At 40.0% G+C, this 126,534-nt stretch overlaps 2 protein-coding genes, 1 long non-coding RNA gene, 5 other non-coding genes and 1 pseudogene across 13 annotated transcripts; 8 read left to right on the top strand and 1 right to left on the bottom strand.

Annotated features, from left to right (window-relative positions):
* Positions 1 to 895: 895 nt before the first annotated feature.
* TRNAT-CGU (transfer RNA threonine (anticodon CGU)) lies at positions 896 to 969 on the top strand. The gene has a single exon. It is a non-coding gene; the product is annotated as a tRNA-Thr (tRNA).
* Positions 970 to 5,527: 4,558 nt separating this feature from the next.
* TRNAM-CAU (transfer RNA methionine (anticodon CAU)) lies at positions 5,528 to 5,600 on the bottom strand. The gene has a single exon. It is a non-coding gene; the product is annotated as a tRNA-Met (tRNA).
* A 99-nt stretch (positions 5,601 to 5,699) lies between these two features.
* TRNAD-GUC (transfer RNA aspartic acid (anticodon GUC)) lies at positions 5,700 to 5,771 on the top strand. Its single transcript has one exon. It is a non-coding gene; the product is annotated as a tRNA-Asp (tRNA).
* A 694-nt stretch (positions 5,772 to 6,465) lies between these two features.
* Positions 6,466 to 6,547, top strand: TRNAL-AAG (transfer RNA leucine (anticodon AAG)). Its single transcript has one exon. It is a non-coding gene; the product is annotated as a tRNA-Leu (tRNA).
* A 3,674-nt stretch (positions 6,548 to 10,221) lies between these two features.
* TRNAT-UGU (transfer RNA threonine (anticodon UGU)) lies at positions 10,222 to 10,295 on the top strand. The gene has a single exon. It is a non-coding gene; the product is annotated as a tRNA-Thr (tRNA).
* Positions 10,296 to 25,566: 15,271 nt separating this feature from the next.
* On the top strand, positions 25,567 to 31,732 carry LOC126062043 (olfactory receptor 2B11-like; annotated as a pseudogene).
* Positions 31,733 to 39,010: 7,278 nt separating this feature from the next.
* LOC126077433 (uncharacterized) lies at positions 39,011 to 54,700 on the top strand. 2 transcript variants are annotated; one of them, XR_007517742.1, is made up of 3 exons: positions 39,011 to 41,233; positions 42,447 to 43,221; positions 53,940 to 54,700. It is a non-coding gene; the product is annotated as an uncharacterized LOC126077433 (long non-coding RNA). The 2 variants fall into 2 exon arrangements; XR_007517743.1 differs by lacking the exon at positions 53,940 to 54,700 and having other exon boundaries at positions 39,011 to 40,823; positions 41,086 to 41,233; positions 42,447 to 45,490.
* Positions 54,701 to 59,271: 4,571 nt separating this feature from the next.
* Positions 59,272 to 115,204, top strand: ZSCAN23 (zinc finger and SCAN domain containing 23). Of its 5 annotated transcripts, none has more exons than XM_049886813.1 (5): positions 59,272 to 59,611; positions 65,040 to 65,523; positions 65,753 to 65,885; positions 67,185 to 67,805; positions 115,124 to 115,204. In XM_049886813.1, the coding sequence occupies exons 2-4, from the start codon at positions 65,107 to 65,109 to the stop codon at positions 67,790 to 67,792; spliced, it is 1,158 nt and encodes a 385-aa protein (XP_049742770.1). In that variant the 5' UTR covers positions 59,272 to 59,611; positions 65,040 to 65,106; the 3' UTR covers positions 67,793 to 67,805; positions 115,124 to 115,204. The 5 variants fall into 5 exon arrangements, with proteins under 5 accessions (XP_049742770.1, XP_049742780.1, XP_049742763.1 ...); XM_049886823.1 differs by lacking the exon at positions 115,124 to 115,204 and adding an exon at positions 91,109 to 91,120; XM_049886806.1 differs by lacking the exon at positions 115,124 to 115,204 and adding an exon at positions 86,398 to 87,322.
* LOC126077403 (zinc finger and SCAN domain-containing protein 12-like) lies at positions 115,190 to 124,129 on the top strand. The gene is made up of 3 exons (XM_049886781.1): positions 115,190 to 115,609; positions 119,909 to 120,053; positions 121,677 to 124,129. The coding sequence occupies exons 1-3, from the start codon at positions 115,190 to 115,192 to the stop codon at positions 122,549 to 122,551; spliced, it is 1,440 nt and encodes a 479-aa protein (XP_049742738.1). The 3' UTR covers positions 122,552 to 124,129.
* Positions 124,130 to 126,534: the final 2,405 nt, after the last annotated feature.

Raw genomic sequence — 126,534 nt, 5'->3', positions numbered from 1 at the left:
CGCGTCACCGAGGGAAAAGGGTCTGGGTGCCAGGGCAGGGACACCGCGGGGTGCAAGGACCAGATTCGGGAAAGGAAGGCGTTAACTCTTCCGGGAGCTGATTCTTAGAACTGCATGAATAAGAAACCAAGGCAGAGAGAAGAAAAGAGGGCAAAGGGCGGGGCGGGGCGAAACTGGGACAAACTAATGGCTCCTTTTCTTGGTCGGCTTTTTCAAGTTTTCCCTAAAGTCTTTGAGGACAAAGCTGCAGGGGCACTTGCCTCCCTCTCCTCAGCCCCCCAGGCTCCACGTGGAAGGTTGTTAAAATAGCTCATTACCATGCTTTTGAAAATGACCTAACGGAACTGGAAGAGAAACCAGGTTGCTGACACCTGTTTCACAGTCTTCTGGACTCCCCGTAAGAGATGCGGGTACCCCTCTTAACACATCTGGCAGTTCCACGTGCCGCCAGTGACTTACTTTGGTCTGTACGGCCAGTTACTTTATACAAATACTTAAAAGTTCAAAAGAATTTTTTTTTAATAGTGTGGAATGGTCTTATCCACATATGGCATATTTCTGCAACGATTTTCCTTGGAATAATACAGAAATCCTCTGTCTGAAGCTCCAGCTTCCTGATACTTTTCCTCTTGGATTCTTTCAACTGAAGTGCACCTGAGCAAGTGAAGCACCTATTTGGAGCTGGCATATTTTCTAAAGACAACAAATGTTGTTAAATGCCCTCAAGTCGGTTCCGACTCAGAGCGACTCTATGTACAACAGAGTGAAAAGTTCTCTGCTACTATGCACAACTTTTTTTTTTTTTTGAGTTTTTGACTATGCACAGAACAACGGATTTCTTCACCCAGCCCAAGTGAAATGACATAGACACAGTTCAAGACCTTGTTATTCGTGTGGCTCTATGGCTTAGTTGGTTAAAGCGCCTGTCTCGTAAACAGGAGATCCTGGGTTCGACTCCCAGTAGGGCCTTAAGGTTTTCCTAGGAAGTCACCTCTTGCTGAAAATCTATTAAATTGGCAAGTGTCTTCCTGCTGATCCGGTGATTTGAATTTGTTTGACTGCAGCCTGCTGTTCAAAAGAAGCAGATTCTTAGGGAAATGACAATTTAAATGCAAACCACTGCCAAAGAATAATGCATGTGAGCTTACCTCGTTCACTCTTCATACATATTTTCCATTAAACTGTGGTAAAATATTTTTCTGCACCTAAAATGTGTTAACAGTTAAAAGCACCCAGATAAGTAGATGCAGTCTCTCTAAAGTCCAACCATCTCCAGTTCTATAATCCATTTTATAAGAGTTAAGATAAATTAATGAACAATGAATAAACTATTAGCTACAAAAGAAAAGTAGGATGTTTGTAGCAGCATCTTGCCATTTTGAAGAGGATATGAGAAAAAACAATTATATTACCATGGTAATCCTCTTTAGAAAGAACTAGAAAACCTTAAGAATGATGATCGTCTGGAAGATAAAATGTCCTAGACCCACGTACATCCAGAGCTAGGACACATTTGTTGAGGGAAAAGATTAGATTGGGGAAACCTGTCAAATATCTACAGCAACTTAGCTTCAGCCCTATAGATTCATGAAAATTTACGTCTTTGTGTCTCCCTTTATTCACCCATTAACTCAACAAATATTAACTGCAGGTCTTTTATGTGCCAGGTATCTATGTGGAAAAACCCAACAGAAAATCACTGCTCTCATGAAGTTTATGTTCTGGCGGCAGTGACACAGACAATAAAGAAAATGATGTGTAAAATAAGTAAAAAAATAAGTAAACATATCAGATATTGATGAAGTTTATGGAGAAAAATAAAGCAAGGAAGAAATATGGGAAGTGTACAGGGTGGGGGCAGGATAACCAGAGAGGGACGTCCTGTCTCTTGCAAAAAGTTACTGGCAATTGTTTTAAATTATTTTAATGAGAAATATTCAAGACCACTATATTTTCCTAATTATCATCAGTAACAAGATTAAATAATTAGAAAAATTTTCCCCAACTATGTCTAGACATCACCTTTCTTCATTTTGAGTAGAACCCTGTTAAACTAGATCACAGTGCCTGTATTCAACCCCCAGCTGCTCCTAAGGGAACTTGGCAAATTACTTTCACCCAATTGGCCTCTATTTCCACGTATATAAAATGGACATAGTAATAAGCCTATCTGATAGAGCTGATGGGAGGACTTGATGAGTAAATATACATAAGATACTTTAGAAAGATATCTGTCACATAAATAAGCAATTATTAAAGTTCGCTATCATTGTTGGTTTTATCATTGTTGATGCTAGTTGCCATGGAGTTGATTCCAAGTCATGGAGACCTCATACGTTACACTGTAGGATTTTCTTAGGTGTAATCTTTACAAAAGCAGACAGCGAGGTTGTGTCATTTGAGTATGTTAATGAGTCTTCCACTAAACCTGATGCCACATTTTTCTTCATATAGTCTAGCTTCTCTAATTATTTGCTCAGCATACAAGTTGAATAAGTATAGTGAAAAGATACAACCTGACACACACCTTTCCTGACTTTAAACCATGCAGTATCCCCTTGTTCTGTTCAAACGACTGCCTGTTTGTCTATGTACAGATTCCACATGAGCACAATTAAGTGTTCTGGAATTCCCATTCTTACCAATGTTACCCATCATTTGTTACAATCCACACAGTCAAATGCCTTTGCATAGTCAATAAAACACAGGTGATTATCTTTCTGGTATCTTCTGCTTTCAGCCAAGATCCATCTGACATCAGCAATGATATCCCTGGTTCCACGTCCTCTTCTGAATCCAGCCTGAATTTCTGGCAATTCCCTGTCAACGTACTGCTGCAACGGATTTCGAATGATCTTCAGCAAAATTTTACTTGCATGTAATATTAATGATAGTGTTTGACAATTTCCACATCCTGTTGGATCACCTTTCTTTTGAATAGGCACAAATATGGATCTCTTCCAGTCAGTTGGCCAGGTAGCTGTCTTCCAAATTTCTTGGCATAGATGAGTGAGCACCTCCAGCACTGCATCCATTTGTCGGAACATCTCAACTGGTATTTCATCACTTCCTGGAGCCTTGTTTTTCACCAGTGGTTTCAGTGCAGCTTGGACTTCTTCCTTCAATACCATCGGTTCTTGATCATATGCTACCTCCTAAAATGGTTGAAAGTCAACCAAATCTTTTTGGTACAGTGACTCTGTATATTCCTTCCATCTTCTTTTGATGCTTCCCGCACCATTCAATTTTTTCACCATAGAGTCCTTCAATATTGCAACTTGAGCCTTGAATTTTTTCTTCAGTTCTTTGAGCTTGAGAAATGCCAGGTGTGTTCTCCTTTTTGGTTTTCTAACTGCAGGTATTTGCACATTTCACTTGAATATTTTACTTTGTCTTCTAGAGTTGCCCTTTGAAATATTCTGTTCAGCTCTTTTACTTAATCATTTCTTCCATTCGCTCTAGCTACCTCACTTTCAAGAGCAAGTTTCAGAGTCTCTTCTAATATCCGATTTGTTTTTTTCTTTCATTCTTGTCTTTTTAATGACCTTTTGCTTTCTTCGTGTATGATGTCTTTGATGTCTTCCCACAACTTGTCTGATCTTTGGTCATTAGTGTTTTATGTGTCAAATCTACCTTTGAGATGTCTCCAAATTCAGGTGGGATGTACTAGTATTTTGGCTCTTGTAGACTTGTTTTAGAAACCCTAGTGGTGTGGTGGCTAAGAGCTGAGGCTGCTAACCAAAAAGTTGGCAGTTCAAATGCACCAGGCTCTCCTTGGAAACCATATGGGGCAGTTCTACTATGCCCTATAGGGTTGCTTTGAGTTGGAATCGACTCGACGGCAGTGGGTTTCTTGGGTGACTTGTTTTAATTTTCTTCAGCTTCAACTTGAACTCACATGTGAGCAATTGATGGCTTTTTCCACAGCCGGTCCCTGGCCTTGTTCTGGCTGATGTTGAGCTTTTCCATCGTCTCTTTCCACTTTCTTTCCACAGATATAGTCAATTCGATTCCTGTGTTTTCCATCCAGTGAGGTCCAATATATCCAAACCAAAACCAAACCCATTGCCCTGGAGTCGATTCTGACTCATAGTGACCATGTAGAACAGTGTAGAACTGCCCCATAGTGTTTCCAAAGAGCAGCTGGTGAATTCGAACTGCTAACCTTTTTGTTAGCAGCCAGTAGCTCTTAACCACTATGCCACCGGAGTTTTCACCAAGTGTATAGTTGCCGTTTATTTTGTTTAAAAAAAGGTATTTGCAATGGATAAGTCATTGTTCTTGCAAAATTCTATCATGTGATCTCCAGCGTTGTTTCTCTCAACAAAGCCATATTTTCCAACTACTAATTCTTCTTCTTCGTTTCCAACTTTTGCATTCCAACAACCGGTAATTATCAATGCATCCTCATTGCATTTTTTAAAATCAATTTCAGACTGCAGTCATTCCCAGCATAGTAGGCAATATGATTGTCTGATTCAAAATGGCCAATACCAGTCCACTTCAGCTCACTACCGCCTAGAATATTGATCTTTATGGGTTCCATTTCATTTTTGAAAACTTCTATTTTCCCAGATTCATAATTCGTATATTCCTTGTTCCAGTTATTAGTGAATATCAGCAGCTGTTTCTTCTCATTTTGAGTAGTGCCACATCAGCAAATGAAGGTCCTGAAACCTTGACTCCATCAACATCGTTAAGGTCTACTCTAATTTGAGGAGTATGTTTGTCAGTTTGTCTACTGTGGTGGCTTGCGTGTTGCTGTCATACTGGAGGCTTTGCCACGGGTATTTCAAATACCAGCAGGATCATCCTTGGTGGACATGTTTCAGCGGAGCTTCCAGACTAAGACAGACTAGGAAGAATGACCTGGTAGTCTATTTCTGAAAAAATTGGCCAGTGAAAACCTCACGAATACCAGTGGAATATTGTCGGATATAGTGCCGGAAGATGAGCCCCTCAGGTTGCAAGGCATTCAAAATAGGACTGGGGAAAACCTGCCTCCTCAAAGTAGAATGGACCTTAGTGACGTGGGTGGACTCTAGAAGCTAGAAAAGGCAAGGAATGAATTCTGCACCAGAGTCTCCAGAAAAAATGCAACTCTGTCAACATTTTGAGTTTAGTCCCATAGAACTCACTTCAGACTTCTGACTTCCAGAACTGAAGATAATAAATTTGCGTTTTTTAAAGCTATCAATTTTGTGGTCATCTGCTGCAGTGGCAACAGGCAACTAATCCAGAGCTTAGTATTAGGTCGTACTGTAGTCAGTGTATTGACAAACTGTCTTGCTACCAAAGGAAACTGATAAAGTTCCTGACGGATTCATTGGCAGAGTGTTTAAAATCACAGATTCTACAGCCCCACTTAAAATCACATTACATGAGACTGACTGAGAGTCACTTCTGGAATCTGTGTTTCATTCTCAAAAATTTGATTAGTGGAATAATTTTCTCTACTACCACGTTTCTTTTTCAAGTGAGTGTATCTACGTAGACGAGACAAAAAAAAAAAAAAAAAAACCCCTCATGCCCTCTCTGAGGCTCGAACTCAGGACCTTCAGATTATGAGACTGACGCGCTGCCTACTGCGCTAAGAAGGCACTTATACAAGCCGCTTTTAGCAAACCTCTCGATTCCAGAGATTTCAAGCCTCAATGAACTTTCTGGAAAAATTAGATTTTTTCGTACTGTAAGCCCACTCCTCGTTAGTATAGTGGTAAGTATCCCCGCCTGTCACGCGGGAGACCGGGGTTCGATTCCCCGACGGGGAGAGTACTGGATTTTTTTTTTTTTTTTTTTTTTGAGCCCTGGCGACGCAGTGGATAAGAACTCAGGCAGCAACTCAAAAGATCTCCAGATCGAATCCACCAGCCGCTCCTTGGAAACCCTATGGAGAAGCTCTACTCTGTCCTACAGAGCCGCTGAGTTGGAATCCACTCGACAGCACCGGGTTTGGTTTGGCTTTATACACCTCAGTGCCCCAAAAGGAATTGATGCTACGTCATACATAAATTTGCTGTTGCGGTTTGTCACAATAGCACTGATCAAAATCATTTCAGAATTTTACCCTTGGTTAAATAAATATACAACAGGGTGAAGTTTTCCACTCTGCTGTAAACATCACTTACCGCTGGGTGACATTCAGCAAGTTGCTTATCACCTCTGTGCCTCAAATTCTCCATCAGGAAAATGAATATCATAGTAAAAGTATCTATCTTTTGAGGCAGGTTAGAGGACTGAATGACAGTGTATGTAAGGACAGTGCATGGCACATAATAGGTTCCCAATAAATTTCAACTGTTATTTACTGATGTTCTGGACAACTACCTTGTAGAAATGTTCTGAGAAAAGAATAACGTGGTGGAAAACATTCTTGTGTCTTTACAGACCTTAAGATTTCAAACATACCAGAAAACATTCTTGTGTCATTACGAATATTAAGATTTGAAATGCTCCTCCATGAGCGGTAGCGTGGCCGAGCGGTCTAAGGCGCTGGATTAAGGCTCCAGTCTCTGCGGGGGCGTGGGTTCGAATCCCACCGCTGCCAACCCTATTGTATAAGCAGAATCCACCCCAGAACAGGTTGCAAAACTGGCTGGAGCAAGCTGCTTGAGGCTGGGTAACAGCAGGGGAAGTGATCAACTATAGTCTTCTAAGAAAATCCAGCTATTGTCTTCTATGAGAACGGTATATTGTGTCCAAGGAAAAAAAGACTTTTATGTTTTTTTAATGTTTATATTGAAATATAACTTTCACATATTTCCGAATTACAGAAACAAAAACTTTCATATACGGTGAAAACATTCCTCTTCCACCACTTCCCTCCACATTCCAGCTGCACGGGATTCTGCCTACCCAGGCAACTATATCAGTCTGGGGTTACTTGCAAGAAATGTCATTTGCGTAAACAAGCCGATAACCAGTTGCCACCGAGTCAGTTCTGACTCACGGAGACTCCACGTGTCAGAATAGAACTGTGCTACTTAAGGTTTTCAATGGCTGATATTTTTTGGAAGTAGATTACTAGGTTTTTCCTCTGAGGTGCCTCTGGGTGGATTCCAGCTTCCAATCTTCCAGTTAGCAGCCCAGCCTTTTAACCATTTGTACCACTCAGGGACAAACAAGCCAGTAGAAATCTACTTCTTATTTTCCCCATATTTTATATGTTCTGAACCTAATTTATTGCATATTATATATTAGGGAAATTCATATTTTCCTATTACATATTAGGGAAATTATAAATATTTTCTTCATAGTTTGTCCATTTGATTTTTTTTTTTCACTTTGCTTATGTGTTTTTTGTTTGTTTGGGGTTTTAGTTGTTGTTTTGTCTTGTTTTTTTTAAGAAAATGGAAGTGTGTCCAGGCAGAATTTTTTCCTGTAGTGAATTATGTCAAACTTTCATTGTTTCTAAGTTTTGTGTAAAAATTGGTTTTCTACCCTGAAATTATACAAACTTTCTGTCTTAGCATTTCCAGTAATTACATTTTGTTTTATTTTTCATTTTTTACTTTTAAATTTTATGTCTATTTGAAATTTATTTTAGTATCACAGGTGACATATGATAAAAGCTTTTATTTTCCCAGATGGCTACCAAATTAACCCAAGACCATTTATCAAACAATCCACTCATTTCTATTTGAGTTTTGACTTTTATTTACATTATTTACTTTTCATCCTATCTGAACTTTTCATTTTGCTGCATCAATTTTAAGTGGAGTCTTAAATAGCTATTTATTTTCCAATTTCTGGCTGGCTCCATTGGACCAAATTGGGTGGTCCAACAATGCTTGTTTACTCTATGTTAATATCTGCATGTGTCATTTACCCAAGGCCTATGTTGATACAAAGGTCCCTGGGTGTGAAAAAGGTTTAAGCTCACCTGCTAACCTAAAGGTTTGTGGTTCCAACCCACACAGTGGCACTGCAGAAGAAAGGCCTGGCAGTTTGCTTCCATGAGGATTACAGCCAAGAAAACCCTGTGGAGCATTTCTACTCTGTAACACATGGGGTCACCAAGAGTCAGAATCTATCGACTAGAAGACAATGGGTTTGTTATTATTGTTATTGTCATCATTGTATTATAATACAAAGTGGTTGTAATAGTGTGGGAAACCAGACCATTGTGGCATGCTGGTGGGAAGGTTTATTAGGCAAGATCCATCAGAATTAACATCGCACATCACATACATTGCTTCAGCAATTCCATGTATAAAAAGTACTCACACCCATTTGAAATGTCAGATACACAGTATTACTTATTGCAGCATTGTTTGTATGGGCAAGATACATATTATGATATACCCATACAGTGGAATTCCACGGTGCCAAGCAAAAAAAAAAAAAAAAAAAAAAGGAAGAATCTCTTTCTGTGTTGATTTGGAAACCACTACAACGTACATGAAGTGAAAAAACCAAGATGCAGTGGAATGTGTTTGGAATTCCCTTGTTGGTATGAAAAGTGGAGGAAATAATGTCCCTGAGAGGATACCCAAGAAACTGAGTTTGCCTGAGAGGATATACAAGAAGCTGTGTGTGTGCCTGAGGAACTGGGTAACTGGGAAGAGACCTTGACACTTTATCAGGGGCAAAGAATTTGGTTTTAGGTCCATCAAGCAGGGACGCTGGAGACTTTAGTATGCCTCCTTTGCTGCTGTTTATGGTACCCGGATATCAAAGTGTAAAGACAGCCAAAGAATAAAATCCATGGAACTCCACAAGAGAAAAAAAAAAAAAAAAATCTTGAGAAAATGATTAAAAATCACTAGGGTGGCAACAGGTTTTGTTAGGTAGGGAGAACGCTACGCCCGAACCTTGACTAGGTGGAGGTGAAGAAGCCTCTAGTCAGCTGCGTCTGGGGATCGGGGTGCGGGAGGGGGGAGCTGTGCAGCGGGAAGTTATTCTTTCTGTCCACAACCAGAGAACAGAGGAGCTCCCGGTCCCACCCACCCGGAAATTGAGTCATGGCTGTGTGTGAATGCGTGTGTTGTGTGTATATGTACATGTGTGTGAGTTTTCTTGTGCAAACAGTTCTTCCACTTTTTGCTGAATTGTGTTGATGGCCTTAATTCCCAAACCTCAGAGCCCGGATCAGTTTGCAATTGACGCCTGTTTTGGAGTCCTCTTGGGGTCTTGAGAGGTCACTTACTGCCAGCTCTAACCTCACCAACGCGGTCTGGGCGGAGTCCCTGGGTCTCCCCTCCACTGCCCTGCCTCCCTCCGACCCCCCGCCCCCCCGCCCCGCCCCAGCGTTTCAGTCATTGTCTGTCCTAGGGGCTCCGGGCCCTGCAGCCTCACCCCGGCTCCCACAGTCCCACTCGGGGACTTCCTGGGGGCGCAGAGCTGCAGTCAGGTGCACAGCTAGCCAACTGGGCCTTCCTAGAATCCCCGGGGTGGGGGACTCAATGGGGGAACGAGGGCAGGGCGTCACCGCAGGGTTCAACGGCCGGGTTAGAGACCAGAAGACGTTACTTTTTTGCGAGTCGATGACCTACGGCGTTTGAAACCAGACCTTGAGTAAGAAGAGGGCACCACGAAGGTTCGCTGGAGCCATAAGGCTCTTCACCTCAGAAGGGCTGTACCTGGATCCAGGAATCCCATGTGGCCAAGACCCCCTCTCTTCGCCGCTCCCCGCCCCCTTCCCCAAGAGGCTCTACATCTCTGGTTGTCTGGTTAGAGTCGTTATAGCGCTTGACATTGACATTGTGGGATTTTAAAGGAGCGGCAACTTTAAAGGAGACGCTGTAGTTGAATTGGACCCTCCCAGTCTTCTCTTCTCTCCGGTTTCCTCCCCTCCAAATCACCGCTTGCTATGGGTGCAAGTGATGTGTAACCTGGTGGTCTGAGATTCTCAGTGGAGTTCTTTTGTTAGAGACCCTCACTTAGGGCATTTGAACTAAGAATCTAAGTTACAAAAGATGAGGCGCAGTAACAGCAAAGTTTGTTTTTAGAAACCTTCATCCCATTTGGAAAGATTAAGCATCCTGGACTTTTATTAAGATTTATCCTTGGACTAATTGGAGCATTATGGCCCAGACGCTCAAGCTGCCCGAAACTTTTCCCGCTTTATTAGTTCTACAGCACATCTGAGTAAGCAAAACGTCTTCTTGGAGTTTGCCCATTTTCTTAAGGTAAACTGCTCTGGGTTATGAAGACTTCATAGCAAGAATTTTTCATATAATTGATCAGGCTAGACCTAGTACTAACCCACATATGCTCATGGGCTCTATGGCTTAGTTGGTTAAAGCGCCTGTCTTGTAAACAGGAGATCCTGGGTTCAAATCCCAGTAGGGCCTTTGTTTTTCCTCTCCATGGAGAATCAATCTCCTCTCTATCCTCCCTTACCCCTAAATTCTCTAAGGCGCTTACTGAACTGTAAATTCTGATTCTATTAATCACAGGCAGTTGTGGCTGCAGAATTCCCACTTCCAAAGGAAAAGTGATATGCCCTAAATAACTTTTCATGTAAGTTTTTGAATTAAATTATGCCAGTTCTTTTTCTCCAACAAATATTTATTGAACTTCTGCTATGTGATATGCACAGATTCAAAACGTACACAGCTGTAGCTATAAGAATGTTGTTTGCATTTATCCTCCCATTCAGCAAACCCTTTGTTAGCAATCGATTCCGAACACACATGGGTAAAAATACAAAATGAAATATGAACATGGCTTATCTTTTTAAAATTTATGATAGAAAACAGCTAAAAATAAACCTCATGTTCATTAATTGAGGACTATTGAATAATCTATGATACACACATACAGCTGTGTTATGGATTGAATTGCATCCCCCCAAAAGATATGTTGAAGTCCTAACCCCACAGTATGAGTGAATGTGATCTTGTTTGGAAACAGGGCCCTCGAAGATGTTATCAGTTAAATTAACATTCGTTCATATGGGATTAGGGTGGGTATCTTCATAAAAGAGAAGAGATGCAGATAGAGGAAAGATGGCCTGGAATTATGCTGCATGTGTAAGCCAAGGCTACCAGAACCTGAAAGAGATAAGAAGGCATCTTCCCCTACAGCCTCCAGTGAAAACATGGCCCTGCTGATACCCTGAAAGATTAAACCCTTTACGGCCAAGTGCATTCTGATTCATAGTGACCCTACAAGACAGAGTAGAACTGCCCCACAGGGTTTTCAAAGTTGTAAATCTTTATGGCAGCAGATTGCCACATCTTTCTCTCGAAGAGCAGCTGGTGCATTCAAACCTCAGCCTTTTCAGTTAACAGCCAAGGGCTTAACTACTGTGCCACCAGGGCTCCTTCCATAAAAGATTACAACTTTGGAAACACTATGGAGCAGCTCTACTCTGTCCCTATAGGGCTGCTGTGAGTGGAAGCTGGAATCAACTTGATGGCAACGGATTTTTTGACACCCTGAATTTGGACTACTAGACTTCAGAACTGTGAGATAACAAATACTTGTTGTTTAAAGCCATCTGCTTTGTGGTATTTTGTTACAGCAGTCCTGGGAAATTAAAAAAAAAAAGTACATTGCCATCAAGTCGACCCCAGACTTATACAGAGTAGTAGGAAGGAGTGGCTGGTGGATTCCAGCTGCGGACCTTTCAGTTAGCAGCCAAACACTTAACCCCTGTGCTACCAGAGCCCCTGGGAATATAAACTGTAAAAGGAATGAGAAGGATTTCTAAGCTTGTAAACAGAGTGATCTCCAGTATATAGTGTTAAAATAAAAATTTAAAAAATGTGCAAACAAAAATATCACCTAAAGTCTTCTTAAAACGAAACAATAGTTTAGCTTACCTTGTAAGAAAAAAAAAGTCTGTCTTGAGCATTATGCTCTTTTAAGAACAATCTATATGGAATCAAATTGACAACGGCAACTGGAAAAATTAGACAGGCATCTTAGGGGGCAGTGAGTTTATGTTAATGAGGGAGGAACAACTCAGAAAAGGAGGGTGAGAATGGTTGCACAACTCTAAGCCTGTAATCAATGTCACTGAATTGCACATTTAGAAACTGTTGAATCGGTGTATGTTTTGCTGCGTATATTCCTGACAGCAACAACAAAATAAATAAGCTTTTTTTTTTTTTAAAGTAAGGAATGTGCAGATGTACATAGTATACTATCTTTTTGTAAGAAATAGGGGAGAGGAAAAAAATAACTTATGTGTGCATCCACTATCTGTCAGTTTGTCATACTGTAGTGGCTCGCTTGTTGCTACAATGCTGGAAGCTATCCCACAGTTATTTCAAATACCAGCAGGGTCACCCATCAGTGGCACATCTACAGAAGACAACGCCTATGACAATTAGTTTTAAATTGCTGAAGGATCTCTCACAGCTGGCTGTGGAAACTATAATGGCCAATAGAAACTGCGCACTGGTGCCCCCCTCCTGTCTCAAGCAGAGCCCAGGGCATGAGTCCTACCTGCCATACCTTAGATTTGTCCCCTGCCCATGGGGGACAGGTTTCAGCAGAGCGTCCAGACTAACACAAACTAGGAAGAAAGGCCTGACCTTTCTTCTACTTCAGAAAATTAGTGAGTGAAAACCTTATGGATCACAATGAAACATAGTTCAACTCACTTGCTTTGGACATGTCATCAGGAGGGATCAATCGCTGGTGAAATATAAGGCCAGGGAGCGTGATGGAGACCCTTGGTGAGATGGGTTGACACAATAGCCACAATGATGGACTTGGATGCACATGTCGGTGATTATGAGGATAATGAAGAACCAGCAATACTTCATTCTGTTGTACATAAGGTTGCCATGAGTCTAAGTAGACTGGATGGCAGCTATCTATCTCTATGTGTGCATAAGAAAGACCTGGAAAGAGAACCCGAATCTAATGAAACCTAAAGAAAACTATATTTCTTGAGTTCTTGCATATTCTAAACAATTTTTTTTCTGAAATTTGAAGGACGGTTTGATTTCAATAATCTTTGTCTCACATTTTCTTTCCTGAATATCTGAAATATGCTCTTTTGTCTTTTCCATCACCATCATTTTATCCTACTCTGGTGGCTTCTTGTTGCTGTGATGCTGGAAGCTATTTCAACAGTATTTCAAATACCAGCAGGTTCACCCATCATGGACCGATTTCAGACGACCTTCTAGACTAAGACAGACTGGAAGAAGGACCTGGAGGTGATCTACCTCTCATAAAATTGGCCAGTGAAAACCTTATAGTTGGCAGCAAAATATTGTTTGATATAGTGCCAGAAGATGAGCCCCTCATGTTGGAAGGCACTCAAAATATGACTGGGGAAGAGTTGCCTTCTCAAAGTAGAGTGAACCTTAATGATGTGGATGTAGTAAAGCTTTTGGTACCTTCATTTGCTGATGTGGCATGACTCAAAATGAGAATAAACTGCTTTGAATGTCTGTTAATAATTGGAATATGGGATGTATGAAGAATGAATCTAGGAAAATTGGAAGTCCTCAAAAATGAAATGGAATGCATAAACATCAATATCCTAGGCATTAGTGAGCTGAAATGGACTGGTATTGGCCATTTTGAATCAAACAGATGGTGTCACATTCATCGTCAAAAAGAACATTTCAAAATCTATCCTGAGGTACAATGCTGTCGGTGATAGTATAATATGAATACCCCTACAGGGAAGACTATTATTCAAATTTACACACCAACCACAAATGCCAAAGGTGAAGAAATTGAAGATTTTAACCAACTTCTGCAATCTGAAATTGATCAAACATGCAATCAAGATGCACTGATAATTACCAGTGATTGGAATGCAAAAGTTGGAAACAAAGAAGAAGGATCAGTAGTTGGAAAGCATGTCCTTGGTGATAGGCCAGAGATTGCATGACATAATTTTGCAAGGTAAGCAATTTATTCATTGCAAATACCTTTTTCAACAACATAAACCGTGACTCTACATGGATCTCACTGGATGAAATACACAGGAATGAAATCAACTACATCTGTGCAAAGAGATGATGGAGAAGCTCAATATCATCAATCAGAGCAAGGCCAGGGGCCAACTGTGGAACAGACCACCAAGTCTCATATGCAAGTTCAAGTTCACGCTGAAAAAAATTAAAACAAATTCACAAGAGTGAAAGTACGACCTTGAGTATATCCCACTGAATTTGGAGACCATCTCAAGAATAGATCTGACGCATTGAACATTAATGACCCAAGACCAGAAAAGTGGGATGACATCAAGGCCGTTATACATGAAGAAAGCAAAAGGCCATTAAAGAGACAGAAAAAAGACAGATCAAAATGGATGTCAGAAGAGACTCTGAATCTTGCTCTTGAATGTCAAGTAGCTAAAGCAAAAAAGAAGAAACGATGATAAAAGAAACGAACAGAAGATTTCAAAGAGCAGCTCTAGAAGACAAAGTAGTATAATGAAATGTGCAAAGAACTGGAGTTGGAAAACCAAAAGGGAAGAACACATTTGACATTTCTCAAGCTGAATGAATTGAAGAAAAAATTCAAGCATAGAGTTGCTATCTTGAAGGATCCTATGTCCAAAAACTTGAATGATGCAGGGAGCATAAAAAGAGGATGGAAGGAATACACAGAGTCACTGTACCAAAAAGAAATGGCCAACATTCAACCATTTCAGGAGGTAGCATATGATCAAGAACCTATGGCACTGAAGGAAGAAGTCCAAGCTGCGCTGAAGGCATTGTCAAAAAACAAGGCTCCAGGAATTGATGAAATACCAATTGAAATGTTTCAACAAACGGATGCAGCACTGGAAGCTCTCACTCGTCTATGCCAAGAAATTTGGAAGACAGCTACCTGGCCAACTGACTGGAAGAGATCCATATTTGTGACCATTCCTAAGAAAGGTGATCCAAAAGAATATGGAAATTATGCAACAATATCATTAATATCACACGCAAATAAAATTTTGCTGAAGATCGTTCAAAAGCAGTTGCAGCAGTATATCATCAAGGAACTTCCAGAAATCCAAGCTGAATTCAGAAGAGGATGTGGAATAAGGGATATCATTGCAGATGTCAGATGGGTCTTGGCTGAAAGCAAAGGATACCAGAAAGATGTTTACCTATGTTTTATCAACTACACGAAGGCATTCAACTGTGTGGATCATAACAAATTACGGATAACATTGCAAAGAATGGGAATTCCAGAAAACTTAAATGTGCTCATGAGGAACCTGCACATAGACCAAGAGGCAATCATTTGAACAGAACAAAGGGCTACTGCATGGTTTAAAATCAGGAAGGGTATGCACCAGGGCTGTATCTTTTCATTGTAGTTATTCAATCTGTATGTTGAGCACATAATCTGAGAAGCTGAACTGTATGAAGAAGGAGGCATCAGGATTGGAGGAAGACTCACAGACAACCTTCAATCTGCAGATGGCACAACCTTGCTTGCTGAAAGTGAAGATGACTTGAAGTACTTACTGATAAAGATTAAAGATTAGTACCTTAGTATGGATTACATCTCAACATATAAAAAACAAAAATCCTCACAACTGGACTGATAAGCACCATTATGATAAATGGAGAAAATATTGAAGTGGTTAAGGATTTCATTTTCCTTGGATCCACAATCAACACTCATGGAAGCAGCAGTCAAGAAATCAAACCACGTGTTGCATTGGGCAAATCTGCTGCAAAAGACCTCTTTAAAGTGTTAAAAAGCAAAGATATCACCTTGAAGACTAATGCATGCCTGACCAAGTCATGATATTTTCAATCGCCTCATATGCATGCACAAGCTGTACAGTGAATAAGGAAGACTGAAGAATTGATGCCTTTGAATTACGGTGTTGGTGAAGAATATTGAATATACCATGGACTGCCAGAAGAATGAACAAATCTGTCTTGGAAGAAGCACAGCCAGAATGCTCCTTCGAAAGGAGGATAGTGAGAATTTGTCTCACCTACTTTGGCCATCTTATCAGGAGGAACTAGTCCCTGAAGAAGGACATCATGCTAAGTAGAGGGTTAGTGAAAAAGAGATGGATTGGCCACCCACCCAGCAAAAGATGACAGGGAAGAGCTTCACATAGTGGCTACAACAATGTGAAAAGATTGTGAGGATGGCACAGGACGGGGCAGTGTTTTGTTTTATTGTGCATGGGGTCGCTATGAGCCGGAATGGGCTCCATGGCGTCTAAGAACAACATCATCTTTTTAGCTTAAGGTAAGCGTTACTGTAAAAAATCTAATGCCAATCTCATTTTCTTTTATTACTGATTGAATTTTTTTACCTATATTTCCAAAAGATTTTTTTTTCTTTTTCTTTCAAGATCGGTAGTTTTACTAGACCATGTCTTGGTAGTGACTGTCTTATTTCCAAATGTGTAATTTTATGTGAAAATTTCAGTCTTTTTTTAAGAACAAATTAAATTATATTAATAGTTTATGTTTCTCCTCTTCTGCTCCACTGTTTCATTTTCTTTCTTAGTAATAACTCTTTTATTACATATATTGGAATCTACTTATCGTCTTAGGTATCTAGTTTTGCTATAATAGAAATACCACAAGTGGATGGCTTTAACAAAGAGAAATTTGTTCTCTCACAGCCTAATGGGCTAGAAGTCCAAATTCAGGGTGCCAGCTCCAGGGAAATGTTTCTCTCTTGGGGAGGCCTTGTTGTCAATCTTCCCCTGGTCTAGGAGCTTCTCAGGTCCGGGGACCCTGGGTCCAAAGGACTCGCTCTGCTCCAAGTACTGCTTTCTTGGTGGTATGAGGTCCCCTGTTTCTCTGCTTACTTCTCTTTTTTATATCTCAAAAGAGATTGACTTAAAATACAACCTAATCCTGTAGACTGAGTTCTGTCTCATTAACATAACTGCCTCTAATCCTGCCTCATTGACATCATAGAGGCAGGATTTACAACACATAGGAAAATCACCTCAGAAGGCAAAATGGTGGACAATCACACAATCGTGGCCTAGCCAAGCTTACGGATATTTTAGGGAGACACTATTCAATCCATGACACTTATCTTCTATATCTTTCTCTTCAATGTGTTTTATCTCTCTCCCTCATATATATTGAAATTTTTTTCACTTTCCTCCATTCTAATATTTGCTTCCCTCATCATTTTATCTGTGATGTCAATTCATTCTAGTGTTCCTTCTGGTTTCTCTTTATAGTTGAAATATTTTTTTTTACTTCTATTTTTTTCTCCTGAGCTTTGTCAGCACTCTTCTTAAATCTCCATTTTGTCCAAATATCTCATTTATGCGTTTTTATAGTTCTTATTTATATTAATACATTCATAACATCTATCATTCTCTTAATTTCTTTTAGCTCTCTTTGAAATGTTTGCGATGTCTTTGTTGAAGCTCTTCCCTGTCATCTTTTGTTGGGTGCATGCGTGGGGGAGACAATAATAAAAATGTCCCCCATACTTAAAGCTGTTTTCTGAACTCTCATATAGTTTATTATTGATTCTAGAGAACCTATCATTGTGTTATCTGCTTTACATTTGATTTGCCAAATATCACTGAATTATAACAACAGTAATTTATATTTGCTTACATGCCCTTGGAAACCCTGGTGGTGAAGTGGTTAAGAGCTACAGCTGCTAACCAAAAGGTCAGCAGTTCGAATTCACCAGGTGCTCCTTGGAAACTCTATGGGGTAGTTCTACCGGACCTACAGTGTTGCTATGAGTCAGACTCTACTGCAACCAGTTTGGTTTGGTTTTTTGGTTTACACACCCTCAGACTTCACAGATGGATTTTAGTCCCAAAGAAAATAAACAGATTGGCCCCTCTGAAAGTTGAACTTTAGTTCCTCAATTTAATAAAGAGAGTGTTCCTCTAATGCATTGATTCCCAAGCTTAAGTGCACATTTGAATCACCCAGGGAACTAGTTAAAATATAGTTCCTTGGGACTTATCCCAGAGGTTTCAATTCTTGTTTGGTGAAGGGCCCAGAAATTTCATTTTTAACAAGCACTCCAAGTGATTTTGAAGCAAATGAATCCCACATACAAATCTCCAGCTTAAAATACTATGTTCAGAGCTAAACTGACTATGAGGTTTACCTATGTCTGAAAGTACTAATGACATGGGTGGACTGTCATTCATTTACACTCTCATCATAAAGAGAGACAAGAAGTGAGGATTATCAGAAGTCTGTTATATTCCAGATGTTTCCGGACACAATCTCATTTAATCATCCCAATAATCCTGTCAAATACATATTATAACCAGATCTCTGAAGAGAGGAAACAGGCTTAATGATGTTCAAGGTAATATAGTTAGTAAGCAACAGAGTTTAGAGTCAAAGCCAGCTGTCTGACTCTAGAATCCTGCTTTCTCAAGACATCTATTTGATTGGAGTTAGTGATAAAGCTTTTGACCACAGAGGTAAACAAAAATAGGCACTTAGACTGGTCTCAAACCTTTGCCCCATGGGTTAGGGAGCATGAGAACTCTTTGTTTTCTGCAAGGAGAAAATACTAGCTGAGTGAATATTTGTTTAACTCATTTCCCTCATGAAGGAGTAAAATGAAAAATGGAGCATCAGAAGTCCATGCAGGAGGTTCTTAATGAAGAATTAACAGGCCACATAAACAGACTGAATCAATTATCTCCATCTCTTGGGCTCTACTCATCTGCTTCTGCTAAGATATGCTCTCCCCATTCCCTGATTTTTTTAGATCTGCTTCTGCTAAGACATGCTCTCCCCATTCCCTGATTTTTTTAGATTTAAAAGTAGGAATAGGGAGGATTTTAGGGCACAACTCTGAGCAACCATTTAGTCATGGCAGAATCTAATAAGGGAGCTTTGTAGATAAGAAAAAGTGTTGAGATAGATGTAGGAAGAGGGAGGGTTTTAGGGCACAACTCTGAGCAACAATTTAGTCATGGCAGAATCTAATAAGGGAGATTTGTGGATGTGAAAAAAGTATTGAGAATACATGCATTGGAAAAATCACTATGTCAGACAATTAAGCAAGGATTTGATCTTTACAGCACTTTTTAAGTTGCTTCTTAAGCTCTGCCTTGGAGGAATACCTGAGGAGTGGCTTCCTCCGAGATAGACTTCATGTGATGGAGATGGATTGGAATTTACCAGCCCTTGTGAGAAATAAAAAACGAAAACCAAACCAAACCAGCTTCCGTCAAGTTGATTCCGACTCATAGTCTTAATTTGATTAGCACTGTGCTTAAGCAAATTGAAAAGAGGACATGAACCTTTGTCACCAAGACGCTTTCAATTTCATTGAAAAGACCAAAGAAGAATGTGCCTCAAACATTACTTTAACCTTAAAGCTTAACCCGTTGCCATCAAGTTGATTCCAACTCATAGCAACCCTGTATGACAAAGTAGAACGGCTTCATAGGGTTCCCAAGGAACAGCTGGTGGATTCGAACTACCAACCTCGTGGTAGCAGTGGAGCTCTTAACCATGGCACTACCAGGGCTCTCACAGACATAAAAAAATGCGATGTTTACTCATGGAGTTTGCAAAGCATTCACTTGGTGTTTGAGATTTAGACATTTGTGAGCTCTGTAAATGTTGAAGAAACTATTACCTTCCTTAAGCTTAAATATTCTCATCTATAAAATGAGGGCGATAACAGCATCACCTCAAAGAGTTGTTAAGAGCATTATGTAAGATGATTCAAGTAAAGTGTCTAGAATGTAGCTATTACTGTCACTGTTACTATTATTAACACAGCATTTGTTTATGAAAATTAGTGGGGGTAAATCCTGCTCTCCCTTGCTGTTAACATGCATGGAAAAAACGATGCAATTTCTTATCATAAACAAAATGGTAAATAAAAGACCTGCTGACTCTCCAGGGAGACTCATTCACCTGTGGCAACCCCTAAGGGATCAGTTGCGCCCTTGGCGATAACTGGTTTTATCTGCCTTTGAAACAGACTTGGACTAGGAGTGAGTATCCTCTGCCTGCAGGATTACTTGCACCCTACCTGGCAAATCAAGATCTTTGGTGGCTCTTATTAGAGCCCTAGACTCAAGGTACTTGCTTCCCTCAGAATTTTTGTGATCCAACCCTTTTGTAGTCTTTCTGCTAAATAAGCTTCCAAAGCTAAAGACACTTTCTTAATACAAGTCCAGATGAGAAGAGGTATGTTCTGGTGATGTCTCTTTCTAGTCACACCAGCATAGGATGGTGTTATTTGTCTTATTTTATTTTGTTTTGAGAGAGAAACTGCAGGTTCTGAATTTTGCATAAGGTCAGGCAGGGTAAGATGCCTCAATGAGCTAAGTGAATTCTCATTAAGCCAGGCTGTCACCTCTTTACCCCAATTCCAGAAACATATCCAAAATAACCAGTTGTCTAGGAATTTTTTTTTTTTTTTTTAGGAATCAGGGAGCAATGAGAGCACAGGTCAGGTCACTAAAAATCAACCCTCTAAAATCCAGTACTTTGAACATTAACTAAAAGATCAAATGGTATAAACAATGACCAATAAGCCAAAATATTGAGGATTTTGGGAGGGGGGGCAGAAATTTTGTTTTGCTCCTTCCCTCTCTCATTTCATATGCAAATGCATGGACTTCTATCAAATAGTCATTTATTATCATCTCTGTTTTTGGAGATATATTACCTGCCACACCCTCTGCCCCTGTATCTGTCCCTGGCCCTGCCCTTGTGGTTAAACAACTGAAACAAACTACCCCACTCACAGATTCAGGAAGTTGTATGATATTTTGTGGATGGGTAATTGGTCAGATTGACCTAGAGTTGTGTGCAAAAGGCAGGAATCCATCCTTTGGTGAATGGACTGTCAAGGCCAGTTCTTAAAGACTGAACTCAAAATTCACCTTTCTTAAAAAGTCTTTCTTGATGAAATCATCCACTCTGATAAGTCCTCACATATAAGCCCTTTTCTGTTCATTGTAGCTCCATTCTCCCAGCACCTTGGGTTAAAACTTCAAACTGTTTTTCAGTTCCTTCTTCTATCTTACTCGTACCTTGCTCCTGATTTCCACTGCCATTATCCTAGCTAGTGGTCTCAGTCTCTCTCCCTTGGACTCCTCCAGTAGCCTCCCAGCCTTCAGTTTCTCCTTCTTTAATCCTTTATTATGCTGCCATATTAAACACCCTGAAGTCCTGTTCCAATCATTTCATACTACTCCTGAAAAAAAAATCTTCCTTTGATCGGATTCCTTAAACCAGTATTCAAGATTTTCCATATTAGGGACCTGATTTTTACAGCCTGATTTTTCACTGCACCACTTCATGCACCCAATGCTGCAATAATTGATGACGTGTGCTTTTTATCCTTCGAGTCAGTGCTTGTCTCTCCGATGCCCTTCACTATCGTTTATAGACATTAGGTTCCCTTAATTTCTTCTTATTTAATATTCATTTACATGAAATAAATTTGTGTTCAAATTTAAAGAAATCAAATAATAGTATAAGATTTCAATGAAAAATAGCTGTTCCCTTCCTCCTTACTCCTCACTCCTAATTCTGTTCCCCTCTGGCGATAAAATTTGAATAATTTCAGTATTTTCTTCTACTTACCCATATTTCCTAGCAACAAGCTTTTACTCTTATTTGGATTTTCCCACTTTTTACTGCTTACTATTAAAAAATGAGATATTTTAATCCTTACACAATGAAGAAAAAGAGAAAAGGCAGGGGTGGGGGAGACAGATCTATGCATCACCATTCAAATACTCAGATGCTCTAATGTTATACTTTTTGGTTAGATGGGCATTGAGAGTTTATATTTCCATGATCTGATAAACATTATCACAGTGAAATCATGTAATAAACTATGATTACCTAAAAATCTCTTCTCAGTTCTGTTACACCAGGTAGCCTATCCATTCCCTTCCCCTTCCCCTTGGAGACAGGGCTGCTCATGCCTATCCAATCCTGTTTGCTCTCTAGCAGTCTCCTGGGACCTCCCTTTAATGTTGTAGTTTGTACTCATTCTCTCGAATATCCACTTATCTTGCCAATGTTCTGATAATTGAGAGGGGTTGAGAGTTGGGGTCTCACCACTCATTCCATTTTCATTTGGTTCCCTCAGTCTGGCTCTAAGGTTTGCCTGGTGTCCTTAACTCCAGAGAGTCTTTAATTCACTCTCACCCTCACTTTCACCTGCTGTCTTCTGCCAGAGTAAGGGGAGGAGCAGTCACTTGGCAGCATTAAAGAAATTGGGGTTCTGAATTTCTCATTTCTTTATAGAGTCTCTCAGACAATCCTCTTTTTTTCTTCAGCTCTGTGTCACCCCATCACTTTCAAGGCATCAGAAATCCTCCGATTCCTATGTCCTTCTGGCTTCTCACATATGACTCTACTTTTTTTTTGGCTCCCTTCACTGCTGCCTAGGGTTTCTGCTTTCTCAGCTTTTCTAAGACATTTATCATCCAATCATCTGCTTTCCAGCTTCCAAAGTGCAGTTGACATTGTTTTTCTGCTACCATCTCCTCCTGCTCTCAGTCTCTTTTTCATTGTGAGTTTATACCTCTTTTATTCCTACTGCCATTTTGGTAGGAAAAATCAAATGCGTGTGTTAAATATGCCATGCTTAAGCTGAAATCCATATCTAATTTTCAAGATCTAGTTCAATACCACCCATCTTAATAATAACATCACCTCCTCGATTCCCTACTGGAAATAATTTCTTCCACCTCCAAACTCTCTTTGTTCTTTTCTTTACCTACAAGTCTAGGATGGCCATTAGCATATTTTTAATTATTCTTAGTTATTTATGCATACATAGAGAGTTCTCGGTGTATAATCTTCTTGAGAACAGAGATTGGTTCTGGTTCATTTTCCTGCCCTACAGTGCCTAGCACAGTGCCCTGTGCTTGGTAGACGTACATAGGTAATAACATTAGTTCATTGTGTGAATGGATAAATAACTCAAAAAATGAATCAACCAGTATATTTTTAAATTCACATATTAAAACTGCATTCTAGATGTATTAATTTTTGATACACATTTGATTTTATTGAATGTTTTGCCTCCATGATTAGATTACAGGTCCTTAAAGGAAAAGGTCATTATTTTATTTCTGTCATTTCATTTCTTGCAGTTATTTCCATGTTCTCCAGATGTGAGGTGCTCAATAATTAACTTCTTCCAGGTAGGAGCTACAAGAGATATAGGGCAAATTTGGCTCTCCCATTCATAGGGTGATCTTGGGGGACTCCTATACCATCTGGAAATCAAGTTTGAAGACATGAGGTTATTCTTGGTGAGTAAATGAAGCCTTATGGTTTGGAAGGAACTTGACATGGCTTATGACTTTCTATTCATTTCTTTAATTCTCATTTTCTTCTCTAAACAGACACAGTATTTTTTGCTTATTCTGACAGGTATCTTACAATTATCGAGCTCCTATTACCGTACACCTTTGCTTCTACACAATTACGTTCAGCATGCCTATACTTCAGGGTTTATACTGTACAATCTGCCTGAAATGCTCTTCCCTCAAAATCTCCATGGCTCACTTCCTCACTTCATTCAAGACTCTAGTCAAAATGTAACTTTATTAGTAAGAGCTTCTTTAAATTCTCTGCACAAAATAGCAAATCTCTTCAGCATGCCCTACCTCCACTTAGGTTGCATTATTTTTCCCTCTAGTACCTATCACATGAGATGTTATATCACTATTTGCTTAGTTTTTGTGTCCCCAAATAGAACATAAAATTCATGAGGGGAGTGTCCGTTTTGTTCAATTATGTGTCCCCAGCACCTAGAATAATGACTAATATATAGTATGTGCTCAAATCATTCTTATAGAATGAATAGTTTTTTAAGTATGAATATTTCTTAAAGTATGATCCAAAAGCCACCTACATGAAGTATTGGTTGAAAATACCAATTCCTGCACCTCACCAAGGGCTTACAAGATCAAAATCTCTGAAATTAAGAAATATGATTATTTATTTTGAACAGTTTAATTGAACAATTCAAACTCAAAGATGAAATGGTTTAAATAAGTGCATAAAGCCAAAATTCTACAAAAGCATAGTAATGTAACGACGACTGAATGCATGGTACCCAGATGACAAAAGGAAAAAAAATAAGGAATGGCGGAAGGAAAAATGAGAGAAAGAATGGAGAGAATAGAGAATGAGCAGATTCTAGTGGAATTAATCAGAATTTCTCGGGTTCAGCAGTCGTTCAAAGTGGGATAAATAAAGTAGGAGACAAGTATTAACTCAAAGCTAGATGAAGGGCAGTTCAGCTGGGTATGTGGTATGGCATTTTCATGGAAAAGCCTTCTCTGGTTTCTAATACAAGTGCAAATTGAGAAGCTACCCTGATCTAGAACAAGCAGAAACTTGTCTGAGTGTATTCAAGAATTCTCCATTCTTAACAGATTTGTTGATTAATTTAGTTTACTTTGTCATGAATCAGATGCCTGTGTTTTGTTTTACATGTCAAAAAAATCTATCACAATTACCCGTGTTTTGTATAAAATATCCTCCTTCTATATATTATAAAGATAGAATTGGTAACAAAGGCAAGGTTTCTTACACTTTGAGTTCCATTTTAAAGAGAGGGATACTTTGTGTTGATCCACCATCACATGATGTCACTCATTTAAAACAGCTGTCTTAGAATAAAATTATAGTCTGTGATTGTGGATATGGTCCTCTCCCTTTGAAACCCAATGAGCCACATGAAATGATAATTTTGTCCTCATCATCAGCCTGTTCTCATCAATTGTGTTAACTCAGATATTACATTCACCCATTCATCCCTCCAGGGTCTTTCCACCATACGTTAAGGAATTCTGGCTAACCAACATTATTTAAATGGGTCACTTTAAAACCAGATCAAACTTACTCAGGGCTCTAGCTGGTAAATTGAAGCAAGTCTCCTTGGTAAGCGTGCCCATCATGATAATTTCATATCTAATTTCCTTGGTCTAGTACTTTCAGAATTCATTTCCACATACAGTCTACAAATTTCTATGCATATTTAGCAAAGTGCTGCAATGTTTCTTACATCATTTCCCTCTGGAATTGGCCCTGGCAGAGCCCGCTGGTATCTAACCCTGTATACTTGACGAATGTGAGGAGGGTCATGAGGAGAATTGGCTTTCTTTTACATTATAACCCTCTCAGTGAGGAGGTACAGCATTCTTAAGCAAGGCTACTTCATCAGACATAAGAGGAAGTCTGCCTTGGCTAGAATGGGGAGATGGGTGGTGGGGTACCATGAACACTCTGAATGTTCCATATATCCTTATTCCAGTTCTTGGAGTCCCACTCTTTCCTCATCAAAGCTTTCCACTAAATCAGACAAAAGAGCCATAACAGCCAATGTCCATTAACCCATTGCAAAGGTTTTTGACTTAAAAATATATATATATATATATATATATGTGTTTATATACACGCATGTATGGTTTTTCTGGGTATGTATACATATACTATATATGTATACAAAATCACTTTCTCGACTAAGTGGGACTTTCAAATGTTGCTAATAATAACATTAATTATTCTTGTTTTGATTTCCATTGAGAGTGTGCCCCATCTCTCCATTTGAAAGCATATATTTTTCCCTAATTTATTCAGAATTTCTGTTGACACAAGGGTTTTTTTTTTTTTTTTTTAATCACCCGAATCTTTCTTGATTTTAGCAGGCACCTCTCAACAAAATTCAATGAAGCACCTGAATGAAAGTTTTCCAAAGGATTTCATTCTCATGGGATTTACCAAATACCCATGGTTGGATCTGCCTCTCTTCTTTGTCCTCATGACCTCCTACATCTTCACATGGTTGGGAAACATTGCTATTATTCTGGTCTCTCAACTCCCAACTACAGAGTCCCATGTATTTCTTTCTCACCAACCTCTCCTTTTTGGATCTCTGTTTCACCACCACAACGGTGCCCCAAATGCTGTTCAACTTAGCAGCATCTAATAAGAGCATCACTTACATAGTCTGTATGGTCCAGGCCTATGTGTTTCACTGGCTAGGCTGTACTGAATGTATCCTGCTTGGCATCATGGCCTTAGACCGCTATGTAGCTGTGTGTAAGCCTCTGAGGTACTCTGTAATCATGGACCACAAGCTCTGCCTGCAGCTGTCTAACACTGCTTGGCTCTTCGGTCTGACCAATTCACTGCTCCAGTTCACACTCACAGTCCAGCTGCCCCTGTGTGGGAACCAGGTACTGGACCACTTTTTCTGTGAGCTGCCTGGTCTTATTAAGATGGCTTGTGTGGACACCACAGTCAATGAGATTACTTTAGCAGTAGTGGCCACCCTCCTGATAATGGGTCCTCTTTTCATGATTCTTATTTCCTACAGTTACATTGCCCAAACTGTATTTCGAATTCCTTCTGTTGATGGGAGACTTAAGGCCTTCAGTACTTGCTCTTCACACTTACTGGTGGTGTCTTTATTTTATGGCCCTGGAATCTATATCTATATGCAGCCTTCAGGGAATGGTCCTCAAGACCTTGCCAAATTTCTGACCCTATTTTACTGTGTTATTACTCCTATGGCCAACCCATTCATCTACACCCTGAGGAACAAGGATGTTAAAGGAGCTTTGAGGAGTCTTCTGAGACGGGCCATATTATCAAAGAGAATATGAAGAATCGATGCTTTATTCTGAATGGGAAGGCCAACAGTAATCTGAATACATTCTCCTTTTTACATATGACCCACCAAAATCATGCTCAAAAGTCAAGAAAACTTTTATTGTGAAGAGAAGCACTTTCATAACAAAACTTCTAATGGCTAGTTTGAAAACGCATTTGAACTTTCAGTACAATATCCGTGAAAAATGCTAAAGCATAGGAAGCTCTTGAAACAAATAAATCTGAAAGGAATTACCTTGAAAAGTGTCTCACCCTGTTAGAACTTTAAATACCTTAAAAAAATAATTATCAAAGTTGTATGGAATTTTCTTTAAAATGTAAAATTATTTATGAGTTATTACATTTAATTACTGTAAGGACTTATTAAACCAGAAGTATCTCAACAATAGGGAAAGGAAGTGCTATTATTAAACAATATATGTATTTTTTCAGATTGTGATTTTTTAAAAATTGTGCTTTAGGTGCAAGTGTACAGACTAAATTAGTTTCTCATTAAACAATTAATATGCAAATTGTTTTGTGACATTGGTTGCCAATCCCTAGATGTGTCAACACTCTCACCTTCTCCACCTCAGGCTCCTTGTTTCCATTCGTTCAGTTTTCCTGTCCCTTCCTGCCTTCTAGCTCTTGCTTTTGGGCTCGTGTGCCCATTTGGTCTTGTACACATGACTGAAATACAAAGCACGTTCCTCACTTGTGTCATTTTATGTCCTATAGAACTGTCTAATCTTTAGCTGAGGGTAAACCTCGGGAATGACTTAAGTACTGAGTTAAAAGTGTATCCAGGGGCCATACTCTTGGGATTTCTCCAGTCTCTGTCAGACCATAAAGTCTGGTCTTTGTGTGTGTGCGTGTGGATTGAATTTTGTTCTACATTTTGCTCCCACTCTGCCCGGGACCCTTTTTTGTGATCCCTGTCAGAACAGTCAATGGTGGTAGCTGGCACCATTTAGTTGTCCTGGGCTCAATCTGGAGGAGGTTGTGGTGGTTGTGGTCTATTACTGTTTTGGACTAACCTTTTTGTGTCTTTGGTTTTCTTCATTATTCTTTGCTCCAGCCAGGATGGGACCAGTAGATATATCTTAGATGTTGCTGGTATTAAACTATTGATGTTGGTATGGTAAATAAATAATTTGAGTCTATACTTCACATCACAAAGTATAACAAATTAAATTTGAATTAAAAAGTAAATATTTAAAATGCTTTTCATTGAAAATGAGATACATTTTTAATCACAGTTGTAGAAGAGAAACACATTCGTGATCACTGAATAACTAAAAAATAAGACCCAAGAGAAGATGGATAGAAATGATAAAGAAAGTTGGCTCTCAGAAAAGATCTGAATCTAGAAAGCTGGGTCTTAGAAAATATTTAGGCAAGAAAGAAAGAAAAGATGCAAAGAGCTAAAATCAGAAATGAAAGTGTTGACATCACTATTGACCCTACAGAAATAAGAGGGATTATAAGAGAGTACTGTGAACAACTGTAGACCAACAAATAAGATAACCTAGATGAAATGGACAAATTCCTAGAAACATACAAATTACCTAAAATGACTCAAGAAGAAATACAACATTCCAAAGACTTGTAACAAATGAAGAGACTGAATTAGTAATCAAAACCTCCAAACAAAGAAAACTCCAGGACCAAATGGCTTCACTGGTGAATTCAACCAAACATTTAATGAAAAATTAACACCAAATCCTTCTCAAACTCTTCCAGAAGATGAAGAGGAGGAGGAGAAAGAGAACACTTCTTAACTCATTCTATGTAGTCAGCATTACCTTGATATCAAAGCCAAAGATACCACAAGAAAAGAAAACTACCGACTAATATTCCTTATTAACATGGATGCAAAAATCTTTAACAAAATACTAGCAAACTGAATCCAATGGCATATTAAAAGGATTATATACAGTGACCAAGCAAGATTTATTCCAGGATGCAAGGGTGGTTCAACATAAGAAAATCAATCAACATAATATACCACATTAATAGAACAAAGAAAAAGAACCACATAATTATCTCATTTGACAAAATTCAACACCTTTTCATGATAAAACACTCAGAGAACTAGGCATAGAATAGAAGGGAGATACTCAACATGATAAAGGGCATTTATGGAAAACCCACAGCTAACATTGAACTTAATGATGAAACACTGAAAGCTTCCCGCCTGAGATCAGGAACAAGACAAGGATTTCTGCTTTCACCACTGCTATTCAACATTTTACTGGAAGCCCTAACGAGAGCAATTAGGGAAGAAAAAGAAATAAAAGGCATCCAAATTGGAAATGAAGAAGTAAAAATATCTCTTTGTTCACAGATGACATGACTCTATGTAAAGTCCCCCCAAAACCGCAAGAAAGCTACTACAGCTGATAAACAAGTTCAGCAAAGTTGCAGGGTACAAGATCAACACTCAAAAATCAATTGTGTTTCTATACAACAGCAATGAACGATCTGAAAAGAAACTTAAGGAAAAAATTCCATTTGTAATAACATCTAAGAGGAATAAATTTAATCAGAGAAGTGAAAGACTTGTACACTGAAAGCTATAAAACATTTCTGAAAGAAATTAAAGGCCTAAATAAATGGAAAGACATCCTGTGTTCATGGATCGGAAGGTTTAGTACCGTTAAGATATTAGTACTATCCAATGCAATCTACAGATTCAACTCAAACCCTATCAAAATTCCAACAGCCTTTTTTGTTACAGAAGTGAAAACATTGATCCTTAATTCATATGCAGTATGCAATAGACAAAACAATCTTTTATATTGCCATAAGCAAAACAATCTTTAAAAAGAAGAGCTAAGTAGGAGGATGCACACTTCTCAATTTGAAAATATACTATAAAACTACAATAAACACAACAATGTAGTACTGGTATAAGGACAGATGTATAGACCAATGACCCCCACGTGTCTGTCAGTTTGTCATACTGTGGGGGCTTGTGTGTTGCTGTGATGCTGGAAGCTATGCCACTGGTATTCAGATACCAGCAGGGTCACCCATGGATGACAGGTTTCAGCTGAGCTTCCAGACTAAGACAGACTAGGAAGAAGGACCCGGCAGTCTACTTCTGAAAAGCATTAGCCAATGAAAACCTCATGAGTAGCAGCGGAACATTGTCTGATATAGTGCTGGAAGATGAGCCCCTCAGGTTGGAAGGCACTCAAAAGATGACTGGGGAAGAGCTGCCTCCTCAAAGTAGAGTCGACCTTAATGACGTGGATGGAGCAAAGCTTTTGGGACCTTCATTTGCTGATGTGGCACGACTCAAAATGAGAAGAAACAGCTTCAAACATCCATTAATAATCGGAACCTGGAATGTATGAGGTATGAATCTAGGAAAATTGGAAATCATCGAAAATGAAATGGAACGCATAAACATCGATATCCTAGGCGTTAGTGAGCTGAAATGGACTGGTATTGGCCATTCTGAATTGAACAATCATATAGTCTGCTATGCTGGGAATGACAACTCGAAGAGGAATGTTGTTGCATTCATCGTCAAAAAGAACGTTTCAAGGTCTATCCTGAAGTACAACACTGTCAGTGATAGGATAATATCCATACGCCTACAAGGAAGACCAGTTAATACGACTATTATTCAAATTTATGCACCAACCACTAGGGCCAAAGATGAAGAAATAGAAGATTTTTACCAGCTGCTGCAGTCTGACATTGATCAAACATGCAATCAAGATGCATTGATAATTACTGGCGATTGGAATGCAAAAGTTGGAAACAAAGAAGAAGGACCAGTAGTTGGAAAATATGGCCTTGGTGATAGAAACAATGACGGAGATTGAATGATAGAATTTTGCAAGACCAACGACTTCTTCACTGCAAACACCTTCTTTCACCAACATAAATGGCTACTATACACATGGACCTCACCAGATGGGACACACAGAAATCAAATTGACTACATCTGTGGAAAGACACGATGGAAAAGCTCAATATCATCAGGCAGAACAAGGCTGGTGGCCGACTGTGGAACAGACCATCAATTGCTCATATGCAAGTTCAAGCTGAAACTGAAGAAAATCAGAGCAAGTCCACGAGAGCCAAAATATGACCTTGAGTATATCCCACCTGAATTTAGAGACCATCTGAAGAACAGATTTGATGCATTGAACACTAGTGACCAAAGACCAGATGAGTTGTGGAATGACATCAAGGACGTCATCCATGAAGAAATTAAGAGGTCATTGAAAAGACAGGAAAGAAAGAAAAGACCAAGATGGATGTCAGAGGAGACTCTGAAACTTGCTTTTGAGCGTCAAGCAGCTAAAGCAAAAAGAAGAATCAATGAAGTAAAAGAACTAAACAGAAGATTTCAAAGGGCCTCTCAAGAAGACAAAGTAAAGTATTATAATGTCATGTGCAAAGAGCTGGAGATGGAAAACCAAAAGGGAAGAACACGCTCGGCGTTTCTCAAGCTGAAAGAACTGAAGAACAAATTCAAGCCTTGAGTTGCAATAGTGAAAGATTCCATGGGGAAAATATTAAAGGACACAGGAAGCATCAAAAGAAGATGGAAGGAATACACAGAGTCATCATACCAAAAAGAATTAGTCGATATTCAAACATTTCAAGAGATGGCATATGATCAGGAACCGATGGTACTGAAGGAAGAAGTCCAAGCTGCTCTGAAGCCACTGGCGAAAAACAAGGCTCCAGGAACTGATGGAATATCAATTGAGATGTTGCAACAAACAGATGCAGCGCTGGAGGTGCTCAATCATCTATGCCAAGAAATATGGAAGACAGCTTCCTGGCCAACTGACTGGAAGAGATCCATATTTATGCCTATTCCCAAGAAAGCTGATCCAACTGAATGTGGAAATTATAGAACAATATCATTAATATCACATGCATTCAAAAACGGCTGCAGCAGTATATCGAAAGGGAACTGCCAGAAATTCAAGCTGGATTCAGAAGAGGACGTAGAACCAGGGATATCATTGCTGATGTCACATGGATCCTGGCTGAAAGCAGAGAATACCAGAACGATGTTTACCTGTGTTTTTTTGAGTATGCAAAGGCATTCAACTGTGTGGATCATAACAAACTATGGATAACACTGCGAAGAATGGGAATTCCAGAACACTTAATTGTGCTCAGGAGGAACCTTTACATAGATCAAGAGGCAGTAGTTCAGACAGAACGAGGGGATACTGATTGGTTTAAAGTCAGGAAAGGTGTGCGGCAGGGTTGTATTCTTTCACCATACCTCTTTAATCTGTATGCTGAACAAATAATCTGAGAAGCTGAACTATATGAAGAAGAACAGGGCATGAGGATTGGAGGAAGACTCATTAACAACCTGCGTTATGCAGATGACACAACCTTGCTTGCTGAAAGTGAAGAGGACTTGAAGCACGTACTAATGAAGATCAGAGACCACAGCCTTCAGTATGGATTACACCTCAACACAAAGAAAACAAAAATCATCACAACTGAACCAATGAGCAACATCATGATAAATGGAGAAAAGATTGAAGTTGTCAAAGATTTCATTTGACTTGGATCCACAATCAACAGCCATGGAAGCAGCAGCCAAGAAATCAAAAGGCGAGTTGTATTGGGCAAATCTGCTGCAAAGGACCTCTTCAAAGTGTTGAAAAGCAAAGATGTCACCCTGAAGACTAAGGTGCGCCTGACCCAACCCATGGTATTTTCAATCACATCATATGCATGTGAAAGCTGGACAATGAATAAGAAAGACTGAAGAAGAGTTGACGCCTTTGAATTGTGGTGTTGGCGAAGAGTATTAAATATACCATGGACTGCCAAAAGAACGAACAAATCTGTCTTGGAAGGAGTGCAGCCAGAATGCTCCTTAGAGGCAAGGATGGCGATACTGCATCTTACATACTTCGGACATGTTGTCAGGAGGGACCAGTCCCTGGAGAAAGACATCATGCTTGGCAGAGTACAGGGTCAGCGGAAAAGAGGAAGACCCTCAACAAGGTGGATTGACACAGTGGCTGCAACAATGAGCTCAAGCATAACAACAATTGTAAGGATGGCACAGAACAGGGCAGTGTTTCGTTCTGTTGTGCATAGGGTCACTATGAGTCAGAACTGACTCAACGGCACCTAACAACAACAACATAGACCAATGGAATAGAATTGAGAGTCTAAAATAAACTCATACATCTATGGTCATCTTATTTTTGGCAAGAGTGTCCGGTCTACTAAGAGGAAAGAATAGCCTTTTCAAAGGATAGTAATGAGCTGGTGAGGGAGGCACCAACATCAATAAAAAGTTCAGAGGTGGGTCTCTTCTTCAGACCAGGGTTGACAATTAGAGGTACTGACAGACTTTGGTTCACTAGTAATAATGGGGATGATGAAGTAAGGTGGCAGAACTTAAGCACTAGAGTACAGGGGGCTGCAATTATTATTATAATCAGAAAGATTGGAGAAGCATCCCTAGAGGGAAAAATAGATAGGCAGCCAATGAGATTGCTGCTTAATATATACAATCAAAAGAAGGCAAGAATGAGTAGTCAAGAGACTGAGGGTGTTTACTTCAATAAAGCCAATTTTCAGACCTGGTACACTTTGACTGAAGATGTGGCCTACCTCCCAAAGGAAGAACCCTGAAATAGCATGGCATCCACCAGAAAGCATCGACTATGAAAAAGGCACTGAACAACTAAGTTGAAAAAAAGAACTTGACCAGTTGACGTTTGCCAGTCTTTATCATCAGCTTCCCTAGAACGGTCATGATGGCTACATGATTGGAGTGACTACAGTGGCAGATAATAGAGATTACACAGGGATGCAACTAAATGAACTCCCATTTACCAAGGCCAAAATAACTATTGATGCCTCTGAATGTCTGAATTTCCAACAAAAGAGACCAATGCTGAGGTCCTCTATATGGCTCTCAAGGAGATCAAACAGTAATTTGGTGGCAGCTTAATAATATTAGGCTCCTTCTTTCATGGACAGGCAAGTAAGTGGTTTGTCATGGGCTGAGTTGTGTCCCCCCAAAACATGTGTCAACTTGGCCAGGCCATGATTCCCAGTATTGTGTGTTTGTCCTCTATTTTGTGATCTGATTATCCTCCACTTTGTGATGTGTTGTAAACCCTAGCCCCTATGTCTGTGGTTATGGGGTTCCATCTGGGAGTGAGCTGTCATGTTAATGAGGTAGGATTAGGTCATGTTAATGAGGATTATATTATTTTTGTTATGTTAATGATGTAGGGTTAGCTTGGAATGTATCTTGAGCCACTGCCCTTCACTGTCTTACAAGACATAAAAGCAGAGAGAAGCAAGCAGAGAGAGGACCCACTACCACCAAGAGGAAGACCTAGGAGTGGAGATTGTCCTTTGTACCTGGGATCCCTACAACAAGAAATTTCTAGACCCAGCGTAAGATTGATGACAAGAGCCTTCCTCCAGAGCAACAGAGAAAGAAAACCTTCCACTAGAGCTGGAGCCCTAAGTTTGGAGAGCCTCCTAAACTGTGAGAGAATAAATTTGTATTTGTTAAAGCCATTCACTTGTGGTATTTCGGTTATAGCATCCCTAGATTACTAAGACAGGGTTTGAGTTTCTTGTTCACAGAACCTCAGGCAAGAGTTATTTGAATTCTAAGGTCATTTGAATTCTCAAGCATGGAATACCACACAATATATTATCTCACCAGGAGGTGGCCACTCACAGCAAAGGAAGTGTGGAAGAAAGCCTGTAACCATGGGCTTATTTTCACATCATCCAGAAGCCCTTGTTCTGACAAAGGGTCTTACTGAAGGCACAGCTGAAGCACCAGCTCTCAACTAATGCAACATTTTCCAGGATTTAATATATGTGGAGTCTCTAAATGGTGTTGTGTTTCCAACAGGAAGAATATAAGAGTCCAGGAACCAATAAGTGGAAGCAAGAATGGCCCCACTTATCATTACTCACAATGAATCTCTGGGGACTTGTGCTTTCCATTCCCACAAGTCTGGGCTTCTCAAGATTAGTGATATGGTCCCAAAGATAGTGCACCCTTTATAGGGGTCATGGCAAGAGGAATATTGGTGTATGAGCTACAACGGGCACCTAGGCATTTTGGACTCCTTGAGTACAGGAAGATGATAAGAGGATAACCATCATGGAAGAGCTATTTGACCCTGATTAGTAGGAGGAGATAGTGAGAGTAGGAAGGAATACGTATGAAGCTTGGATTACTCACTTCAGTGCTTGTTGGTATACACTTCTTCAATTGTGACTATGAATGAGCATCTAGACTAATAGAATAGAATGAAAAACAAAGTGTAGGTAAAAACCCCACATAAATGAAACCTTTATTTATGAATAAGTGGGCCTGCAGATAAATAAAGAGTGAACTATTCAATAACTGGTGTGGGACAATTGAGTTTTCATGCAGAAAAATATAAATAAAACTTGATCACCATCTCTCATCATATCCCACCCAAAATTCTGTCCTAAATATAAAGATTTAATCGTAAAAAATCAAAATTTAAATCATTCGGAAGAAAATATAGGAGATGAATCCAGGTTTTGTACAGCCTGAATCTTATATAATTTGACGGTCCCTCTTTAAAAATTTATCATTGTTTTTAGGTGTCATCAAGTCAGTTCCAACACATAGAGACTCTATGTGCAACAAAACGAAGCACTGCCTGGTCCTATGCCATCCTCACAATCATTGCTATGTTCAAGCCCATTGTTGCAACCAGTGTGTCAATTCATCTCGTTAAGGGTCTTCCTCTTTTTTGTTGATCCTCTACTTTACCAAGCATGAAGTCCAAAGTACATGAAACGAAGTCTCACCATCCTTGCTTCTAAGGAGCATTCTGGTTGTAATTCTCTCAAAACACATTTGCTCATTCTTCTGGCAGTAAATGGTACACTCAATATTCTTCGCCAATATCATAATTCAAATGCGTCAATTCTGTCTTCCTTATCCATTCTCCAGCTTTTGCATGTGTATGAAGTGATCAAAAATACCATGGCTTGGGTCAGGCACAACTTAGTCCTCAAGGTGACATCTTTGCTTTTCAACCCTTTAAAGAGGTCTTTTGCAGAAGATTTACCCAATGCAATGCATCCTTTGATTTTTTGACTGCTGCTTCCATGGGCATTGACTGTGGATCCAAGTAAAGTGGAATCCTTGACAACTTCAATATTTTCTCCATTTATCATGATGTTACTTATTAGTCCAGTTGTGAGGATTTTTTTTTTCTCTGTGTTGAGGTATAATCCATACTGAAGGCTGTAGTCTTTGATTTTTATCAGTAAATGCTTCAAGTCCTCTTCACTTTCAGCAAGCAAGGTTGTGTCATCTGCATATTACAGGTTGTTAATGAGCCTTCCTCCAATCCTGATGCTGTATTCTTCTTCATATAGTCCAGCTTTTTCTATTATTAGCTCAGCATACAGATTGAATAAGTATAGTGAAAGGATACAACCCTGGGAGGAAAGGTCATGCATTATCCAGAAAGGGAGTTTAAGTACCAAGTGACATTGGACATTAGTAAGTGAAAAACACGTTATTTTTTCTAAGGTAAATGCTAAAAGAATAATAAAAGATAAACTAAATCAAATGTATCTCTAGACCAAATTTCCAGTGCACAAAAATCACATGGGCTAGAGGAAAAAAAAAATTAAAGGACACATGAGAAAGGATCTGTCAAATCTAGAACATGTTACATTCTTCAATGAAACTGGCTTGGCTTCTTCAAAAGCTCAATGTCATGAGAAAAAAAGGTAGGGAATTGTTCTAGATTTAAAGAGACATAACCAAACACAAAAAAGTTGATTTAATATTAGTTTGAAATATATGTATGTATATCTAGATATATCAATAGCTAGATAAATAAATTTAAACCCAGTTATGGATTGAACTGTTTCCCCCAAAAATATGTGTTGTAAGTCCTAGCCCCACTTTGTCCTAAAGAGTCGCTATGAATTGGAATCAGCTGGGCAGAAACTGTTTTTTTTATTGTTTTTAATACCTGTGGTTATACCTATTTTGGCATGGGTTCTCTTTGTTAAGAGGGCAAATCACTGCAGCTTGTGTTTTAAGCCAATCACCTTTGAGATATGAAAAGAGCAGAGGAGCAAGCAGAGATGGGACAGAGGAGCAAGCAGAGATGGGAGAAGATAGATACTACACCAAACGAAGATTGCCAAGGAACCAAGAAACAAGGACCTTCCCCAGAGCCAATAGAGGCAGAAAACCTTCCCTAGATCTGGTACCCTGAATTCGGACTTCTAGCCTCCTAAACTGTGAGAAAATTAATTTCTGTTTGTTCAAGCCATCCACTAGTGGTATATCTGTTATAGCAGCACTAGAAAACGAAGACAAACCCCAAAATATATTATTTTTCTATACAGTCAATACTCATTTAGGTATGTTGTTGTTTGCTGTCCAGTAGATTCCAACTCATAGCAACCCTATAGGACAGAGTAGAAGTCCTCCATAGGGTTTCCTAGGCTGTAATCTCTATGGAGCAGATTGCCAGGTCTTTCTTCCATGGAGCCACTGAGTGGGCTCAAACGGCTGACCTTTTAGTTAGCAGCCAAGGGCTTAACCATTACTCCACCAGGCCTCCTTCATTTAGATATAAAAGATATTTTAAAACAATTTGGGAACTTTTAATGTGAACTAAATATATTAGGGGATTAGCGGACCTTTTTTAATATTCTTATCAGTAGACACATGCGAAAATTTAGAGGTGAAATGTCATGCTTGCCAATTTCCTCAAGAAAACTTGCTAAGATTTTTATTTGAATTAGTGAAGATTATGATTCACCAGGATTCCAGAATGCAGGAAAGCCTAAAAGAACCTCTGATAATTTTTTAAAGATTACTGCCTGTGTTGTGGAGAATGGGAGGAGGTCAAGATGGGTTGTGGAGAGACAGGATGTTGTTGCCGTAGTCCAGGACAGCTATGATGACAGCCTAGAGGATAGCAACAGAGAATATGGAGAGAAATGAATGTATTCAAGAAATATTATGAAGATAAATTTGATAGGGCTTTGAGAAATTTTATGTGCAGGTAAAGAAGAGGGATTTCTAAGTTTCTGGTTTGAGCAAATGGACAAAATGAACATTGGAAGAGGATCATGTCTTGGGGAAAAGAGCATGACTTTGGCTTTGCACATGTTGAGTTTGATGTGGCTTTGAGACATTTAAGTGTAGAAAGATAAGCAATCATGGAAACTAGAGAAAAAATCTGGAGATATGAATTTGAGACACACCAGTGAATAAAATTAAAATGAGATATCACTAAACTTATATTTATTTATCACTAAACTTAAACCAAAAAATTAGAAGAGCTCTAACACATGTTGCTCTTTGAAGTGAGATGTTACAGCCTTTTGGAAAGCAATCTAACACCTTGTACTATTATTAAAAATGCATGTATTCTTCCACCCTGCAATCCTACTTGTGAGAACTTATCCACTAGAAATAAAATCATCTGTGCAGAAGATGTCATGAATGTTTATTGCAGACTTGTCCATTATGACAAAAAAAAAAAAACTGGAAATACAGTGTATTATACTCTTGAAAGATTAGATAATAAAATAAATACCACGTGGTCATTAAAGGTAATGCTTAAAAACTATTCCAGATGATTTAGAACGGTTTCTAATGGGATTGTAAAGTTATATATAAAATATGTAAGAAAATGTAAATATAATATTACCCAATTTTTAGAAATCATACAATTACCCACCAGTTCTATATATGTATTTTTTCTATGTATGTATATAATTAGCATATATATAAAGCATATATAGGATTGTTTATATGGTATTTATTGTGCTCTGGCGGCTTTTTGGAAACCCTGCTGGTATAGTGGTTAAGCGCTATAGCTGCTAACCGAAAGGTGGGCAGTTCCAACCCACCAGGCGCTCCTTGGAAACCCTATGGGGCAGTTCTACTATGTCCTATAGGGTCGCTATGAGTCGGAATCGATGGCAGTGGGTTTGGTTTGGTGAGTTTTTTAGCGGCTTTTTCCATATTAGTCAACACAACTGACCCTCTGATGTTATGTACTATTATTACACTCATTTTGCAGGTAAGGAAAATGAGGCACAGTAAGATTAAGCAACTACCAAGGTTTCCAAGTCAAGTTCGTAAACGAGTTTCTTACGCACTACACCGTCTTTCTGTATTTGCATATAAATGTATATGTCTTTATATGCTTATATGAGCAGGAAAAGAAATATGAAAAAGAAAATTCTGGAAGGCTGACACAGGTAGGAGTTGGAAGACGCTGACTTGACTGGAGGGAGATGGAGGAGAGCGATGACGCCAGGCCAAAAAAACAGGAGCCGAGGGAGTAAGAAACGAAGATCCTCTCAGCGACAGGCGGTTCCTGGACTGAGCAGGCGCGGACTCCAGAAGGAAAGGATTTGCTACGGAACTCTCGGGTAACGCGGACAAACCATAGAGGGGACTATTCATTCCTAGATGGGCATAGCAACACTTCCGGGATGATGGCGGGTACCTAGTTGCGGGGGGTTTTCAAGGCCTCCGGATGTGTGGGTGCTGGGCTCGCTTAGGGAACTGGGGGGCGGTAGGGGTTGGCAACCTGAGGCCCAGGGTCGCCCCAGACCGGTTTCTGGCCGGGTGTGGGCCACCTGTTTCCAACCTGGGCTGCAGGATGCTTGTCTTCTGGAAAGACTCCTGGCGGTGGCCTCGGAAGGAAGGAATGGGACCCCGTGCCCGTGCCCCACCCCTGCTCACAACCCTCACCGGCTCTTTTCAGCGACATGGAGTCAGTCTCTTCTCTGAAGGTTTCAAAGAAGGACTCCTGAGTGTGTGAAAGGGGGGTGGCTCTCTTTGGATCTGGTCTTTAACACATAGAGAACAGGAAAACTTTTTGCCAATCTTTGGGGTCAGATTTTGAAGAATTTTTAAAAAGCATTATGGTGCATATGTTATATTGTTTGAACACCCTATAAATGCATATATATTAATACTTATGTAATATCTCTGTAATAAGAATATTTATTCTAAGACTATAAATAATTTCTTGTCATTTTAAGCCAGGTTTTCTCACAAAATGAAATTACCTCAGGTCAGGTATTGCCAACAAATGACTCTTGAAAAAACATTTGGTTTTCAGAGCTTTGAAGGATTTCAAAATTGTGGAACAGGGATTGTGGACCTGTTCTGTTTAATGTTCTCATTGCCTTATTTCTTTACTCATTTATTTATCATACAGTAGAAAGGAAACAATTCTCGAATAAGTTTTTAGACAGTCTGGCAACTAATGCCTTATGTTAATCACTCCTTTTTCAGTATATACTTATTGATCACTTCCTATATATGGGGCACTATTCTAGGCACTGGGAATACTGCAATGTACAGACAGATAAAGCCCTTAATGATGCTTATGTTGTTGTGGGTAACAAACAAACAAAAAACCAAATAAGCATATAGTGTCAGGTGGTGGTGAGTATTATAAAGAAAAATATAGTGGGGTAAGAGAATAGATAGTGGTGGGAGTGCTATTTTAAATAGGAGAGGCTAGAAATACCTCTTTGAGAAATGGTGCTTTGATGAAACCAGGGAATGTCCCATGGGAATTTTTGAGTATGAGCATCGCAGGCAAGTGTGAAGGATTTCAGATGGAATGCATTTGACATGTCTAAAACAGAAGAGTTTAAATAGAGTCATATAAATTTTCATTACTAAGAATGACAAATCCTCAAATCATTTGCATCACTGTGAACAAAACCTCAAGTAAACCTTTTCCATTTTGCTTTTCCTAAAGTGGCCTAGACATTGGCCTTTAGAATATCTGCAGATTTTTTACAACTGATGGCAATTTTTCATTTTAATAACACTATATTTTTTTGAAGGATAATCTCCCTGGAGTATAAGTTTGTTTTCAGGGACCCATCTTCTGAGTGAAAATGGGTACAGATTTTATCATCCAGGAAGAAAAACAGAAGGGACCTGTGATAGTAAAGGTAGAGGAAGATAACTTTTTTATACAGGAAACTGACTTGCAGCAAAACAGCCAATACAGCCAGGAGGTCTTCCACCAGTGCTTTAGACAGCTCTGCTACCAGGAAACCCCTGGGCCCAGGGAGGCTCTAAGTCAACTCTGGGAACTTTGCCATAAGTGGCTGAGGCCAGAGAAGCATACCAAGGAGTAGATCCTAGAGCTACTGGTCCTGGAGCAATTCCTGACTGTCCTGCTTAAGGAGCTCCAATCTTGGATGCAGGAATATCATCCATTGAATGGTGATGAGCCTGTGTCTTTGGTGGAGGATTTGGAGAGAGAACTTGATGACCCAGGATTTCAGGTGAGAAGGGGAAGTGTGTTCTGTGGTGGCAAAGTGCAGCAGTTAATGGTTGTTCAATAGGAGAACAGGGCAGCATTACTGAGCTTTGGTCCTCATCAGGTTTGATTGATTCTGTCAGTTCCTTTTTCTGTCTCATATCCCCTTCTGAGCCCATCGGGTCCTTTTTCCCTGTCCCGTCTCCATGGAAGATGTTTCTTGAGGGTTTTGCTCTAGTTCTCCTAGCAGTTTCCTCCCTAGGCCAGTGGTCCCTAATTGTCTCCAGGGTACATCCCAAGCAGATGGACAGGAAGTATTCTGGGAGAAGGTGATATCCCTGGGAGCCGCACGCAGTCAACCAAGTTATCAGCTCCAGCACATGGAGACCCTGCCCAAGCATGATTCTCTGGCATCCCATTCCCTATAAGAAAGAGGTGAGGAGAAAGAGGAGGAATATATTTGGGGAGGTGGGCTAGGGTAGGGGGCTCCTGCTTGACCAACCAAAACCATCCTTTACAGCTAAATCATTAGTGTCTCTAACCCTTACTCTCCTCTGGAACCCTCCCTGACTCATCTCCCTCTCTTTACGAAATATAACCATTATTCTTGGCATTTTAAACAAAAGATTTCTATTCTTTTTGTTTTCACGCACCCATCTTTGCTTTTCATTAAAGATTTTTATACCACGTCTCCTTCACAGTGGCCTTCTAAATGCCTTCCTTGCCTCTAGCCTCAGCCCATTAGGTTTTCTCGACTCACCAATCTTAAAGTCATTCTTTAAGTCTCTCACTTTGACTACATTTCTCTTATGTTCCTCCACATTAAATACTTTTCTCTTTTCATGTCAGTATCTTCCCCTGCATATCACTCCGGTCTAGATTAAGTACCCTTTTTGTTTGCACATTCTCTGCATGTCAAATGTGCTTTCCACTTACCAAGCATCCCCCCTTTTTTTTACATTCTGACCCCCGTTCAGAACCTGTCTCTAGAAAGCAGTAATAAAGTGACTAGAAGAGCCTAGAAATTGGTTCTTTACTAGTATGTCTGGTAGGTTCAGGTGAAGTCTCCATTTTAATGAACTCAATGGGTCATTTAATTTATCTCCTTTCAAATATCACTGAAATGAATTGTTTTTTATTGTGTTCATGAAGGAATACTGACTTATGTTTATATAAAGGAATTATTGGCTTACACTAAATCTGCAAGCAGTGTCCTGTTTGGGGGAAAATAAAGGCAAATGGTTTTCTTTCCAAGCAATTGGATAAATACTCTGGTCTTTCTGCTGTAATTGTATTTGAATGCAATTTAAAATACCCTTTAAGCACTTAGACTTTATGATTTGTCCCCCAGTATTGTTTCCAATCCCACCTTAATTAGTACTTCACAGATTATTAATTCTATAGTAAAAAAAATCTAGCATATGTTTATTCCACCTTTCTTTTCCAGTACTTTTCTTCCTTAATTGAACCAAAGAGGTATTTATTAATTGTTGGGGGAGCATGGCTAAATGATCCTTCAGGAGTTTTAGTATTTCATTAAGTTCAAAAAGGTGACATTTCTGTTCTCTCTATTTTTATATATGTTTAAAGTTTTCAATAATAAACGTTAACAAAAAGTAACATTTGAATGATCCATTTCCTATTTTAGAAAGAAAGAACAAGCCTGAGACTGGGAAATTGGCTCCAAAGCAGGAGACATCCAAAGAAATGGAATCACAGAGGACGATACTCAGTAGAATCTAGAGAGGCAAGAACATTGTCCAGGCCACTCATTTTGGATACCTTTGTGAATGCAAGGACAGGTTTGAAAGGCGTCAAGGAAATTCAGAGGAAGAAAAAGAACGCAGATGTCATCAGTGCGAGAAATGCTTCATGCAGAGCATCAGTCTTATTGGACATCTGAGAAACCACACAGGGGAAAAACCTTTTCGGTGTAAAGAATGTGGGCAAGCCTTCTGTCAAAATACGACCGGTTTTAAATACTTCATAATTCATAGTGGTGAAAAACCTTACTGTGTAATCAGCATGGTAAGTGTTTTAGTCAAGGCTCAATCCTTATTAAACATCAGAGAAATCCCACTGGGGAGGAACCATAAAAGTGCAGTGAATGTGGCAAAACATTCAATAATAGCCCAGAATTTACTCAGCATCGGTAATACCGTACCTGAATAAAATGTTAACCAGTGCAACGAGTGTGGGAAGGCTTTCAGGGAAAGCTTAAACCTCACTAAACATCAGTGAATTCACACAGGAGAAAATCCCTATGAATGTGATGAATGTGGAAATTCTGACCTTACCAGACATCCAAGGATTCACAATGGGGAGAAACCCTATGAATGTGACGAGTATGGGAAGTCCTTCCATCTGAGTTCACATCTCACTGAACAGTAGAGAATCCATAACAGCAAAACCATATCTGTGAAGTAAGTGTGGAAAATCCTTCAGACAGAGGTCAGGTCTCTTTCAACATTAAAAAAAAAGCACAACTAATCAGAATTGCATTGTTTCAATTACTGTAGTAAAAATGTCCTGGAAACCCTGGTGGCATAGTGGTTAAGTGCTACTGCTGCCAACCAAAGGGTCGGCAGTTCGAATCCGCCAGGCGTGCCTTGCAAACTCTGTGGGGCAGTTCTACTCTGTGCTATAGGGTTGCTATGAGTCGGAATCGACAGCACTGAGTTAGGTTTTTAGGTTTCAGTAAAAATGTCAAGCAACATTTGTTCCTCACAGAATTCAGAGAAGCCACATGAGCACTTACAGTATGTCAGCAACTCAATCTCCTTTGACATAAGAGTATCCATGAACTAGTTTCTCTCAGGGTGAACTAGACCAGATTTTCTTTTTCCGTGTCCCTAGACTGGCTAGCTAAAAATGCAAAGCTTCAAAATGACCAATTTCATCCTACTCATGGTTAATTCAGATTTAGAGAAAAGTGTACACCCACAATGCAGAGTTGGGAGTACTATAACATCTCCCAAGTGAATAGTTAAAGGTTCAGGCATTGGTTTGCTTACTCACTTTTTCTTTTGCTTTCTAAATATGTTGTGATCAACACCTTAATAACCTATTTTGAGATGTTGCTTTAAAAAAGGGAGGGAGTAATGGATGAGGAAAGAGTACTAGGTTCTAGTTTTCTCTGAACTGCTGTGTGACTTTTGACAAGTTGCCCAGACCTAGGGCTTAGATTCTTCATTTGTGAGTTATGGGGTTAGAATATAAAATCCTTCTAAAGTCCTTGCCACATGTACAATTAAGTGATATTTGTGAATGCCATCTAGCTTTGGTGGAAGACCTGTCTCTATAATTAATCCCTCAGCCTGATATTCCAAGAGCCTTCTCCATAAACTGGTCCTAGCCTTTCAAATGTCGTTTTCTTCTGCAGGAATTCTCTGTTCCTATTTTACTAATCTCACTTTCCACAGGCATCCCTTGGACACACTAGCTTCTATGTCTTTTTCCATCTCTGTGTTCTATTCTTACTCTTTCATATTATAAATGCTCTCTTTATCTTTGTTGTTTCGCCAACTACATTGAAGGGAACTTAAAGAAGGGGCATTTTTTTTTTTGTAATACCTTGGACATAATAGATGCTCACTAAAATGTATTGCTGGATTGCCTTATTTATATGTATTGCTGTAGCCCCATTTAGAATAAATAAGTTTTTTGAATGCTGAACCTCTCAGAGGTTGTGTAGAATGGGCTTGGACTAAATAAAGATCTTTGACCCCATAGGTCACTAACCATTGAGCCCTGGACAGTTTGCCTATGCGTTTTCAGTTAACTTGGTGACAATTTGGTTTTACCTTCTAAAGTAAGATATTGCTTCTTAGGGAAGAAAAGGATGATCTCTTTCTGGAGTACTGGGGAAAAAACTAGTGCTGGAGGAAGCATTGGTCACCCTGCCTGAGCAAAGAGGCCATAATGCTGACCCAGACGTACACCAGACTAATTTTCTCAGAGAAAGCTCCTTTCCAAATAGTACTCTACATGTTGTTGATGCCAGAATCCAGGTAGGATAGTCCCAAAGGACGTGCTCCTTGTCCAGGCTCTTTTGTGTTAGTGCAGAGACAAACAGGTTGGATTTGGGAATGAATTCTGTGGCCTTCCCAAAACAAGGGGTGTAGAGTGATACAAACCAAAGATAAAAGACCTAGAGACTTCACTGGGTGAGAAAATGGGTAGCATGATTCAATGAAAGGAAGGCTACAGGTGAACAAAATAGAACCTAAGATGGGTAAACTAGATGTGCTTCAAGAAAGAAAGATTCTCCTTTAGCTTGATTCCCATATGAAAGTCATTTTATTTTAGGGGCTGAGTAACTGAAGGCATTAACTCATTACTGTTAATTCTGATATTACTATCTTTTTAATAATTGAAATAGCCTATTGATATCCTAGTGATATGATTAGCCAGTGTACTTACAAGTAGACAACCCTTGAACTTCCCCCAGGTTTCTAAGGGAGAGGTTAAAGTACAAAATGTGATAACCTTGAAGGGTAACCCAGCCCTTCAAGCTATGAACACTTAAGACATAGGGGTGACAATATGGTATTTTGAACATTATAATTTACCCACTATCTAGTGAACCAGCTAATGCAATGTCATTGCTGTCCATTCTCTCCTGCACTTTTTCCCATCTCTTCACCTGTCTTCTCTCCTGGGAAAATCAGTCAATCTCTCTTTTTTTCTCTCTCCTCCACCTACTTTCCTTTTGCCATTGTAGGTATTGTTCCTTTCTAATTTCCCTTCCCACCCCCCACCCCCAATTTGTGCTTGGGTGGAGGAAGCCAGGATAGTAGATTGAATCAGAGATTATGGAATCATGTTAAAGAGAAAGAAAGCCCTAGACAGGGAGTCAAGGTACAAACACTTTTTTTTTTTTTTTTTTTTTTTATAATATCTTTTATTAAGCTTCAAGTGAACGTTTACAAATCCAATCAGTCTGTCACATATAAGTTTACATACATCTCACTCCCTACTCCCACTTACTCTCCCCGTCTTGAGTCAGCCCTTTCAGTCTCTCCTTTCTTGACAATTTTGCCGGCTTCCCTCTCTCTCTATCCTCCCATCCCCCCTCCAGACAAGAGTTGCCAACACAATCTCAAGTGTACACCTGATATAATTAGCTCACTCTTCATCAGCGTCTCTCTCCCACCCGCTGACCAGTCCCTTTCATGTCTGATGAGTTGTCTTCAGGGATGGTTCCTGTCCTGTGTCAACAGAAGGTCTGGAGAGCATGACCGCCGGGATTCCTCCAGTCTCAGTCAGACCATTAAGTTTGGTCTTCTTATGAGAATTTGGGGTCTGCATCCCACTGCTCTCCTGCTCCCTCAGGGGTCCTCTGCTGAGCTCCCTGTCAGGGCAGTCATCGATTGTGGCCGGGCACCAACTAGTTCTTCTGGTCTCAGGATGATGTAGGTCTCTGGTTCATGTGGCCCTTTCTGTCTCTTGGGCTCTTAGTTGTCATGTGGGCTTGGTGTTCTTCATTTTCCTTTGCTCCAGGTGGGTTGAGACCAATTGCTGCATCTTAGATGGCTGCTTGTTAGCATTTAAGACCCCAGACGCCACATTTCAAAGTGGGATGCAGAATGATTTCATAATAGAATTATTTTGCCAATTGACTTAGAAGTCCCCGCAAACCATGTTCCCCAGACCCCCGCGCTTGCTCCGCTGAGCTTTGAAGCATTCATTTTATCCCGGAAACTTCTTTGCTTTTGGTCCAGTCCAATTGAGCTGACCTTCCATGTATTGAGTGTTGTCTTTCCCTTCACCTAAAGCAGTTCTTATCTACTGATTAATCAATAAAAAAACCCTCTCCCACCCTCCCTCCCTCCCCCCCTCGTAACCACAAAAGTATGTGTTCTTCTCAGGTTTACTATTTCTCAAGATCTTATAATAGTGGTCTTATACAGTATTTGTCCTTTTGCCTCTGACTCATTTCGCTCAGCATAATGCCTTCCAGGTTCCTCCATGTTATGAAATGTTTCAGAGATTCGTCACTGTTCTTTATCGATGCGTAGTATTCCATTGTGTGAATATACCACAATTTATTTACCCATTCATCCGTTGATGGACACCTTGGTTGCTTCCAACTTTTTGCTATTGTAAACAGAGCTGCAATAAACATGGGTGTGCATATATCTGTTTGTATGAAGGCTCTTGTATCTCTAGGGTATATTCCGAGGAGTGGGATTTCTGGGTTGTATGGTAGTTCTATTTCTAACTGTTTAAGATAACGCCAGATAGATTTCCAAAGTGGTTGTACCATTTTACATTCCCACCAGCAGTGTATGAGAGTTCCAATCTCTCCGCAGCCTCTCCAACATTTATTATTTTGTGTTTTTTGGATTAATGCCAGCCTTGCTGGTGTGAGATGGAATCTCATCGTAGTTTTAATTTGCATTTCTCTAATGGCTAATGATCGAGAGCATTTTCTCATGTATCTGTTGGCTGCCTGAATATCTTCTTTAGAGAAATGTGTGTTCATATCCTTTGCCCACTTCTTGATTGGGTTGTTTGTCTTTTTGTGGTTGAGTTTTGACAGAATCATGTAGATTTTAGAGATCAGGCGCTGGTCGGAGATGTCATAGCTGAAAATTCTTTCCCAATCTGTAGGTGGTCTTTTTACTCTTTTGGTGAAGTCTTTAGATGAGCATAGGTGTTTGATTTTTAGGAGCTCCCAGTTATCGGGTTTCTCTTCATCATTTTTGGTAATGTTTTGTATTCTGTTTATACCTTGTATTAGGGCTCCTAGGGTTGTCCCAATTTTTTCTTCCATGATCTTTATCGTTTTAGTCTTTATGTTTAGGTCTTTGATCCACTTGGAGTTAGTTTTTGTGCATGGTGTGAGGTATGGGTCCTGTTTCATTTTTTTGCAAATGGATATCCAGTTATGCCAGCACCATTTGTTAAAAAGGCTGTCTTTTCCCCAGTTAATTGACACTGGTCCTTTGTCAAATATCAGCTGCTCATACGTGGATGGATCTATGTCTGGGTTCTCAATTCTGTTCCATTGGTCTATGTGTCTGTTGTTGTACCAATACCAGGCTGTTTTGACTACTGTGGCTGTATAATAGGTTCTGAAGTCAGGTAAGGTGAGGCCTCCCACTTTCTTCTTCTTTTTCAGTAGTGCTTTGCTTATCCGGGGCTTTTTTCCCTTCCATATGAAATTGGTGATTTGTTTCTCTATCCCCTTAAAATATGACATTGGAATTTGGATCGGAAGTGCGTTAAATGTATAGATGGCTTTTGGTAGAATAGACATTTTTATCATGTTAAGTCTTCCTATCCATGAGCAAGGTATGTTTTTCCACTTAAGTATGTCCTTTTGAATTTCTTGTAGTAGAGCTTTGTAGTTTTCTTTGTATAGGTCTTTTACATCCTTGGTAAGATTTATTCCTAAGTATCTTATCTTCTTGGGGGCTACCGTGAATGGTATTGATTTGGTTATTTCCTCTTCGGTGTTCTTTTTGTTGATGTAGAGGAATCCAAGTGATTTTTGTATGTTTATTTTATAACCTGAGACTCTGCCAAACTCTTCTATTAGTTTCAGTAGTTTTCTGGAGGATTCCTTAGGGTTTTCTGTGTATATAATCATGTCATCTGCAAATAGTGATAACTTTACTTCTTCCTTGCCAATCCGGATACCTTTTATTTCTTTGTCTAGCCTGATTGCCCTGGCTAAGACTTCCAACACGATGTTGAATAAGAGCGGTGATAAAGGGCATCCTTGTCTGGTTCCCGTTCTCAAGGGAAATGCTTTCAGGTTCTCTCCATTTAGAGTGATATTGGCTGTTGGCTTTGCATAGATGCCCTTTATTATGTTGAGGAATTTTCCTTCAATTCCTATTTTGGTAAGAGTTTTTATCATAAATGGGTGTTGGACTTTGTCAAATGCCTTTTCTGCATCAATTGATAAGATCATGTGGTTTTTGTCTTTTGTTTTATTTATGTGATGGATTACATTAATGGTTTTTCTGATATTAAACCAGCCTTGCATACCTGGTATAAATCCCACTTGATCAGGGTGAATTATTTTTTTGATGTGTTGTTGGATTCTATTGGCTAGAATTTTGTTGAGGATTTTTGCATCAATGTTCATGAGGGATATAGGTCTATAATTTTCTTTTTTTGTAATGTCTTTACCTGGTTTTGGTATCAGGGAGATGGTGGCTTCATAGAATGAGTTGGGTAGTATTCCGTCATTTTCTATGCTTTGGAATACCTTTAGTAGTAGTGGTGTTAACTCTTCTCTGAAAATTTGGTAGAACTCTGCAGTGAAGCCGTCCGGGCCAGGACTTTTTTTTGTTGGGAGTTTTTTGATTACCGTTTCAATCTCTTTTTTTGTTATGGGTCTATTTAGTTGTTCTGCTTCTGAATGTGTTAGTTTAGGTAGGTAGTGTTTTTCAAGGAATTCATCCATTTCTTCTAGGTTTTCAAATTTGTTAGAGTACAATTTTTCATAATAATCTGAAATGATTCTTTTAATTTCATTTGGTTCTGTTGTGATGTGGTCCTTCTCATTTCTTATTCGGGTTATTTGTTTCCTTTCCTGTATTTCTTTAGTCAGTCTAGCCAATGGTTTATCAATTTTGTTAATTTTTTCAAAGAACCAGCTTTTGGCTTTGTTAATTCTTTCAATTGTTTTTCTGTTCTCTAATTCATTTAGTTCAGCTCTAATTTTTATTATTTGTTTTCTTCTGGTGGCTGATGGATTCTTTTGTTGCTCACTTTCTATTTGTTCAAGTTGTAGGGACAGTTCTCTGATTTTGGCTCTTTCTTCTTTTTGTATGTGTGCATTTATTGATATAAATTGACCTCTGAGCACTGCTTTTGCTGTGTCCCAGAGGTTTTGATAGGAAGTATTTTCATTCTCGTTGCTGTCTATGAATTTCCTTATTCCCTCCTTGATGTCTTCTATAACCCAGTCTTTTTTCAGGAGGGTATTGTTCATTTTCCAAGTATTTGATTTCTTTTCCCTCGTTCTTCTGTTATTGATCTCTAGTTTTATTGCCTTGTGGTCTGAGAAGATGCTTTGTAATATTTCGATGTTTTGGACTCTGCAAAGGTTTGTTTTATGACCTAATATGTGGTCTATTCTAGAGAATGTTCCATGTGCGCTAGAAAAAAAAGTATATTTTGCAGCAGTTGGGTGGAGAGTTCTGTATAAGTCAATGAGGTCAAGTTGGTTGATTGTTGTAATTAGATCTTCCGTGTCTCTGTTGAGCTTCTTACTGGATGTCCTGTCCTTCTCCGAAAGTGGTGTGTTGAAGTCTCCTACTATAATTGTGGAGGTATCTATCTCGCTTTTCAGTTCTGTTAAAATTTGATTTATATATCTTGCAGCCCTGTCATTGGGTGCGTAAATATTTAATATGGTTATGTCTTCCTGATCAATTGTCCCTTTTATCATTATATAGTGTCCTTCTTTATCCTTTGTGGTGGATTTAAGTCTAAAGTCTATTTTGTCAGAAATTAATATTGCTACTCCTCTTCTTTTTTGCTTATTGTTTGCTTGATATACTTTTTTCCATCCTTTGAGTTTTAGTTTGTTTGTGTCTCTAAGTCTAAGGTGTGTCTCTTGTAGGCAGCATATAGATGGATCGTGTTTCTTTATCCAGTCTGTGACTCTCTGTCTCTTTATTGGTGCATTTAGTCCATTTACATTCAGGGTAATTATAGATAAATAAGTTTTTAGTGCTGTCATTTTGATGCCTTTTTATGTGTGTTGTTGACAATTTCATTTTTCCACATACTTTTTTGTGCTGAGGCGTTTTTCTTAGTAAATTGTGAGATCCTCACTTTCATAGTGTTTGACTTTATGTTAGTTGAGTCGTTACGTTTTTCTTGGTTTTTGTCTTGAGTTATAGAGTTGTTATACCTTTTTGTGGTTACCTCATTATATACCCCTATTTTTCTAAGTAAAAACCTAACTTGTATTGTTCTATATCGCCTTGTATCACTCTCCATATGGCAGTTCAATGCCTCCTGTATTTAGTCCCTCTTTTTGATTATTGTGATCTTTTACCTATTGACTTCCATGATTCCCTGTTATGTGTATTTTTTTTTTAATTAATCTTAATTTGTTTGTTTTTGTGATTTCCCTATTTGAGTTGATATCAGGACGTTCTGTTTTGTGACCTTGTGTTGTGCTGATATCTGATATTATTGGTTCTTTGACCAAACAATATCCTTTAGTATTTCTTGTAGCTTTGGTTTGGTTTTTGCAAATTCTCTAAACTTGTGTTTGTCTGTAAATATCTTAATTTCGCCTTCATATTTCAGAGAGAGTTTTGCTGGATATATGATCCTTGGTTGGCAGTTCTTCTCCTTCAGTGTTCTGTATATGTCGTCCCATTCCCTTCTTGCCTGCATGGTTTCTGCTGAGTAGTCAGAACATATTCTTATTGATTCTCCCTTGAAGGAAACCTTTCTTTTCTCCCTGGCTGCTTTTAAAATTTTCTGTTTATCTTTGGTTTTGGTGAGTTTGATGATAATATGTCTTGGTGTTTTTCTTTTTGGATCAATCTTAAATGGGGTTCGATGAGCATCTTGGATAGATATCCTTTCGTCTTTCATGATGTCAGGGAAGTTTTCTGTCAGAAGTTCTTCAACTATTTTCTCTGTGTTTTCTGTCCCCCCTCCCTGTTCTGGGACTCCAATCACCCGCAGGTTATCCTTCTTGATAGAGTCCCACATAATTCTTAGGGTTTCTTCATTTTTTTTAATTCTTTTATCTGATTTTTTTTCAGCTATGTTGGTGTTGATTCCCTGGTCCTCCAGATGTCCCAGTCTGCATTCTAATTGCTCGAGTCTGCTCCTCTGACTTCCTAGTGTGTTGTCTAATTCTGTTATTTTATTGTTAATCTTTTGGATTTCTACATGTTGTCTCTCTATGGATTCTTGCAACTTATTAATTTTTCCAGTATGTTCTTGAATAATCTTTTTGAGTTCTTCAACAGTTTTATCAGTGTGTTCCTTGGCTTTTTCTGCAGATATCCTAATTTCATTTGTGATATCATTAAGCATTCTGTAAATTAGTTTTTTATATTCTGTATCTGATAATTCCAGGATTGTATCTTCATTTGGGAAAGATTTTGATTCTTTTGTTTGGGGAGTTGGAGAAGCTGTCACGGTCTGCTTCTTTAAGTGGTTTGATATGGATTGTTGTCTCCGAGCCATCACTGGGAAACTAGTTTTTCCAGAAAATCCGCTAAAAAAAAACTGCAGTCAGATCCCTATCAGAGTTCTCCCTCTGGCTCAGGCTATTCAGATGTTAATGAAGCCGCCTGGGGAGGGTGGGGGAGGGAACAGAGAGATAGGAGAGTAGCACCTCAGAATATAGCCAGAGTTGCTTGTCTTGCTTGGAAAGACTATTATATCTGAGATTCCCGCGGGCGCGTCGCCTATGTGTGCTGTCTGTGTGGAGATTGCCCCCGGGGGGTCTGGCCCGCTGGAGTCACGGTCAGATCCTCCGCTTCCAGCCCCACGCCCAGCGTCAAGGCTCCCCTACTGGGACGGTGCACTCTCGACTCCAAAATCAGTCGCTGCCTCCCGGGGACTTCTCGTCCCTCCAGCCGCGTGGCCGTGCCGCCCCCGTGAACCAGGTGGGCCCCCTCCCGGGGTTAGTTCAGATGGGTGGAGTAGCTCCCCGTGCTTGTGCCGCGACCGAGTGTCCCGGCTGGAACGCTGTTCTCCCCGCTCCAATACCAGTCGCTGCCTCCCGGGGACTTCTCCTACCGGCTGCGTCCCACGCCGCCCGCGCGACCCGGATGGTCACCTTCCCGGGGTTAGTTCAGGGGGTGGAGCAACTCTCCGTGTTTATGGCGTACCTGCGTGCAGTCCAAATCCCTGTGGGACGGTTCCCCGGCTCGGGTGCTGCTCTTTCTGCTCCAAGATCAGTCACTGCCTCCCGGGGACTTCTCCTAACGGCTGCGTCCCACGCCGCCCGTGGAACCGGCTAGTCCCCCTCCCGGGGTTAGTTCAGGGGGGTGGAGCAGGTCTCTGTGCTCGTGCCGTACCTGACTGGTATGCTGGCTCCAGGCTCTGGAAACAGTCGCTGCTTCCCCGTATTAGTTCGTTCTCCGTCTCTAAATCTGTGTTTGTTGTTCAGGGTTCGTAGATTGTTATGTATGTGATCGATTCACTTGTTTTTCCGTGTCTTTGTTGTAAGAGGGATCCGAGGTAGCGTCTGCCTAGTCCGCCATCTTGGCTCCGCCGGCTCGGTACAAACACTTTTATCAGAATTTAAGATCAACTGCCAGTAACAAAGACCTGAAAAAATACACAAGGTGTATTCCTCTCATGTAAAGGAAATCTAAAGGTAGATAGTTTAGGGTTGTTGCTTTTGCTCCACACAATCATCAGGAATCTAGGCCTCTTAAGCCTTGTCACTATCCTCTGTACACAGTTTCTCTTTCAATGGCTGCTGAAGCACCAGTCATCAGTTCTGCATTTCAGTTCACAGGAAGGGCAAAAAAGGGACTCTCCCCACCAAATCATCACTTTGAAGAAGCATTCTCAGAATGCAAACAAATCCTCTTTAATTGGACTGAAGTTAGTCTCATGATCATAGTCTGCTTCAACGGTAGCTGAGAAATGTAATCTTTATTCCAAGTATCAATGTATACAGATTAAAATCGGAGTTCTGTTACATAAGAAAAAGGAAAGACTAGATAGTAGGCAAACAGCAATCTCTAAATAAAGGTATGTAAATTTAAGTTTTGCAATACAACTCTCAATAAATGTGTGCTGGAAGATCAATGGACAGATGAATGAATTGTGCAGGGAACTAAATTAGAAGTAGGAGACAAGGTAGTATTCTAGGGGATATTAGGAGGGGAGAATAGAGCAAGGATAAGGAAAAGAGGAGAGTGGGCAACAAGAATAGGTAAAAACCCTGAGTCGAAGGTCCTTTAAACTCACCAAGCTTACCTTAAAAAAAAAAAAAGGCTTGTTGAAAAAAAAGTTTAAATAAGTTTTAAAATGGTATGCCAGGATGTTTTTAGTATATATAATCTTTACATAATACATATAAGTTTTACATAATTATAGTCAGTGTATTTAGAATTGTCTGATCTGTTTTAATCAACTACCCTTTAAAAAACATTCCCTGTTTTTATTGCTCTTGAATGTCAAGTAGCTAAAGCAAAAGGAAGAAGTAAAAGCTGAACAGAGGGTGACTCAAGAAGACAAAATAAAGTATTATAATGAAATGTGCAAAGACCTGGAGTTAGAAAACCAAAAGGGACAAATATATTTGGCATTTCTCAATCTGAAAGAACTGAAGAAAAAATTCAAACCTCAAGTTGTAATTTTGAAGGATTTCTCTGGGCAAGACATTGAACGACACAGGAATCATCAAAAGAAGATGGAAAGAATATACAGAGTCACTGTACCAAAAATAATTGGATGACATTCAGCCATTTCAGGAGGTAGCATACAATCAAGAACCAATGGTACTGAAGGAAAAAGGCCAAGCTGTGATGAAGGGAATGGCAAAAGACAAGGCTCCAGGAGTTGATGGAGTGCCAACTGAGATGTTTCAACAAATGGATGAAGTGCTGGAGGTGCTTACTGGCCTATGTCAAGAAATTTGGAAGACCGCTGCCTGGCCAACGGGCTGGAAGAGATCCATATTTGTGCCCATCCCAAAGAAAGGTGATCCAACAGAATGTGGAAATTATTGAACAATATAATATCACACACAAGTAAAATTTTACTGAAGATCAGTCAAAAGCAGTTGCAGCATGACATCAACAGGGAACTGCTAGAAATTCAAGCCAGTTAAGAAGAGGCTGTGGAATGAGGGATATCTTTGCTGACATGGGATGGATCATGGTTGAAAACAGAGAATACCAGAAGAATGTTGACCTATGTTTTATTGACTATGCAAAGGCATTCAACTGTGTGAATCATAACAAATCGTGAATAACATTGTGAAGAATGGCAATTCCAGGACACTTTTTTTTTTTTTTTAATCGTGCTAACGAAGAACCTGTACATTGACCAAGAGGCAGTCGTTCAAACAGAACAAGGGTATACTGGATGGTTTAAAGTCAGGAAAGGTGTGCATCAGGGTTATATCCTTTCACCATACTTAGTATGCTGAGCAAATAATTCCAGAAGCTGCACTATTTGAAGAAGAACGTGGCATCCAGATTGGAGGAAGACTCATTAACAACCTGTGTTATGCAGATGACACAGCCTTGCTTGCTGAAAGTGAAGAGAACTTGAAGCACTCACTGATGAAGATCAAAGACTACAGCCTTCAGTATGGATTGCATCTCAACATAGAGAAAACAAAAATCCTCACAACTGGACCAATAAGCAACATCATGATAAATGGAGAAAATATTAAAGTTGTCAAGGATTTCATTTTATTTGGATCCACAATCAAAGCCGGTGGAAGCAGCGGTCAAGAAATGAAAAGATGCATTGCATTGGGTAAATCTGCTGCAAAGGACCTCTTCAAAGTGTTGAAGAGCAAAAATGTCACCCTGAAGACTAAGGTGCGCCTGACCCAAGCCATGGTATTTTCAGTCACATCATATGCATGGAAAAGTTGGACAATGAATAGGAAGACTGAAGAAGAATTGATCCCTTTGAATTACAGAGTTGTAGAAGAATATTTAATATACCAGGGACTGCCAGAAGAACCAACAAGTTTTTTTGGAAGAAGTACAGCCAGAGTGCTCCTTGGAAGCAAGGATGGTGAGACTTCATTTCATATACTTTGGACTTTTATCAGGAGGGACCAGTCCCTGGGGAAGGATATCATGCTTGGTAAAGTAGAGGGTCAGTGAAAAAGAGAAAGACCCCCAACGAAACTGATTGACACAGTGGCTATGAGTTGGAATCAACTCGATGGCAATGAGTTTGGTTTTTTGTTTTTATCATAATTTTAGGCTATATATATATGTATAATAATAATATATATAAAAGAGCCCTGGTGGTGCAGTGATTAAAGCACTTGGCTGCAAACCAGAAGGTTGACGATCTAAACCCATCAGCTGCTCCTCAGGAGAAAAAAGTGGCAGTCTGCTTCAGTAAAGATTTACAGCCTTGGAAAACCCTATGGGTCAGTTACACTCTGTCTATAGGGTTGCTATGAGTTGGAATTGACTCAAAGGCAGTGGGTTTGGTTTTTTGTTTGTTTGGCTTTTTTTTTTAGTATGTGTATATATAGAGAGTGAGCCCTGGTGGAACAGTGGTTAGGAGCTACAGCTGCTAACCAAAAGGTTGACAGTTCAAATCCACCAGCCACTCCTTGGAAATCCTATGGGGTAGTTCTACTCTGTCCTACAGGGTCGCTATGAGTTGGACTTAACTCAGTGGCAACAGGGTTTTATACACACACACACACATTGACCTAAAATTATTATACAAGACATACATATTTAAGCATTGCTAATAACTGCATCCTTATTTAATGATTTTCATTCTGACTAGAATTTATATCCTTTGAACTGTTAATTTTATAACCAAAGAAATGACCCCTTTACAACCCATATGCAAGTGTGTGGTTATGCCTGGTTAAGTGATTTACTGAAAGCCTAGGTAGCTAGCTGATCAGGAGACCTGGATTTCAGTCCTGGCTCTGCTGACCTCAGCAACGCACCTCATTTCTCTGGGTGTTGATTTCTTCAATTGTAAAATGAGTGGTTTGGATTTTTTAAAAACTTTATTGCAATACACATATACAAGTACACAAATCATAGTTGTAAGCTAAATGAAATATCACAAACTGAAACCACCCACATAACCACCACCAACATCAAGAAATAGAATACTGTTTGTTCCCCAGAAGGCCACTTGTGTTCCCTCCCAAAGTCTACTTTCCTCCTCCTTGTTGTGACTTCTAACACTAGAGATTAATTTTGCCTGTTTTGAACTTTTTATAAATGAAATCATGAAGTATGTATGTATTCTTTCACTCACTGTTATGTTTGAAATTTATCACTGTGGCTTGTGGCTGCATAGTTTCATTTGCACAACATTCTGTTGTATGAATAGACTTCAATTTTTGTATCCATTCTGTTAATGGACATTTGGGTTGCTTCTAGTTTAAAGCTATCCCCAAAAGTGCTGCTAAGATGTTTCTTTAGATGCACATGTATGTGCACTTCTGGTAGCTATATAACTAGAAGTAAAACTGATGTATACATTCAACTTTAGTAGATATACCAAAGAGTTTTCCAAAATGGTTTTACCAATTTACACTCTCACCAGCAGCAGTGCATAAGAATGCCCATTGCTCCATAAGCTTTGCCAACACTTGGCACTGTGAATCCATTTTTAGCAGGGATTTCAGCATTGGGTTTGTGGCTCCTTAAGAAATGTCTAGTGATCTATCATGTTGGCAAAATTCAAAAGCCTGAAAACATATCATTGGTAAGGACATGGGAAAACAGGAACTCTCACACATTGCTGAAGAGAGTGCAAAATGATCCAATCCCTAAAAAGACGTACACTTCTTCCACCCGCCCACTCATTGTTCTTACATCATTATTTGTTAAAGCAAAAGATTGGAAATAAAAGCCTAACCCTAGGAGACTAGTTTATTTATTATGGTACATACACTACTATGCAGCTGTAAAAAAAAAAAAAAAAAGACAATTTCTATGAACCTGTTTAGAGTGATTAGAATTATTTCCACGTTATTCTGCTAGGCGATAAAGCAAGGTGCAAAAGTATATATAATAACTTGTAGGGATGAACCAAGGCAAACCAAACCCATTGCCATCAAGTCAATTCCAACTTATAGTGACCCTATAGGACAGAGTAGAACTGCCCCATAGGATTTCCAAGGAGCAGCTGGTGGATTTGAACTGCCTACCTTTTGATTAGCAGCTGAGCTCTTAACCGCTGCACCACCAGGGCTCCATTTGTAGGAATAGAAAAACTAAGGAAAATGGGGCATGAGTATATACATATATATATACACACATACATATATGGTAAAGGAGTTAGACATGGGAGCAAAATGTCTCTGAATGTATCTTTTTATATAATTTTATTTTGAACTAAATGTTTTGCATGTTCAAGAGGGAAATAAAAAGGGATGAAAGGAAAGCAAACGCTGAAATTGAATACAAACAAATGATCCAACTGTACATCAAATTTATAACATAATCTAATAATTCGAGTAAGGTATGTGTACAGTACTCTGACTATACTCCCTGAATAGGATATAGCCAAAAAAAAAAAAAAAAACTGCAAAGAAATGTGAAACTATACTAGTAGGTGTGTTGTTGCTAGTGATATTGAAACTATTTTTCTAATAAGAGAGCAAACTGAATGAACATACTGATGTTGGGGATCAGGGTTCCACTTTGGGAGAAAGGAAAAACAAATATGGGATGATGAAAATGAAGGATCCTGTAGAGCTGTATTTGATTTAGAAAAAAATATCCTATAAAATTCTGATTAAAATACATATATATGTGTGTGTGTGTGTATACACACAGAGGAGCCCTGGTGGCACGGTGGTTAAGTGCTTGGCTGCTAACTGAAAGATCAGAAGTTTGAACCCACCAGCTATTCCAGAAAGATGTGGCAATCTGTTTACATAAAGATTATAGCCTTGGAAACTTTATGGGACTCTGTCCTGTAGGGTACATGTACACACATACACATATATATATTTTTCAGCTCTTGTTCACTGACAGAGCCTAAAAGTATATCCCAGTAGCAATGAGCTTATCTATTGCCCAGAACCAAGATTTTGGCTTCTGTACACCATTCCCCACTAAAAGTAACCATGATTCCATGACTGATTCCTGGTCTACAGCACGGAAAGCACAAAAGGAGCTTGAAACATCTTGTGTGAGAAAGTAAGAAAGTACACAAAAACTGGCTGGAACATGCCAAAAGGACATAGGAACCAGCTTGAAGGAGCTCCCACTAACAAAATTTGGAGTATTTTGAGCATCAAAACAATGAGAGAAATTAAGTATAACACTGACTTTAGAAAAAATCCATGAGTTTATTGTAATAAAAATGGGGGGGGGCGTTCTTTGCAGGAAATGCCATCTAATGTAGAAGGAATGTGCCTCAGTTTCCTCATCTGGAAAATGAGGTAATTGTACCAAAGTCACAGGGTTGTTATACGGAGTAAATGAGTTAATACGTGTAGAAGATCAGTGAAAAAGAGGAAGACCCTCAACAAGATAGATTGACGCAGTGGCTGCAACAATGGGCTCAAACATACCTACTGTTGTGAGGATGACACAGGGCAGGGTTTCCTTCTGTTACACATAAGGTCGCTGTGAATCAAACCGACTGGAGGGCACCTAACAGGATAACTTGTAAATCTCTGTGCCCTTCCGCTACACCCCGAAAGGGTCTAGGAGTCCTGGTGGCGCAGTGGTTAAGTGCCCGCCGGCCAGAAAAAGGTCACCAGCTGGTCTCCGGAAGAAAGATGTGGCAGTCTGCTTCCCTAAAGATTATAGCTTGAAAGCTTGTGGGGCCGTTCTACTCTATCCAACAGGGTCGCTATGAGTCAGAATGGACTCCACAGCAGTGTTTTTTTTTTTTTTAGAACGAGAATAAGACCAGACCACCACAAATGCGTGGAAACCTCCGAGGTTCCTAGAAAGAACGCTGCCAGAAGCACTGTTCCGCTGAAAAGGCGGGCGTTATGACGCACTTCCGGCCTTTGTAGTTTATCATTCCCTGGGTTGCGGTTGTCAAGGATTCAGAGGTGGAGCGATCTGGGCCAGCTGGCCTGTCGTCTCACGGATGCCTCGGTGAGCTTCCGAGTCCAGGCTGCTGAAGGGTCGGGACCTGTCTTCGAATGCCTTCGGAAGGGCGGTGTGTGTGCTGCGACCCCGGACTGAGTGTGGGGAGAGGGCGGCGGGGACTTCTTGGCCAGAGTTTGGCCGAAACGATGAGAGGAGGCTGCTCGGAGCCTGGCATGGCCTTATTTCATAAAGAACAGACTACCTTCCTCCCACCCCCTTTTGTGTATTCCTGAGCCCTTCAGCTACCCTGCCCTAGTAACGGTGCCACTGTGAACTCTTCCCCATCCTCCTCTTAGGATCCAAATAGATTTGATATCAAGGAATGTTTGTATTTTCCGACTTCTGTCTTTCTCAACTGTGGCCTTATTTTAAACAATAAGTAGAGATAGCTTTATAATGTGTCACCAAAAAATGGCACAGTGGTTAAGCGTTTGGCTGCTAACCAAAAGGTTGGCAGTTCGAATCCACCGGCCGCTCTTTGGAAACCCTGTGGGGCAGTTCTACTCTGTCCTGTAGGACTGCTATGAGTCAGAGTCGACTTCATGGCAATGAGTTTTTTTTTTTTTTTTGGTATGTGCCAGCCAAGCACTGTTCTAAGCATTTCCCAAATATTATTGAGGTGAACTTATATTGATGAGATAGGCACTGTTACTACCTGTCACTCCCTGCCTCCCTTTTTACACTGAAGAACATGTGGTTAAGTAACTTGCCCAGGATCATACAGCCTGTAAAAGGTGTAGTCAGGATTCAAATCAGGCCTTCTGGCTCCAGGGTCCATTTTCTTAAACCCTTTGCTATGCTGACTCCTCTCTCTGCTTCTGTGTTAGTTTTATAGGCACAACCCAGAAAGTTATTTCATTAACTTGAGTCAGATCCTACCCCTCTTTGGGTCTCAGTAGTCTGGGCCTCTAGTTATCATTTAAAATTAGAGAGGAGTATGTATCTGAAGACGTATGTCTGTCACAGCGTGTCTGCAAACCTGGTGAATTGGCCATTTCTGCCTGTGCTTGTGTATGTGTGTTTCCCCACATGCCCCCCCATGTTTGCTTTGGGCAATAGAAAAGAATACAGTCCTGGCCCTAAGGGAAGGTAGAAACCATTGGTTAAACCATCATTGTACAAAAAGTGTACATTATCTAATTAAAAAGTAGTTAATTTGCATATTCATTACGTGCCAGACTTTGTGAAAAATTACTTTATATATATTATCTCATTTACTGTTCTCAACTTTGCAAGGTAGTTGTCATCCTCAATTCATACATGAAGAGATTGGGGCTCAGAAAAATCAATCAAGTAACTTGGCCAAGATCACATTGTTAGTCAGAATTTACAGCCAGGTCTGCCTGTCTTTGTTTCCTGCTACCTATACTACCTCCTACTTACATGCATAGGAAAAATATGGGCCTATATCAACTGTGTGTGTGTATGTGTGAATGATTGTATATTCCTAGAAAATGTCTGAAAGTAGAGATTCCAGTCTTTAACAGTGGCTATTTCTGGTGTAGGACTTGGTGCAGGAATTCTATATTCCTCTATATTTTTTGGATTTAAAAAGAAATGTGAGAAGAAGTAAAAGTGAAAGGTAGATAGTGACTAAGGGTTAAAAGTAGAGGTCAGACAGCAGAGGATATAAGAGCCAGAAGGAGAAAGTGGGTGGGCTGGAATAAATGAGGAAGACTTCAGAGAGACTGTGAGATTTGAATCAAACTGCACAGATGGGGTACAGTTTGAATAAATGAAGAATGTAGACCAAGGACACAGAGCAGAGATGAAAAAAGCCTGATTAAAAATAGTGAGAATAGTCTAACTGGAGCTGAGGGTTTTTGCATGCGGACTAGAGGAACTCAAGAGCAGAGTGAGACAGTGGAAGCTAGAGGTCTGACTGGTATTGAGCCAGGCAGGAGAGTTTGGAATTCACCTAGTGAGCAGTGGGGAGTTATTGATGGTGACAGCAGAGGCAAGAACGGTGGTGGTGGTGGGGGGTTGAATTATGATTAAAGCACGTTTGCATTGTATACTTAGTACTTGTCTTCACCTACATGTGTATCCTTGGTAAAGAGCATCCCTCTACAAGAATGATGGTAGATTTGGGGGTGTTAGGCTTGCCTTGGCTCAAAGAAAAAACAGCTTAAAATGCAGATGTATTTTTTATTTTTTTAAAGTAAGAGGACATTATTATGCTAGTTGTATACCCAGTGTATACAACAAGGTAGTGATCCTGAATGGGAAATTAATAACCGTGTGCTTGTTTTTTTTTTTGTGACCAGTAGGGCAAGGTTATAAAATCTTAGGTAGCCTTTTAGACAAACTAGGTTCAAAGAGAACTAATATGGCCTGGTCTTTTTTTCTAGAGTGGAGGACCTGGGTTTTCAGCTTACCAGATAAAAGCAAAACCAGGGGAAGGAAACAAAAAGGGCCTCAGGATATAAACAGAAAAGAGGAAAATTGTTCTTAGTGAAACTGAGTAAAGAATTGAGACACCACATACTAGAATATGACTGTACTGAGATTTCCTATTGGCAGAGCTCAAAGCATTAGCTACATTGTCTATGAATAGGAAAACTTTTGACTTGAAACCAAGGGGTTATCAAGTAGGAAAAAGAGTCTTATTTTTCCAGGGTCCTAGAAGGTTGAAAAAAGAGCACGAGTGACTGTTTAATTCTTGAACCCATGCTGGGTTAATCAAGTAATATGAGAGCATGTATTCTTAACTTACCTATTTGATATTTACACCCCAAAACTTTCTCACTCTAGTACAAACTCAGCTCACCATTGTTTAAACCATTATCATCTCTCCCCTGGATTACTGCCACAACCTCTTAATTGTCTTCACCTTTCCCCCAAAGTCTGTGCTTTTCACAGCAGCTAGAATTGTACTTTTAAAATGTTAAGTAAAATTTTGTCACTCTGCTCAAAACCTCCAATGGATTTCCACGTCTCTTAGAGTGCCTTAAACTGATACTATCTCATTAACATAATAAAGAAAACCCACTCCCAAATGGGATTATAACCACAGATATACCAAAAACAGCTAAAGCCATTGCTGTCGAGTGGATTGAACTCAAGAGCAACCCTATAGGACAGAGTAGAACTGCCCCATATGGTTTCCAAGGAGAGCCTGGTGGATTCGAAATGCCAGCCTTTTGGTTAGCAGCCATAACTCTAACCACCACCAGGGTTTCCAGCCACAGGTATAGGAGTTAGGATTTATAACACGTTTTGGAGGGACACAATTCAATCCATGACAGTATGCTACATAAAGTAAGCATAAATAGTATTCTGTGAAATTTTTGTTTCAGTTATTTGTGTGTGTGTATATCTCACACATGCACAAACTTATACATTCATATACACGTGTATGTGTGTTCTGGGTCACAATATAAAATATTTCTTACGGAGTATCCTGGTTAAAAAAAGTTTGAAAGCCTCTGCCCAAGAATGTTACTTAGCAGTCATTAGTTTGCATAATTATTTTTATTTTAGAAAGTTGCCCTCATGCTTCTGAAAGGTAACAGCCTTGAAAACCCTATGGAGGAGCTCTACTCTGCACATTTGGGGTTACCATGAGTGGGGATCCACCCGAAGACAAACAACAACTCGCCTGGTCAGACACTGTCTTAGTTACCTAGTACTGCTATAACAGAAATACCACAAGTGGATTGGCTTTAACGAAGAGGAATTTATTCTCTCACAGCCTAAAAAAAAATCAAACCAAACTCATTGCTGTCAACTCGATTCCAACTCATAGCGACCCTACAGGACAGAGTAGAACCACCCCATAGAGTTTCCAAGGAGAGCCTGGTGGATTCAAACTGCTGACCTTCTGATTAGCAGCCATAGCACTTAACCACCAAGCCACCAGGGTTTCCTCTTATAGTCTAGGAGGCTAGAAGTCAGAATTCTGTGTGCCAGCTCCAGGAGAAGGCTTTCTTTCTTTGTTGGCCCTGGGGGAAAGTCCATGCCATCAATCTTCCCCTGGTCTAGGAGTTTTTCAGTGCTGGGACCCTGGGTCCAAAGGATGTTCTCCCCTCCTGGTTCTTTATTCTTGGTGGCATGAAGTTTCTCTTTCTGCTCTCTTTGATATCTCAGAAGAGATTGGCTCAAGATACAACATAATCTTGTAGATTGAGTTCTACTTCATTAACATAACTGCCTTTCATACTGCCTCATTAACATCATAGAGATAGAATTTACAACACATAGGAAAATCACATCAGATGACAAAATGGTAGACAATCACACAAGACTGGAATCATAAAAAAAATAGCCTAGCCAAATTGACACATATTTTGGGGGGACAGAATTCAATCTGTAACAGAGACATTTGTCTTTCTGTTGGCAGTAATTTTTATTTTACATACAATTGCCCATATTCCACCCTCCAGGAGTTCCAAGAGGTTGCAAACTTTATCCCTGTTTTAAAGTATTAGAATTAATATTTACTTCATTTGGCTACCTTTGAGCCAAGACCACTCTGCTTGACTACTTTGATTCTTTTGCCTTAGTGTTTAGATCACATTCATTTAATCTTTCAATAACATTAATAAGAAAAATAACAATAGTTGTAATTTATAATACTTTAGAGTTTACCAAACTGCCAGCTTGTGTTCTTTATGCCTGATCTCCTTTGATCCTTACATGTATTAACCTAGAAAAATAGACAGTGTTGGTTTTGGAATTCCTGTTTTACAGATGGAGCCCTGGTGGTGCAGTGGTTAAGAGCTCAGCTGCTAACCAAAAGTCCACCAGCTGCTCCTTGGAAACCCTATGGGGCAGTTCTACTCTGTCTTATAGGGTCACTATGAGTTATGAGTCAGAATCGACTCCATAGCAACGGGTTGTTTTTTTTTTTTTTTTCCGGATGAGAAGGCTGAGGCTCAAACCATGAAGCCTGAAACTGGAGAGGGAGTACCTGAAAGATCATGCCTCAGTCCCAGATCTTCCACATAAGTCCAAACATAGGTCTGTCACCCCCACACTTCACCTAATTGGAAGGACTGTGCCTCTTCCCCAAGTCGTTTCTTTCATTCTCATTCCATCTTTTTAATCTTCTTTACTTTCCCACCCTCCTCAATTTTTCCCCCCATTTTCTCCTTGATTCTTAGTGTAATCTGTGACTGCTAGGGTCCAAAGTACTTGGTAACCTCTATGCAGCTAAAAACTTACTACAAGTCATGTATCTTGCCATTCAAATGAAAACCCAGTGTATTCAAGCTAATTAGTTTGAACTATTTTATTCAGGATGATCCTTCCATAAAACTGTGTTTTCATTGTTTGTTGTTATTTTTTAATTTTTATTTTCCATTTTCCTTCCCATAACAAGGCAGATATCCTAGATTACTTGTGTCAGTAATTGTTAGTCCTTATTTTTAATCACACATTCAGTGTTCTCTTTTCATGTGACAGAGTAACTAGTTTTTGTATAAATACTCTCAGTGCCTGCCTGTGATTAGCTTTTCTGCATTTTTACATTTCATTTTCTGCAAATTATTTCTTAGATCTCAGGATTTCCAAAAGAAAAGATCCAGGAGGACTTACCAAGAATAGATTCTTTTTTGAACAGTTATGCCTAAAATGGCCACCGACTTGGCCTTTCAAACTCCAGAGATGCAGGAGGGACTTCTCTCAGTGAAGATAAAGGAGGAAGGAGAGGACCAGCCCTGTGGGCGAGAATCTGGCCTGCCAAGAAATAACCCTCACAACAGAGAGATCTTTCGTAGACGTTTCAGGCAGTTCTGCTATCAGGAGACACCTGGCCCCCGGGATGCTCTTCGAAGACTTCAGGAGCTCTGCCATCAGTGGCTGAGGCCAGAGATACACACCAAGGAGCAGATCCTGGAGCTACTGGTGCTGGAGCAGTTCCTGACCATACTGCCTGAGGAGCTCCAGGCCTGGGTGAGAGAACATCGCCCTGTGAGTGGAGAGGAGGCAGTGACGGTACTGGAGGATTTGGAAAGAGAGCTGGATGAGCCAGGAGAGCAGGTGGGAAGATGGGATAACAGCGATTTGTACCTATGGAAGCAAGTATGGGGTATTGGTGCAATAAGAAGAGAAAGAGGATTTCTTTATGTCTGATCTGATGTGGGCTCTTAATCTCTCTGCCTTTGTTTTTTCTTTGCCAGCTTCTTGGTCCTTTTTTTCCTATCTAGTGGCCCTGAGAAGGCCTCCTTGCAAGTCCTCTCTGATATATGGTTCCCTTTATTTCCTCCAGACCCCAACCCATGCTCATGAACAGGAAGAACGTATGAAGAAGAAGGCAACTCTAGGAGCAGCCCAGAAGCCATCAGGTGCCCAGCTCCAAACCTTGGAGGAGCAGCAAGAGGAGTGCCTGATTCAGGAGATTGGTGAGGATTAGAATTTTATCAGGAAGCCTACCTCATTCCCTGAATGTTCAGTTATTAAACACGTATTTATTTAGTGTCTGCTATGTTGAGCCCTGGTGGTACAATGGTTAAGCGCTTGGCTGCTAACTCAAAGGTCGGTGGTTCAAACCCACCAGCAGCTCTGTGGGAGAAAAGACCTGGCAATCTGTTTTTCTGAAAATTTCAGCCTAGGAAATCCTTTGAGGTGGTTGTACTCTGTCATATAGGATTATTTTGAGTCAGAATTGACTGTGCAGGGCTTCAAACTGGTTCATTCCAGTTCAAACCCCTGCTGAGAATCTGCATTTCTACCCCAGATGTACTGAATCAGAATCTACAGTTTAACAAGATCCCCTAGTGATTCTTATGCAGAACCTACAGTTTAATAAGACTCCCTAGGTGATTCTTATATACATATATATATACATAAGAATCACCTGGGAATCTTGTTAAACTGTAGATTCTGATTCAGTATATCTAGGGTGGAAATTCAGATTCTCAGCAGGAGTTCAAACTGGAACAAACTGTTTCCAAGCCCTCACTCTACAACAACAAAAACACACCATGCAGGAATCTCTGGGTGGTATAAAGAGTTAAGTGCTCAATGACTAACCAAAAGATTGGCAGTTTGAACCCACCAGGAGCCCTGGTGATGAAGTGGTTAAAGTGCTCAGCTGCTAACTGAAAGGTCGCTAGTTAGAATCCACCAGTTGCTCCAAGGGAGAAAGATGCAGCAGTCTGTTTCCATAAAGATTTATAGCCTTGGAAATCCTTTGGGGCAGTTCTACTCTGTCCTGTAGGGTTGCTATGTGTTGGAATCAACTCGATGGCAGTGGGTTTGGGTTTGGATTGAACCCACCCAAAGATGTGTTGGAAGAAAGGCTTTGCGACCTGCTTCTGAAAAGTCACAGCCTTGAAAGCCGCATGGAGTGGTTCTACTCTGCAACACATGGGGTCACCATGAGTTGGAATAGACTCTATAGCAATTTTTTTTTTTTAATGCGAAGCACTGTGCTAGGCACTGGGGATATAGTGATGAACAAAGCAAACATGGTGTCTGTCCTCATGGTGTTTACAGTCTGATGGGAGAGGCAGACAAACAAGCAATTTCAATGAATCATTACTTCTCCCTAAAATGGACAGAAGCCCATATATAATTGTTTTAAAGTGAAGAAAATAAACAGAAAAAGTAGTTATTTGTCCTCTTTCACACATTCCCAAAACTACTTTTTTTTTTTCCTTTGGAAAGATAACATTCATGTTACCCATTTACTGTTTCAGATGGCAAAGCTGGGACTTGGGATGTGGCGTTAGCTCCAAAGAGGGAGATTTCTAAAGAAGTGAAATGTCTTGTGGAAGAACCTGGAAAACTGAATATTCCTCAGGTCCCTGAATGTGGAGACACCTGTGACAATGAGGGCAGATTGGAAAAGCAGCGAATAAGCTCTTCAGTGGAGAGACCCTATATCTGTAGTGAATGTGGGAAAAGCTTCACCCAGAACTCCATCCTTATCGAGCACCAGAGAACACATACAGGCGAGAAGCCCTATGAATGTGATGAGTGTGGGCGGGCCTTCAGCCAGCGATCAGGCCTGTTTCAGCATCAGAGACTTCACACAGGAGAGAAGCGCTACCAGTGTAGCGTTTGTGGCAAAGCCTTCAGCCAGAATGCTGGGCTTTTCCATCACCTCAGAATCCACACTGGGGAAAAACCTTACCAGTGCAATCAGTGCAGTAAAAGTTTTAGTCGGCGTTCTGTTCTCATTAAGCATCAGAGAATTCACACTGGAGAGAGACCTTACGAATGTGAAGAATGTGGCAAGAACTTCATTTACCACTGTAACCTCATCCAGCATCGGAAAGTCCACCCTGCAGCTCAATCCAACTAACTCCTTGGAACAGGTAGGGCAAAATTTCCTGATGTCAGACCATTAGTCAAAATAGCAGAGATACCTACTGCTTCTTACTTTGTCCCTGAAAGAACAGTAATACTTTAATCCTCGAGCCTGGAAAGCTCCAGGGAAAGCCAATGAAAATGCTTATGTGAACAGAAGCATAATAATACCGTAAATACATCAGTCAGGTTTTCTGTGGGCAGTGACATCCATAGCTTTGCCATACTGAATATTGCTTCTTGTTTCAACTTCATCATAATATATACTATAGATGTTGTCTCACACATACTTGTGCAAGAAGTTTCCTAGGTGTGCTTCAGGAAGACTCTTATTAATCCTAGTTTTAAAAAAAACTTTTAAAAATGTTAAATATTTAAAAAGTAGTTAAAAAACTTCTGCAGCCTGATTACAGAATAACACCAAAGGCAGTTCACTGATTATTTAAAAATTAATTTAAAAATAATTGTAGTATAATGTGTAATGTAAATTACCATACTTCTTTCCATGCTCATAAGATATGTTAAAATGCCTTTTAATCTACAAAAGGGGGCAGATGAATCCTCCCATATAAATGTTTTTCCCTATAGAGTTTTAGGAACTCGGTCTTTAGTCAAGGACCAAGAAATCGAAGCAACCATATATTATTAGCTTCTTACTGGCTAGTCACAACGAATATTGTTCATGATTTTAAATTTGTGAAGAGACAAAGAAATTTGACTAAAAATGTGATATTTCAATTCAGATCTTTGTTACAAAAATATAATACTTTTTGCGTTTTTCCTGTGACATAATAATCACTGCTTTTTTTTTTTGCTTTTTTGTTCCTTATTTAACCTTTTGTTATGGAAAATTTCAGACATATTCAAATGTAGAGAGAAGAGTACATGATCAGTCTTCCATGCTGATTGCTTTTTTATAACTTCCACACTTGAGAGCATTTTCTATTGATTATCTGGAAGGTCATACATACATAAATTGCTTGTACTTAACTCTGTTTGACTGTTTACAAAGCTTTGTACTAGGCCCAGGATACAAAGAAATGGAAAGCCTATGGAGAGAACAATCTGGTTTGGAAGACCAAATATACAGCGGATGACTTAAGAAAAATAAAAGAGCTATATATAGGAAGCTTAGCAATTACTTCTGCATTCCCTTATTTGACAGATAAGGAAATGGAGGCTCTGGGAAGTAATTGTCCAAAATCACAAAACTAGTTAATAGCAGAGCTGGAACCAGAATCCTATTTTCTAATTCCTGTTGCAATGCTTTTTGTACAAAGCCACTGGAAACATATCACCAAATAGAAATTATAAGTACGCAGAACTTACAGAATTTATAAGTCATTGAGGTTTTGCTCTGTAGCTTAACAAGCCCTCCCATCTATATGTTTCAATAAATGCATAATCCCTAAGTTTACTTCGCAATGGAGTTCCAGGAAAAGCCCCTCCCCCCCAGTCCCCACAGCTTATCCCTCATTTGAGGTATTTTATTTATTTTGTAGTGATCCCTTGTTTTTACCTTTTAATATTTAATTTACTTAGAGGGACTTTTTTTAAAAAAGGTAATACATTCTTCACATGGTTTGAAAATCAAATCAATATAAAATAGGTCCCCATGTTTCCCTTATAGGTAGCCATTTTATTAGTTCCTTGTGTATCTTTCAGTGCTTCGTTATGTAAATACAAGAAGATCTGAACATATAACCTTATTTCCCCCATGACACAAAAAGGTGGCATACTGTTTACACTCTTCTACACCTTGCTGAATTCATGAAACATTATAACCTTTAGAGACTACACATCATTACAGAGAGCTTTGTTGTTCTTTTTATAAGTAGATAGCATTTCATTTGTCTGTGTACCACAGTTTGTTTAATAGAACTCCATAGATGAAAAGGAACCCTAGTGGTACAGTGGTTAAGAGCTCAGATGCTAACCAGGTCAGCAGTTTGTACCCACCAGCCGTTCCTTGGAAACTTTATAGGTCAGTTCTACTCTGTCCTATAGTGTCATTGTGAGTCAGAATCAACTCGACAGCAAAAGGTTTATAGATGAAAATCACTATTTGCAAATGTTATATATTCTTTTTCATTCTTCACAATTTAGTCCAAGTCAAGCTCTTTCTATTTAAAAGCTGACAGCTTCCACATAAATTAGGAAACAGAATTTGAGAACCAGAATTTCACAATCTTTCTAGTATATATGCATTCTTTAAAATGATATAATACCTATATTATAATAATCTCAGTTAATAAGTGTCTTAAATGCCTCTCTGAAACAGTGTGTTTACATCATTCCATTGCATCAGCTAAAAAAGATTTAAAATATGAACAAATCAGGCTTTTACAAGAGTGTATTTTATTATAATAGAGTTCTTGACACCTGCAGTTGAAGGGTAGATGTTTGGTTTGGTTTGTGCTTGTTGTTTTACAGCTCCTCAGAAATTCTCATTTTCCTCTACAACTGGTAAAATGATTAAAAAAAAAAAAAAAAGTATGTCATAAAGACGCACCACTAAAAACACAGTAATGGTTAACATGATTAAGATAATTGACAGTGCACCAAACCAACTTTCCTTGTTTTCTGATATTTATACTAATTATTTTAGGAATGCATACCCCTCATTAATTGAGAAATAACATTTTACCTAACTGATACCATGTAAACCTTTGCTTCTTCTGTCATTTTTTCAATTCTTTCTGGCCTGAAGTTTTAGTTGCTGCTCTTTCACATTTCTAAATTTCCCTCTTCTCTTTTTTCCACCCTGGCTCCTTTTATCCAGCTCAAGACGTCTAATCTTCATCTCCTTTCAGTTGTTCCCTGTACCAGTACCCATCCCTCCCAAGCCCCTTGAAAAGTCCAACCTGAAAGATCAGAGTAGTCGAAGTTCTGTGGCCAAGAAAGGTGTGGAGAATTTTGATTTACATCCAATTAACTAAGTTTATTAGTTCTTGAAGACAGTCTAGTACCCCTTTGAGCACTGTTCAGGACAGTGGACACTGTGAATCAAGAAATGGCTGAGAATCTTCCAACCAAAGCCTGCCCAGAGCTGTAGATAGACTACTGAAGACTCTGTTTTACTGTAACTTTTAGTTAAAGGTCAGGACTCCAGAACTATCAAGACTCTGTCCATATTTTACATTTAGAAAAATCTCTTATTTTCTATATCTAACAACAGCATTCTTTAAAAAAAAAAAAAAACATAATTGATAGTGGAAGATCGTGTTTTATAGTTTTCCAACAAGACAAAAATTATCTCCAAGAATTTTTAAGAATAAATATATATCTGAAGTCAAAATCATTATAAAATTTGAATATTTTCTTTGGAGGAATTTTGAAATATAAAATGTACACCACTATACATGTGCTATTGGTTAAATCTTGAGTTAGTAATTAAGAGAAAAGTAGACTCTATGCAGAGGGAGATGGAAGGTAAAGGCAATGTTTTAGGTAGAGGGAACAGGATCATGGAGTTCCTGCAAGGAAGTATGGAAGCGGGAGATGGAAGGTGGGGGCCAGATGGAGAGGATCTTGAGCACTCCTAATGCGTTTAGTCTTTGTTTGGTGGGCAGTATGGAACCATTGAAGGTACTTTGTGTTGTAGTATAGGAGCTTTTTAAATGTGGAATCAGAGAATATTAACTTTAAAAAGAGATTTTAGCAGTTTAGCTCATTCTGTTCCTAGATGAGGAAGGTGAAGCCTAAAGCGGTTAAGCACTTGTCATGATCTATTTTTTAATTACATTAAAATGAAAAAAAAAAACAACTATGAACAAAGACCTTTGTGAATTACGTGTAATTTCATAGACACTTGGACTTGGAGCCCTGGGACATAATTTTAGGCATCTGCAAACAAGAGCAATGACAGCAGCAAAATGGAAAGGAAAATGAAGGAAGAAGAGCAAAATGTGAGAACATTAAAATGAATCAGAAGGCAAAATTAGATGCCTGAACTCTGGTTAACCCAATAAATGGTGACCAAAGAGAAGGAAAAATAAAATGATGTAGAGACAAGTTACAAAAAAAAACCTGCTTTATCTTCATCATATGTATTTGAATAGCTCCCTGTCTCTCAGTTGGACCAAGTGCCTTAGGTACTACTGCCTTAAAAAAAAAAAAAAAAACTGCCTTAAGCAGTGAAAATACCATAGTCTGGCTGCCCTTCATGCCTCAACCTTCTTAATTCTGTGGAAAAGAGAACAGGGACAAGAGCACAATCTATAAATCAGTATGTAACTTTTCATCATCTTTGGACCCTAGTTTCCCATGCCAGGTGCCTAAGCCTTATGACTGGGCAGTAATGAAAGCTCTGTTTCTTAATGTATACCTGCATTACAATCACTTGGGTTATTTGAAATGCAGTTCCCTGGTCACCCCACACCTTCTGAATCAGTTTCTGAGGACAGGGACTGGCAAACTGGCAAGGTCACTATATAATTTATTGTCTAATTTGGGATACTTGGGAGAGTGAAAGGCAGTGCTTTTAATAATTACACCAAAGAAGTAATTACAACAGGCGTAAACCAAGATGTATGTCCCCCTACTCATGACTGTTGCAATAGGCAATTTTTTCCAACTGAGGAGATAGAAGATGAGAGGGAAAATAAAAAATATATAATGTTCCCTTGTGAAAGTTAAGGCAGAACATATATGAAGCATTATACGGGAGGCTATTTGAAATTTAAATGTGAGGAATACCAGGTAGCCACCACCTGCCTGGTTTGAAATAATCTCCATGAATAATCTATTGATTAGGTAAGAAAGGGTGGGACGGTATATTTACAAAAAAACAAAAACAAAGGGAGCCACCCCCTTACCCCCCTCCAAAAAAAACCCGATGTTAACACAGTTATCTAAGATGAACCTAATGAGTGAATGAATGGTTTACCATACAAGATGAGTGGCATGGTGGAAGCACAGGAACTTTTCCATGATGGATCAATGGAGCAGTATAGAATATCCAACCTTACATTGTAGAGGAAAGGGGGAATGTGGGGCATGGGATCAGAAGTTTGCAGGAATAAGGTAGGGGGTGCTAAGCTAGTTTAAGCTGGTAGCTAGGATGAATGAGGTCCTGCATTGTGCCAAATAGTTTCATAAATTATTACATTTCATCTACATGATTGGCTGTGGAGCCAGAACCTTTATAACCACTGCATGGTGCCAAAGACAAACTGCAATGGCCTTGTTGCCATGTTCTGCAGTTGTCTCAACATCATTCACAAGGCCAAGGTTTTGGCCTCCCATCACCACCACTGCATTCTTCCAGCTTTCTGCTAATTCCGCATAGAAGGGTATGTAGTCAGAGATCTACAACACCAAAACTTGCTGGTGATCAGGAACCTAATTTATTTAAGTAAAGATTTAAAACAGTGGACACCCCAACAAGGTTAGAATTAATCCAAAAAACACAAAAAAATAAATGTTGGAGAGGTCGTAGAGAGACTGGAACACTTATACACTGCTGGTGGGAATGTCAAATAGTACAACCACTTTGAAAATCAATTTGGCACTTCCTTAAAAAGCTAGACATAGAAGTACCGTGCGATCCAGCAATCCCACTCCTTGGAATATATCCTAGAGAAATAAGAGCCCTCACATGAATAGATATATGTTCATTGCAGCACTGTTCACAATAGCAAAAAGATGGAAACAACCTAAGTGCCTATCAATAGATGAATGGATAAGCAAATTACGGTATATTCACACAATGGAATATTATGCAATGATAAAGAAAAACGATGAATTCATGAAACATAACATGGATGAATCTGGGAGGTTTTATGCTTAGTGAAATTAGTCAGTAGAAAAGGACAAATACTGTATGAGACCACTATTATAAGAACTCAAGAAAAGGTTTAAATACAGAAGAAAACATTCTTTGATGGTTACAAGGGTGGGACAGGAGGGAAAGGGCTATTCACTGACTAGATAGTAGACAAGAATTAGGTGAAGGGAAGGACAACACACAATATAAGGAAGGTCAGCACAACTGGACTAAACCAAAAGCTAAGAAGTTTTCTGAATACAACCAAACACTTCGAGGGACAGAGTAGCAGAGGTGGGGGTCTGGTTTCAGGGGACATCTAGGTCAGTTGGCATAACAAAGTTTATTAAGAAAATGTTCTGCATCCCACTTTGTTGAGTGGCATCTGGGGTCTTAAAAGCTAGCAAGTGACCATCGAAGATGTATCAATTGGTCCAAATCCACCTGGAGCAAAGGGGAATGAAGAACACCAAAGACGCAAGGAAAACATTAGCCAAAGAGACAGAAAGGGCCACACAAACCAGAGATTCCATCAGCCTGAGATCAGAAGAACTAGATGGTGTCCAGCTCCCACCAATGACCACCCTGACAGGAAAGACATCAGAGAGTCCCAGACAGACCAGGAGAAATGTGGGGTGCAGAACTCAAATTCTAGTAAAAAGACCAGACTTAGTAGTCTGACTGAGACCAGAGGAACCCCAGAAGATGTGGCCCGCAGACTCTGTTAGCCCAAAACTAAAACCATTCTCGAAGCCAACACTTCAGAAAAAGATTAGCCTGGACTAAAGACATAAAATGATACTTGTGAAGAGTGTGCTTCTTCGCTCAAGTAGATGTATGAGACTACATGGGCAGCTTTTGTCGGGAGGTGAGATGAGAAGACAGAAAGGGACAGGAGCTGGTTGAACGGACATAGGAGATCCGAGGTGGAAAGGAGAAGCATGCTGTCACATTATAGGGAGAGCAACTAGGGTCACATAACAATGTGTATAAATTTCTGTATAAACTAAAAAATAAAATGATTTAAAACAGTGGAGATCAAGCTAACACTTGTGGCCCTTTTTGCCACTTTCCTCAGGCGACTGTTGATTATCATTTCTGAAGTTGGAGGCAGTACTGACAGGCAGAGTGAAGGTAACCGGATACTGGGTATTGTACAAATAACACCAGCCCCGAGGAAACTTTTTTTTTCGTTTAAGAAACCTCGATCTTTTGAGAAACAAGCCCAGGGCCGGGGAGGAACAACTCTGAATGTGCCTGTGCCTATACCCCACAGTGCCCCGTCCCAGGGACGTGATTGTAGCCCCTGCTTCAACCTGGTAGGGTTGCAGATCCTTAACAGCTCTAAGATTTTTAAGGGGTGTGGTGTGAAGCAGTCTTGCAGTTCCTGGTAGGGGCCAAAGTGAGCAATCTCCCTGAAGGCCCGAAGCAGATACTCTAAAGCCTGGGACCTTGTAAGACTGGGGTTCTGAGGATCACAGGGCCAGGGTGGATCCGGTGAGATCGGTCACGTGGTCTCAGTGGGGGCGATAAGAGAAGTCAGTCCAGTCTGAGTGACTGCTGGACACAAGAGGTTAAGCACCCTGGTCATTAACGCACCCTCCTGAGCGGTTCCCCCAGGAGGATCCTGAGCAGCTAACTGGAAAAAATAATGCAAATCAACCACTGAGATGACGGGTCCTCCCAGTTTCCTAGAGAGGATGTTTAAGCGCTACCGGGGACGTCTTCTAGCGTTGTGACATACTTCCGATTTCCTTGGCGTAAACTGATCCAATTAGCGTTTTTCCATAGAGGAGTAGTCGCTTCTTAACGCCCCCAGCCTCTGTAAGAATGTGGGCAGGAAGCAGGCTCTGTCCCCAGGCAGGAGATGATACCCTTTTCCCAGGTTCTTCCCCCCTAACAAAGAACACATCTCAGAATCTGGATTCTTATTTCTGTGTCGGTGCCCCTGGGCGTTTCGGATATGTAGAGAACTGAACACAAGCACTGTTCAGAGCTGGGTCTATGTGGGCCACCAGCTTCTTACACCCCTTACCTGCAAGAGGCCTACCCAGGGTCCATCGGCTGGTGGGTTCTTAAAGCTAAAAGGTGATTTCTTCACAAATACGTTTCCTGAGTCCTATGGGGCAGTTCTACCCTGTCCTATATCTCTATGAGTTGGAATCGACTTGATAGCAATGGTTTTTGGTTTTTTAGGACCCTACTATGTGACTAGTTTTTCAGAGTTTTCTATAGTAATGGTTATATTGTCACACCGTATATATATTTGTACTGTAAAGGCTTAGTGCTTTTGAAGGTGTTTTACCATGAAGTAACCCTCACAGTTTTGCAAATCAAAGAGTGGTGTTAGGTGAATTTCTGTGGCTAAGAAAACAGATTCAGAAGTTAGCATATTCATCAAGCAAATATTTATTGAGTGCCAAATAAGTGCCAGGGTCGATGTCAGAAAAATGGAAATAAACCAGATAACAGAGACAGTACTTTACAGTGTAATGGGGAAGACAGATAAACAATTACTACAGTGTAGTGTGATCAGTGACTTGAGGGGAAAAAAAAAAACTTGGTACAGAGGAGGGGCTTTGGAAGGGAGTGGAGAGCTAGAGATAACTTCCCTGAGCAGGCAATGGTAGAGTTATCTCAGTGGACTAGTAGGAGTTGCATAGCAAAGAGGAAATGGAGCTTGGGTGATACAGTGAGTGACAGAGGGATAATAAAACGGTTTTAGAAAACTGCAAGTGGATGCAGGTGGGTGTGGTGGAGCTGGGGCAAAGAGGAAAATAGGCAGTAACAAATGTGATGAAGAATTTAGACTACATAGGGCAGTATGCTTCTCCATCTTTTATATGTCATGGCACATAGAGGAAATGTTTGTGTGCATACTGCTTCACAGAAGAGACCAGACCAAGGGCTTCAACTGTCCTACATGTGCCAGTCCACAGCAATAGCCAGGGAGATCAATACACAGCCACTCATATAAGTCATCTGAGGCACCCTGTGAACTGTGGCATTGTACAGTAGATGGGAAGGTATACTTAACAGAGTGGAGAGCCTCTGTCTAGGTTTAAGCAGGGGAATAATGGAATCTTACAAGCCTTCTAAAAATATTCTAGAAGCAGTGTGGTGAATACATTGGAAGGCACCATGACCAGAAGCAAGAGTGACAAGAGACTTGGGCATGGTGTGAGGTATGGGTCTCGTTTCCCTTTTTTGCCGATGGATGTCCAGTTATGCCAGCACCATTTATTAAAGAGACTGTCTTTTCCCCAATTAATGGACTTTGGGCCTTGGTCAAATATCAGTTGCTCATAGGTGGATGAATTTACGTTTGGATTCTCAATTCTGTTCCATTGGTCTTTGTATCTGTTGTTGTATGAGTACCAGGCTGTTTTGACTACTGTGGCAGTATAATAGGTTCTAAAATCAGGTAGTGTGAGGCCTCCCGCTTTGTTCTTCTTCTTCAGGATGCTTTACTTATTCGGTGCCTCTTCCCTTTCCATATGAAGTTGGTGATTTGTTTCTCTGTCTCATTAAAAAATGCCATTGGAATTGAGATCAGATTGTGTTGTATCTGTAGATTGCTTTGGGTAGAGTAGACATTTTCACAATGTTGGATCTTCCTATCCATGAGCAAGGTATGTTTTTCCACTTATGTAGGTCTCTTTTGGTTTCTTGCAGTAGTGTCTTGTAGTTTTCTTTGTACAGGTCTTTTACATCTCTGGTTAGATTTATTCCTAAGTATTTTATCTTCAGGGATATTGTGAATGGTATTGATTTGGTGATTTCTTCTTCGAAGTTCTCTTTGCTGGTGTAGAGGAATCCAGCTGATTTTTGTATGTTTGTCATGTATCCTGATACTTTGCTGAAATCTTCTATTAGCTCCAGTAGTTATCTTGTGGATTCTTTGGGGTTTTCTGTGTTAAGATCATATCATCTGCAAATAGAGATATTTTTACTGCTTCCTTACCAATTTGGATGCCCTTTGTTTCTTTTTCTAGTCTAACCGCTCTGTCAAAGAAATAATTGGTACCATAAGTTGATGAAAGTAAAGCGGTAACTATAGAAATGAAGAGGTGATGGAATAGAACTATGTTAAAGAGGTAGATTTAACTAGACAAATTAAGAAAGGGAGAGAGAAATCAGAAAGGTACTTAGAGCACTAGCTGGCATATACTAAGTACTAAAACCCACTGCTGTTGATTAGATTCCCAATCATGATAATCATATATGACAGAGTAGAATTGCCCCATAGGGTTTCCTAGAGTATAATCTTTACAGGAGCAGATTACCAGGTCTTTTCTCCCATGGAGTCATTGATGGGTTCGAACTGCCAAACTTAATCGCTGTCCGAGCAGCCAAGCACTTAACCACTCTGCTACCAGGGCTCATTATACTAAATACTACGTAAGTTTTGTTTTGCTTTTAATAAGTGTTATTGTTAGTTGCTGTTTAGTTGGCTCCAACTCATACTGACCGTACATATAACAGAAAGAAACTTTGCCCAGTCATGCTCCATCTTCATGATCTTTGATATGTTTGAGCCCATTGTTATGGCTATATTGTGTCAGTCCATGTCATTGAGGGTATCCCTCATTCTCAGTGAACCTCTACTTTACCAAACATAATGCCTTTTTCTAGAGATTGGTATTTCCTAATATGTCCAAAAGTAAGCAAGACGAACTTTTGCTATCTTCAGTTCTAAGGAGTATTCTGGTTTTATTTCTTCTAAGACTGATTTATTTGTTCTTCTGCCAGTCCATGGTAGTCAGGGATAATAGACAAGTTTTTGGATTGGATTATTAGGTGATTGTGGTGCCATTATATACAAGATGGTGTCTTAGGCTGTGTTCTCTAAAGAAGCAAATCTAGTGATGGTATATATGTATATAGAGAGAGACAGAGAGAGAGATTTATTTCGAGGATAACTGGCTCACACAATTGTAGAGGCTGCGAAGTCCACAAGTCCATCATCAGGCTGGAGGCTTCTCCTGACCCACTGCAGGGGCTGATGAACCCAAGATTGGCAGGTCAGACAGCAGGCCACTGGCTCATGGGCTGCAGAGGCTGATCAATCCAAGATCAGCAGGTTAAGACAGCAGGTTGCTGGCTCACAGGCTGTGAAGGCTGACGAATCCTAAAATTGCCAGGGAAGATAGCAGCCGCTGGCTCACAACCTGCAGAGGCTGATGAAACCCAAGATCAGCAGGCAGTATGGCAGGCAGCTGACTCAAGTCCAAAGAACTGACCAGAGATCAGATGATGATGAGCCAAATACAGGATCCAGAGCAAGCAAGAGAGCTTTGCTAGAATGCCTATATATATATATATTGGATGCACGCCACACCCCCAAAGAAACTCCCCTTACAACTGATTGGCTGATCACATCTTGAAGGATGACTACATTATTATGTAACGGCCAAATTATATCATTACATAATTGCCAAACTACATCATTACATAACTACCAAACTACATAGAATCACGGCTCAGCCAAGTTGACGCACAACCTTAACCATCACAATCCACCCCTTGTCAACTTGGCACCTGTACACACCTTCTTAAACCATACACAATCTCTAAATGAAAGCAATTACAGAGTCAGACTTGCGCCCAACATGATACAACTAACATGCATACAACTGAAAATGCACTGGCCCCATTTACGTCTTATGTTTTATAAGTTAAGAAAATAAAAATATTTGATGCACACATACAAGGAAAAAATACTCATAACAATTGCAGTCCTTGTATCTGCAACTGGTCACATGGTCGTAACTGGTATTTAGAACTACCTTCTTCCACCACCCATTCCTTATTCCCTTTACCCTCAGCAAGCACCTCAGCTGGTTGTGGATCTTTGCCTTAGACACTTTCATTCCTGAATGGTCTGGGCCATTAATCATGTCGGAATTGGGTTGCTGGAGTTTTCCATTGACTTTAATCACAGGGCATGGTTGTACTAAGAGATGCCCTAATGGATCGCCTATATTCCAGACATACTCTTTTTTACCTCCATTATACAACATCAATCCTGTTTCCCTTTGGTAGTCAGTCAATCACACCAGCCTATACAGTAACTCCCTTCTTTGCCTGTTGATCCAGAGTCATGAGGAGCCCAAAGTGGCTGGGTGGTATTCCTAACTTCCAGTTCAACTGAATCTGTGTTGTGTCTCTAGGTGGGAGCATTCTCCCCTTTGGAACTAAGACCTCTAGAGCCATAGAGCATAGGGTCACAGGTACAGGAAACAAACATGAGTTTATTGTTTCTCACTCAGCTGATTATAAGGAACCCCCCATGAGGCCATAGGTACAGACTGGGAGAAGGCAGATAATGTGATAGGAGTAGAGACCATGGGTGTTTGGGCTACTTCCTCATGCAACTTACTTATGCCCTCAGGTCCTGCTTGAGACCAATCTTGTATATACCACTTCTATATAATGGAGTGCTGCTATGCACATCCAAGTTTATGGCTCTGTGGTTCAGATAACACCCAGTTCATGATGCGCAGCTCAGGCCACATGGTGACTTGGTGGCCCATGGTTAAGCGTTCAGCCTCTACTAAGACCCAATAACCAAAAGCTGTTTCTCAAAAGGAAAGTAATTATCTTTAGAGGATGGCAGGCTTTACTCCAAAAACTAAGGGCTTGCACAGTGATTCACCAAAAGGGCCTGCCAAAGACTCTAAACAGCATCTCTATCTCCCACTGACACTTCAAGCACCATTGGATCAGTTGGATCACACAGCCCAAATGGTAAAATGGCTCGCACAGCAGCCTGAACCTGTGAAAAGTCTTGTCTTGTTTTGGGCCCCACTGAAAACTGATATTTTTTCGAGCCACTTGATAATTTTTTTTTTTTTTCGATAAATAGGCCGGAGCAGCACACCCAAATAACGGATATGTTGCCTCCAAAATCCAAAGAGGCTCACTTGGTGTTATGTTGTTACGTCTCCTTTTTAGATGTATGCGGGGCCAGATGTAACAACTTATCCTTCACTTTAGAAGTTAGGGCAGTTCCCACTGTCAAGCCTGACTTACATAAAATAGAAATCACAGCAGTCTTCAAGGATGCTGGGTCTCCTTGAACAAATTTGGTTTTTTACCATTGTGGTAAAACTTGTGTCCTCTGGTCATTCCAGACATGGGTCTGTGGATCTAACCTGATAAATCCACTCTAACATGCCAGTATCTCTAAGCCTTTTGATTCCTTCTACAGTATACCGAGGTTGGTCTGGCATTTCAACTCAATTTAGTGTAGGCCACTGAGTAATCCACGCTTCAGTGAACCAACCTAATAAACTATTAGATCCTTTCCTAACCTCTTGAGCTGAAACATTGAATGAAGAATCTGTGCTTTGCTATTTTTGTGTGCTGTTGAGTCAATGCTGACTCATAGCGACCTTATAGGACAGAGTAGAACAGCCCTAGGGTTTCCAAGGAGCAGGTGGTAGATTTGAACTGCCAACCTTTTGATTAGCAGCCTGAGCTAGGGCTCACCACCAGGGCTCCATCTGTAAAATAAGAACTACATATATAATTGCCAAATCATGGCCCAGCCAAGATGACATATAACCTTAACCATCACAGATGGGTAGTATTGGAGGAGGAATTAACTAGGAGGGGAAAATGATGAATTTTCAGTGGTATGCAGTTGAAGATACTCATAAGACATAAAAATGGAAAGCTTTAATGCACAATTGGATATAGAGTTCTAGAACTCCAAAGAAAGATTGGCGTAAGACAATCAAGTGCTAGTGGGCCCATATCAATAAACTCAGACTGATTCAACTTTATGTTCCTTGCACTGTTATTCCACACCCTTAATAGCCATTCCCACACATATTCCCTAGGTTTCTGTTTGTACATATTACAAAAGTCAAGTAGTTCTTTTGGAGTGTCATGTACCTTCTCCTGGGTCACACTTTGTACTTCACCTTTTGGGGCTCGCTGTGACCTAAGTCTAGTTATAGGTCTAGAAGCAAAAATGGGTTGTGGTGGTGGGTCCTGGGAACATTCAGCAGTGTCTTACTCCAGGCAATGCCCCAGGCAATGACTCAGACACCGCCCCAGGTGATGAATCGGACACCACCTCAGGGATATCTCAGACAAATGCTCTTCAGACACATCTAGGTTAATCTCATCAGATGGCAGTGGAGGAGCTAATGGTTTTACCGTGGGGGGTGGCTTAGCAGACAAAGATGGAGTAATCTCTTCAGATAGAAAGAAGAGGGCTGGTCATGTTGGCAGGAGGGATTCAGCAGAATTTAGGGTCTCAGTGTCCCCAGCTTCCTGATTATCTGCCCATATGTCCCCATCCCAACTTTCAGGATCCCATTTCTTCACAATCAGTGCCCTCACTTTAACTTAAGACACGATTTGAGGTTGGGAATTCAGCTGGGGTTGTAATTTAGCCACTTTTAGGATAAGACTCTGGATTTGGTTTTCAGCAACATCAGCTCCATACTACAAGAAATAAGGCTTTCTTTCAGGGCACAAGTGGCAACTTTGAGGTCTTTTATGCATGCTTGAGCTGTGATTCTGAAGCCCTAAGCTCATCTGTTTCTTTCACCACTTTTTCTAGTGAAAGTAGGACCAACCAACCAGCTTCCCTATGCTTTTCATTCTGACAAAATTGTAGAAAAGTATCAAACGTGATTACTCGGAGCCTCGCTTCTCACCAATACTTGATCTATTGGTGGTGATATTTTGTATATTAGTATTGCTACTTCATGCCATGAATTAGCAGCACCCCTTTACTACTGGAGGCAGAGTCATCAGCACCTTTAAGACTAGTCAGACTTGAGAACCAATTTAGAAAACTCATCCTTACGATTTTGTTTTTCTCTAATCACTTTTGGTACCAAATGTCTTAGGCTGGGTTCTCTAGAGAAGCAAAATTAGTGAAGTACATGTATATATATATATATGTGTGTGTGTGTGTGTGTGTGTGTGTGTGTGTATAGAGAGAGAGAGACAGAGAGATTTATCTCAAGGGTAAATGGCTTATGTGGCTGTAGAGGCTGGCAAGTACCAAGTCCAAGGATCAGGTGTCAGGCTGGAGCCTTCTCCTGACTCTTGCAGCTGCAGGGGCTGATGAACCCAAGATCAGTAGGTCAGCTGGCAGGCCACTGGCTCACAGGCTGTAGAGGCTGATGAAAGATCAGCAGGTAAGACAGCAGGCTACTGGCTCACAGGCTGTGGAAACAAATGAATCCCAAGATTGGCAGGTAAGACAGCAGGCAGGTGGCTCACAGGCTGTAGAGGCAGATAAATCCCAAGATCGGCAGGCAGTATGGCAGGCAGCTGTCTCAAGTCCCAAGAACTGGAGGTCAGATGATGACAAGCCTGTTGCAGGATCCAGAGCAAACAAGTGATCTTTGTTAGAACGTCCATATATATTGGATGCAGGCCACATACCCTGAAGAAATTCCCCTTACAACTGATTGGTTGATAACATGAGATCACATCAGGGAGGATGACTACATCATTACAAAACTGCCAAATCACATCATTACATAACTACCAAACCACTGAGAATCATGGCCCAGCCAAGTTGACCTACAACCTTAAACATCACAGGTGGGTAATATTGGAGGAGGAATTAATTAGGAAGGGAAAATGATGAATTAATTTTCAGTGGTGTTGAGTTGAATATACCCATAAGACATAAAAGTGGAAAGGTTTAATGCATCATTGAATATAGGGTTCTAGAACTCCAAAGAATGATTGGAGTAAGACAATGAGGCTTATGAGTTCTCAGATGAGGGCTCAGGCCATAGAATGGATGAGATTGCCTAAAATGAATGTGGGATTTGAATAAAGCTGGATCTCAGCTTTGGGGAACCAGATATTTCTTGGTTGGCAGAAGAAGAGCCATAGAGAAAGAGCCATTAGAGTCCTATATTTCTTTACCAAGTACTTCCATCATACTTCGTAAGTGCCAAGCACTGGCCCAATCACTTTACTGAAACCAAGTTATGGAAAGGCAACCAAAATTGTATGGTGTTCCCCAGAATTGAGAATCCAGACATAAATCCATCCACATATGAGCAGCTGATAGCTGACAAAGGCCCAAAGTCAGTTAAATGAGGAAAAGACAGTCTCTTTTTAACAAAGGGTGCTGTCATAACTGGATATGCATCTGCAAAAAAAAAAAAAAAGACCCATACCTCACACCATGCACAAAAATTAACTCAAAATGGATCAAAGACCTAAATATAAAATCTAAAATGATAAAGATCATGGAAGAAAAAATAGGAACAATGCTAGGAGCCTTAATATATGGCATAAACAGTGTACAAAATATTACTAACAATGTAGAAGAGAAACCAGATAACTGGGAGCTCCTAAAAATCAAACACCTGTGCTCATCCAAAGACTTCACCAAAAGAATAAAAAGATTACCTATAGACTGGGAAAAAGTTTTTAGCTATCATATTTCCAATCAGTGTCTGATCTCTAAAATCTACATGATACTGTAAAAACTCAACTACAAAAAGATAACCCAATTAAAAAATGGGCAAGTGATATGAACAGACACTTCACTAAAGAAGACATTCAGGTAGCTAACAGATACATGAGGAAATGCTATCATTAGCCATTAGAGAAATGCAAATCAAAACTACAATGAGATTCCATCTCACTCCAACAAGGCTGGCACTAATCCAAAAAACACAAAATAATCAATGTTGGAGAGGTTTTGGAGAGACTGGAACACTTATACACTGCTGGTGGGAATGTAAAATGGTACAACCACTTTGGAAATCGATTTGGTGCTTCCTTAAAAAACTAGAAATAGCACTACTATACGATCCAGCAATCCCACTCCTTGGTATATATCCTAGAGAAATAAGAGCCTTCACACAAACAGATATATGCACACCCATGTTCATTGCAGCACTGTTTGCAAAAGCAAAAGGATGGAAGCAACCAAGGTGCTCATCAACAAATGAACAGATAAATAAATTATGGTATATTCACACAATGGAATATTACACATTGTTAAAGAACAATGATGAATCCATGAAACATTTCATAACTTGGAGGAATCTGGAAGGCATTATGCTGAGTGAAATTAATTAGCTGCAAAAGGACAAATATTGTATAAAACCATTATTATAAGAACTCGAGAAATAGTTTAAACAGAGAGGAGAATATTCTTTGATGGTTATGGTGGGGGGGGAGGAGGGAAGGAGAGAGAGGTATTTTCACTAATTACATAGTAGATAAGAACTATTTTAGGTAAAAGGAAAGACAACACACAATACAGGAGAGGTCAGCACAACTGGACTAAACCAAAAACAAAGAAGTTTCCTGAGTAAACTGAATGCTTCAAAGGCCAGAGTAGCAGGAGCGGGGGTTTGGGGACATCTAATTCAATTGGCATAATAAAATCTATTAAGAAAACATTCTGCATCCCACTTTGGTGAGTGGTGTCTGGGGTCTTAAATGCTAGCAAGCGGCCATCTAAGATGCATCAATTGGTCTCAACCCACCTGGAGCAAAGGAGAATGAAGAACACCAAAGACACAAGGTAATTATGAGCCCAAGAGGCAGAAAAGGCCACATAAAGCAGAGACTACATTAGCATGAGACCAGAAGAACTAGATGGTGCCTGGCTACAACCAACGACTGTCCTGACAGGGAACACAACAAAGAACCCCTGAAGGAGCAGGGGAACAGTGGGATGCAGACCCCAAATTCCTGTAAAAACGCCAGACTTAATGGTCTGACTGAGACTCAGGAGGTCATGGTCCCCAGACCTTCTGTTAGCCCAAGACAGGAACCATTCCCAAGACGAACTCTTCAGACAGGGATTGGACTGGACTTTGGGATAGACAATGATGCTGGTGAAGAATGAACTTCTTGGATCAAGTAGACACATGAGACTATATTGGTATCTCCTGTATGAAGGGGAGATGAGAGGATAGAGAGGGTCAGAATCTGGCTGAATGGACATGAAAAGAGAGAGTGGAGGGAAGGAGTGTGCTGTCTCATTAGGGGGAGAGCAATTAGGAGTATACAGCAAGGTGTTTGTAAATTTTTGTATGAGGGTCCGACTTGATTTGTAAACTTTCACATGAAGCACGGTAGAAAAAAAGGAAAAGATGGAAAAAAAAAGTGTATGGTGTTCCCCTTCAGCCAAAGATTGAACAGGCCCATGGAACAAAACAACACTGAAGGGGCATACAAGCCCTGGGGCAGGGACCAGAAGGTAGGAGGGAACAGGAAAGCTGTTAATGGGGAATCCAGAGTTGAGAAGGGAGAGTGTTGACACATCGTGGGGTTGTTAACCAACGCCATACAACAATGTATATACTAACTGTTTGATGGGAAACTGGTTCTGTAAACCTTCATCTAAAGTTCAATTAAAAAAAAAAAAAGGTTGTGTCATATTCCCCAAAAAAAAAAAAAAGTGTGTGGAGTTCCTTAGAAGATAGAGAGTGGTTAGCAGTGCTAGGTGCACCTGGTAAGAAAAGGACTGAACGATACCCACTGGACTTGTATACTAAGGAAGCCTTGTTTGATTGACTTGGGACCCATGAGTCAAAAATGAGACCCCTGACTGACATGCACACTGTTTTCTAAAACAGCCTTTGAAAGCATCTAGCACAACTGTTGACACAGAAGTTGATGTATAAATGTTAATTGACTGAAACTTTGACAAGCAATATAAGCAGGCAAAGCTGTTTGCATTGCTATGTGCAACTATTGTTTTTCTTCATGTGAATATTTTGCTGAAGTTTCTAGGTCTAAAAGCTAATAACTGAATTGTCTTTTACTTAATTTTATGTCATTATTCTTATGCTATTTTTTGCTTGTTTGATCTTTTACAGAGCTTCTTTCCCTTCATATCAATACCTCAATCATGGCCATTCAGTCTGAGTAAATATGTTCTTGTTTTGGAGTTGATCTCTGTTAACAATAATGTGTTGTGGCTTAGACTGAAGCCTGAAGCAAACATGTTGATGTAGTGAGCCAGTCTTCTGAGCTGTTTCACTCAGCAGTGAAGTCAGTCCAGCCCTTCCAGGCTGCAGAAGAACAGAACGAATGTCAAAGAGTTAAAGATTATAGCCTGCTTGGGAATGGAGGTTCTGGCCCAGAATTCTTCACACAAAACTTCAGGCATTTCTGCTATTAGGAGTCCCATGGGCCTTGAGAGGCCCTGAACCAACTCCAGGCTCTTTGCCATCAGCAGCTGAGGCCGGAGACCCACACCAAGGAGCACATCTTGGAACTGCTGGTGCTAGAGCAGTTCCTGACCATCCTGCCTGAGAAGCCCCAGGTATGGGTGCAGGAGCAGCTCAGAGTATAGAGAAGAGGCTGTTACTGTCCTGGAGGGCTTGGAGAGGGAGCTAGATGATCCAGGAGGAAAGGTGAGATTAGATAGAAATTATCAATTATCAGAAAGCAGTCATTATTTCCAGAGAGATAAAAGAATTGAGATCACCTTTCAAGTGTAATGAGAGGAAAATGGCCAACATGTACTGCCCAGTTATGTTCCCCACATATGTGCCCCCCTGTCCTTTTATTCCCTGCCCTTCCAGATTAAGTGACACCCTGCTTTCTCTTCTCTTGAAATCTTAAGCTCTAGGACTCTCAGAAAATACCATCCAAGTCAAACTGTACCTAATTGTCCCCAGGTCCCAGCCCTCCTACAGGGAGAGGAAGTACCCCAACAGCAAATAGTTTATCTGGCAAGCAGCTCAGGACTCACCTTGGGTTCACCTCCAGCCAGTAAACGCTCAACTCAACTCAGAATCTTGGGTGCTGTGCCCTATTGGGGCGGCGGGGGTGGGGGGCTGGGGGGTGGGTAGGTGAGGCAGAGTTTATACTGGAAAGCAGTTAGGAAATGCTGGTGTCTTTTCCAAATAAACCTCATCACTAACACTTTTGCCTACCATTCACTGAATGCCTGTTCTGCTTTTAACTTGTTCCTCTAAGCCTATTGTTTTAACATTGATTATGGTTCGTTTCTTACCTCTCCTCTTTGCATTAAAATTGTTGAAAAATCCTGCCACTCTCTATTTCCTGTTGCATGGTTCAGTTTCTCCATTCTAACTTACTACTGCCAACTTCCCTAACACTGGCCTCCTATCCCAGAAGCAGGAGGACGCTTTTATGTATTGAAACCAATAGGAAACAACCCAAAAGCTAAATGTAATAGAAAAGTAAAAAATGTTCAGATAGCACATTTTTTAAAAATGAGAGTAGGAAACAAACTTTATTTAGTGATGCATGCTCATTGGAAAAACACACAGACATACCCAAATGGACTTATACCATACACGTTATTTACCACTTTTTTTTAAATTTAGTATTATATCTCAGATATCTTTCTAAGACAATTACATGCAATATATACATATAGCTATTGTATGTTTCACTGTGTATGTGTTGAATTATTTTTTAACTGGCCCTGGAGAGTTTTAAGTTGCCTCTTTTTTTGTTTTTTAAAATGCCTCCAACAAAAAGCCAGACTTTCTTATCTTTTATTATTAACAAAATTTAAGCATATGTAAAAGCAGAATGGCATACTGAATCTCTATGAAGCTGTCACTCAACTTCAACATGTTATTTTGTTTATAACTCTACTCATTTCCCATATTATTTTTTTCCATGTGATTTTTTAAAAAATATTGTGTTTTTGGTGAAAGTTTACATAGGAAATCAGGTCCTCATTTTTTATACATATTGTTCAGTGACATTGTTTACATTCTTCACAACATAACAGCATTCTCGTTATTTCCATTTTGGTTGTTCTGTTTCCATTAACCTAGCTTCCCTGACCCCTTTGCCTTCTCATCATTGGTCTAGGGTAAATGTTTACCAAAGACCATAAATCATCATTTATCTAGATGATTATTTTGAGGAGCACAGTACTCATGGGTGATATTTATTTAATGAGCTAATCTATCATTTGGCTGAAAGGTGACCTCCAGGAGTGGTTTGAGTTCCAAGTTTAAAGGGTATCCCCGGGTGATAGTCTCAGGGGTTCCTTTTGTCTCTACCAGTCCAGTAAGTCTGGCCTTTTTTTTAGGAGTTTCAGTTTTGTTCTACATTTTTCTCCCATTCTTATCTGGGACCATCTATTGAGTCCCTGGTCAGAACCATCGGTAGCGGTGGCGAGGCACCATCTAGTTCTTCTGGTTTCAAGGTAGGTGATGTCATTTTTTGTGTAGACCATTGGTCCTGTAGACTAGTTTCTTCTTTGAGTCTTTTGTTGTCTTCTTTCTCTTTAGCTTTGGACAAGTAGAGACTAATAGTTGTATCTTAGGCAGCCACTCACAATTTTTAAAGCCCCAGATGCTACTTACCAAACTAGCATGTAGAACACTCTTTATGGACTATATTATGCCAACTGACTGAGTTTCCCCACAAGGCTATGGTCCTAAGCCCTCAAACCCAGTAGACCAATCCCGTGAGGTGTTTGATTATATCTGGGAAGCATCCATATATTTTATGTGCTTTATTTTATACTTGAAAATGTATGTGGCACATATAAACATGTGTTTACTCCATATGATTTTGGAGCTTATCTCAGTTATATTTTTTTCAGCTGTAAATATTTAAGTTTGTAGCTCTAAAAGATATGAATTCTTAGAGGCATAACAAAAAGGATTCTTTTTAAAAACATAACCATAATGCTATTATCACACCTAAAAAATTAACAAATCCTGAATGTCATCAATTTTCCGATTGTCTCAAAGTTGTCATAAACTTTTGTTCATTTTGTTTTTAAGCTGGTTTGTTTGAGTCAGAATCCAAAAAAGAAAACACATTGTGATTGGTTGATATATCTCTTAAATTTCTTTTAATATAAAGGTACCCCCTCCATCTTTTCTCTCCCCTTGAAATTTACTTGTTGAAGAAATCAGGTTGTTTGTCCTGTAGAGTTTTCCACATTTTGAATTTTGATGCGTACATCCCATGCTGCAGTTTAATGTGTTCCATCGTCCAATTTTCTGTAAATTGTAGTAAATCTAGAGGCTTAATCAAAACCAAATTCAATTTTTTTGGCAAGACAAGTTTAATTATTTTAGCAAGGTGGCATATTCTATCAGGAGCTTGTAATACCTGTCTCTTTTTCTGTGATGTTAGCAGCTCTTGATGTTGAATGCCTAGATCCAGTAGGAGATTCAACATGGGGATGTCTATCATTTCTTCTTCATTTAAAAAAGCTCAAATATTTCAATAAAGAGGCACTTCCCTTGATCTTCTGTTTAGTTACTCAATTATTTGTAAAGGAAAGGCAAGATAATCATTTAACTTCCTCCCCCACCTTTTTTTTTTTTATCAGTTTTCAAAACAATGAATTAGTTTGCTATCTGTACAGCTATCTCCAGTTACTATTATTAATAGTAGTATCACTAGGAACTCATGGATTTAAGCATATTTCGTGTGTTTCAGTCCATTGTATTTAGTATCCTTATTGAAACTCATGTCTCATCTTTGGGAAGTATGAAACTCTTTGGTTCCTGAATCTTTATGACATTAGCCTAGTATTCCTTGATAGCTTTGTTGTTATTTGGTATGACAAAATATATCAGGCCCATCTTATAATTTTCCTTCCCCAGTCCTGGAATCAATCGTTTTTCCAAGGAGCCTTATACTATTTAGTGGGAAATTGTATTTCAAGAACAAAAGTAGGGCACTAGGAATATTCATTGCTTAGTTGGTCATTGTTCCTTGGTCTTTTCAGTGGCCAGAGCTAGGGGAAAAAAATTAAGAAAAAATATGTATCATGGTTCACATTGATAGTTTCAATTCAAATTCAATACTTACAGGGTCTTCACTTAATCTCTTATCTTTCATTTGTATCTTTCGGAGAATTCTCTTTTCAAAAACACCAGAAATAATAGAGTATCAAATAATCGGTCATTTGCATTATCCCACAATGTATATAATAATAATATCAATATTACCATCAACAATGTAATTAACTATAAACAGCTTAATAGCGGTGTGTGCAAGTTTTTTATTCCATTCTTTTTGTGCCTAAGATATACCTTACTAGATATAATACAAAAAAATTACTGTTTTAAAGACACGAGATAATTTGTCTTTTGTGTGGTTATGCCACCTGTAAGTACACATTTAAGTTCAGTTTGTTTCATTTCATTTTCAATGTTTAGTGATCATTTTTAAAATTTTATTTTCCTTAGTTATGTTAAATATCAACTTGGTTTAAATGTTAAATCTACAAAGTAAGACATTTTCAAAGAAGTTTAGTTCTATTCCTGTTCCCCCTTCCCTACTCCCTTCCTTTTCCATAGATAACCTTTTCTTACTCTTTACTTTTATGGTTTATCTTTTCTTTTTTTTTTTTTAACATAAGCATATGTATACACACACATAACCCTCCTTTTTTTTAAATGGTAACCCACTATAATTTAAAAGTCACAACCTCTAAATACACATTTGTTTTATGTGGAACATTTAGTTCTCTTATCTCTTTCTTCTAGCATGTACTTCCAATAAGTGCTTATTCAATGAGCAAGTGAGTAAGGGATGTGTTATGAGCGAATTGTATTGACATTTTCACAGTTTCTTTCAGATAATTTGATCAAAATGGCAAAGGAAGTGCTTCCAAAGCAGAAGAAATCTGAAGACATAGCAGGCCAACAGGGAAACACTGGCACTATTCTTCAGAACTCTGATTGTAGAGAAGTCAAAATATATCAGGGAAAGATATCCAGAAAAATGCCGCAGGAATGGCATAAGTGCGATGAATGTGGAATGAGTTTCACTCAGAACTCCATACTTATTCAACATCAGGGATCCACACTGGTGAGAAATGTACGAATGTAATTAGGGTGTGAAAGCCTTTACTCAGAGTGCAGGTTTCGTTGAAAATAAGAGAGTTCACACCAGAATTAGATCCACAAGTGTGCAGAATATAAGAATGCTTCCAGTGCAAACAATGGGCTTATCATAAGAGAATCTATGCTGGAGAGGGACCCTATAATAAATGTCACAAGTGGGAATGTTTCTGGACAGTGGTCAGCCCTTAAACAGCTCCAGAGAGTTCACACCAGAGAGAAATGTTATCGCTGTAACAAGTGTGGGAAAGCATTCAGTCAGAACACAGAGCTTTTTAATCATCTCAGAATCTATGTTGGAGAGAAACCCTTTCAGTGTAATCAGTATAATTAAAGTTTTAGTCAACACTCATTATTAAACACCAGATAACCCATTTGAGAGAGAACTTAGGAAGTTGGTAAATATGGATGAGAAAGGCTTTGAACAATAGCACCCCATCTAACATTGGTAACTCATAAATGGCCAGCATCTGAAATTGGCAAGGCAGAATTTCTTCATACCAGACCACTAGATGGGCTTTGAATGAGAACTGGCCCTTCACAATGTCCAAAAAAGTCCTGTCAGATTTAACAGAGCAAGTCATTTAGTTTTTCTTAACGGTTTGATCAAATGAGCTACATACATTATTTTAGCTATTTAAAGGGCAGCCTATGGACTACCAGTTTAGGTTTCCAGATGTTTTAGCGGTTGCTTCAATATGCAGTTCTTACAAAAATTTGGACTGTTGTTTAATAATATTTCATAATAAAAACTTAAGTTATATGTAAAGTACAGTTAGCAGTATTAGGAGATTAACATATTTTAAATGCTGCTGCCGTGATGATGGTTTGTGAAGTCAAATAAAAAACTGATTCAGCATCTTTTCAATGTCAGTAGGGCGAATCCTTGGGCTTTCTAATCCAAGCTTAAGTTTTGATTAACTATAACATGTAGCCCCCAGCCAAGACTGCAAACAAGAAAAATGCCTTTTTTTCATAAGTGTGTTAATTTGTATTTTGTTACTTAATTTGCATTAGGAAAACTTAGAGAGACCAAGCAAATCTTCAGAGGAGGGGTATAGAAAACTCGGAAAACATTTCTGCATTGTATTAAGGATTCAGGAAAATTGTCAGAATCTTCTTTATTGATTTTGAATTCTATTGCAAGAAAAAGATGATCATTGTTCGTATTGACCACCATAAACATATTAATCTTTTCATACTTTGAGTATAGTATATTTTAAGGAAAGGCTTAGTGAGTGTCTTAGGCTGGGTTCTCCAGAGAAGTAAAGCATATAAATATAGATAGAGAGAGATTTATATCAAGGAACAGCTCACACGACTGTAGAGGCTGGAACATCCCAAGTCCATGGATCAGGGTAGAGGCTTCTCCTGATTCACATAGCCACAGGGACTGGCAAATTCAAGATCAGCAGGTCGGAGAGCAGGGCTCTTGCTCACAGGCTGTTAGGATTCAGGAATCCCAAGATCCGCAGGCAAGACACCGGTAAGCTGCTAGCCCAAGTCCCCAAAACCAGAGGCCAGATAAACAGGAGCCAACTGCAGGATCCAGAACCAGCGAAAGCCCCAGCAAGGCAAGCAGGAAGCAAGTAGGCAGAGGAGGGCTGGGACATGAAGGTTGAGGGGGTTTTGAGCTGCCACAGGTCCCGTCCCCACCAGTACCACACAGCAGATTCCTTCATGGAGGGTCATCACGTATCAGATTTCAACAGGGAAGTGATCACAACATTATACAACTGCCAGAACACTGAAAATCATGGCCCAGCCAAGTTGACACACAATCTTAACCATCACAGTAAGCTTTACTGCAAATCATTTAAATCATCAACTAATGTAGTTCTAAAACGTCATTAATGTTTACACTACTCATTAAATTATGTCTTATATAATCTTATAGTCTTTCACAGCTTGAAACCAACTCTAGTACAAGTATAAAAGAGGAAAAATAAGTTTCATTGTTGTGTTGTTGTTAGGTGCTGTTGAGTCAGTTCCAACTCATAGAAACCCTATGTACAACAGAACGAAACTCTGCCCAGTCCTGTGCCATCATTACAATCATTGTCGTGCTTGAGCCCATTGTGTCAGCCACTGCGTCAACCCTTCTCCTTAAGGGTCGTCCTCTTTTTTGCTGACCCTCCACTTTACCAAGCATAATTTTCTTCTCCAGGGACTGATCCCTCCTGGTAACATGTCCAAAGTATGTGACATGTAGTTTCACTATCCGTGCTTCTAAGGAGCATTCTGGTTTTACTTCTTCCAAGACAGATTGGTCTGTTCTTTTAGCTGTCCATGCTATATGCAATATTCTTCACTGTCTTGGTTATCTAGTGCTGCTATAACAGAAATACCACAAGTGGATGGCTTTAACAAAGAGAAGCTTATTCTCTCACAGTCCAGTAGGCTAAAAGTGCGAACTCAGGGCGCTGGCTCCAGGGGAAGGCTTTCTCTCTCCGTCAGCTCTGGAGGAAGACCCTTGTCATCAGTCTTCCCTTGGTGTGGGAGCATCTCAGCACAGGAATCTCAGGTCCAAAGGATGTGCTCTACTCCCGGCACTGCTTTCTTCATGGTATGAAGTTCCCCTGTCTTTCTGGTGGCTTCTCTCTTTTATATCTCAAAAGAGATTGGCATAAGACACTACCTAATCTTGTAGATTTCATCAATATAACTGCCACTAATCCATCTCATTACATCATAATGATAGGATTTACAACACATAGGGAAATCACATCAGATGACAAAATGGTAGACAATCATACAATACTGGGAATCATGACCTAGCCAACTTGAAAGATATTTTTGGAGAACACAATTCAATCAATGACTTTTCCAACTCCATAATTCAAAGACATCAATTTTTCTTTGCTCTTCCTCATTCACTATCCAACCTTGGAATGCATATGAGGCAATTGAAAACACCATGGCTTGGGTCAGGTGCACCTTAGTCTTCAAGGTGACAGCTTTGTTTTCAACACTTTGAAGAGGTCTCTCGCAGCAGATTTGCCCAATGCAACGTGACTTTTGATTTCTTGACCGCTGCTTCCATGGGTGTTGCTTGTGGATCCAAGTAAAATGAAACCCTTGACAACTTGAATCTTTTCTCCATTTATCATGATCTTGCTTATTGGTCCAGTTGTGTGGATTTTTGTTTTCTTTATGTTGAAGTGTAGTCCATACTGAAGGCTGTGGTTTTTGATCTTCTTCAGTAAATGTTTCAAGTCCTCTTCACTTTCAGCAAGCAAGGTTCTGTCATCAGCATAACAAAGGTTGGTAAGGAGTCTTCCCTCAATCTCGATGCCCCGTTCCTCTTCATAGAGTCCAGCTTCTATGATTATTTGCTCAGCATACAGACTACCATTAGGAAAATATTGTTATCTTCTTAGGTGTCAAGAGTTTAAGGAATAGGAATCACGGATATTTTATTTGATTAGTTAATAACCAAACTCAGGAGCTCTGGTGGCACAAAGGTTAAGAGCTACAGCTGCTAACCAAAAGGTCAGCAGTTCAAATCCACCATCTGCTACTTGGAAACCCTATGGGGCAGTTCTGCTCTGTCCTATTGGTTTGCTATGAGTTGGAATCGTCTTGACGGCAATAGGTTAATCAGAATGAAGTAAGTGGTTGATTTATGGTTAACTTGACTAATTTTACATTTAAATATTAATGTATTTCTTTATCTTGCAAATTTTTTTTTTGAGGTTAAGATTTTTTTTTATTAACTTTTATTGAGCTTCAAGTGAACGTTTACAAATCAAGTCAGTCTGTCACATATAAGCTTATATACACCTTACTCCATACTCCCACTTACTCTACCCCTAATGAGTCAGCCCTTCCAGTCTCTCCTTTCGTGACAATTTTGCCAGCTTCCAACTCTCTCTATCCTCCCATCCCCCCTCCAGACAGGAGATGCCAACACAGTCTCAAGTGTCCACCTGATATAATTAGCTCACTTTTCATCAGCATCTCTCTCCTACCCACTGTCCAGTCCCTTTCATGTCTGATGAGTTGTCTTCGGGGATGGTTCCTGTCCCGGGCCAACAGAAGGTTTGGGGACCATGACCGCCGGGATTCCTCTAGTCTCAGTCAGACCATTAAGTATGGCCTTTTTATGAGAATTTGGGGTCTGCATCCCACTGATCTCCTGCTCCCTCAGGGGTTCTCTGTTGTGCTCCCTGTCAGGGCAGTCATCGGTTGTGGCCGGGCACCAACTAGTTCTTCTGGTCTCAGGATGATGTAGGTCTATGGTTCATGTGGCCCTTTCTGTCTCTTGGGCTCTTAGTTGTCGTGTGACCTTGGTGTTTTTCATTCTCCTTTGCTCCAGGTGGGTTGAGACCAATTGATGCATCTTAGATGGCCGCTTGTTAGCCTTTAAGACCCCAGACGCCACATTTCAAAGTGGGGTGCAGAATGTTTTCATAACAGAATTATTTTGCCAATTGACTTAGAAGTCCCCTTAGAGCATGGTTCCCAAACCCCCGCCCTTGCTCCACTGACCTTTGAAGCATTCACTTTATCCCGGAAACTTCTTTGCTTTTGGTCCAGTCCAACTGGGCTGACCTTCCATGTATTGAGTGTTGTCCTTCCCTTCACCTAAAGCAGTTCTTATCTACTAATTAATTAGTAAAAAACCCTCTCCCTCCCTCCCTCCCTCCCCCCTCGTGACCGCAAAAGTATGTGTTCTTCTCAGTTTTTACTATTTCTCAAGATCTTATAATAGTGGTCTTATACAATATTTGTCCTTTTGCCTCTGACTGATTTCGCTCAGCATAATGCCTTCCAGGTTCCTCCATGTTATGAAATGTTTCATAGATTCGTCACTGTTCTTTATCGATGCGTAGTATTCCATTGTGTGAATATACCACAATTTATTTACCCATTCATCCATTGATGGACACCTTGGTTGCTTCCAGCTTTTTGCTATTGTAAACAGAGCTGCAATAAACATGGGTGTGCATATATCTGTTTGTGTGAAGGCTCTTGTTTCTCTAGGGTATGTTCTGAGGAGTGGGATTTCTGGGTTGTATGGTAGTTCTATTTCTAACTGTTTAAGATAATGCCAGAGAGATTTCCAAAGTGGTTGTACCATTTTACATCCCCACCAGCAGTGTATAAGAGTTCCAATCTCTCTGCAGCCTCTCCAACATTTATTCTTTTGTGTTTTTTGGATTAATGCCAGCCTTGTTGGAGTGAGATGGAATCTCATCGTAGTTTTAATTTGCATTTCTCTAATGGCTAATGATCGAGAACATTTTCTCATGTGTCTGTTAGCTGCCTGAATATCTTCTTTAGTGAAGTGTGTGTTCATTTCCTTTGCCAACTTCTTGATTGGGTTGTTTGTCTTTTTGTGGTTGAGTTTTGACTGAATCATATAGATTTTAGAGATCAGGCACTGGTCGGAGATGTCATAGCTGAAAATTCTTTCCCAGTCTGTAGGTGGTCTTTTTACTCTTTTGGTGAAGTCTTTAGATGAGCATAGGTGTTTGATTTTTAGGAGCTCCCAGTTATCGGGTTTCTCTTTGTCATTTTTGGTAATGTTTTGTATTCTGTTTATGCCTTGTATTAGGGCTCCTAGGGTTGTCCCTATTTTTTCTTCCATGATCTTTATTGTTTTAGTCTTTATGTTTAGGTCTTTGATCCACTTGGAGTTAGTTTTTGTGCATGGTGTGAGGTATGGGTCCTGTTTCATTTTTTTGCAAATGGATATCCAGTTATGCCAGCACCATTTGTTAAAAAGACTATCTTTTCCCCAATTAACTGACACTGGGCCTTTGTCAAATATCAGGTGCTCATATGTGGTTGGATTTATATCTGGATTCTCAATTCTGTTCCACTGGTCTATGTGCCTGTTGTTGTACCAATACCAGGCTGTTTTGACTACTGTGGCTGTATAATAGGTTCTGAAATCAGGTAGCGTGAGGCCTCCCACTTTCTTCTTCTTTTTCAGTAATGCTTTGCTTAACCGCGGCTTCTTTCCCTTCCATATGCAGTTGGTGATTTGTTTCTCTATCACCTTAAAAAATGACATTGGAATTTGTATCAGAAGTGCATTGTATGTACAGATGGCTTTTGGTAGAATAGACATTTTTACTATGTTAAGTCTTCCTATCCATGAGCAAGGTATGTTTTTCCACTTAAGTAGGTCCTTTTTAATTTCTTGTAGTAGAGCTTTGTACTTTTCTTTGTATAGGTCTTTTACATCCTTGGTAAGATTTATTCCTAAGTATTTTATCTTCTTGGGGGCTACTGTGAATGGTATTGATTTGGTTATTTCCTCTTCGATGTTCTTTTTGTTGCTGTAGAGGAATCCAAGTGATTTTTGTATGTTTATCTTATAACCTGAGACTCTGCCAAACTCTTCTATTAGTTTCAGTAGTTTTCTGGAGGATTCCTTAGGGTTTTCTGTGTATAAGATCATGTCATCTGCAAATAGAGATAATTTTACTTCCTCCTTGCCAGTCTGAATGCCCTTTATTTCTTTGTCTAGCCTAATAGCCCTGGCTAGGACTTCTAGCACAATGTTGAATAAGAGCGGTGATAAAGGGCATCCTTGTCTGGTTCCCGTTCTCAAGGGAAATGCTTTCAGGTTCTCTCCATTTAGAATGATGTTGGCTGTTGGCTTTGCATAGATGCCCTTTATTATGTTGAGGAATTTTCCTTCAATTCCTGTTTTGGTGAGAGTTTTTATCATAAAAGGGTGTTGGACTTTGTCCAATGCCTTTTCTGCATCAATTGATAAGATCATGTGGTTTTTGTCTTTTGTTTTATTTATGTGGTGGATTACATTAATGGTTTTTCTGATATTAAACCAGCCTTGCATACCTGGTATAAATCCCACTTGATCATGGTGAATTATTTTTTTGATATGTTGTTGAATTCTATTGGCTAGAATTTTGTTGAGGATTTTTGCATCTATGTTCATGAGGGATATAGGTCTATAATTTTCTTTTTTTGTATTGTCTTTACCTGGTTTTGGTATCAGGGAGATGGTGGCTTCATAGAATGAGTTGGGTAGTATTCCGTCTTTTTCTATGCTTTGGAATACCTTCAGTAGTAGTGGTGTTAACTCTTCTCTGAAAGTTTGGTAGAACTCTGCAGTGAAGCCGTCCGGGCCAGGGCTTTCTTTTGGCGGGGGGGGGGGGGGGGGGGAAGTTTTTTGATTACCGTTTCAATCTCTTTTTTTGTTATGGGTCTATTTAGTTGTTCTACTTCTGAATGTGTTAGTTTAGGTAGGTAGTGTTTTTCCAGGAATTCATCCATTTCTTGTAGGTTTGCAAATTTGTTAGAGTACAGTTTTTCATAATAATCTGATATGATTCTTTTAATTTCAGTTGGGTCTGTTGTGATGTGGCCCTTCTCGTTTCTTATTCGGGTTATTTGTTTCCTTTCCTGTATTTCTTTAGTCAGTCTAGCCAATGGTTTATCAATTTTGTTAATTTTTTCAAAGAACCAGCTTTTGGCTTTGTTAATTCTTTCAATTGTTTTTCTGCTCTCTAATTCATTTAGTTCAGCTCTAATATTTATTATTTGTTTTCTTCTGGTGCCTGATGGATTCTTTTGTTGCTCACTTTCTATTTGTTCAAGTTGTAGGGACAGTTCTCTGATTTTGGCTCTTTCTTCTTTTTGTATGTGTGCATTTATCGATATAAATTGGCCTCTGAGCACTGCTTTTGCTGTGTCCCAGAGGTTTTGATAGGAAGTATTTTCATTCTCGTTGCATTCTATGAATTTCCTTATTCCCTCCTTGATGTCTTCTATAACCCAGTCTTTTTTCAGGAGGGTATTGTTCAGTTTCCAAGTATTTGATTTCTTTTCCCTCGTTTTTCTGTTATTGATTTCTAGTTTTATTGCCTTGTGGTCTGAGAAGATGCTTTGTAATATTTCGATGTTTTGGACTCTGCAAAGGTTTGTTTTATGACCTAATATGTGGTCTATTCTAGAGAATGTTCCATGTGCGCTAGAAAAAAAAGTATATTTTACAGCAGTTGGGTGGAGAGTTCTGTATAAGTCAATGAGGTCAAGTTGGTTGATTGTTGTAATTAGGTCTTCCGTGTCTCTATTGAGCTTCTTACTGGATGTCCTGTCCTTCTCCGAAAGTGGTGTGTTGAAGTCTCCTACTGTAATTGTGGAGGTGTCTATCTCACTTTTCAGTTCTGTTAAAATTTGATTCATGTATCTTGCAGCCCTGTCATTGGGTGCATAAATATTTAATATGGTTATGTCTTCCTGATCAATTGTCCCTTTTATCATTATGTAGTGTCCTTCTTTATCCTTTGTGGTGGATTTAAGTCTAAAGTCTATTTTGTCAGAAATTAATATTGCTACTCCTCTTCTTTTTTGCTTATTGTTTGCTTGATATATTTTTTCCATCCTTTGAGTTTTAGTTTGTTTGTGTCTCTAAGTCTAAGGTGTGTCTCTTGTAGGCAGCATACAGACGGATCGTGTTTCTTTATCCAGTCCGAGACTCTCTGTCTCTTTATTGGTGCATTTAGTCCATTTACATTCAGCGTAATTATAGAAAAATAAGTGTTTAGTGTTGTCATTTTGATGCCTTTTTATGTGTGTTGTTGACAATTTCATTTTTCCACATACTTTTTTGTGCTGAGACGTTTTTCTTAGTAAATTGTGAGATCCTCATATTTGTAGTGTTTGACTTTATGTTTGTTGAGTCATTACGTTTTTCTTGGCTTTTATCTTGAGTTATGGAGTTGTTATACCTCTTTGTGGTTGCCTTAATATTTACCCATATTTTTCTAAGTAAAAACCTAACTTGTAATGTTCTATATCGCCTTGTATCACTCTCCATGTGGCAGTTCTATGCCACCTGTATTTAGTCCCTCTTTTTGATTATTGTGATCTTTTACATTTTGACTTCAGTGATTCCCTGTTATGAGCATTTTTTTTTTAGTTAATCTTAATTTGTTTTTGTGATTTCCCTATTTGAGTTGATATCAGGATGTTCTGTTTTGTGACCTCGTGTTGTGCTGGTATCTGATATTATTGGTTTTCTGACCAAACAATATCCTTTAGTATTTCTTGTAGCTTTGGTTTGGTTTTTGCAAATTCTCTAAACTTGTGTTTATCTGTAAATATATTAATTTCGCCTTCATATTTCAGAGAGAGTTTTGCTGGATATATGATCCTTGGCTGGCAGTTTTTCTCCTTCAGTGCTCTGTATATGTCGTCCCATTCCCTTCTTGCCTGCATGGTTTCTGCTGAGTAGTCTGAACTTATTCTTATTGATTCTCCCTTGAAGGTGACCTTTCTTTTCTCCCTGGCTGTTTTTAAAGTTTTCTCTTTATCTTTGGTTTTGGCAAGTTTGATTATAATATGTCTTGGTGTTTTTCTTTTTGGATCAATCTTAAATGGGGTTCGATGAGCATCTTGGATAAATATCCTTTTGTCTTTCATGATGTCAGGGAAGTTTTCTGTCAGGAGATCTTCAAATATTTTCTCTGTGTTTTCTGTCCTCCCTCCCTGTTCTGGGACTCCAATCACACGCAAATTATCCTTCTTGATAGAGACCCCCATGATTCTTGGGGTTTCTTCATTTTTTTAAATTCTTTTATCTGTTTTTTTTTCCAGCTATGTTGGTGTCGATTCCCTGGTCCTCCAGATGTCCCAGTCTGCATTCTAATTGCTCGAGTCTGCTCCTCTGACTTCCTATTGCATTGTCTAATTCTGTAATTTTATTGTTAATCTTTTGGATTTCTACATGCTGTCTCTCTATGGATTCTTGCAACTTATTAATTTTTCCACTATGTTCTTGAATAATCTTTTTGAGTTCTTCAACTGTTTTATCAGTGTGTTCCTTGGCTTTTTCTGCAGTTTGCCTTATTTCGTTTCTGAGGTCATCCCTGACATCTTGAAGCATTCTGTAAATTAGTTTTTTATATTCTGTATCTGATAATTCCAGGATTGCATCTTCATTTGGGAAAGATTTTGATTCTTTTGTTTGGGGGGTTGTAGAAGCTGTCATGGTCTGCTTCTTTATGTGGTTTGATATCGACTGCTGTCTCCGAGCCATCACTGGGAAACTTGTTTTTCCAGAAATTCCGCTGACTGGGACGCTGGCTCCAGACTCCGAAAACAGTCGCTGCTTCCCCGTATTTGTTCGTCTTCCATCTCTAAATCTGTGTTTGTTGTTCAGGGTTCGTAGATTGTTATGTATGTGATCGATTCACTTGTTTTTCCGAGTCTTTGTTGCAAGAGGGATCCGGGGTAGCGTCTACCTAGTCCGCCATCTTGGCCCCGCCCCCCAAATTTTTTATCAGTTATATATTTCATAGTCCTCATTAGTTGAGGAAAAATTACTGACTTGTAGAATAAACCCTCGAACTATTGGTTTTGTAGTTACTTCCAACCCTAACTAGGAGCTAGTCAATTTAGTTCAACAAAAATGAATTGAACACCTATGTTTAGTGCATTGTGAGCTGCTACAAGAATTGCATAAATAAGCAAAGCATGATACCTGCCTTTCAGAAAATCTGCATTGTAGTAGGTGAGGGGCGACATTAATAACTGCATTTGTTTGGAAAGTCCTTTCAGTTGTAATAACTGATTTGGTCCATGACAGAGGCAGGACCCAAAGCAAAAACCCACTGCCGTCTAGTTGATTTCGACTTATAGCGACCCTATAGAACAGATTAGAACTGCCCCATAGAGTTTCCAAGGAGTGCCTGGTGGATTCAAACTGCTGAACTCTTGGTTAGCAGCCGTAGCATTTAACCACTACGCCACCAGCCTTTCCAGAGGCAGGACATGGGTAGCTAATTACATCTATTAGCCTGAGAGCAGGTCTCAGTATGTGCAATGTGGTGCAACTGAAGCAGAGATAGAAAGCCTACAGTCATGTTTTCTTAAAGAACCAGAGAACAGAGTTTGGGGAAACTGTATCAACTAGAAAGGTGGGCAGGGTGGGGGGGGCAGGTGAAACTCCCAGAGAGAAGACAACCAGAAAAAAGGAGCTCCAAATTCTACAAATAAACTCTGTTCAAATTTCCCATTGACCCTTGAACCGTGCATGCACAGGGTAGAGTGCAGGCAACTCAGTTAAGGCTAAAGTAACAACCGAGATTTTATCTGCCAGGCACCACAGGGGTGACAATTTAAGTAAAATGAAGTTAACCACCTTCTTAGAAAAATCAGCTTTTTGGAGGAACATAACAGAATCCACAGACTCTACAACATATTCCCTTTTCCAGAATTCAAGCCAAAATTACCCATATATGAAGTGATGGGAAAATTTGATCCATATTCAAAGAAAAGAACCAATGGAGACTGCTGCTAAGATGATCAAGTTATCACTTCTAAAGTATTAAAATCCACACAGAAACCTATGTCTTTGGAATATTAGTTAACAGACAAAAATATTTTGAGTGCGTATTAGATGTTATCAGTGAACAAGAGTCTCTTTCCTCAAGAAATGTACACTCTAGGGAAGGGGGTTGACAAACAGAAACATAGATAATTGCTTCCGATAAGTGTTATGAGAAAAATAAAATAGGAAACTGTGATAGTAGTACTGGAGTGTGATAAAGGGCTACTGTAAGATAGTCCAGGAAGGCCTCTTTAGGGTTCTAAACATTTGAGATGAGACTTAAAAATGGGTTGGGCAGACTCTAAGATCTGGAAGAAGAGTATTTGGGGCAGAGGTAACAGCAAGTGCATATCATAAATGAGACAAGCTTGATATGTTTAAGGGACAGATGGCTAGAATGTCTGAACACGGGAGAAAATAAAAGAATAATGCAGGTAGGGGCTAAATCATGTAGAGCTCTTTAGAAAAGGAGTTTGACATTAGATAAATGGCACTGATGTCATTTGATTTACATGTTGAAAAGATAATTCTAGCTACTGTGAGGAGAATGGACTAGGGGCAAAACTGAAAGCAGAGGGGAAAAAGTTAAACTGGCAAATGTTGTATTATGTATATACTTGCAACAATTATAAACAAAACAAAACTGAAAACAGGCACCAGTTAACAAGCCATTATAGTTGTCTAGACAAAAGATGATTGTGGCTTAGATTAGGACGTTGACAATATAGATAGAAGCAAGGGATATTTGTTATGCATTTTGGGGGTAGAACCAGGAGGACTTGGCTTTGGATTGGTGATGGGAGAAAGAGAAACCACATTATACACCCAAATTTATGGCAGTGCTGTTCAGTAAAATAGGAAGCCTATGTGAAGCAGCTTTTGTGGGAGAAAAATCAGTGTTTTTTCCCACAGACATTTTAAAATTTGAGATTTCAATTAGGCTAACATATGGTGATGTAGAAAACTGAGATAAATGAGTCTGGTATTCAAGGGGAAAGGCCAGAACTAAAGGCACAGATTTAAAAAAAAAAAAGGTTTAGGTGTCATCAAATACAGGGTTTGATAAGGTTAGGAACAGATAATAGAGAAGAGAGATGGACTGAGACCAGAGATCTTTCACTTTGCAGTAATCTTCCACTATTCCCACTGCTTCTTGTTTCTCTCCAGTTCTCTGTTCTTAGCTCAGTGATGCTACAACACTAAGTTTCTGAAGTCCAAAACATAGTCTGTAATTATTTTGTTCATGCGTTTGATTAGTGCCCTCCACTTCTAGAGTTTAAGTTGCAGGAACACAAATACCTGGTCTGGTTCACTGTGCTATCACCAAGGCCTAGAACAGTTAGCTCACAGTAAGGACCAAATAAATATTTATTGAATGAATAAATTTTAAAATGACACAAAAATCTGAAGGTATTAACTAAGAGAAAAGAAGAGGTTGGAGACAGGTACGCTCCAGACAGTAGTAATAGCCTGTGCAAAAGACCCTGTTTGAGGAGTAAGCAGGGTACCTTTAAGGAAATCCAGCCTAATATGGCTGGAATGAAGAGATTGAGACTTCCGGATGAGCCTGGAAACGCAGGCAGAGCTTGGAAGCCATATAAAAATTTCTTATTCAGCTTAAGAATATTGGGAAGGTGTTGACAAGTTTTAAATAGAAAATCAGGGGAGTTAGACGATGTGATCAGTTTTCTTTTTGAAAAGCGAATTACGGGCTGCAATGTGAAGTTCAGAATGAAAGCAGGAGACCAGTTAGGGGACTATTGCAGTAATCCATTTGAAAGGGTGATGGTGAAGATAAGAACTATTTTGGAGGTGAAACTGACAGGATTCAGAGTTGAGTTGACTATAGGGAGTGAAGGAGAGCAAGATGTTATGAATGATTCCTTATATCTGGCTTATGAAACTAAATGGATAGATGCTGTTCATTAAGATGGAGAACACTGAAAGATAACTTAGATTAGGGGGAAAATGGCTCTCATGACTTTGGTCTTGACCATATAGACTTTAAAATATCTTTGAATCATTGCGGTGCAGTGAATTACTTAATATGGCTCTTCTAGCCATAGTCTTCGTAACTCCCACCAAATGACTGGGTGACGCTATGCACATGAGGTACTAGTGGCTCACCAAGGGGATTGGATAGCTTGCTAATAATGTAAAGAAGGTGGGACCATGCAAATAAGTTGTATGAAACCCTAATGAAGAGATTAATCAGTTTTGCCATCCTCCTAGGCCTAAACGGAGACACAGAGAGAGAGAAAGGAGCTGTAACACGGAAGACAGAGAAAGGCAACAGAACCAAGACAGAGAGGGAAAGCTATAACACTGGAGATGGCGAGAAGCAGTGGCAGAGAAACAGAGGTAGCAGAACCAGCACACTGGTAGGAAACAGCATGGTGGTTGTGCCAACCTGCAAATCTAAAGAGCTAAGGGTCTTCCTAGTGGAATAGGTTGCCTCAGAGTACTTATTGGTGGAGTTAAAAGAGCTTTATAACACTTGCCCGAATAGGGCAGAGGCTAGGCCAAGGGGCCAAGGGCCACGAAGAGGTCTGCTTGTGGCTTGGCTGACAAGAGACTGTCCTAATCAAAGAACTGTATCCTGAACCTGAATTGTAACCTGTTATTTCCCTAATATACCCCATAATCCTGACTATGGTCTGTGAGTTCTGTGTGGCCATTGCAATGAACTACTGAACCCAGCAGAAAAGTAGAGAGTGCCACATGGGAAGGTGCTAGTGTCAGAACTGGTCAAAAGGTTGGAGAGTGGAGGCATGTCTGACCTCAACCACATAGGAATCAGCCTTGGGCTGCTGGTGCAGATAATGATTCTCTTTCCCCCTTGTGAAGTTAGAGGAAGTCAGACACCACCCCCATGCCATTTTTACAGCTGGTGTCAGGAGCCAGATTTGTTACAATGGCTCTAGATTCATGGAAGCATGGAACTTTGTAAAAGAAAGAACAAAGGAGCATGGAAAGTGAAACTTTTAATTCTTAGATGGTTACTTTGGTTGTTGTTACCTGTAATGGTTGAAAGGAAAATAAGAGATTATGCTGCAGCTGAGGGAAAAAAACTGCATCTGGAGTGGCCTGGGGCAAAAGGTTAAATAAACAAGATGATTGGTAGGGGGCTGAAATCTACTGGTTCCACTCAGCCAGAAGCTTGATCCATACGCATGTGAATGGGAAGATAGTCAAGTGGTGGAGAAGAGAAACAGGAATGTTATAAAAGGATTATGTGCTTATTTGAATGTACTATGGATATTGAATGTTCTCCTAGCTAGTGTTGTAAAACAGACCTAAATGTATGATAGAAGAATATTGGGTATTATAGATTATGGAGAGCGTGTAACTCTGCCTTCAGCCAATACTTGACTGGATATGCTAAAAGGGGAACTAGGATTTTCCTTAAAGAAACGCAGGCTGTTCATTTCAATGCAGTAGACCAGAGTATACCTGAACACCACTCTTACCCTTTGGAGTCAGGAAATTTGCATTTGAAAAGAAGCACAGACTCATCGAGCTGCTGAGAGAACAGGAGATGTACATCTGAGGGAAGGACTTATGGAAAAAAAAAAAAAAACTTTTGCTTTTTGAATTTCCAGCAAGGTTTGCCTTTGGGTGCATTGAGGCAGGAAAAGTCAGTGCTTATCAGAAGAACTTCCAGGACTGGAAGTTAAAGGGAGCTGCCGAAAGTTAGTCAGTTGCAAAAGGACAAATATTATATGAGACCACTATCATAATAACTCAAGAAATAGTTTAAACAGAGAAGAAAATATTATTTGATGGTTACTAGAGTGAGGAGGGAGGGAGGGAGAGGGGTATTCACTAATTAGACAGTAGACAAGAACTATTTTAGGTGAAGGGAAAGGCAACACACAATACAGGAGAGGTCAGCAAAACTGGACTAAACCAAAAGCAAAGAAGTTTCCTGAATAAAAGGAACGCTTCAAAGGCCAGCATAGCAGGGCAGGGGTTTGGGAATCAGGGTTTCAGGGGACATCTAGGTCAATTTGCATAATAAAATCTATTAAGAAAACATTCTGCATCCCACTTTGGAGAGTGGCATCCCACTTTGGAGAGGGGCATCTGCGGTCTTAAACGCTAGCAACTGGCCATCTAAGATGCATCAATTGGTCTCACCCCACCTGGAGCAAAGGAGAATGAAGAACACCAAAGAAACAAGGTAATTATGAGCCCAAGAGATAGAAAGGGCCACATAAACCAGAGACTACATCAGCCTGAGACCAGAAGAACTAGATGGTGCTCAGCTACAACCGATGACTGCCCTGACCGGGAACACAACAGAGAATCCCTGAGGGAGCAGGGGAGCAGTGGGATGCAGACCTCAAATTCTTGTGAAAAAGACCAGACTTAATGGTCTGCCTGAGATTAGAAGGACCCTGGAGATCATGGTCTCCAGACCTTCTGTTAGCCCGAGACAGGAACCATTCCCAAAGCCAACTCTTCAGATAGGGATTGGACTGGACTATAAGATATAAAATGATACCGGTGAGGAGTGAGCTTCTTGGATCTAGTAGACACATGAGACTATGTGGGCAGCTCCTGTCTGGCGGGGAGATGAGAAGGCAGACAGGGACAGAAGCTGGCTGAATGGGTGCAAAAATAGAGGGTGGAGAGAAGGAGTGTGCTGACTCATTATGGGGAGAGCAACTAGGAGTATATAGCAAGGTGTATATAAATTTTTGAATGAGAGACTGACTTGATTTGTAAACTTTCACTTAAAGCACAATAAAAAAAATTTTTTAAAAAAGGGAGCTGCCAAGTAGACAGCCTGGTATGCTTGCTTGTGGTGACCACCTGGGACCATTCCATGAGCAAAAGTGAGGGAGGTACAGCAATGAAGAGATGGGCTCAGTTTGAACATGTTCCATTGGTGCCTGCTGACCTCTCCATGGGAGCTAGGGATGAAAGAAAAGGGACTGGCTGATCTGAAGTGCCTGGAGGTGTGTGAGCTTCCGAACCTAAGGCTGATTCCCACTGACCTAGCCCACATGAGGTAGGGATGAGCTGACCAGAACCCGACTGAATGAAGAGAAAGATGTTTGACACCATGTTATCCTTGTTGGGTGCTGTCGAGTCAGTTCTCACTCATAGCGATTCTGTGTACAATAGAAGGAAGCGCTGCCTGGTCCTGCACCACGCTCACAATTATTGCTATGCTTGAGCCCATTGTGGCAACCACTGTGTCAGTCCATCTCGTCAAGGGTCTTCTTTTTTGCTGGCCCTCTACCTTACCAAGCATGATGTCTTTTTCCAGGTACAGGTCCCTCCTGATAACATGTCAAAAGTATGTAACACAAAGTCTCACCATCCTCACTTCCAAGGAGCACCCTGGCTGTACTTCCTCCAAAACAGACTTGTTTGTTCTTCTGGCAGTCCACGGTATATTCAATATTCTTGGCCAACACCATAATTCAAAGGCATCAATTCTTCTTTGGTCTTCCTTATTCATTGCCCAGCTTTTGCATGATATGAGGTTATTGGAAATACCATGGCTTTTGTCAGGCACACCTTAGTCCTCAAGGTGACTTCTTTGCTTTTTAAGACTTTATAGAGGTCTTTTGTGGCAAATTTGCTCAATGCAATATGTTGTTTGATTTGACTGTTTTTTCCATGGGTGTTGATTGTGGATCCGAGTAAAATGAAATATTTGACAAATTCCATCTTTTCTCCGTTTATCATTATGCTGCTTGTTGGTTCAGCTGTGAAGATTTTTGCTTTCTTTATGTTGAGGTGTAACCCATACTGAAGGCTGTAGTCTTTTATCATCATCAGTAAGTATTTTGAGTCCTCTTTGCTCTCAGCAAGCAAAGTCGTGTCATCTGCATATCACAGGTAGTTAATGAGTCTTCCTGCAATCTTGGTGCTGTGTTCTTCGTAGAGTCTAGCTTCTAGGATCATTTGCTCAGCATACAAATTGAATAAGTATGGTGAAAGGATACAACCCTCACACACACCCTCCTTGATTTTAAACCACACAGTATCCCCTTTTCTCTTTAATGACTGTCTCTTGGTTTATGTACAGGTTCCACATGAGCACAATAAACTGATCTGGAATTCCCATTCGTTGCAGTGTTATCCATAATTTGTTATGATCCACAAAGCCGAATGCCTTTGCATAGTCAATAAAACACAAGTAAACATCTTTCTGGTATTCCATGCTTTCAGCCCAGACCCATCTGACATCAGTAATGATATCTCTGGTTCCACATCTTCTTCTGAATCCAGCTTGACTTTCTGACACCATAGATAGCTGTGATTTGGTGGCTTGCTCTGAACTGGACTTTGCTTATGAATGCAGATGCTCAAAGTTCCGAAAGGAACAGAAGATTCTTCAAGATCAAGTAACATGCTGTCTCCTCAGACTACTGGTTTAATAGGGATGGTCTATTTAAACATTGGCTATCTAAAACAGGGAGATAAAGGCATGAAGTGGCTGGCTTACATGCTTTCGTGAGTGTGTTTACGTTAAATGCAGGGGACAAGGGAGAATCCCCACTGAATAGTTTCCTCTTTTCCTGATGGGTCTGGGGAAAAGAGGGTGTGGGAAGATGTTGATTGTATTAGATGATTCAGTTATGAGTGTTGATTGTTAACAGAGTTAATTGGGATAGTAGAAAGTGTAATTGTAGAAGCTGTGTAAGTGTGAAAAAGTGGACTAAGGGGGAGGCACTGCTGGACTGGAGTACAGTTGCCAAACCTTAAGTCCCTTAAAGGTTTTGCTATACTAATACCTTGTGGGGCTCAGACCAAGGGAATAATCTCAGTTAAATTTTATCATATGCCGGAAAGGATGAAGCCAAGATGGCTTTTGGAAAACCTGATCAGATAGGATGGACACCTGCAGCAGACCTGAATGGCTGGTACCTGAGTAACCTACCCTTAGGACTCTTTGCGCTACTGCAGGACTAATTGTTAATGACTCTTTTGGGCTGGTAAAATGATTGGAAGGGGGAAGTTAATGCTTCAAGTATGAAAAAGCCAATGGCTAGAAGAGCCAGGGGGTGGCCTGAGGTGCAATGAATTACTTAATATGGCCTTTCTAGCCATAGTCTTTGTAACTCCCACCAAATGTCTCTGTGGGACTATGCAAATGAGGCGCTTGTGGACCACCAAGGGGCTTGGATATCTTGCTAATAATATAAAGAAGATGCATGGCACCCTTGTTGGAGTGGGACCATGCAAAAAAGGTATATGGAACCCTAATGAGGGTATTGGTCAGTTTTGCCATTCCTCTAGGCTTAAAGGAGACATAGAGAGAGAGAGGAGCTGTTACACAGAAGCCAGAGATAGTGCCATGAGACACAGGAATTAGGAGATCAGTGTGTGACAACTGCGGTGGGGCTTGCTGACCCACAGAGCTAAGAGGTGTAACACTTGCCTGAGTAGGCCCCCAGAAGGACCCAGTGGCAGCAAGGTCCCAGCAGGGCCCAGTAGCAGAGGGCAAGAAGCTGTCCTGATCAAAGAACTGCGTCCTGAGTTGTTCCTGTTATTTCCAAGTTAATCCCGATTCCAAGTTGTGCCCTATTACTTCCCTAATAAACCCAGTTAACTCTGAGTTCCGTGAGACATTGCAGTGAATTACCAAAACCAAGCAGGAGAGAAATTACTGAGGGGAGGGAGAATAGTGGATGCTAGTGATGATGGAGTGGTATAGCGGTTTGGAAAAGTGGGACATTTGGGACATCTTTAACCTCCATCTCATAGAAACCAGTGTTGTACTAATCCTTATAAAAGAAATTATTCATTTAAGTAGCACGCCAGGTTTTACAATGAAAAGCAACAAACCCTGCTATGCCACTTAATACACTTCATGATACTCCTGAGGGGCACTTTTTCTATCCCTGGCTCTCCTAGTGGTTACCTCCATACCACTAAACAACGTGCCTCTGTTACTATTTTCTGGATTACTTAATCTAGACTTTGTGCACTGAATTCTTGCTATATTAGATTGAAATTTAAGTCTTGTACAAACCACTGCCATTGAGTCGAGTCCAACTCAAAGCAACCCTGTAGGGCAGAGTAGAACTGTTGCATAGGGTTTCCAAGGAGTGGCTGGTGGATTCAAACTGCCAACCTCCTGCTTGGGAGCCATAGCTCTTAACCACTGTGCTACTATTCTCAGTTCCTCCTTTTGTCATTTGGGCAGGGGGGGAAGATTAAATTTTTGATCATTTTTTAAACAAGGGTTTATTTAGTACATACCCTGGCAAAATCATAGTATATGCCTACTTGTTGCATGGCTCAGTTTATGTTTAACAGCCTGGACATGTCTAAATATTCTTAAACCTTTTCATCAGTCTGTGCCATATACCTTAAAGATAGATCAACTTCTTTACCTGAGCAAAGAACTGTATTGACATTCATAAATTAGATGGAAATTGTTTCTTTAAAACACCTGGTCATGGACTCTCCCATTAGAACTGTGGATAAGAAGCAAAACATTCTACTGTCTCCATGTGAACTCTGAAAGTCCTTCCTTTATTGGCATATGGTACCTGTGTTTTCTGCCATATATTTTCTAGAAGCTCACAATTCACATCCTAAAACCTTGTTTGTTTTTGGCTTCTGGTTTCAAATCTGTAAATGAAAGTATTCTTTTATAATCACTAATGATGATCTAGAGCTTAAAATTAGTCTTTTCTTACCAGACTTAATGGTCTGACTGAGACTAGAAGGACCCCAGCAGTCATGGTCCCCAAACCTTCTGTTGGCCCAGGACAGGAACCATTGCCCAAGACAACTCGTCAGACATGGATTGGACTGGACAATGGGTTGGAGAGAGATGCCGATGAGGAGTGAGCTACTTGCATCAGGTGGACACTTGAGACTATGTTGGCATCTCCTGTCTGGAGGGGAGATGCGAGTGTAGAGGGGGTTAGAAACTGGCAAAATGGTCACGAAAGGAGAGACTGGAAGGAGGGAGCGGACTGACTCATTAGGGGAAGAGTAAATGGGAGAATGTAGTAAGGTGTATATAAGTTTATATGTGAGAGACTGACTTGATTTGTAAACTTTCACTTAAAGCACAATAAAAATTATTAAAAAAAAATCCAGGTAGACTGCCACCCGAAAAAAAAAAAAAAAATTAGTCTTTTCTTTCCTAACATGAGAATTAAAAAGTTGGCTATGTGTTAAATAAGGACCCCTGGTGGCACAATAGTTAAGTGCTTGACTGCTAACCAAAAGGTTGGTGGTTTGAACCCATCAGCCGCTCTGTGAAAGAAAGACCTGGCAATCTGCTCCTGTAAAGATTACGTCCTAAAAAACCCTATCGGGAGTTCTCTGTAACATGGGGTTGCTATGAGTTGGAATCGATTCATCAGCACCCAACAACAACATCAATGTGTTAAATATTATTATATTGAATTTAGGTACTAACATTTTTCCAGATAAGAAGTATGGGTTCAAAATACAAAAATGTCATTTGACAACAATTTTTTCAGTACAGTTTCCTCTGGGTCCCATGCATAGTTTAATTTTTTAATGCTTTCATGTCTAGCTCTGATTTGCTTTCTACCCAGTGTGATAATTTTTAAAGAAACTGATTAGCAACCATAGTTCATAAGAAGATTATACATAGTAATTCTCTTTAGTAATGGCACCTCAGTGTAGTTTTTAGTTTGTGTGTTTATATTTTGAGTGAAGTTGAACATCTTTGCAGATGTCTGAGGTTTGCTAGCATTTCTATTGTCAACTGTTCATTTCTCTTGCCAATTTTCTCTATTATTATTTTCTTCCCAGTTTTTAGCAGCTCTTCATGTATTAGGGATGTTAGCCCTTTGTAATATGTTGCAAACTTTTTTCAGTGTGTCATTTGTCTTTTGACTTGTCTAGTGATGTGTTTTGACAAACAATACGTTTTGTTTTTATGTAGTCAGATTTATCTTTTGGATTTTGAATCATGGTTAGCTAAGGACTCTTCACTCCCAGGTATTAAAATTTTTACTCGTTTTCTCCTAAACACGTATAGGTGCGTTTTTTACATTTAGGTCTAGGATCCATTTGAAATTTATCCTGACTGTAATGTATGGTGGGAGATATGAATACAATTTTATCTTCCAGCAAATGACTGTCAGTTGTCCCAGTAAAACTTACTTATAAGCCCTCATTTCCCCATTGATTGTAGATAACACCTTCAACATTTACTAACTATCCATATGTACCTGGGTCCATTTCTAAACATTTCCTTCTCTGCTTATGCATAGATATCCTACTCTTTTAATTACAACAGCTTTATAATATGTTCTAATAATTGATAGGCTGCCCTTCACCATTGTTTTTTCAGGGATTTCCTGGCTATTCTTACTTTCCCATATGAATTTTATAATCAATCTAACCTTGGAACAGTATGTGTTGGTATTGTTATTGGGATATTATAGTTACAAACATATATAGGGAAGATTGACATCTTTATTTAGTTTTTCTATCCAAGAACTGTACATGACTTTGTTTAAATTCACACTTGACCTTTAAGAAGTGTTTTAAGGTTTACTCATATAAATTTTACACGTTTCTTAAATTTATTCCTAAGTATTTTATCTTTTTGTTGTTCTTATTGGAAACATGGTCTTCCATTTTATCTTGTAAATGATTATCACTGGTTATGTGTATACATAAGGGCTATCAATTTCAGGGTGTTAATTTTATATCTCACTACTTGACTAAATAATCTTTTTAATATAGTTTCCCCCAGTGAAGTCCGTTGGTCTTCAGGTGTATAATCATACCGTCAGAGCATAAAAGTGAACCTCAAGACCATTGTTGAAGGCGGGAAAAGTAGGCACAAACCAGCAGGTTGTCCCTTGAGGAGTGTATATAGAAGAGGCCATGTCCTTTGACGCAGTGAAGCTCTGTTGAGTAGGGAAGGCCTCAGGAGACCACCCCTTTGAGGTACTGCAACCTCACAGATGCAAAAAGCCAAATATAAGTGTGAGTGAAGAGTGAACTAAAAAACCTGTTGCCTCAGATGATTTGGAGTCATGGCAACACCACGTGTTACAGAGTAGAACTGCTTCACATAGTTTTCTGGGTTGTAAAAAAAAAAAAAAATTTTTTTTTAATCTTTTACCAAAGCAGATCACCAAGCCTTTCTTCCGTGGCACCACTGGGTAGGTTAAAACAGGCAACATTTACTAATTGAGAGCAAGCTTCGCAGATGCAAAAACCCAAATGAAAGTGAGAGGGAAAAGTAAAGGATTTCTCTATCTTCACATCCTCTCTCCAAGCGTCGACCACCAATAGAGTTGCGGAACTCGGGGGAAATAGCGGAGTAAATGGGCGGAGAAAAAGAAAACAATTCCGTTAACTGCTGGCCTAAGAATCCCCAGCGGTCCTTTTGTGTAGACGCGAGGAAAAACCACTGAGTTGAAAGCCTCCTTCAATCCCCACTTCCTAGAGCTCCCGCGGAAATGCGCCACTCGCCTGCAGAGCGAGCTTTTCGTCGGTATTGCCCGGCCGCTTCCGGCCTTTGTGGGTCGCTCTTGGAGGGTTCCGGGCTCCGAAGGGACTGGAGACCTCAGCATTTCGCCCTGTAGGAGGCAGTCCTCGGCTGGCTCCCTGGGGCCGTGGGTGAGCGAACCTGTGCTCCTGGCCAGGAGGAGAGGGCGCTGGGTGGGACTGCAGTTGCCGGGCGAAAGGTTGCTGCGTTCCCACGGCCTGGGCCCTTCAACCCAGCCGAGGCAGGTGCGGGGTGGGCTCCGGTCTTCCCCCACCCAGGTGGGGCCGCAGGACACTCCTCTCTCAGAGACCATCTCAGAATAGGGTGTATTCATGAGTGGTCCGCTCCGGGTCTCTGCGGACAGTACGGTTGTGTGCCCCAAATCCTCTGGGCTTGCCTTGGGCCGTGTTCTCTTCTCCTTTTCGACACCTCTGTATGTTTCTTATACTCCTAGCTCACAGACGTTGACCGGTATCCTAAAGAACCTGTCCTGGGCCGGCCTGGCAAGCCACAGAATGCAAGGGCAGAAGAAGGCCTTAAAGAGCAATGTCTCTAGACTTTTCACTTTATTAATGAAGAATGAGGAGAGGAGCATAGAGATTAAATTACGAAGAAATAAATTCATGTGACCCTGCTGCTTTTAGGGCTTCATGGTTCCCCCTATACACACATCTGGGCATTAAAAAAAAATTTTTTTAAAGGCACCAGCCAGGGATGCACCAGCCTTTTATTTATATTACTTGCATTAAATGTTTATTTTATTCCAATTAGTTGTTCTTTATTTTAGAACTACATGGAAATAGGTTTCCTACTAAGTCTCACTCTTTCTTAAAGGGCTGAAATAACTTGGCTCTTGCAGCTTTTAACCTAGAGGCAGATTTTCAAGGCTCATATTTATATTCTTAGAATTACCAGTGTTTATTTAAGATGTAGTTTGTGTTAATAATGATGGCTTATTCCTCCAGTTCACCCAGGAAGAAACTTTCCAGGGAATATATTAATTGAAACACTAGTACAGCTTTGACACAGCTATGATGGAACCTGCTTGGACTGTCCCGGCCCCTGCAGACCAGGATGAAGTTTTGGAAGTAAAGATAGAGAAGGAGGAGGAGGAAGAATATAAGTATACCACCAGAAGGGATCAGAGGCTGCAAAAGAACAACTCCCATAGCAGAGAGGTCTTCCGACAGTACTTTAGGCAGTTCTGCTACCAGGAAACATCTGGACCCCGTGAGGCCTTGCGCCAGCTCCGAGAACTTTGCCATCAGTGGCTGAGGCCAGAGACCCACACCAAAGAGGAGATTCTGGAGTTGCTGGTGTTGGAGCAGTTCCTGAGCATCCTGCCTGAGGAGCTCCAGGCCTGGGTGCGGGAGCAGCATCCGGAGAGTGGAGAGGAGGCAGTGATTGTGCTGGAGGATTTAGAGAGAGAGCTGGATGAGCCAGGAGAGCAGGTGAGAAAAAAGATGTGGTTTCTGTTTGAGAAAAGATACATTGTGGACTTCTAGGCCAGAATGAGACACAGGGTTATTTCACAAAGCCTCGTTTTCATTAAAGTATTAATTAAAAGATGATGAGATTAAAGCCACTATTTCTGGGGGCTAGATGTAGCAGCAGAGGGGAAAGTTGGTGGGAAGGGGCAGGGCAGGGGACTCATGCTACTTTGAGTAGCAGAGGCCTAGTTAGGTTGGAAAGCTGAGTTGTGAGTAGAAGAGTTGAAAGTAGAGTCCAGGACCTTGAATATCAGCCTTTGGAGTTTAGATTTTATTCTGTATGAAAGAGATTCTTAATCTTTTTCCTTGCTTATATTACTAACTCCAGGATGTGAAAAAGGACCAAATTATGTAGGACCTTTTCGTTTTGTTTTAATATTGATAAAAGACAGTGGTTCTCAAACAGTGGTGATTTTGTACCCCAGAAAGCATGTGGCAATTCCTAAGACATTTTTGTTTGTCATAAGTGAGGGGTGCTATTGGCATCTAGTGGGTACAGGCCAGGAATGCTGCTAAACATCCTACAGTGCACACAGGACAGTCCCATACAACAGTGAACTATCCAACCCAGAGTGTGGATAGAACCAAATTTAGGAAATCTTGGCATAAGGTGTACAAAACATAGTTAAATAAAAGCAGTAAGATAGGATGTGTAATCTAGCATTGGGGTACAAAATAGACTGCAGAAGTAAGGAGTATGTGGCAAGAATTCCTGAGTTTGAGACAGAGCCATGTAAGAGTAACTACAAAGGATGAAACATGTCTTAGGTCATAATTAACTGGAAATGATGACAGATTAGATTTATAATGAAGAAAGAACAAATGGAGAATTCTTTACCAGGCAGCCTATTCTGGGCTAAGCATCAGAGATTTCAAGCTTGAAAGACTAGTGTCATGGAAACACTCCTAAAAACACTGTAGTTTGGGGACATCTAGCTTAGGTGGCATAACATATTCTATAAAGAAAATGTTCCACATCCTACTGTGGTGAGTAGCAGCTGGGATCTTAAAAGCCTGTGAGAAGCCATCTAAGATGCATGTACTTGTCACATCCTCACTGGAGCAAAGGAGAATGAAGAAGCCCAAAGACACAAAGGAAAGATTAGTCCAGAGGACTAATGGAACACAACTACTACAACGTCTACCAGACTGAGCCCCAGAAAAACTAGATGGTACCCAGTTACCACCACTGACTGCTCTGGCAGGGATCACAAAGAGGGTCCCAGACAGAGCAGGAGAAAAATGCATAACAGAATTCAAATACACACACACACACAGAAGTCCAGGCTTGCTGGTCTGACAGAGACTGGAGAAACCCTGACCCCTGTACACCCTTTTAACTCAGTACTGAAGTCACTACTGAGAGTCACCCTTCAGCCAAAGATTGAACAAGTCTATAGGGCCAAAACAATAGCATACTTGGGAGACATGCTTCATAATTTAATCATGTATACGAGACTGATGGGCACACCAGCCCAAAAGCAAAGATGAGAACGCAGGAAGGGACAGGAAAACTGGACATAAGAAAGCAAGGGTCCTGTGGTGGAAAAGGGGAGACAGTTGACACATTGTGGAGTTGGCACCCAATGTCACAAAACAATTTGTTATTAACTATTTAATGAGAAACTAATTTGCTGTGTAAACTTTCACCTAAATCACAATTTTAAAAAAAGATAAGAAAAAATGTCTTTGGGGGAAGTTGGATTGGGGAACAGTTCATTCGTTCAGCAGATATTTATTAATGTCTATTTTGCACCAGGCATCCATCTAGGCACTGGGGATGCAACACTGAGCAAAGCATAGAGGGTTTCTGGTCTCCTGTAGAGTATGGTCTACTGTGGAGAGACAGACAGGAAATAAAATAACAGACATATAACATGTCTGTGGTGATAAATTCTGTGTGGAAATCAACAACAATAAAGCAGAAGAAATAGTGAACATAGTACAGGTTGTACTGTTTTTGATAGGTCAGGGAAGGCTTGACATTTGGGGCAGATAGGTGACATTTAGACCAGAGATCTGAATTAAAAGAACAAGCCATGCAGCTGTCTAGGATAAGAGTGTTCAGACAGAGAGAATAGTAAATGGAGAGGTCCTAAGGTGAGGATTCACTTGTCATGGTAGAGGAAGAGCAAGGAGGAGATGGAGTCAAATAGGTATTGGGATCAATCATGTAGGGACTTTGAGGCCATTATAAAGATGTTGAATCTACTTTCTCAAAGTAGAAGGTCATTGGAGAGCTTTGAGAGGAGGAGAGAGATAATCTGACTTAAGTTTTAAAATAATCACCCTCAATGCTATGTTGAGGAAGTTCTACAGTGGGGGAGGGGAGGGAAGGGAAACACAGGGGTCAAAGGTAGAAGCTGGAACAGCAGTTTGGGAGGATATAGCCATAACCAGTAACCCAGGGAAGAGATATTGGTGGCCTGGACTAGAATAGTAGCAGTGGAAATGGTGAGTTGTGATTGGATCCTGGATATATTTTGAAGGTAGAGCTTGACAGGATTTGTTTTCATACAGCATGTAGTATGTGGGATGTGAGAGAAAGTGAGCAATTAAGGATTATGCCAAAGTTTTTGGTCTGAACATCAGGTAGAATGGATTTGTCATTCTTTGAGGTGGGAAAGATTGGGAGAGAAGTAGGTTAGGGGTGAAGGGACTGGAATCAAGAGTTGGGTTTTGAATGTGTTAATTTTGAGATGCCTATTAGAATCCAAGTGGAAATTTGAGCAAGCAGCTAGATATAATGAGCTGGAATTCAATGAAGATGTCCTGTGTTAAAAATACAAAATTGGGGATTGTAATCAAGCCATAACACCAGATGAGGTCATCAAAGGAGTAACCAGCAATGGCAACTGAAGAGTGGCCAGGGAGATAAGGGGAGAACTAGAAGAAAAATGGGATACTTAGGTGCAGGCAAAAGTAATTTGGTTTTAAAAATGTTGAGTTTACAATGCCAACCAGTCCTCTCTCTAGAAGCATGCCTGGGGCAGCTAATAGAGTTGACAGTTTGATTTCTAAGGCCCAGCCAGATAACCAGGGATAAAAGGCAGAGCTCACTGTACTGGCTTTTTTCTTTTCCCTCTTTTCTCTTAATTTGAAATATCAAAACATCTATTTCTATACATCTGAGCTAACATTCTGCTGATTCTGTTTCCTAGTCCAGAGGCAGAGGTTAAAAAGTAAAACCATGTCAGGAAAATAGAGGCAGTGTATGGCAATGACGTCTGACTTAAACATTTAGCCATTGAACGGGGGCAGGCAGGGCGGGGGGAGTTATTTGGAGGGCCTGCTCTATGCTAAGGCCCCATTCTTGGTGCTTCATATACATCGTGTCTTATGATGTCAGACAGATTAAGCAACTAGTCCAGAGCTACTAAACTAAGAGACAGAGTAACTTGACTGAATCCAAATCCCTGCTTTTCACAGTGCCATTCTGGGGAGACCTATTATTTTTCAGTGCAAGAGGGAACGGGCCCATGGAGGAATGGGAGTCACAGAGTGGCTGAAATTGCTGAAAAAAGAGTTAATTGAGGGAGCAAGGGTCAGAGGGAAGTTGAAAGAGGTGGGATTGAAGGCATATGTAAAGTGAGCCTTGAAAATAAGAAGAGAAGGAAAGGGGATGAGGGTAGAGATGGGTAAAATAAAGGATGGATGACGAAGTAAACTCTGGATAGTTGTTAGGTCAGATAAGTAAGAAATAAGATTATCTTCTGAAAAGTGGGATGAGGACCTCAGAATTGCGAAGACTATTGGGAATAGCTTCTGGGGTGAATAGAGATTTCTCTCCTTTCTTCATTTCTTCTTTTTCTTCAACCCTCTTTTCTTTTTCTTTCTCCTTTGTTCCCTCCTTCTTTGTCATTTCCCTTTACTTATCCCTTTCCCAGTTCTTCTTCCTATTTATATTTCTCTTCTTTCTGCCTGTTTTTAACCTCCTTTTCCTTCCCTTCTTTCTCTCTTTGCTTTTTCCACTTCTCTGAGCATAAGACAAAAATGTAAAAGTGGCCCAACGAACATACATTAGGATTTAAGAATAGGAGAACTTGCTTCCAGCTAGGAAAGGGACGATTTCTCAGAGGAGGTGGCTTTTATGTTGATCTTGAAGTATGAGTAGGATTATGACAGGCTGATTTCTGGGAGGAAGATCATTCCAGGCTTCAGAGAGCTGGGTATGGGCCTTTCTCCCCACTGCCATGAATAGGATACCTTTTGTTTTCTGTTGTTTGAGGGAATCTCTCAGTTATATCTCATTTTCCTCAGGTCTCAGTCCACACTGACGAACAAGAAGTATTCTTGCAGGGAATGGCACCTCTAGGAATAGAACAAGAACCCAGCATGTCCCTTCAGTCCATGAAAGCTAACCTAAAGTGTGAATCTCCTGAACCCAAAGCCCAACAGGAACAAGGTAAAGAAGAAAGACCTATCTTAAGAACAAGGGGGAGACATGGCTTACAGGACATTTTGGGCTCTTTTGTAGCAGATACTCTCTATGATCATTTAAAGACCTCTAGGAATCTGATGGCCTATACATAGACTCTCACCTGGTTTGCCATTCTTCAAATATTCTTCAAAAAGAATATAAAGATTCTTCTTTCTCTTTATGTTTTTCCAATTTTAGTTGTATTTTACTTCAGATCTTCAACTCTATGGCAGTGGGTTTTCTGGCTTTTGGTTTATCATTATCTTCCTTGGTACTGACCTCCCTGCTATTTTTAGCCCTTATCCTACCAGACATTACCACTATCTTCCCTTTGACTATATCCCTCCTCTTCTATTAAAAAGCTGTTGCCCATGATGTCTTCCACTACCTCTCAGATGGTTCAGGGGAAAAAAAAATTGTGTACACCTGTAAAGAGAAGGAATAATAAAGTAGATATGGCAGAACATTAAAAGTTGGTGAATGGGTGAGGACTTTGTATCTTCCTTATCACTATTTTCTCTATATTTTTTTCTTTTTCATTTAATTTATTTAAATAGGTATAAATGCAATGGTTTAAAAACAAAACTTTAAAAGTTATCCAATGAAAAGTATCTCACCCAATTCCCCAGCCATCTAATTTCCTCCCCCCACTCTGAAACAGTTTGTCACTATTATTAGTTTCTTGTGTGTTCTTTCTGAGATTTTTTAAAAATGTATATACATTTTTCATATTGACACATTTTTCTTCTCTTTTCACTCAGATGGTAGCACTTTTTATTTTTAACAGCTTCTTAGTATTAAAATGTTCAGATGTACAACGCAATTACCTTAGCCAGTCCTATGCAGTGACTTTTAAGTTGTCTTCATTGTTTTCCTATTACAAATACTACTTCAGGGAATAGCCACGTATGTGAGTATATCTGTACTATAAATTCCTACAGTGGAATTAGTAGGTCAGAGAACGTATGCATTTATAATTTTGATAGATACTGTCAGATTGCCCCCGTAGAGATTTTTAATTTATACTCATACCAGCAATGTGTGCTATCTATTTCATATACATAATGTTGTATCGAACTGATTATTCAAATTCAGTAGGTGAAAAATTATTTAAATCTCATTACTGTTTAAATTTGTTTTTCCCTTATGATGACGTGGAAGCTTTTTTCTTACATTTAAGAGTTTTTGTATTTCCTTTACTGGAAATCAATTTTTCTTTTGTCCACTTTCTCTTGGGTTGTTGGTCTGTTCCTTAACAATTTTTGGAATGCTTTATATTAGGTCCACCCTGTATTTTAATGCCACTTTATAGTCATATGGAACCCTGGTGGTACAGTGGTTAAGAGTTCAGCTGCTAGCCAAAAGGCTGGCCGTTCCAATCCTCCAGCCACTCTTTGGAAACCCTATGGGACAGTTCTTTTCTGTCCTCTAGGGTTGCTATGAGTCAGAATCAACTTGACAGCAGTGGGTGTGTGGTGTGTATATGGACATACAGAAACTCTAGGTTCTTATTTTATGTGTTTTTCATTTGAAAATTGCCATTGTTCCCTAATGAGGTGGTTGTTTGCTGTCACAGGCAACTGGGTAACATTTGTAATTCCTTTTTAGTTTCAGATGTTGAGACTGAAAATGAGTACAGGAATTTAATTCTAAAACGTGAAGTTTCTGAAGAAGTGGAACCATATGGGGATATATCAAGCAGATTTGAAAGTGAGATGGCTGCTGGGTTTGGGGAAACCGATGAACCTGAAGAAAAAATAGAAAATCCTTCTGGATACTCACAGGAAGATAAACAGCCCACATGTGATGAGAATAGAGTAGATTTGACTGAGAACTCAGGTCTTACTGAACAACAGAGAATCTGTCCTGGAGAAAAGCCTTATGAGTGTGACAGCTGTGGAAAAGCCTTCAGTCAGTATGCACACCTCATAGAACATCAGAAGATCCATACTGGAGACAGGCCCTATAAATGTGAAGAATGTGGAAAAACTTTTCGTGGGAGAACTGTGCTTGTTCGGCACAAAATAATACACACTGGAGAGAAACCGTATAAATGTAATGAGTGTGGCAAAGCTTTTGGCCAGTGCTCAGCTCTTAATCAACATCAGAGACTTCACACAGGAGAGAAACACTACCACTGTAATGAGTGCGGCAAAGCGTTTAGCCAGAAAGCAGGCCTCTTTCACCATGTCAAGATCCATACAAGAGACAAACCTTATCAGTGTACTCATTGTAATAAAAGTTTTAGTCGGCGTTCAATACTTATTCAGCATCAGAGAATCCACACTGGGGAGAAGCCCTACCAATGTGATGACTGTGGCAAAGCCTTCAGACGGAGGTCGTATCTTAGTAAACACCAGAGAACGCATACTAGGGATGGTCCCTATAAATGCAAAGAGTGTGGAGAATCTTTCAGGCAAAACTCAGCTCTTATTGAACATCAGACTGTCCACAAAGGAGAGAAATCTGTTCCTGTGTTATGACTCCAGGGAAGCTGTCTCACAGTGCAGACTGGAGAGAAGTACTATTTTGTTATGATCTGGAGCAAAACTTTAGTCATTATTGCTATAAAGAAAGCTCAGATATTTTATAAAGAACCACTATGTGCTGTTCATTTTATTAGTGCTGTGGGGAACCAGAAGCATAACACCAGATTTCTTTTCTCAAGCAGTTTACAACCTAGTTTGGGATATGTAAGATCCACATATTTAGTTAAGTAAAGACTATTGAAAGGACAGATGACTGTTGCCCAGGGTGATCAGGAAAGATTGTATTGAGGTAAAGGGTTTGATAGGCAGATTTTGAAGGTAAAAACGAGAAAACTTTAAGATACAAATATAAGCAGAGGCAGAAGTGCATGTGGTTTGGAAGCATCAGTGACAAGATTAGTCTACCTTAAGTAGTTCAAATTGGGAAATTGATATCATTAAGGTTGGTGTCTTGGTGTCTTAGGCTGCTCTCTAGAGAAGCAAAATCAGTGAAGCATGTGTGTGTGTAAATTATCTCAAGGGAATGACTCATGGTTGTAGAGGCCAGCAAGTCCCAAATCCAAGGGTCAGACATCAGGCTGGAGGCTTCTCCTGACTCACATAGGCTGCAGGGGCTGACAAACCCAAATCAGCAGGTCTAACAACAAGCTGTTGGCCCATGGGGCTATGGAAGCTGGTGAATCAGGTCAAATGATAGGCTGCTGGCTCACAGGGCTGCATAAGCTGGTAAATCCCAGAATCAGCAGGCTGCTAGCTCAAATCCCAAAACCAGAGGTCAGACTATGAGCCAGATGCAGAATCCAGAGCGAGAAAGAGAACGTTGCCAGAGCATTCATATATATTGGGTGCAGGCCACACCCTCAAGAAAACTCCCCTTACTTGAGCAAGGTGATAACTTGAGCAAGGCGGTGATTGAAGTATGGTGGTGACTTGACTCAAGATACACCCCACACTAATCCTGCCTCATTAACATGTAAGGGTTTATGATTTATAATGCATAATTACACAACCCCACAAAATGGAGTACAATCACATAATACTGGGAATCATGGCCTAGCCAATTTCACACGTAACATCAACCATCACAGTTGGAAACAGCCTGGGGACAGACTGTGGGAGACCAGTAGTTTCACTTTACTATAAAGCAATTTGATACAAAACAGTTTGCTCATTTAATTCCTAAAATACCTCTGTAACTTGAAATTATTCTCCAATTTACAAATGAGACACTCATGGAGATAGTGACATGGCTTTGTAACTATCACACAAAGAAAAAGATCAACTGAAATGCAGGTCTCTAACTTCAAGTCCTGTGCATTACACCAGTGATTCCCCAACTTTAATGAACATCTGAGTTACCTGTGGAGCTTGTTTAAAATGCCTAAGTCCCACTCACAGATACTGTGCTTCAAGAGGTGGGGGTGGAAGGTGTGTGTGAGAATCTTCCTTTTCATAACTCCACAGTTACCTGATGTACTGTGAAATTTGAGAAACATTGCATTAAATCACAGCTGCCACCGTTGTCTGTGAAATAAGAAAGCCTGAGCACAGAAGGCCCTACAGGGGACATTGCCACCAGCTTTTTAGAGTGAAGCAGAGAATTAGGTAATCATCATGCCTGAAAACTAGGGCTTCAAGATGGTCTTTCGATCTATTCAGATTTAAGTGTTTCCAAAAACAGACTGACCTACATTCCAGGGTTCTCAAGGGTCTTCTCAGTGCAGGCCTTGTTTATTTAGCTGGAGGAATGCTAGTGGTCTTACCAGCTTTACCCTACCTTTCTTCCTTAACTCTTTCCTTATAGTTATCATTGTGTTCTGAATTTTCTAATAATTACTATTGAGGACTACTTTAAATTTTTGGTTCACATACCTTCTGGAGCATGTAAAATACCCCTCAGAGATTAATGATTCTACCTCTTAGAGCTTCTGGAAAACAAATCAACCAGCAACGGGTTGACTTTTCCTGTTGTACTGAGTAAAAATTTCTGCTTTGGATGATGGTTCTTTCAGTGTACAATAGGCAAGCCACATAGAAAGAAGTACACATGGTTTGTATATCTTTTATTTATAGAAAATCATGCCTAATCCCTTCTGAGATGTTCTCTTATTTCCTTCCCTTTCTCCCTTGCCATAGGAAACCACAATTTCTGGGACTGCCTCCTCAATCCCACTTCTACCTAACTCCAGAGCTGCCTTCTCTCGTCTCTATCTGATCAGTGGGTTTGAAGTGGTGAGACAGTGACAAAAGTGGAAGGGGAGAAAGAAAAGAAGGGTGATTTCCTTTTTTGCTCTAATAAGTACTACTCATAACTACCTTTCTACCCAGCCCTATGTGTTTATTTCATCTTCTTCCCACCCCTATGACATACTGTACCCCATTTCCCTAGTCTCTGTGTTTCTTACCCCTCTATCCGTAACCCCCATACAGAACATCAGAATATCATCACTGGCTTCGAACTGAAAGAGTCTCTAGTCCTATAGGAATAGATTAGTTCCCAACTTTCAAAAAATTATTAAGTATGAACACATTTTCCCATATAAATGTTAATGGTATTGGAAACACTATGGGGCAGTTGTACTCTGTCCTATAGGGTTGCTATGAATCAGAATCAACTTGGCAGCAACTGGTTTATGTGTCAAATTGGCTTTTGGAGTTGGAATTGATATGGTTGCTGTGGAGAAAAACACTGAGTTCACAGCATAGAAAAGCAAATGAATGTTTGAAAAATAACTCATTTATAAATCAAGGACTGTTTATTTAGACTCTTTAATAAGACCAACATTGGAGTTGCACACATAAGGCACTGAGGCAGCTTGGTTTGAACACTAATTTTTACCTGCAGGAAACAAAGATCCTTGTCTTAGTTACCTAGTGCTGCTGTAACAGAAATACCATAAATAGGTAGCTTTAAGAAACAATTTTTTTTCTCATAGTTTAGGAGCTAGAAGTCCTAATTCAGGGTGCCAGCTGTAGGGAAGGCTTTCTCTCTGTGGGCTCTAGAGGAAGGTGCTTGTCTCTTTGAGCTTCTACTCCTGGGCAATCTTCAGTGTGGCTTGGCATCCCTCTTCCTCCATCTCTGCTTGGTAGCTTGAGTTTACTCTCTTTATATCTCAAAAGAGACTGACTCAAGGTACACACTACCTTATTATAATAATAATCCTGCCTTATTAACATAACAAAGACAACCCATTCCCAAATGGGATTATAACCACAGGCATACAGGTTAAGATTTACAACATGCATTTTGGGGGTACATAATCCATAATATTCCACCCTTTGGCCCCCCAAGGTTCATGTCCTTCCCATGTGCAAAACATGTTCACCCCATGATATTACATCCCAAAAGTCTTAAACCAACTCCAAATCCAAAATCTCATCTTCTAAATCATCTAAATCAAATATGGGTGAGATGTGGGGTGTAAACCACCCTGGGGCAAAATTCCTTTTCATCTGAGAATGTGTGAAATCTAGAATACAGGTTATCTACTTCCAAAATACAACAGTGGAACAGGCACAAGGTATATATTTTCATTACAAATGGGAGAAATTGGAAAGAAGGGATAATGGGCACCAAGCAAGTCTAAAACTCAGCAGAACAGTTTAAACTAGCTCTCAAGGCTTGAAAATAATTCTCTGTTCTCTGAGACCATCTGGGAAATGGCCCTGCCCTTCAAACTCTGGATATTGGCAATGCCCTCTGGATTCTGGGGGGAAGCTCCTCAGCCCTGGGCTTCAGCTCCACCTACTGGGACAGCAACTCTGCTCCCTTAGCTTTGGGCGGCCCCATTTTCCTAGTCCATCTGAGTGGTGACCCCACCCCCTCAGCCCCAGCAGACGCCATTCTTCTGCCCTTTGGGCATGGCAGCCCTGTCCTCAGCTTTCTGCATCAGCCTCATCCTCTTGGCCAAACTGAATGGCAGCTTCACACTCTGGAACCAAGATGGTGGAGATCTGTTTCTTTGAAACCTAAGAGG

Source organism: Elephas maximus, chromosome 1 (genome assembly GCF_024166365.1).
Source record: "Elephas maximus indicus isolate mEleMax1 chromosome 1, mEleMax1 primary haplotype, whole genome shotgun sequence".
NCBI lineage: Eukaryota > Metazoa > Chordata > Mammalia > Proboscidea > Elephantidae > Elephas > Elephas maximus.
The sequence above is the reverse complement of the archived record's forward strand: the minus strand, read 5'-3'. Positions and strand labels throughout refer to the sequence as shown.

Bases quoted from the DNA above. Each gene is read 5' to 3' on its own strand.
- ZSCAN23 (XM_049886813.1), top strand. From the start codon at position 65,107: ATGCCTAAAATGGCCACCGACTTGGCCTTTCAAACTCCAGAGATGCAG. The intron at 65,524-65,752 runs GTGGGAAGATGG...TATTTCCTCCAG, and splicing joins TGGATGAGCCAGGAGAGCAG to ACCCCAACCCATGCTCATGA. The intron at 65,886-67,184 runs GTGAGGATTAGA...TTACTGTTTCAG, and splicing joins GTGCCTGATTCAGGAGATTG to ATGGCAAAGCTGGGACTTGG.
- LOC126077403 (XM_049886781.1), top strand. From the start codon at position 115,190: ATGATGGAACCTGCTTGGACTGTCCCGGCCCCTGCAGACCAGGATGAA. The intron at 115,610-119,908 runs GTGAGAAAAAAG...CATTTTCCTCAG, and splicing joins TGGATGAGCCAGGAGAGCAG to GTCTCAGTCCACACTGACGA. The intron at 120,054-121,676 runs GTAAAGAAGAAA...ATTCCTTTTTAG, and splicing joins CAAAGCCCAACAGGAACAAG to TTTCAGATGTTGAGACTGAA.